The 144179-nt window shown below is 42.7% G+C and overlaps 5 protein-coding genes, 2 long non-coding RNA genes and 5 other non-coding genes across 14 annotated transcripts; 8 read left to right on the top strand and 4 right to left on the bottom strand.

Annotated features, from left to right (window-relative positions):
- The first annotated feature begins 32518 nt into the window (after nt 1–32518).
- On the top strand, nt 32519–57531 carry LOC110530062 (receptor-interacting serine/threonine-protein kinase 2). Its single transcript, XM_021612849.2, has 11 exons — nt 32519–32778; nt 32983–33136; nt 35130–35285; nt 38683–38840; nt 39838–39887; nt 40263–40424; nt 41241–41326; nt 41751–41855; nt 48196–48286; nt 48534–48740; nt 55681–57531. The coding sequence occupies exons 1-11, from the start codon at nt 32582–32584 to the stop codon at nt 56064–56066; spliced, it is 1752 nt and encodes a 583-aa protein (XP_021468524.2). The 5' UTR covers nt 32519–32581; the 3' UTR covers nt 56067–57531.
- Nucleotides 57532–64831: 7300 nt separating this feature from the next.
- Nucleotides 64832–93002, bottom strand: LOC118965523. The gene is made up of 3 exons (XR_005052897.1): nt 92815–93002; nt 85424–85577; nt 64832–65132 (listed from the first exon to the last, which is right to left on the bottom strand). It is a non-coding gene; the product is annotated as an uncharacterized LOC118965523 (long non-coding RNA).
- Nucleotides 65909–76020, top strand: LOC110530061 (Y+L amino acid transporter 2). Of its 2 annotated transcripts, none has more exons than XM_036985604.1 (10): nt 65909–66122; nt 66575–67099; nt 68297–68422; nt 69221–69365; nt 70096–70219; nt 71419–71522; nt 71913–72009; nt 72224–72373; nt 72563–72746; nt 74141–76020. In XM_036985604.1, the coding sequence occupies exons 2-10, from the start codon at nt 66592–66594 to the stop codon at nt 74233–74235; spliced, it is 1533 nt and encodes a 510-aa protein (XP_036841499.1). In that variant the 5' UTR covers nt 65909–66122; nt 66575–66591; the 3' UTR covers nt 74236–76020. The 2 variants fall into 2 exon arrangements, with proteins under 2 accessions (XP_036841499.1, XP_021468523.2); XM_021612848.2 differs by having other exon boundaries at nt 65910–66111.
- A 9658-nt stretch (nt 93003–102660) lies between the features above and the next one.
- On the bottom strand, nt 102661–105833 carry LOC110530060. The gene is made up of 4 exons (XR_005052896.1): nt 105444–105833; nt 104655–104765; nt 104484–104560; nt 102661–103848 (listed from the first exon to the last, which is right to left on the bottom strand). It is a non-coding gene; the product is annotated as an uncharacterized LOC110530060 (long non-coding RNA).
- Nucleotides 105834–110936: 5103 nt separating this feature from the next.
- Nucleotides 110937–114553, bottom strand: dcun1d1 (DCN1, defective in cullin neddylation 1, domain containing 1 (S. cerevisiae)). Its single transcript, XM_021612846.2, has 7 exons — nt 114159–114553; nt 113045–113258; nt 112720–112888; nt 112348–112478; nt 112162–112244; nt 111895–111991; nt 110937–111585 (listed from the first exon to the last, which is right to left on the bottom strand). Exons 1-7 carry the CDS (start codon nt 114159–114161, stop codon nt 111509–111511), a joined length of 774 nt encoding a protein of 257 aa, XP_021468521.1. The 5' UTR covers nt 114162–114553; the 3' UTR covers nt 110937–111508.
- A 5118-nt stretch (nt 114554–119671) lies between these two features.
- Nucleotides 119672–128905, top strand: eif4a2 (eukaryotic translation initiation factor 4A). Its single transcript, XM_021612845.2, has 11 exons — nt 119672–119803; nt 120709–120769; nt 121110–121242; nt 121427–121566; nt 121969–122137; nt 122272–122381; nt 126844–126987; nt 127327–127464; nt 127593–127682; nt 127976–128055; nt 128153–128905. The coding sequence occupies exons 1-11, from the start codon at nt 119754–119756 to the stop codon at nt 128295–128297; spliced, it is 1260 nt and encodes a 419-aa protein (XP_021468520.1). The 5' UTR covers nt 119672–119753; the 3' UTR covers nt 128298–128905.
- On the top strand, nt 120503–120573 carry LOC118965690. The gene has a single exon (XR_005053068.1). It is a non-coding gene; the product is annotated as a small nucleolar RNA SNORD2 (small nucleolar RNA).
- On the top strand, nt 120939–121009 carry LOC118965691. Its single transcript, XR_005053069.1, has one exon. It is a non-coding gene; the product is annotated as a small nucleolar RNA SNORD2 (small nucleolar RNA).
- LOC118965644 lies at nt 121300–121369 on the top strand. The gene has a single exon (XR_005053027.1). It is a non-coding gene; the product is annotated as a small nucleolar RNA SNORD2 (small nucleolar RNA).
- On the top strand, nt 121825–121895 carry LOC118965689. The gene has a single exon (XR_005053067.1). It is a non-coding gene; the product is annotated as a small nucleolar RNA SNORD2 (small nucleolar RNA).
- LOC118965688 lies at nt 127064–127242 on the top strand. Its single transcript, XR_005053066.1, has one exon. It is a non-coding gene; the product is annotated as a small nucleolar RNA SNORA81 (small nucleolar RNA).
- A 6060-nt stretch (nt 128906–134965) lies between the features above and the next one.
- On the bottom strand, nt 134966–143071 carry LOC110530057 (lactosylceramide 1,3-N-acetyl-beta-D-glucosaminyltransferase A). 2 transcript variants are annotated; one of them, XM_021612843.2, is made up of 2 exons: nt 141541–143071; nt 134966–137586 (listed from the first exon to the last, which is right to left on the bottom strand). In XM_021612843.2, exon 2 carries the CDS (start codon nt 137247–137249, stop codon nt 136086–136088), a length of 1164 nt encoding a protein of 387 aa, XP_021468518.2. In that variant the 5' UTR covers nt 137250–137586; nt 141541–143071; the 3' UTR covers nt 134966–136085. The 2 variants fall into 2 exon arrangements, with proteins under 2 accessions (XP_021468518.2, XP_021468519.2); XM_021612844.2 differs by lacking the exon at nt 141541–143071 and adding an exon at nt 141410–141530.
- Nucleotides 143072–144179: the final 1108 nt, after the last annotated feature.

Below are 144179 nucleotides of genomic sequence, written 5' to 3'. Positions count from 1 at the left end.
AATATATCACTAGCCACTTTAAACAATGCTACTTACTATAATGTTTACATACCCTACATTATTTATCTCATATGTATACGTATATACTGTACTCTATATCATCTACTGCATCTTTATGTAATACATGTATCACTAGCCACTTTAAACTATGCCACTTTGTTTACATACTCATCTCATATGTACATACTGTACTCGATACCATCTACTGCATCTTGCCTATGCCGCTCTGTACCATCACTCATTCATATATCTTTATGTACATATTCTTTATCCCTTTACACTTGTGTGTATAAGGTAGTAGTTTTGGAATTGTTAGCTAGATTACTCGTTGGTTATTACTGCATTGTCGGAACTAGAAGCATAGGCATTTCGCTACACTCGCATTAACATCTGCTAACCATGTGTATGTGACAAATAAAATTTGATTTGATTTGATTTATGTGTCATTGATATTACACAGTTCATTGTAAGGGGAAAAGGACATTTGATTAAAATAATTGATCACATGATTAAGTGATTTATTTACAATTTAAGAAGTGTGTTTTGAGCTACTTTCTGCTGATTTGTTACTGGTGTTACAGTAACTAGTGTTACTGTTCCTACTGGTTTTAATAACAGGAGGTTGGTTGCACCTTAGTGGGGGAGAACGGGCTCATGGTAATGACTGGAGCGGGATAAGTGGAATGGTATCAAATACATCAAGTAGTGGTTTCCAGGTGTTTTGATGCCATTCCATTCACGCGTCATTCTGGCCGTTATTATGACCTGTTCTCCCCCCCAGCAGCCTCCTATGGTTTTAATATAAGTTGTCTGGGTACTGTAACTGCCGTTGGTGGAAGAAGGTGAGGACCAAAGCGCAGCACGTGTTCGTCATTTTAATAATGGAACTGAACACTGATTAACAAAACAACAGCGAGAACAACCGAAACAGTTCTGTCTGGTGCAGACACAAAAACAGAAAGCAACTACCCACAAAACCCATGTGGGCAAGAGCAACTTAAGTATGGTTCTCAATCAGAGACAACGATTGACAGCTGCCTCTGATTGGGAACCATACCAGGCCAAACACATAGAAACACAACACACAGAACAAAACATAGAATGCCCACCCCAACTCACGCCCTGACCAAACCAAAATAGAGACATAAAAAAGGAACTAAGGTCAGGACGCCGTGACAGGTACTGGTATTACTATCACTGGTGTTATTATAGAAACGTGTTTTGTTTAAAGAAAATTATTACTCTTAATATTATCATGAATGATCCCTTTCTGTCTTTGATTATATATGTCAATGAAATTGTCAAATTACATTCTGGAAAGTCTGAATTCTCATTAAAATATAGGTAACATCATTGACAAAAAGGCAACACATTTTCTTTATGTAGTAAAACTATAAAAATATATTAAGCTGTCATTTATGTTGATATACATTAAGGGGTTATTAATAACTATCTGGCTAAGTTGTGGTTACAAAAAAAACAATGTTTTTTTTTTTTTAAATAGCTGGTCAATAATTCATAGGATGACCCAGTTCCACCTCTGACACCACTACGCTGATGTCAGCTAAAGCGGATCTGATTGAATAGAGCCAGCCCTAAGTCAAGCAGTAGCAAGCAGCCTTTCCCTGATACTAACAAAGTGCCGCCCAGGAGTTCATACATTTTTGTTGTCAAAGCCGATGGGTTCTGTATGCAGGATCAACTTGAGATCTACATCTTGATTGATGATGTGCTGTTGCGCTCAGCTGCACTGCGCTTCCCATGTTAATATGGCCCTCTGTGAGGGGCAATCTTTAACTTTGTAATGTTATTTACTGCCACAGCACTGAACCCACGTGCAGGTATGTTCGGAGCGTTATGGTATTTGGGTCACGGGTTGGTCTGAATGCAACATCAAGAAACAGGATGTTCTCGACATGTATGCCCTCCCCCTAGCTAGACTTGGCTAAGGACATGTGGGGTCAATTGGCACAACGACAGCTGGGAGCCTTCCATCCTTCTTGCCAAACACCTCCCATTCCTCTTTAGAGGGCTGTAGGCTATGTACAGTACACAACCTGCACCCTACATTGATTTATTTATTTAAAAGCCCACACCAGGGGAAATCCATTTTCTTTCGAGCTGAGAGACGATGGCCAGAGCATTTAAGGATTTTAACGATTTAAGTCAATATGTCATCGTTTTAGTCCAAAGCGTGATGTATTTGGGCTGCAAAACCGTGTGAATGCGGTGTCTTTTCCTGATGAAACAGTATGACATACAAATTATTTTCAGCCTGCGTTTCTTTTCAAGCCTGGGCTTTATTTGAATGTTACCACCCACCAGCATGGCATTGTTTATTAATCAGAAACGGCTGCAAAGCTATTCCTGTGACTGAGATGATCCAAACAGCCTTGTGTCCACTTGGCCGCATGAGCCATAGTGCAAATTAAAACAGGGAGTGCAAATTTGTTTTAGCACCTCCACTTTTTTTTTTTTTTTACACGAAAATGATCATAATCCATTGGATAATTTGTAAAATGTTCACATTTTTTTTTTTTTAGCTTATTTTTCACATTTTATTGGTCACATACACATGGTTATCAGATGTTATTGTGAGTGTAGCGAAAGGCCTGTGCTTCTACTTAGACAGTGCAGTAATATCTAACAATTCTACCACACCTACCTTATACACACATATCTAAGTAAAGGGATGGAATAAGAATATATACATTTAAATACATGGATGAGCGATGACCGAGCGGCATAGGCAAGATGCAATAGATGGTATAAAATGCAGTATATACATTTGAGATGAGTAACGCAAGATATGTAAACATTATTAAAGTGGCATTATTAAAGTGACTAGTGATCTATTTATTAAAGTGGCCAATGATTTCAAGTCTGTATGTAGGCAGCAGCCTCTCTGTGTTAGTGACGGCTGTTTAACAGTCTGATGGCCTTGAGATAGAAGCTGTTTTTCAATCTCTCGGTCCCTGCTTTGATGCACCTGTACTGACCTCGCCTTCTGGATGGTAGTGCGGTGAACAGGCAGTGGCTCAGGTGGTTGTTGTCCTTGATGATCTTTATGGCCTTCCTGTGACAACGGGTGCAGTAAGTGTCCTGGAGGGCATGTAGTTTGCCCCCGGTGATGCGTTGTGCAGACCGCACCACCCTCTGGAGAGCCCTGACGTTTTGGACGGTGCAGTTGTGATACATCCTCACAGGATGCTCTCAATTGTACATCTGTAAAAGTTTGTCAGGGTCTTAGGGGCCAAGCCAAATTTCTTCAGCCTCCTGAGGTTGATTCGGCGCTGTTGCGCCTACTTCACCACACTGTCTGTGGGGTGGACCTTTTCAGTTTGTCTGTGATGTGTACACCAAGGAATTATAACGTTCCACCTTCTCCACTGCTGTTCTGTTGATGTGGATAGGGGAGTGTTCCCTCTGTTGTTTCCTGAAGTCCACGATCATCTCCTTTTGTTTTGTTGACATTGAGTGAGATGTTGTTTTCCTGACACCACACTCCGAGTGCCATCACCTCCTCCCTGTAGGCTGTCTCGTCGTTGTTGGTGATCAAGCCCACTACTGCTGTGTTGTCTGCAAACTTGATGATTGAGTTGGAGGCGAGCTTGGCCACGCAGTCGTGGGTGAACATTTTATAAATGGTATAAATTGCGTGATATAATAGAGAGACATGAGTAAAAGAGACTTGAAGTAGTGTCTCCTCCTGTCTATCATGAATTGATCTATATTTTAAAGGATCTCTTACAATTTTGCGCTGATTTGCTTCATTCTCCTACACTCACTGTGCTCTTCCAGTGGTTGGCATGCTAGTTTCAAGTGTCCTTTGACTAGGGTTTGAGTCCCAGCCATACAGGGATGGAACTCATATATTACATGGCTACTTTGCAGCTCATGTGAAAGTGACCCTTCACATGTGGCTTGTCTTCACAAGTGGCTTGTCCTTTTTATACTGAAACAGCAAATTCTTACACTGGCCTTGGTCGAATACCAATACTTACGTCCTAAAAATTAGGCAACAGCTGATTAATTAGATGCAGTGTATTCGGAAAGTATTCAGACCCCTTCCACTTTTCCACATTTTGTTATGTTACAGCCTTATTCTAAAATGTATTAAATAAATAAATGTCCTCATCAATCTACACACAATTTACATTTAATATATGTGTATATATATTTTTATACATTTGCAAACATTTATAAAAACCTGTTTTTGCTTTGTAATTATGTGGTATTGTGTGTAGATTGATGAGGGGGAAAGAACAATTTAATCAATTTTAGAATAAGGCTGTAACGTAACAAAATGTGGAAAAGTGAAGGGGTCCTGTCACGTCCTGACCTCAGTTCCTTTTTTATGTCTCTATTTTGGTTTGGTCAGGGTGTGAGTTGGGGTGGGCATTCTATGTTTTTCATTCTGTTTTGTTTTGTGTGTTGTATTTCTATGTGTTTGGCCTGGTATCCTTCCCAATCAGAGGCAGCTGTCAATCGTGGTCTCTGATTGAGAACCATACTTAGGTAGCCTGTTCCCACCTGTGTTTGTGGGTAGTTGTTTTCTGTTTTTGTAGTCAGTACAAGACAGAACTCTTTGTTTCATTCTCTTTTGTTGTTTTTCCATTCAGTGTTCAATTCATAATAAAAAATGAACACGTACCACGCTGCACCTTGGTCCTCACCTTCTTCAACCCACGACAGCCGTTACAGGTCTGAATACTTTCCGAAAAGGTGCAAAGTTATGTGCACAGACACAAAACATCCACATCAAAGTCAATATTTTTCTTGGTCAAATAACATGAAAAACAACCATTTTTGTGCAGTATTAATTTACCATCCTTACAAACCACTTAATGTAATTGCACATTACTGTATCGTACAAATGCTGGTCATCTAGGTTTGGTACCTGTAGACTTTCCATCACCATTAAGAAAAACCATGCACAGTACAGTAATTTAGTACATTGTGACATCATGTGGTGATGAGGCTCAGTTGGTAGAGCATGGCACTTGCAACACTAGGGTTATGGGTTTGATTCCTAAGGGGGACCAGTACGAAAAAGTATGAAAATGTGTTGTAATCACTATTGTCAGTTGCTCTGGATAAGAACATCTACTAAAATGTCAAAGGAAGCAATAGACCATTTCCGTTTACACATAGAAATAAGTTGCATTTGCAAAGTATTTCAAGAAAATGGAAAACATATCAAGCAAGTATTATTAAATTCCACAAGTATTATCAGATTAACTGTTTTTTTTACAGATAATTATCAGACTCAAGTTGCAAATGCTGGTAAACACTCAAATACAAATACACTTTGGTTTTTCACCAAAGGAGTGCACTGGGCATTTACTAGTCCTGTATTAGTGGACCCTGCAGTGGAGAAAAAAAATCACAGCACCCCCCTCCCTCAAACGACTTTTTGTACTGCACTTTTTTTAAACCAGAAAATTATCACGATCTATTGGGTAATTTGTCATTTTCAATGATTAGCAGTGTTTTGAGCTAGTATGTATTAAAATAGATATGTCATTTTTTATTTATGATATAGTAACAGATTGCATCAAGATTAAAGGTGTTGACCACTCAGAAAGTTTTGATCCACACACCCCGTGACGGGCTTAGTGATTTACAGGCACCCGCATAGAGGCCAGTCTAAGCAGATTTAAGTCAAAACTATAACACGGCCACTTAGGAACATTCACTGTCTTTTTGGTTAGCAAATACAGTGTACATTTGACTTTGTACCTGGGGTTATTGTCCTGCTGGAAGGTGAATTCCTCTAATAGTATTTGGTGTAAAGCATACTGAAGCAGGTTTTCCTCCAGGATTGTATTTGTGCGCAGCTCCCGTTTCTTTTCATTCTGAAAAACTCCCTTTTCCTTACTGTACCACGATGCAGCCACAACCATGCTTGAAAAATAAGGAGGCAGCTACTTAGTGATGTGTTTGATTTCCCAAAAATATATGGCTTTGCATTTAGGCCAAAAGTATTAATTTTCCATGTTTTTTTGCAGTATTACTTTAGTGCCTTTTTGCATACAGTTATTTTGCAATGTTTTTTATCTGTATATTTTTATTCTTCATTTGGTCATTATTATGGAGTCACTACAATGTTGTTGATCCATCCTCAGTTTTCTCCCATCACAGCCATTTATTTGGGCTGCAATTTCTGAGGCTGGTAACTCCAATGAACTTATCCTCTGCAGCAGAGGTAACTCTGGGTCTTCCTTTCCTGTGGTGGTCCTCATGAGAGACAGTTTCATCATAACACTTGATGGTTTTTGCGACTGCACATTGAAGAAACTTTCAAAGTTCTTGAACTTTTTTTCGGATTGACTGACATTCATGTCTTAAAGTAATGATGGACTGTCATTTATCTTTGCTTATTTGAGCTGTTCTTGTTATAATATGGACTTGGTCTTTTATGGACTTGTATACCACCACTACCTTGTCACAACACAACTGATTGGCTCAAACACATTATGAAGGAAAGAAATTCCACAAATTAACTTTTAATAAGGCACACCTGTTAATTGAAATGCATTCCAGGTGACTACCTCATGAAGCTGGTTGAGAGAATGCCAAGAGTGTGCAAAGCTGTCATCAAGGCAAAGGGTGGCTACTTTGAATAATCTCAAATATAAAATATATTTTGATTTGTTTAACACTTTTTTGGTTACTACATGATTCCTTATTTGTTATTTCATAGTTTTGATGTCTTCACTATTATTCTACAATGTAGAAAACCATTGAATGAGTAGGTGTGTCCAATCCTTTAACTGGTACTGTATATCTCGGTACATCAAATCAAATGTTATTTGTCACATGCGTCAAATACAATAGGTGTACAGTGAAATGCAGTGAAATGCTTACTTACAAGCCCTTAACCAAAAATGTGTGTTAAGTAAAACATAGATAAGTAAAAACAAAGTGAAAATAAAAGTAACAAATAATTAAAGAGCAGCAGTAAAATAGCAATATACAAGGGGTACCGGTACAGAGTCAAGGTGCGGCGACACCGGTTAGTCGAGGTAATTGAGGTAAAATGTACATACAGGTAGAGGTAACGTGACTGTGCATAGATAATAAACAGAGTAGCAGCAGTGTAAACAAAGTGTCTGGGTAGCCCTTTGATTTGCTGTTCAGGAGTCTTATGGCTTTTGGGTAGAAGCTGTTAAGAAGCCTTTTGGACCTAGACTTGGCGCACCGGTACCACTTCCCGTGCGGTAGCACAGAGAACAGTCTATGACTATGGTGGCTGGAGTCTAACAATTTTTAAGGCCTTCCTCTGACACCGCCTGGTATAGAGGTCCTGGATGGCAGGAAGCTTGGCCCCAGTGATATACTGGGCCGTACGCACTACCCTCTGTAGTGCCTTGCGGTCGGAGGCCAAGCAGTTGTCATGCCAGGCAGTGATGCATCAGTCAGGATGCTCTCGATGGTGCAGCTGTAGAAACTTTTGAGGATCTGAGGACCTATGCCAAATCTTTTCTGTCTCCTGACGGGGAATACGTTTTTCCGTGCCCTCTTCATGACTGTCTTGATGTGCTTGGACCATGTTAGTTTGTTGGTGATGTGGACACCAAGGAACATGAAGCTCTTAACCTGCTCCACTACAGCCCCGTTGATGAGAATGGGGGCGTGCTCGGTCCTCCTTTTCCTGTAGTCCACAATCATCTCCTTTTGTCTTGATCACGTTGAGTGAGAAGTTGTTGTCCTGGCACCATCTACTGTTGATGTCACGCCCTGACCTGAGAGATCCTTTTATGTCTCTATTTCGGTTTGGTCAGGGTGCGATTTGGGTGGGCATTCTATGTTTTTTTTAGGTTTGTGCTTCTATGTTTTAGCCGGGTATGGTTCTCAATCAGGGACAGCTGTCTATCGTAGGCAGCCTTCTTTCCCTGTTGTTTTGTGGGTAGTTGACTTTTGTTAGTGGCACTATAGCCCTGTGAGCTTCACGGTTGTTTCTTCGTTTGTTGTTTTGTTGGTGACATTTTAATTCAAAGGAAAATGTACGCTGACCACACTGCACTTTGGTCCACTTCTTACGATGATGTGTTTTACTTTCAACATAACATCAACATAAAAGAATGCACTGGCACATTTGAGCTAACTTGTTGCAGGTGCATGGTAATGTTAAAGGAATTTGATTCCTATATGTTCATCAACCAACTCAAATAAAACACTCTGCCCATTTCTAAGAATTTGTAAGATACTTATTTGCATAAAATGGACAGAGACCAGTCTCAAAATCCATCAATAGCGTTTATTCTCGAGAGTACTGATCATGGTACAATTTACAACAGGTTATATACTAAAAATGACATAGGTTTTATTCTGTCCTTCCTCCACTCCGATACAATGGCAGTATAGTTCACAAGCCTTCCCACATTGTCCACCACCTGTTAAATAATCTACTACTAGCCAAAGGTCTCTCCTCTCCCTGTGTAGAGACAGGATGTCCTGTAAGGAACACAGTATTCCAGCCAGTCTGACGATAGCTCCATTAATTTCTAACAAGGAACAGACAGTCTTTCTAATTCTGGACGATAACTACACACATTACATTCAGTATTATTTGACCTTTATTTAACTAGGCAAGTCAGTTAAGAACAAATTCTTATTTTCAATGACGGCCTAGGAACAGTGGGTTAACTGCCTTGTTCAGGGGCAGAACGACAGATTTGTACCTTGTCAGCTCGGGGGTTTGAACTTGCAACCTTTCGGTCTAACCACTAGGCTACCCTGCCGCCCCATGATGATTATAATAAGATTCATATATCCATACAATAACATAGTAGTATTCTGTTTAGTCATAGTTCTGATTGAAATGTATACATAATTTAGTCATTATTCATAAAAATTCCTTAACAGGTAACAATTAGATAAGTTGAAAGAAAAAAAGAAACCCACACACTGCTCTTGCTAGTATCACTTTTTTATTGAAGCTTACATGTTGGCCTCTTGGCCTTCGTCAGAGTTCTTTGCTCTGCTACACTAAATAAACAATTTCATGTAAAATAATAATAATTTATTACATTTCTATAGCGCTTTTCATAACAATCTCATCAAAAGCACACACAAAAAAACAAGCAAGATCAAGGTTAGGTCACAAGGTCAAGTCTTTGAGCGCATGCATCCTCCAAAGATGGAGAGGGACAGTTTATGGCGGCTTGACCAGAGGAAGGTGGTCAGGGAGATGGTTGATGAAGAGATGAAGATGGAGTCTGGTGACGATCTTGTAGAGGGCTAGCTACTCTGGGAACCAGCCCGAGTTGTGTAGCCAATGGATTTCTCCTTCATAATGTATGGTACATGGGTATTGCCTCAGCACCTCTGTGTGCCAGAAAGCTCACCACTCACTGTTCAGAATAGTAGCTAGCCAGTTGACATCATTACGAGCCCTCTGCCTCAGCCCTCATTCCTCTATTGCATCTCCCATTTATCTCAAGCTTCAGGTGACTCTTCAATTAATACATGCTTAGTCCTATCGTTAACTCAAGTGTACTCCAAATACGTCATTCTAAATGCTAGCTACTTAGCCAGCTGATGTTTGCACAAAACAACAACATTCCGGCACTCTGCTGTTGGGAAAGTTCACTGGGTGGGGCTACAGACAATCTTTTCTGGTTCATCTGCGAAGCCGTAACTGATGGTTTGTTCAAGACAGCAGGGAAAAAAACGCACTCCAACTGGGAATAATCTTTTTAAACGGTCATCAATCTCGGAATTACAAGTCGAAAACACTGGCATCATCATGGATTAGCGCAAACCCTACCCTTGTAATGAAGGTAGGCCTTAAGGACATGCACAGGAGAAAGCCATTATTAGCAAATATCACTATCATGAGGGTGTGCAGAAAGGAATATATTAAGGTTCATGTGATTTAATTTCAAAATACATTGCCAAATTTTCTGCTTGAAATTAAGTTGCAATTTGTTTGCTTCATGTTATGTATCATCCTAGTATAATGTAATGCAGTTCAACATTATCACCACAAGGTGTCAGTGCTAGAATTTGTTTAGTCTAGCTTTACTGTAAACAAACGACTAGCTTGTCACGCCCTGACTATAGAGAGCCCTTGGTTCTCTATGGTGTTGAAGGTCAGGGAGTGACTAGGGGGTGTTCTAGTCGAATATTTCCATGTTTGGGTTTTAGTATGGTTCCCAATTAGAGGCAGCTGATTATCGTTGTCTCTAATTGGGGATCATACTTAAGGTCTCCCTGTACCCACCTGCATTTGTGGGATATTGTTTTGAGTGAGTGCATTCAGCACCTCGTAGTTCACGTTCGTTGTAGTTTGTTTATTGTTTTGTTTAAGTTTCACTGAAATAAAAGATGTGGAACCCAACTCACTTGGTCCGTCCTTCAAAACGATCGTGACATGGCTAGGTCTCGTAAACATGAGGTTGATTAATAAATGACTTGCACAAGTCGGCGATTCATTAAAGCTGCAGTATGTTTCTTAATCAAAACTAAGTGGGCAATAGATCTGGGTAAAATATAGTGGCGTTTTGGAGAAAGCAGACAAAAAGTGTAGTGACAGATTGGTGAGGGAGGAGAGAGGGGTTGTTAGTGGAGTAATTACTGCTGCTAGCTAACTGTTTAAGTAAACAATGTGGCCGTGAAACATTGGACTCATATGCTACTACATAGTTATATTGTTGGGTGTCGTGAGATCTATCGAGCTAGCTGGCTAACAAAGTAAGCTGATCTTTCTCTACCTTCACATCACGCTAGCTTTGCGGTGTTATTTGCTGTGCTAGCCAAATGTAGCTTTGGGACACAACATCCGGAGTCGATACACAGTGACTCCCGGTGTTGTGTCCCAACGCTAAGCCAAATGTAACACCAGATCAAACGGAGAATAAACGAGAAATAAACATTGTCTGATGATTTTGTTTAGTGGATCTGGTATCAACAAGTTAATGTGTATGTATATAAGTAATTTGTTCTGTTTTAAGGTTGGATCAAGAAATACGAACTTGTAATATTTATAGCTATCAATTATGGTTTGCTGCAGTGCCCAATGCTTACTGGAGAATTTCTTGATTGTGCATGCATATAGAATGTGTTGACAGTTGAAAAGGTCTATATCTAGTAATTTACTTTGAAGAGATTGTGATGGTAGATCTCAATCAGTGTTTGGTAGTCCTTTATAGTTCTTTCTGACTGCTTAGGCACTATCTTTGAAATTCTAGGCTATTTTTGCAAAACTCTACACACTAACCACAAAACCTTACACCAATCCAGCAAAACATTATACAGTGCCTTGCGAAAGTATTCGGCCCCCTTGAACTTTGCGACCTTTTGCCACATTTCAGGCTTCAAACATAAAGATATAAAACTGTATTTTTTTGTGAAGAATCAACAACAAGTGGGACAAATCCTCAACTTCAGCGATGTAATTTATAAAATAGCATTGGATGAGGTCTATCATAGTGCCATCTGTTTTGTCACCAAAGCCCCATATACTACCCACCACTGCGACCTGTACTCTCTCGTTGGCTGGCCCTCACTTCACTCTCGTCGCCAAACCCACTGGCTCCAGGTCATCTACAAGTCTTTTCTAGGTAAAGCCCCGCCTTATCTCATTTCACTGATCACCATACCAGCACCCACCCGCAGCACCCGCTCCAGCAGGTATATTTCACTGGTCACTCCCCAAAGCTAATTCCTACTTTGGCCGCCTTTCCTTCCAGTTCTCTGCTGCCAATGACTGGAATGAACTGCAAAAACCACTGAAGCTGGAGACTCATATCTCCCTCACTAACTTCAAGCACCAGCTGTCAGAGCAGCTCACAGATCATTGCACCTGTACATAGCCCATCTGTAAATAGCCCATCCAACTACCTCATCCCCATACTGTATTTATTTATTTTGCTCCTTTGCACCCCAGTATCTCTACTTGCACATTCATCTTCTGCACATCTATCACTCCAGTGATTAATTGCTATAACGTAATTACCTCGCCACTATGGCCTATTTATTGCCTTACGTCCCTTATCTTACCTCATTTCGACACACTGTATATAGACTTTTTCCCTACTTTATTATTGACTGTATGTTTGTTTACTCCATGTGTAACTCTGTGTTGTTGTATGTGTCGAACTGCTTTGCTTTATCTTGGCCAGGTCGCCGTTGTAAATGAGAACTTGTTCTCAACTAGCCTACCTGGTTAAATAAAAAATAAATAAAAATGATGTGTGTTTCAGTAGACGAGACAGTGCAGAGAGACTCACTCTGTTGACATTTTGGAATATGGTGTTATCTGCCATTATGTGGTCCTGCAGTTCTCGGCGTCTGATGCAGTTATTTGCAATGACCATATTTACAATGTGGGTCTCCTGCTTTGGGCTGAACAGTCGACCTCTTCCACCAGATCATGGTTTTCTTGCACTTCTGTATAAACATTTGAATGGTTTTAGTGATAGAGCCTTCTCATTATGAAAGTACAGTACATATTACTGCACCAGTAAGACTACAGCACTTACAGTTATTTACCGGTTTTCATTTTGAAATATCTGAATGATACCTGCAACAGTACAGCGGCTCAGATTTGGTTGAACCCGTTGCCCAGCCTCCCTCATGCTCATCCAATGGTTGACAACATGGTCAACCACAGTCACTCTGATTGCATCAGTTTTTGTGTTCCTGACTCCCCTTCCTCTTCACCATCCTACTTCTCCACTTCCTCCTCCTCCTCTTACTACTTCACGTCCTCGTCCTCCTCTAGTCTCATCTCTCTTACTCTCCGTCCAATATTGGCCTCCATTGTTGTCCAAACCTTATGTTTACCTGTGGCTTATTTATAGTGCTCTAGCTCTGATTTGTAAGTCAACTCGTTATCTAAAAGTGTTTTCACATGTGTCAATGTGGAAAGGCAATTGGCGAAATAGTGTAGCGATGTGTTATAAAATTACAAACACTCATTTTGGCACACTTGCTAAATGCATTGGCTGCAAGTTTCAATGGTTTTCTTCAAGAATCATTGTTAGGGTTTAAGCATTCAGAAAAAACTGTAACTGCCGTTTCCCTCAGACTTCCCACACGCCAACACATATTTCTCAGCCTAGGAAGCATTGTCATTCACCAAATTGGGTGTGGTTATCCTTAGATATTTTTTTATTTTTTCTTTATTTAACTCGGCAAGTCGGTTAAGAACAAATTCTTATTTTCAATGATGGCCTAGGAACAGCAGGTTAACTGCCTTGTTCAGGGGCAGAACGACAGATTTTTACCTTGTCAGCTCAGTGATTCAATCTTGCAACCTTTCAGTTACCAGTCCAACGCTCTAACCACTAGGCTACCTGCCACTCCCAGATATATTCTCCAGACATAAATAGGGAATTATCATAGATTACATTTTGTTCTGAAAAAATGCATTTTTCTTTTTACCTTTCTTTAGTCAAATCAAATGTTATTGGTCACATACACATGGTTAGCAGATGTTATTGTGGGTGTAGCAAAATGCTTGTGCTTCTAGTTCCGACAGTACAGCAATATCTAACAAATCATTCAAAACCTAATACACACAATCTAAGTAAAGGAATGGAATAAGAATATACACTACAGATCAAAAGTTTGGGGTCACTTAGAAATGTCTTTGTTTTTGAAAAATTATTCAGCCCCTTTACTTTCAGTGCAGCAAACTCTCTCCAGAAGTTCAGTGAGGATCTCTGAATGATCCAATGTTGACCTAAATGACTAATGATGATAAATACAATCCACCTGTGTGTAATCAAGTCTCCGTATAAATGCACCTGCACTGTGATAGTCTCAGAGGTCCGTTAAAAGCGCAGAGAGCATCATGAAGAACAAGGAACACACCAGGCAGGTCCGAGATACTGTTGTGAAGAAGTTTAAAGCCGGATTTGGATACAAAAAGATTTCCCAAGCTTTAAACATCCCAAGGAGCACTGTGCAAGCGATAATATTGAAATGGAAGGAGTATCAGACCACTGCAAATCTACCAAGACCTGGCCGTCCCTCTAAACTTTCAGCTCATACAAGGAGAAGACTGATCAGAGATGCAGCCAAGAGGCCCATGATCACTCTGGATGAACTGCAGAGATCTACAGCTGAGGTGGGAGACTCTGTCCATAGGACAACAATCAGTCGTATATTGCACAAATCTGGCCTTTATGGAAGAGTGGCAAGAAGAAAGCCATTTCTTAAAGATATCCATAAAAAGTGTTGTTTAAAGTTTGCCACAAGCCACCTGGGAGACACACCAAACATGTGGAAGAAGGTGCTCTGGTCAGATGAAACCAAAATTGAACTTTTTGGCAACAATGCAAAACGTTATGTTTGGCGTAAAAGCAACACAGCTGAACACACCATCCCCACTGTCAAACATGGTGGTGGCAGCATCATGGTTTGGGCCTGCTTTTCTTCAGCAGGGACAGGGAAGATGGTTAAAATTGATGGGAAGATGGATGGAGCCAAATACAGGACCATTCTGGAAGAAAACCTGATGGAGTCTGCAAAAGACCTGAGACTGGGACGGAGATTTGTCTTCCAACAAGACAATGATCCAAAACATAAAGCAAAATCTACAATGGAATGGTTCAAAAATAAACATATCCAGGTGTTAGAATGGCCAAGTCAAAGTCCAGACCTGAATCCAATCGAGAATCTGTGGAAAGAACTGAAAACTGCTGTTCAAAACAGCTCACTGAGCTCGAGCTGTTTTGCAAGGAGGAATGTGAAAAAATGTCAGTCTCTCGATGTGCAAAACTGATAGAGATATACCCCAAGCGACTTACAGCTGTAATCGCAGCAAAAGGTGGCGCTACAAAGTATTAACTTAAGGGGGCTGAATAATTTTGCACGCCCAATTTTTCAGTTTTTGATTTGTTAAAAAAGTTTGAAATATCCAATAAATGTTGTTCCACTTCATGATTGTGTTGATTCATGATTGTTGTTGATTCTTCACAAAAAAATACAGTTTTATATCTTTATGTTTGAAGCCTGAAATGTGGCAAAAGGTCGCAAAGTTCAAGGGGGCCGAATACTTTCGCAAGGCACTGTATGTTAGCACAGCTGAAAACTGTTGGACCATTTTAGTTTGTCCGTGAAATGTACGCAGAGGAACTTAAAACTTTCCACCTTCTCCACTGAGGTCCCTTCGATGTGGATAGGGGGTGCTCCCTCTGCTGTTTCCTGAAGTCCACGTTCATCTCCTTTGTATTGTTGACGTTGAGTGAGTGGTTGTTTTCCTGTCACCACACTCCGAGTGCCCTCACCTCCTCCCTATAGGCTCTCATCATTGTTAGCAATCAAGCCTACTACTGTTGTGTCGTCTGCAAACTTGATGATTAAGTTGGAGGTGTGCATGACTACGCAGTCCTGGGTGAACAGGGGGTGTATGTGGGGTGTATGTGTACTCCCTGTTCACCCATGACTGTGTGGCCATGCACACCTCCAACTCAATCATCAAGTTTGCAGATGACAGAACAGTAGGAGGCCTGATTACCAACAATGACGAGACAGCCTGCAGAGAGGAGGGGAGAGCCTGGGAGTGTGGTGCCAGGAAAATAACCTCTCACTCAATGTCGACAAAACAAAGGAGCTGATCGTGGACTTCAGGAAACAGCAGAGGTAGTATGCCCCATCCTCATCAACAGTGAAGAAGGTGGAAAGTTACTCAATGTACACATAACTGACAATCTGAAATGGTCCACCCAGACAGACAGTGTGGTGAAGAAGGCGCAACTTTGCCTCTTAAATCTCAGGAGGCTGAAGAAATTTGGCTTGGCACCTAAAACCCTCACAATGTTACAGCTGCACAATTGAGAGCATCCTGTCGGGCTGTATCACTGCCTGGTATGGCAACTGCACCACCCACAACCACAGGGTTCTCTAGAGGGTGGTGCGTTCTGCCCATCGCATCACCGGGGGCAAACTACCTGCCCTCCAGGACACCTACAGCACCCAATGTCACAGGAAGGCCAAAAAGATAATCAAGGATGACAACCACCCAAGCCACTGCCTATTCACCCTGCTATCATCCAGAAGGCGAGGTCAGTACAGGTGCATCAAAGCTGGGACCAAGAGACTGAAAAACAGCTTCTATCTCAAGGTTATCAGACTGTTAAATAGCCATCACTAGGTAGCTTCCACCTGGTTACGTAACCCTGCAGCTTAGAGGCTGCTGCCCCATATACATAGACTTGATATCACTGGCCACTGTAATAATGGAACACTAGTCACTTTAATAATGTTTACATATTTTTGCTTTCCTCATCTCATATGTACATACTGTATTCTATTCTACTGTATTTTAGTCTATGTCACTCCAACATTGCTAATCCTAATATTTATATATTCCTTAATTCCATTCTTTTACTTTTAGGTTGTGTGCATTGTTGTGAATTTTTAGATATCACTGCACTGCACTAGAAACACAAGCATTTCGCTACACCCGCAATAACATCTCCTAAACATGTGTATGTGACAAATACAATATGATTTGATTTGATCTCAGTTAAAGCATCCGAGAGAGCGAAACATCTCCTCTCTGTCTCAGTTTGTGTAGATTCTGATGCTGTGGAACAAAAGAGTAGGGCATGTCATACTATTTCTGACCAGACATCAGATACATGGGCTAAATATAGAGGGGCGCTGTTTTCTCCGGTGACATAGTTTCAGCAGAGAATAATCATTTATTTGAATTAATAGGGTCCCCATTAGTTAAAACCAATGGCGAAAGCTAGTCTTACTGGCGTCCGACACATAATGAAAAATACACTAGACAAAAGACTTTACAATTGACATACATTTAAAAACATTAACATGTAGTGTGTGTGTGTGACGAAGCAAGAGGGCACACTCGTCAAAATCAGTCCAGAATAAACCCAATGCGTTTCTATGGGCTTATTATGCAGATCTAAGCTTGTCACCTGCATTCCCTCCTTTGGGACAAAGACTCCCATTGTTAGGGTGGAGACATGAGTATCTCGCCATTATGTACAGATCTCTGGTTTCAGCCTATTGAACCGGTATTCGTTGTCTGAAGAAGAGGAAGAGGAATCATCAGACCAACGCGCAGCGTGGTAAGTGTTCATGCTTTTTATTGGAACTGAACACTATAACAAAAATAACAAAGAGAATAACCGAAACTGTCCTGTAAGGTGCAAAACACTAAACAGAAATGAACTACCCACAAAAAAAACATGTGGGAAAAAGCTACCTAAGTATGGTCAGAGACAAAGATAGACAGCTGTCTCTGATTGAGAACCATACCCGGCCAAAACAAAAACATTGAAAAAAGAACATAGAATGCCCACCCAAATCACAACCTGAACAAACCAAAATAGAGACATAAAAAGCTCCATGGTCAGGGCGTGACAAGTAAATAGATGTTTCGCCAAAATTATATAATTACTCCCGTATAAATAAAGTAATTCAAAACATTTCCCCCAAGGAGCATGACGTAGACACAGAGGATCATTACCTTCTTTTAAAAATATAACTGGATTGTTTCGAACCACAAGTGTGTAGGCCTATGCCTATTTACGAAAGCCCGCAATTTGGGAAGTGTGCGTAAACGGTCTAGCTGATTGAGTTGCAGCTGTCAGTGAAAAGCATCTAACATATGTGTGAAGATAATGTGTCTTGAGTATAAATTGATGCATCAAGAAGAAGAGGGGTGTGTGGTGAAGATATGGTTCCTTTACAGAATACATGCATGTGCACGAAAGCGGCCATTTTGGCAACGTCTGATTTCTGATTGTATTAACTCACCACATACACCACCAATACGTTGAGCTTCACACACAGTTAGTCAACGAAATCTGTATCGAAAGATAGTTCATCTATATTTGATAAATCTTTCCAACACTCCCGGCCTCGATAATCACCAAGCCTTGGTGTGAAAGAGCAAAATATTCAGATTTGATGATTCCATATATACACATTTTTACCTTGTCAGCTCAGGGATTTGATCTTGCAACCTTTCGGTTACAAGTCCACCACTCTAACCACTAGACTACCTGCCAATAACACAATAGAAAAATCTATGTACAGTGTGCGCAAATGTAGAAGAGTAGGGAGTTGAGGCAATTGTCACACCCTGACCATAGAGAGCCCTCGGGGTTCTCTATGGTGTTGTAGGTCAGGGCGTGACTAGGGGGTGTTCTAGTCGATGACATTTCTATGTTTGGGTTTGAGTGTGGTTCCCAATTAGAGGCAGCTGATTATCGTTGTATCTAATTGGGGATCATACTTAAGGTGTCCCTATTCCCACCTACATTTGTGGGATATTGTTTTGTGTATGTGCTTGCTGCACAACGTAGAGCACGTTTCATTGTTTGTTTATTGTTTTGTTGGAAGTTTCACTGTAAATAAAGATGTGGAACTCTAATCACGCTGCGCCTTGGTCCGTCCATTCTAACAACTGTGACAGCAACAAATAGGCCATAGAGGTGAAATAATTACAATTTAGCATGAACACTGGAGTGATAGATGTGCAGATGATGATGTGCAAGTAGAGATACTGGGGTGCAAAAGAGCAAGAAGATAAATAACAACATGGGGTTGAGGTAGTTGGGTGTGCTATTTGCAGATTGGCTGTGTACAGGCACAGTAAGCTGCTCTGACAGCTGATGCTTAAAGTTAGAGAGGGAGATATAAGTCTCCAGCTTCAGTGATTTTTACAATTCGTTCCAGTCATTGGCAGCAGATAACTGCAAGGAAAGGCGGCCAAATGAAATGTTGGCTTTGGGGATGACCAGTGAAATATACAATGGATCACAGTGTATTAATGTGTCCATATGAGGCTGGTGCTCTCGCCTTAGTAGAATTTGAACTTTTAGATTTTTTTTATAACTTTGCTTCAGATTTTTATGATTAACCATGCTACAATGATTTTGAGAAAAGAGAACGTTATTATTGAAATGCAACTGTTCCATGAAAATGTGCATAAATAAATAATCATAACTGGCACGCAGATCGGTAGAAATGGTAGGATAAATTGTACGTTTCCACAAACTTGAAACTCACAAGCTTCTTATGGTCTTTACTATTAGCCTACTATTACACCCATTTAACACGCGGGCGCACACAGGAGGTCCCACATGAAAAAAACGTGCCCAAAAGACCCGTCCAACTGATTTGTTTTGGCACCTGCCCTGGATGTCTGTCATTACCACTCAGGTTGATAGGTTTGCACATTAATGGAGCAGGGCTTTTAATAATACCATATTTGAACAGGGTTTGAACCCAATTAGCATATGTTTTTTTGTAAACATATGTTTTATATAATTAATGGATTCTAATGGAACCTTTATGGTGCTATAAATAACCATTTCCTAAGGTTCTATAAAGATACATTGATATAAGGTTCTATAAAGAACCATTGATAAAACAAGGCCAAATTGATATGGCATTGGCTAAAATGATTGACACCGATTTCCAGACATTTTCGATCGTGGAGGACAGAGGTTTTAGAAATTATAGCAATAGTCTAAATCCAATGTACACCATTCCAAGCAGGAAAACCCTTTCAAAATCACTTATGCCACAACTATATGAGAGCACACAGGCTTCAGTGAGGGAAAGAGTCCAAAAAGCTACTGCAGTTTGCCTTACTGCTGGACTGCTGGACATCAAGGGTAACCACTTCTTACATGTCGGTTACATGTCACTTCATTGAAGATGGTTTGATGTCTAGCTGTCTTCTGGACTGATTTGAGTTCAGCAACAGACACACCACATAGAACCTGGCAGAGGAACTGTTGAGCCTGGTCAGAGAATGGCAAGTAGATGGAAAAGTGGTCTGTTGTGTTAGCGACAATGCAGCTAACATAACCAAAGCCAGGAACATTTTAAAATGGACCCATCATCCATGTCTTGCCCACACAATCAACCTGATTGTAAGAGATGCTCTGAAGGTGATGAAGCCCACTGTGGAAAAAGTGAAAGCAGCTGTGGAATACTTCCATAGGAGCACAGTAGGTGCTGAAAACTAAAGTCTACACATGCCAGATGGAGACGCCTGAGCTGAGGCCTAAACAAGACTGCACTACAAGGTGGAATTCAACATTTTATATGTTGAAACGGTTTCTTGAGTCAAAGGATGCCATCATCTCTACCCTGGCCATTGTCAATGCACCTGTTGATGCTCAGACCCAAGAGGAATGGGAGGTGGTGGAGGAGCTGTGCAGTCCTGGAACCCTTTGAGCAGGTCACTGTGCAGATCAGTGGAGAGAGGTACAGTAAGCAGTTATTACTATACCATTATGTAATCCAGTATTATATATGTATATGAGCAGTTACTGTTCTCTATTTTCAGCTATGTGACAGCCTCAAAAACGATACTCCTGTGTAAGGGTTTGCACCGAATCACAACCAGCCGCCAGAGAGAAGGAAATGTAACCACAGGACATGTGACAGAGTTGATGGACACCCTATGTTCCTCAATGGACAGAAAGGTCCACGAAATGGAATAATCATGTGCTATCAGAAACCGCTGCAATTGACCCCAGGTTTAAGAAGTTAGCCTTCAGTGATGCCAGAGTGATTGATGAGGCTCTTCAAAGACTAACCTCAGCAGCAGGGAGGGACAGCCACAGCAGTCAGCTGGCTCAGGCACCAGGGCAACAGGAAGAAGAGTGATAAGATGGAGCAGAAGCACCCGCAGTAGTGCCACAAATGTATGCTGTTTGGATGCTGTTTCACGAGAGAGCAACTGGGGACACAGCATGAAGGAATCCCTCAGCAGATGCCATAATGGAGGTCCGATCCTATTTGGAGGAGCGCCTCTGAGATCTGCAGATCCTCTGAGCTGGTGAAAGAACAAGGCCCACGGCTTACTAAAGTCATGACAGGGAGACTCTGTATCGTGGCCACATCCGTTCCCTCTGAGAGGGTCTTCTCGAAAACGGGACAAATAATTCCTGAGAGAAGAAACCCCATCAGCCCCTCAAGTGAGGCAGCTTGCATTTCTGAATGCAAATCTCTCATAAAAACAACATATGGTCAGCATTGCTGTGTGCTGCTGGTTATAACATGGCAATAAAGAAGAGAGAGAAAAGAGGGACCAGTTTAATGTTTTAAGTGGGATGCTGCAGTTTTGCACATTGTTATTTATTTTTCTTTGACATGGTGCAATATTCTATTATTATGTTGTTCAGATTGTATTTGTTTTGAATTGTTACATTTATATGCACTTTGTTTATATACATTAAAGTTATAATTGAAATGCACGTATAATAGTATCTTTCTTTTTTGCATTTATTTCAATTTGTGGGATGCTGCAATTTTGCAAATTATTATGTATTTTTCTTTGATATGGTGCAATATTCTATTATGCTGTTCAGATTGTATTAATTTTGAATGGTTAGATTTATATGCACTTTGTCAATATACATTACAGATATACTTTAAATGAAAATGTTTAATTCGTAACAAACCAATGCATTTCTATATACATTGTGGTTAAGGTAGAGTAGGATTTCTTTTAATAATTTAATTCGAATTGTATTACACCAATCATAGTCAAACTATCGCAAACTGTTTGACTTGAAAAAATACAAAACATGTTTTTTTAAAGAGCCATTTGGGAGCCAAAAGAGACGGCTCTTTTTTGTTACGTGTTAGTTGTTGACGCGCCAGATTGGTTTGTTTTTTTCTGTGGTATTTCACAAAGATGTTTATTGTTAAACATAATTCTTGTGACTGTTTTGTGCGTTTTGCACTTTTGTCTCAATAAAGTGTGCACTTGTTTCACAAAATCACCGAATCTTACACCTACCATGGAGTCAGCAGGAGCAGGTACCCCGATCAGAGGAGTTGAGGAACGCGTCCAGGAACACGCGGCAATGCTACATCATCTCGGTGCCATGATGGATCGCGTTGTCCAGACCATGGACCGCTGGGAGAGACAGGAAGTCTCTACCCATCCCATCCCGATCCAGTATGATGGGACGGCCGCACAGTGCCAGGGGTTCCTTTTACAACTGGACCTATACCTGGCCACCATTCACAAAGCTCCTTCAGGAAGGGAGAGAGTATCCGCCCTCGTCTCATGCCTCTCGGGGAGAGCTCTGGAGTGGGCAAACACCGTGTGGGGAGAGGAAGACGTGGCGTTAGACCACTTTGAGGAGTTCACCCGCCGCTTCCGGGCCATCTTTGACCATCCGCCCGAAGGTAGAGCGGCAGGGGAACGACTCTTCCATTTGAGGCAGGGGATGAGGAGCACACAGGATTTCATGCTGGAGTTCCAGACCTTGGCAGCCGGAGCAGGATGGAACGACAGGGCCCTCATCGACCAGTATCGATGCAGCCAATATGAGGACATCTGACGGGAGTTGAACTGCAGGGATGCCACCATCACCTTTGACCAACTGGTGGATCTGTCCATCCGGTTGGATAACCTGCTGATCATCCGTGGACGTCCTGAGGGGGCTCTGTCGGGTTCCATCTCCCAGCACTCCCATGGAGTTGGGAGGGGCTGCGCATAGGAAGGCTGGAGGAGGGGCCTTCACGTGCACCATCAGTGGCCGCAGAGGGCATACTGCCGGTCGGTGCCGGGTTGGTCCCTCTGGGAGTCGAGGCAGCAGGCAGGGTACTCTGGCGTCACCCCAGGTGAGTCTGCACCACTCTCATCCAGAGTCCTCTGTTGTCCACCTGTTTGTACCTGTTTGTTTCCCTGAGTTCTCCCCGCATTCCCAGCATAAGGCGCTTGTCGATTCAGGCGCAGCTGGGAATTTTATCGACAGAGCGTTAGGGATCCCCATTATTCCTGTGGATAGACCTTTCCCGGTTCACGCTCTGGATAGTCGACCATTAGGGTCCAGGCTAATCAGGGAGGCCACCATCTCCCTGGCCATGGAGACCTAGGGGGGTCACAAGGAGAGAATCAGTCTCTTTCTCATTGACTCTCCTGCGTTTCCCGTGGTACTAGGTCTTCCCTGGTTGGCTCGTCATAACCCCACCTTCCTGGCAACAGAGGGCTCTCACAGGGTGGTCGCGAGAGTGCTCAGGAAGGTGTGTAGGGGTTTCCGTTGGTGCTACCACGGTGGAAAGTCAAGACCAGGTCTCCACCATGCGCCATCCCCCATAATATGTCGATTTGGCTCTCGCCTTCTGTAAAATTAAGACGACCCAATTACCACCCCATCGACGGTGGGATTGTGTGACAAATCTCCTGGTAGACGCTGCACTTCCCAGGAGTCATGTGTATCCCCTGGCACAAGTGGAGACGGTGGCTATGGAGACATGTCTCCGAATCCCTGCTTCAGGGGTACATTTGGTCCTCCCACCTCCTCAAGTTTATTTTTTGTGAAGAAAAAGGATGGAGGTCTGCGCCTGTGCATTGACTATAGAGGTCTCAATCAAATCACGGTGAGGTACAGTTACCCGCTAGCTACCTGTTATCGCCATGGCGATTGAGTCACTGAACAGGGCGCGCTTCTTCACTAAACTGGATCTCAGGAGTGCGTACAATCTGGTGCGTATCCGGGAGGGAGACGAGTGGAAGACGGCGTTTAGTACCACCTCAGGGCATTATGAGTACCTCGTCATGCCGTACGGGTTTATGAATGCTCCATCAGTCTTCCAATCCTTCGTAGACGAGATTTTCAGGGACCTGCACGGGCAGGGTGTAGTGGTGTATATCGATGACATTCTGATATACTCAGCTACACGCTACACAGTGGTCAGTGGTCGGTTGCATGTGTCCTTGGTGCGCAAGGTACTTGGACGACTGTTGGAGCATGACCTGTACGTCAAGGCTGAGAAATGCCTGTTCTTTCAGCAGGCCGTCTCCTTCCTAGGGTATCGCATTTCCACATCAGGGGTGGAGATGGAGAGTGACCGCATAGCAGCCGCGCGTCATTGGCCGCGATTCTTAGGGTTTGCCAATTACTACCAGAGATTTATCCGGGGTTTTGGCCAGGTGGCTGCTCCCATTACCTCACTGCTGAAGGGGGGTCCTGTACGTCTGCAGTGGTCGGTTGAGGCGGACAGGGCTTTTGGGCAGCTAAGAGCTCTGTTTACCTCGGCTCCCATGCTGTCCCATCCGGATCCCTCTTTGGCATTCATAGTGGGGGTGGACGCGTCAGAGGTTGGGATCTCTCGGCGCTCGAGCACGCCACCGAAGCTCCGCCCCTGTTTTTTATTCTCCAAGAAGCTCAGCCCGGCGGAAAGGAATTATGATGTGGGGGACCGGGAGCTGTTGGCTGTGGTTAAGGCTTTGAAGGCGTGGAGACATTGGCTTGAGGGGGCTAAACACCCTTTCCTCATCTGGACTGACCACCGCAACCTGGAGTACATCCGGGCAGCTAGGAGACTGAATCCTCGTCAGGCAAGTTGGGCCTTGCTCAATCTCAAAGGTTCTTTGTAGATCCTTTTTCCTTCTGGTTATCCATATAATATTGTTACAATTCTTTATGTTTTATTTTTATGTTAATTGACAAGTTGAATTAGATGTTCCAGCTCTGGTGAAGAAAGCGTTGGGTAAATTAAAATCGCCGGAGATCACAAGAAGTGGGCTTGTTTTGATTTCTTGTGTTTCTGACAATCAGAAAAAGGCTGTTGGATCTCACTCAAGGTCACCTATTAAAGGAGTAATTTCTGGTGTTTCGTAAGAAGTTGACATTGAAATGTTAAAATACATTTCTGGAGTGATTGATGTACGCTGGAAGAATCATGTGGTTAATGGCAGGAAAGAGAAGAGATTGTCTGTCTTTGTGGGTTTTTTTATGTGGAGTGCAGCTGGGATATGTGTACTATCCAGTCAGGGCCTTCGTATCCAGACCTTTGCAGTGTAAGCGATGTCAAATGTTTAGACATGTAGAAAGTGTCTGCAGATGGAAGGAGCTGATAAATGGGACGTGTGGGGAAAATCCCTGTGATGGAGACTGTTTAGGAAATCCTGGACGGTAAAGGACCCTGGGGAATATCGCCATCCCAAGGAGGAGCTGGAGGCAGCAAAGGCGTAACGGCATTGTTACGAGGGAACACGGCTAGCAAGGAAGCCCAAGAGGCAGCCCCAATGATTTTTTGGGGGGGAGCACACGGGGAGATTGGCAGAGTCGGGTTATAGACCTGAGCCAACTCCCCGTGCTTACCGTGGCGAGCGTTGTACTGGTCAGGCACCGTGTTATGCGGTGGAGCGCACGGTGTCTCCAGTGCTTGTTCATAGCCCGGTGCACTACATCCAGCTCGGGCCGGGCTAGGGTGAGCATCCAGCCAGGACAGATGGTGCCGGTTCAGCGCGCCTTGTCTCCAGTGTGTCTCTTCGGCCCAGGATATCCTGCGCCGGCTCTGCGCACTGTGTCTCCGGTACGTCTGCACAGCCCGCATTTGCAGGGCGAAGATAACCACCCAGCCAGGACAGGTGCCTTGACTGGAGAACGTCGTGGGAGGCTTCGTGCCATGGGAGGCACCTCCAGTGCGCCTCCACGGCCCAGTGTATCCGGTGCCTCGGCCAAGGACAAAGCGTCCTGTATGTCTCCCCAGCCTGGTGAGTCCTGTGCCTGCTCCCAGAGCCAGGCCTCCTGTGTGTCTCTCCACTCCAGTGAGGATCCATGGCAAGAAGCCTCCAGTGATGACCCATGGCACGAAGCGTCCAGTAATGATCCATGGCACAAAGCCTCCAGTGATGATCCATGGCACGAAGGCTCCTGTGATGATCCATGGCACTAAGCCTCCAGTGATGATCCAGGGCACAAAACCTCCAGTGAGGAGTCATGGCACGAAGCCTCCCACGACGTTCTCCAGTCCGGAGTCTCCAGCGACATTCTCCATTCCGGGGCCCGCAACGAGGGTGCCCAGTCTGAGATATGGCTTTTTCTTTGCAACTCTGCCTAGAAGGCCAGCATCCCGGAGTCTCCTCTTCAGTAATAACAAGTTGCATAGACTCACTCTGTGTGCAATAATAGTTTAACATGATTTTTGAATGACTACCTGTCACGCCCTGACCTTAGAGAGCCATTTAATTTCTCTATTTGGTTAGGTCAGGGTGTGATGTGGGGTGGGCATTCTATGATTTCGTATTTCTATGTTTTGGCCGGGTATGGTTCTCAATCATGGACAGCAGTCTATCGTTGTCTCTGATTGGGAACCATACTTAGGTAGCCCTTTCCCCTCCTTTCAGTGTGGGAGGTTAACTTTGTTTGTGGCACATAGTCCTTAAACTTCACGGTTGTTTTTGTATTGTTTTTTGTCGGCGTCATTTCTAATAAAGGGAATATGTACGCTCACCACGCTGCACCTTGGTCCACTTCCTTTGACGTCTGTGACACTACCTCACCTCTGTAGCCCACACATACAATTATCTGGAAGGTTCCTCAGTAGAGCAGTGAATTTCAAACACAGATTAGTAGATGGGTAAAAAAATAAGCAGACATTGAATTAACTTACATTTTGGATGGTGCATCAATACACCCAGTCACTACAAAGACACAGGCGTCCATCCTAACTCAGTTGCTGGAGAGGAAGGAAACCGCTCAAGGATTTCACCAGTAGGCCAATGGTGACTTTCAAACAATTACAGAGTTTAATGGCTGTGGAGAAACCTGAGGATGTATCAACAACGTTGTAGTTACTCCACAATACTAACCTAATTGACAGAGTGAAAAGAAGGAAGCCTGAACAGAATATAAATATTCCAAAACATGCATCATGTTTGCAACCACTCACTAAAGTTATACTGCAAAAACTGTCCTGAATACAAAGTGTTATGTTTGCGGCAAATCCAATACAACACATTACTGAGCACCACTCTCCATATTTTCAAGCATAGGGGTGGCTGCATCATGTTATGGATATCAAATCAAATGTCAAATCAAATCAGATATATTAATAAAGCCCTTTTTACATCAGCAGATGTCACAAAGTTCTATGCAGAAACCCAGCCTAAAAGCCCAAACAGCAAGCAATGCAGATGTAGGAGCACGGTGGCTAGGAAAAACTCCCTACAAAGGTAGGAACCTAGGAAGAAACCTAGAGAGGAACCAGGCTCTGAAGGGTGGCCAGTCTTCTTCTGGCTGTGCCGGGTGGAGATTATAAGAGTACATGGCCAATAAGGCCTGATTGTTCTTAAAGATGTCCAAATGTTCATAGATGACCAGCAGAGGCAAATAATCACAGTGGTTGTAGAGGGTGCAACAGATCAGTACCTCAGGAGTAAATGTCAGTTGGCTTTTCATAGCCGAGCATTCAGAGGTCGAGACAGCAGGTGCATTAGAGAGAGAGAGAGAGAGAGAGTCGACCAGACAAGACAGGACAGGATAATTACACCAGATAAACAGACTGACCCTAGCCCCCCGGCACATAGACTAATGCAGCATAGATACTGGAGGCTGAGACGGGGGGGGTCGAGGGACACTGTGGCCCCGTCCGACGATGCCCCCAGACAGGGCCAAACAGGCAGGAAATAACCCTACCCACTTTGCCAAAGCACAGCCCCCACGCCACTAAAGGGATATCAATATCAACAGACCACAAACTTCCTACCTTGAGACAATGCCGAGTACCAACTATGAACAGGTTTCATCCAAATATCAAATTAGATGATAAACACGATTTTCACTGTTCATGACTTTTGTATTTAGCAACCAGAGAAATATGTCTTAATCCGGTTGTAATCTAGTTATCTAACTAGATAACAACCAAAATATGAGGTGTATCCACTTATGTCTTGACCTCGGCATGAAAAATACATCTTTACCTGGTTATAACCAACTTCACAACCAGAAAATGACGGCAATAAGAGGTTTGCGTGTCATATGTTTACCGCTTGGTTACTTGTGCAGGTTAGAAAAGCCCCACATACAGAACTAGAAGAATCAGACCCTAATTCAAATCATGGCAGATAATGGAATTTCTGCACTGGGTTTCAGAAGTGAGTTTCAAAGACTTTAAAATGAAGGGTCAAAAGCTCTGCAAAAAGACTGTTGGGGCTAATGCATCTAAAACAAACACTGAGGACTAACGGAAAACTGCCTCTACTGATGTAGGAATTTCATTTTTTTATCTGATTTTTCCACTCAGTCCAGGTGTTCTTGAGATCAGATTCAATAACCACCAGCCAACCATAACGGCCCTGCAATTACTACAAAGTGTATTGGACAGCAATAAACAAACAAACTGTCTGTGTGAATAGCCAATCCACTGTAAATGTGGGACCTTGAACATGTGAAGAGACATTTTTGTTGGTGCTTTTGCCCAACATCTTTCCTCCCTGCCCTTGCCTCTCTCTCTCATAATGTGTAAAATCAAACACAAATCTGACCCAATCAGGACTCTGGCCTCAAGCACTGTATAGGGCCGGAAAGCTATAGGAGAAGAACATAATATATGTCCAGGATATTGAGTATCCTTTAGAGACGAAACGGCAGAAAAGTACAAAAACGGCAAAAAAAAAAAAAAAAAACACCTCGAGGAGTTTGGAAATGGATGTTTATAACACAGTCAAATCTGTGTACTTTTTTATCGCATATGCACATCTTGGGAGTGATTCTTCTTGGCAAAGTATTTGTACTTTGTGCTTCTTTATGTACAAGTACTTCACACAGCAAACCTTTAAAATCCTTTAGAGTGTATTTGACACACAGTAATATAATAAAAAATCCCCGTCAATTTAAGCCAGAGAGAGATCTGTTTTTTTGTTGCATGGGCTGGGTCTCAATCCACCGCATCCGCCTATATCGGCCTTCCGCATCTGTGGTGGAAGGTGGCCGAGTTACAATGGTGTTTGTCAGATCATGAGACATCTCAAAAATGGGTCTTCTCACTCTATGGAAAGGGGAGACTCACAAACACAATGGCGTTCTCCGTTTTGCTCTATGACCCCAACGAGTGTCACGGGACTCAACCGAAGGTAACCCATGGTAACATTGTGCGAACAATAATAAGGGGTTAATTACAAATATTTCCTGAGCATTCTTATATCTCCTAGTCATAGACCTTACTCAATTCAATTACATTTGCTTTATTACCTTACTCCCTGTGATACATTGTTTTACTTTTCTGAATGTGTTATTCAATGCGTTTCTATGGCCTTTAGTAGTCAAGGCCAAATTCAATATTTTATTGAAAAAATAGTTTTTCTCTATATATTTTTTATACCTAAAGGGGTCCTAAAATTCTAAATCAAATAGCTAAATGACCCATAGTATGACCATCTTAAAACAATTCCATATGCTAGCTTAGTACCACCCCAACGGCTTAAGACTTTGAGGTTAATCAATCACACCCTTTCCCTTCTTCGCCTCTCTCAGAGTAGTGTTTCCTGTTCTTAAGCACATGCTGAGACTTCATGGGAAGCATATGGAGCTTTAGCTATCTGTTAGATGGAAGAATAATAGGAAAATGGAAAGAATATGTATATCTGAATATGAATATCTGGGGTGGGGGGGCAGGTAGCCTAGTGGTTAGAGCATTAGGCCAGTAACCGAAAGATTGCTAGATTGAATCCCAGAGCTGACAATGTAAAAATCTGTCGTTCTGAGCAAGGCAGTTAACGCACTGTTCCTAGGCTGTCATTGTAAACAATATTTTTTTTCTTAACTGACTCACACATCCCAAAACATGCCGACAGATCTACCATCTACCAATTATGTTTAGTCTGTCCACAAGAGATTATATAAAGTGGAATATTGGAATGTAAACTGAAACTTAAATACATTTCAACTCAATATCCAACATGTTACGTAACAGTTCAGCCTAGTTAACTGTAAGAAAGTGTGTTTACAGTACCACCTTGTGGTTAAGCAGGGGAAGTTACGTTATTCCCATTTGCCTACCGGTACCATCTGGCTTTTGCTCCCATGTTTACGTAGATGATGATCCTTTTGGCTGAAGGAAGAATTGAAGAACTAAAGTTTATTCCTTGATTTTTCGATTCATGTCACTTCAAGAGTTTGTGTTGTGTGTGACTCGATTAAAAGATCGATCAAGTTTATTTGGATGGCTTTTTGCAGGGAGGTATGCACCTAAATAAAGTACTACAGTACTTGGCTTTGTAGAAAATATATTGATGTAAAACAGCTAGAGAAAGGTAAATATTGCGGCATATTTCCACTTGATAATAATACCTCGCGGCATTAGATAAGAACAGAACAAGTTTCGGAAATCTAAAGGCCGCCTACCCATAGACAATGTAATCTCATGTCGGACTTATTCTGCAGGGTCAAGAAGAACATGCCCCGATGCCGTGACCAATCATTTATATTTACACTAGATTACTTTTATGGGCCGCTGTTTTGAAGACACCGTGCATCCATCTTGTCACTCGTTTTTGCCAAATGTATTATATTACAGACGCCTTAATGTATACATTTAAAATATATAATGTGAGTGAAACAGTAAAGAGATGACCAATGTTACTATCCCCAATACAACATAAACATATTTAAATGCACGTAATTTTGTCCTTTAAACATGTCATTTAAATACTGTAGAATACCATTAATTCCTATGGAGGACTGCAAAAACTGGGGAGTGCCAAATATGGCCGACCCGTGGATTCAAAGGCCCTCAATGGCCAATGCATAGTATCAGCAATGCATTATACACTGCTCAAAAAAATAAAGGGAACACTTAAACAACACAATGTAACTCCAAGTCAATCACACTTCTGTGAAATCAAACTGTCCACTTAGGAAGCAACACTGATTGACAATACATTTCACATGCTGTTGTGCAAATGGAATAGACAACAGGTGGAAATTATAGGCAATTAGCAAGACACCCCTAATAAAGGAGTGGTTCTGCAGGTGGTGACCACAGACCACTTCTCAGTTCCTATGCTTCCTGGCTGATGTTTTGGTCACTTTTGAATTCTGGTGGTGCTTTCACTCTAGTGGTAGCATGAGACGGAGTCTACAACCCACACAAGTGGCTCAGGCAGTGCAGCTCATCCAGGATGGCACATCAATGCGAGCTGTGGCAAGAAGGTTTGCTGTGTCTGTCAGCGTAGTGTCCAGAGCATGGAGGCGCTACCAGGAGAAAGGCCAGTACATCAGGAGACGTGGAGGAGGCCACAAATGTGCATGTGTCTGCTCAAACGGTCAGAAACAGACTGTATGAGGGCCCGACGTCCACAGGTGGTGGGGGTTGTGCTTACAGCCCAACATCGTGCAGGACGTTTGGCATTTGCCAGAGAACACCAAGATTGCCAAATTCGCCCTGTGCTCTTCACAGATGAAAGCAGGTTCACACTGAGCACATGTGACAGACGTGACAGAGTCTGGAGACGCCGTGGAGAACATTCTGCTGCCTGCAACATCCTCCAGCATGACCGGTTTTGCGGTGGGTCAGTCATGGTGTGGGGTGGCATTTCTTTGGGGGGCCGCACAGCCCTCCATGTGCTCGCCAGAGGTAGCCTGACTACCATTAGGTACCGAGATGAGATCCTCAGACCCCTTGTGAGACCATATGCTGGTGCGGTTGGCCCTGGGTTCCTCCTAATGCAAGACAATGCTAGACCTCATGTGACTGGAGTGTGTCAGCAGTTCCTGCAAGAGGAAGGCATTGATGCTATGGACTGGCCCGCCCTTTCCCCAGACCTGAATCCAATTGAGCACATCTGGGACATCATGTCTCGCTCCACCCACCAACGCCACGTTGCACCACAGACTATCCAGGAGTTGGTGGATGCTTTAGTCCAGGTCTGGGAGGAGATCCCTCAGGAGACCATCCGCCACCTCATCAGGAGCATGCCCAGGCGTTGTAGGGAGGTCATACAGGCACGTGGAGGCCACACACACTACTGAGCCTCATTTTGACTTGTTTTAAGGACATCACATCAAAGTTGGATCAGCCTGTAGTGTGGTTTTCCACTTTAATTTTGAGTGTGACTCCAAATCCAGACCTCCATGGGTTGATCAATTTGATTTCCATTGATAATTTTTGTGTGATTTTGTTGTCAGCACATTCAACTATGTAAAGACAAAATTATTTAATAAGAGTATTTTTTTCATTCAGATCTAGGATGTGTTATTTTAGTGTTCCCTTTATTTTTTTGAGCAGTGACGGCGTCCAAGATGGTCAACCGTTGTTTTCAATGTAATCTTCACACATTCGCGTACAGCGTTTCATGGGTTGTTGCCATCGTTCTAGAGAGCCGATTACACCTGCACTCAGTGCTCACTGGAGCAGCGCAAGCAGCGACGACGTCATCCAGAAACATGACAGATAGTGGATTCATATAAAAACATATCATCTTTGGCTGTGAGTGCAAAAAAAAATGTTTTAGCAGCCTTTAAGACACTTACGTGAATACTTGAATGGATCTTTTGTGTACAAAGGTGATGTATTATTGGAAATGTTCAAATTTGACTTATCTATGAGGCCGTCTATAGACGGGTTGGTTGTTTAGCAACAAAACCAATGCGGGCACAACTATGGGGCAAAACAGACGTGGTTGGCATGCGAGTCAAACGTCATCAAGTGAGGTGGCTATTGTACCTAAACTGAATGGAGAATTTATCAATCGATGCTCTGCTCTATCACTCCACCAATGTTTTTTTTTTGTTTCGTCTGGAAACAGGAACCCCCAATTCCCCTTTCTCTTTTAGGCAAAGGACAAGCCTTTTGAAAGAGTTCCTTTTTTTCTAGGCTCACAATAATTATGGAGCAGCACCACATGGGCTGTGTGAACCTTTGTAGTCTCACGAGCAATCTACCGGTGATCTCCTATCAAAAGCTGACGGATTTACATTACCTGAGCAAAGGTGGGTTCGGAAGCGTGTTCAAGGCACAGCATTCCGATTGGCGGACCACCGTTGCCATCAAGTGCCTGAAATTGGATTCTCCTGTTGGCGAAAGGTATTTTTGTTCAAATCATTCATGATTTCTTCTCATGCATGCCCCTATGAATGGGAGACAGTGAAATAAATATAATTGTTTTATATCATTCGAATGTACTTTCTCTATACACATGAGAAAGCAATATGAATGTTAATTCATGTGCCATCATGACACCATGACAGTAATGCCAAAAGGTTATCTAATCTAGGACTGTGTTTGCAGGGAGAGGAATTGCCTGCTGGAGGAGGCAGAAGTGCTCCACAAGGCCAGATTCAACTACATCATCCAGATCTTTGGCGTGTGCAACGAGCCTGAGTTCTTCTGCATCGTCACCGAGTACATGAGCAATGGCTCGCTGGATCAGCTGCTTCACGAGGTAGGCCTACATACACTGTTTCAAACAGAGTTATAGTATGAGTTCAATCATTTTCAATGGAGAAGCAGCCACTGAAGCGGCCAGCAGCATACCACCCTGCATCCCACTGCTGGCTTGTTTCCGAAGCTAAGCAGGGTCATGATTAGATAACCTGTTGGCATTCCTGGTTGGTTCCTAGATGGTAGATCAGATGCTGCTGGAAGTGGGGTTGGAGGGCCAGTAGGAGGCACTCTTTTCTCGGGTCTAAAAAAGATCCCAATGCCCCAGGGCAGTGATTGGGGACACTGCCCTGTGTAGTGTGCTGTCTTTTGGATGGGATGTTAAACAGGTGTCCTGACTCTCTGTGGTCACTAAAGATCCCATGGCACTTATCGTAAGAGTAGGGGTGTTAACCCCGGTGTCCTGGCTAAATTCCCAAGCTGTCCCTCATACCATCACGGTCACCTAATCATCCCCAGCTATCAATTGGCTCACTCATCCCCCTCCTCTCCCCTGTAACTATTCCTCAGGTAGTTGCTGTACATGATAATGTGTTCTCAGTCAACTTACCTTAGTTAAATAAAAAAGAAAAACTGACAATTCAGGCTTTGGTATCAGATTACTGCTATGCTCCTACTAGGACGGGAAATGTGAGTGCTGCAATGTTGGTACAAAGTGTTTACATGTAAGCCATGTAAACACAAAACTCCACAGCAGAGCTAAAGCCCCTCTGAGGTCGTGCATAGGCTTCTCTTTAGCCGTAATCAGGATATTTTTGACTAACCTTTTCTTGGCAATACTTTCTTCCTTCTCAATACAGAAGAAACCTGTCCATTTATAAGAGGCTGTGGTACTCCAAAAACCTGTTATTATTGTATATGGCGGCGACCCGTCATTCAGGGTCGGTGGGGCCATCTGTTTTGAGCCCCACATTTTTTTGCAAACCCCCCCAAAACAAATTGTAAAAAATTAATAATAATTAATAAATATATATATATATACTACCGTTCAAAAGTTTGGGTCACTTAGAAATGTCCTTTTTTTGGTCCTTTAAAATAACATCAAATTGATCAGAAATACAGTGTAGATATTGTTCATTTTGTAAATGACTATTGTAGCTGGAAACGGCAGATTGTTTTTAATGGAATATCAACATAGGTGTACAGAGGCCAATTTCAGCAACCATCACTCCTGTGTTCCAATAGCACGTTGTGTTAGCTAATCCAAGTGAATCATTTTAAAAGGCTAATTGATCATTAGAAAACCCTTTTGCAATTATGTTAGCACAGCAATAAACTGTTGTGCTGATTTCAAAGAAGCAATAAAACTGGCCTTCTTTAGACTAGTTGAGTATCTGGAGCATCAGCATTTGTGGGTTCGATTACAGGCTCAAAATGGCCAGAAACAATTAACTTTCTTCTGAAACTCATCAGTCTATTCTTGTTCTGAGAAATAAAGGCTATTCCATGCAAGAAATTGCCAAGAAACGGAAGACCTCGTACAAGTCTGTGTACTACTCCCTTCACAGAACAGCGTAAATTGGATCTAACCAGAATAGAAAGATGAGTGGGAGAACCCGGTGCACAACTGAGCAAGAGGACAAATACATTAGAGTGTCTAGTTTGAGAAACAGACACCTCACAAATCCTCAACTGGCAGCTTCATTAAATAGTACCCGCAAAACACCAGTCTCAAGGTCAACAATGAAGAGGCCACTCCGGGATGCTGGCCTTCGAGGCAGAGTTCACCTGTCCAGTGTCTGTGTTCTTTTGCCCATCTTATCTTTTCTTTTTATTGGCCAGTCTGAGAGATGGCTTTTTCTTTGCAATTCTGCCTAGAAGGCCAGCATCCCGGAGTCGCCTCTTCACTGTAGTATCAAAGCCAATGCCGAATTTTCAAACCAATACATTCTGCTTCACTTTCTCGTTCTCTCCCTACTATTTCCTCTCTACCTTCTGTGTAGACTTTTTTTTCACATGTACTCTTTCCCCTTGTCTCCTCCCACACTCTGTAGAATAACCTTTACCCCCCGCTGGCCTGGTCGTTGAGGCTGCGTGTCCTGTACGAGATAGCTCTGGGGGTGAACTTCCTACACAACATGACCCCCCCCCTCCTGCACCACGACCTCAAGACACAGAACATTCTGCTGGATGGAGAGTTTCATATCAAGGTGTGTGTGTATGTGTGTGTCACCCTCAGTCTTACGAAGCTTGGACTCACATTATAAAGTCTAATTCCTGTTTGCAAAGGCAATTTGTTACATTTTAAATTACATTTAGTATGACAGTTGTCTTCATGGTTTCAATTAGTGATGCACCGATATTACATTTTTGGCCGATACCGATATCCAATATTTTCCTTGCCAAAGAAACTGATAACCGTTATTTTTACATTTTTGCGGGCTTTTAAACATTCTAGTACAGCTAACGCACACACACATGGACACAGCAGTCTAAGGCACTGCATCTCAGTGCAAGAGGCGTCACTACAGTCCCTGGTTTGAATCCAGGCTGTATCACATCCGGCCGTGATTGGGAATCCCATAGGGCAGTGCATTAATTCACTGTATCACAATTCCAGTGGGTCAGAAGTTTACATACAGTAAGTTGATGGTGCCTTTAAACAGCTTGGAAAATTCCAGAAAATGATGTCATGGCTTTAGAAGCTTCTGATAGGCTAATTGACATCATTTGAGTCAATTGGAGGTGTGCCTGTGGATGTATTTCAAGGCCTACCTTCACACTCAGTTCCTCTTTGCGTGACATCATGGGAAAATCAAAAGAAATCAGCCAAGACCTCAGAAAATCAATGTTTGACCTCCACAAGTCTGGTTCATCCTTGGGAGCAATTTCCAAACGCTTGAAGGTAACATGTTCATCTGTACAAAAAATTGTACACAAGTTTAAACACCACGGGACCACACAGCCATCATACTGCTCAGGAAGGAGAAGCGTTCTGTCTCCTAGAGATGAACATACTTTGGTGCGAAAAGTGAAAATCAATCCCAGAACAACAGTAAAGGACCTTGTGAAGATGCTGGAGGAAATGGGTACAAAAGTATCTATATCCATAGTAAAACAGGTCCAATATCGACATAACCTGAAAGGCCACTCGGCAAGGAAGAAGCCACTGCTCCAAAACCGCCACAAAAAAAGCCAGACTACGGTTTGCAACTGCACATGGGGACAAAGATCATACTTTTTGGAGAAATGTCCTCCGGTCTGATGAAACAGAAATAGAACTGTTTGGCCATGATGACCATCGTTATGTTTGGAGGAAAAAAGGGGAGGCTTGCAAGCCGAAGAACACCATCCCTACCATGAAGCACGGGGGTGGCAGCATCATGTTGTGGGGGTGCTTTGCTGCAGGAGGGACTGGTGCACTTCACAAAATAGGTGGCATCATGAGGTAGGAAAATGATGTGGATATATTGAAGCAACATATCAAGACATCAGTCAGGAAGTTAAAGCTTGATTGCAAATGGGTCTTCCAAATGGACAATGACCCCAAGCATACTTCCAAAGTTGTGGCAAAATGGCTTAAGGACAAAAATATCAAGGTATTGGAGTGGCCATCACAAAGCCCTGACCTCAATCCTATAGAAAATTTGTGGGCAGAACTGAAAAAGCGTGTGTGAGCAAGGAGGCCTACACACCTGACTCAGTTACACCAGCTCTGTCAGGAGGAATGGCTACCCGAAACGTTTGACCCAAGTTAAACAATTTAAAGGCAATACAATCAATTAGCATTTGGGAGCATTTAAACTTCTGACCCATTGGGAATGTGATGAAAGAAATAAACTTAACTGACCTAAGACAGGGAGTTTTTACTAGGGTTAAATGTCAGAAATTGTGAAAAAGTGAGTTTAAATGAATTTGGCTAAGGTGTATGGAAACTTCCAACTTCAACTGTATGTCCGCATTTACCAGTAAAACATAATCAGAACTTATTTCTTTCACTTACTTTCTGTGCCGTTTCATTTGTTCAGTCGTTTCATTCTCAACCAGGATTTCACTGCTTTACATGATGAAGTTTCATCTCTGTCTGTCCGTGGCCTCTCTTCCTCACTGCGTACTGTCACTTTGTCCGTTTCCACCCTGTCCAGCTGTGTATTTAACACTTCACGTAAACCCTGTTTCTTTTCTGCATCAAAGTAGTGGTCCTTGTACATAGCATCGAGCATGTTGGCGACACAGTAAAGAGAATGCAACTGAATCTCTTGTTCACAGCCTGTGTCTGCAGTTTTGTTAAGCAGGTATTTCAACGCCATGACAGAGTGTATTACGTCTGCTGCAAACGCAGTTGATGAGCTTATTTCTCGAGTCAGTTGTTCGAATGGAGCGAGGAGTGTTCATGTTTCAAACATGTTCTCAAATGACATTGAAATGGCAGCAGCGGTATGACAACCAGCACATTCATGAGCGTGCAAATACGACTTACCTCAGTAAGAAATCCTAGATGACCCACTCTGCTGTCCGAATCGGCATGCTCATGGGGCAGATATCGCTGGTCCAAAAATGTCAGTCGTGAAGCTAAGAGCAGTGACCCTATTACTGTGGAACTCCGGTAGAGCAACATCTGAACCGGTGCTTGACCAGTCGGCAAAAGCCAGTGGGGGTCAGGAGAGAGGGTTAGAATATGAATGAATCGGCACTCCATTATCCAAAGCAACCATCCTGCATCAACCAATTGGATCTTAATTTGTCCTTATTTTCATGCTAGTTGCCTAATGTGTCTTTTAACTTGGCCCAGATTTAATTTGGTTGTGCACCAACTCCACTTTCCAATGTCACTGAGAAATACTCAATGAACAATTGTAATTTTGAGAGTGAAAAGCGAAAAATAATAAGTTGCTCGCAACATGTTTTATAATTTTAAAAGTAGATCTCATGCTAGAAAAGGTTGGAGACCCCTAATGTAGACCTAAATATTTGGTTAGTCTGATTGTCAGCGTCTTTTTGGAAGTCCAGGGTTGTGTTCTGTAGGGAGAGAACGTTGAGCGAAGTGGGTCGGTACTACTTGGACTCCATGTCCAATAAGAACATTGATTTTCACTTTTTCACTACAAAACAGTTTGTTTACGTGTGCCCTACTGAACATGACCCAGCTCTCCAACAGGTTGTTGTCATTGTTGTCTACACCCCAACCCGAGCACTCTTCTGCCACATCTGGTCTCTTGGCCTATCCACCCCTACAGGAGGGCAGCTCCCGCTCAGCCCCGTCCAAGCTCTTTCCCTGTTCTGGCATCCCAATGGTATAACCAGTTTCCACCTGATGCTAGGATAGCAGAGTCCATGCCCATCTTCTGGAAACGTCTGAAACCCTACCTCTTCAAAGAGTATCTTTAAATAAGATATCTGCCTTATTCCCATAAGTTTACACTTGTCTTTTCCTACCAGTACTGACTTTGTTGACAACATCTTAATTGAGGAAACATCTACCTAGGGCTACGACTCTGATACGCGGTTGTCTCACCTAGCTATCTTAAGATGAATGCACTAACTGTAAGTCTATCTGGGTAGGAGCATCTGCTAAATGACTCAAATGTAATGTAAATGTCTGTCCAGATAGCAGACTTTGGCCTGTCTAAGTGGCACCAGCTGTCGATCAGTAAAGGCTCGGGATCCAAGCCACCTGAGATGGGAGGCACTATCATCTACATGCCCCCAGAGGAGTACGAACCCTCCAAGAACCGCTGTGCAGTCGTCAAACACGACATCTACAGGTGAGCCAGCCAACCAGAACCAGGGTTTGAGTTCTAGCTATGTTGACAGATCTCTTTGTGCTTTACAGAGCATCTCTGGCATGACAATGAAAATCCGTGCACTAGGCTAAAGTATGAAGTGATATGACATCCGGGCTACCGAGGAAGAATATTAACATTTCTTCAGACCACTGTCTTAAAGGTGCCTTCACGATTCAATGTGTAATATAAAACCTACCCAGATCTACTCAATGATTTAACAAACAAAAAATGTTTTGCAGTAATAATGACTGACAATAACTCCCTTAACCAAATCAAACGCAATTTGAAACGTGGGTGAAATTTGAATAGAAAATATGTTTCTCTGGAAGTTGAGCAGTCTTTCTGTGGTGACCCACCACTTTACAACACAACTACAACATTCTCAGTGTGTCTTTTTAAAGGGAGAGGAGCAGAAGTGTGTCAGCCAGCTAAGGATTTTTTATATAACTTTTTAAAAGAGACGTCTCTGTACTGCAAGGCACGTTTATTATTTAACCTACGGTAAAACTACAAGGCACGTCTATTACTTAGCCTACGGTAAATCGGACCACATTCCTCACAAACAGTGAGGTATTTTGTGTTAAGCTCCAATTTCAATTTCATCTCAGTGATTGACTATAGGGAGCTTGCCCTTTCTAGATGAACGCCCCCTTAAATTAATCTTTTGTTAGAGCGAATATGTCAAAAAGGAAATGTAGAAAAAAAGATATGACACTAGCCCTTCAACTTCCCCTAACCTCTGATTTACATTCACTGGGGCTTTTGGGACTTGAACAGATGAGTCATTATGACTGAGTCATTTTGTCACTGGAAATTGTGTTGGTGTAAGACTGAGGAAGTTAAATGTGTGACTTCCTCCCTTTAAGGGAAGGCCAACTCATCTGACATAAGTGGTTATTTGTCCCCAGAGGCTGCTATTCTAACTGTGAGCCATATAATGTGATGTTCCTGTTTTTCGTGATGTTCCTGTTTTTAGTTACGCTATCATTATGTGGGAGGTGCTATCCAGGAGGATACCATTTGAAGGTAAGTCATTGTGTAGATGCTTTCTTTACTGTTAGAATGCATTGCATTTGCCAACATTAGTTCTGTATAAGAATCATGGATGTTAATGACCTCACTTTTGTGGAAGCATATACTGTAGCTTCATTCAAAAAATATAATTTTGTCAGCTATATGCTTCCATACATATAGATTAGCCACATGACCTCACTGTGTTTGTAGTCAGTGACGTATACCAAACTCATGAGTTGACGTTTCTGGTCCTCTGCATGCTCGAAAAAAGGAAAAACAAAGACCAAATATAGTTGGTGGCAGAGGTGGGATTTCCAGCCTCAAGTGATATTAAATCTTCATTTGGAACTAAAACGCTGAGTGAGAATTGGTATGTTTTCTGTACAGAGGCAACCAACCCCATGCAGGTCATGTTCAGCGTACTGCGTGGGATACGTCCCGACATAGGCCTGGACTGTCTGCCAGGGGACATCCCCAGCAGGGAGACACTCATCAACCTCATGACCTGCGGCTGGACCGCCAACCCTTACGAACGGCCCTGCTTTCTCAGTAAGAGACATAATAATAATAATAGTATATTTATTTTCTATAGTGTTTTTCATTACAAGTAGAATCTCAAAGTCACTTAAATCAAATAAGGGAGTTCTTGGGAAATAGTCTTCCACAACTTCAGATGCAGTTTGGAAAAGCAGTATCTTGAAGGGAGAGAGCATTGATGGTGCAGCCAGGCAGGGAGGTAGAGATCCTCTGACAGACAGGTCCCAGAGTGCTTCATCGGGCACCTCGTCGTCTTCGACGTTCACAGCTCTTCCTTTGAGGTTAGGCTGGATCGTCCACCACAAGAAGTGTAGCACCCACCTGGGTGATGCTTAGCGGGCAGTAAGACCACCACACCTCGGCAGTAGTCCGGAGAAGCCTCCTATGAGGCGAGCCTCTCCATACCCTCACACGCAGTCCACTTCCCTCCGGGAACCTGGGCAGGCCAACAAGTTGATGCTGCTGATCGGTGTTGCTGCATCGTTCAAATCATATTTTAGCTTGCGAGCTCTAACCTTTGACCTCAATTAATTTGTAAGAGCCATGACCTCCAACTCATTACCTTAACGTAGGATGAAGTTGCCCCTAGACACAGATCTCAGATCAGTTTGGTGCTTTCCTAACCCAAATGGTTAGTTAAGGTTCTGTCTGATTCTGGATCTGCCCCTGTCACCTTACCTTGTTACTTGGAGCTGAAACCGTCCTTGATCAACATGTCTAACGCAATATTTCAATGTATTATCAATGTATTATCTATGTAGGTGTTGCAAGTATACATTTGACCCTGAAAGCTACAGAGCCATAACCACTTCTCCCTGTCTTGTGCAGTGTGTGTGATAGAGCTGGAGCCAATGCTGAGGAGGTTTGATGAAATCGACATCCTGGAGGCCGTGCTGGAGGTCAAGAAGTCAAAGGTCTGTCAGTGCGAGACTGCACAGGACACAGGTCACAAGGAACATAATTTGGCAGGATATTTTTGGCAGTGCAAATACGTTTGTCAATATACATACAGAGTTCCAAGTCATTCAGTACGACTCAAGTAACACTGTATGTGTGTATTGCGAAAGGTTTTCGTTGCACAAATTTGATGACATCAGACCTGACCAGGGTTTGCAGCGTCGTGTTTCGTGATATGGCTTGAAATAGATGACTCGACAAATGACGAACAGAGAGACAAATGGATGACTTGACGTTTTGGTACAAATAATCCGGCACCGCCTACTTTTACTTTATTCTTCAACGTTAGGAGGTGGAAGAAAATGTACACGGTGATTTGCATCTGTTTGTGGCATCGGATATCATATTCCCTCTCTTTCTCGTCCCCCTCTCTCTCTCTAGCTGATGAGGAGGGCAGGCTGCTACTCTGCCACACCCGTGGCGGGTGAGAAGGGGAGGGAGGAGAAGATTTTAAACATTCTGAAGGACAACCCCGGTCCCTGGCAAGTGAGTACACTGACCTTTGAAACAGCACCATCCACAGGGGATAAAGTTCTGTCACTGCAATGGATTTCCGTCATATAGATTCTGGAGAGGACGTTTATGAGATCGGTGTAGATCAATAAAAATCTCTTGGGGGGGGGGGATGGGGGGGGGGCTGGTTTGGTTTGAGATGACACGGCTTAATGCAGACAGAATACAAATGTATTCTCAAATATTAGATTTTCTCAGTTATGCCGTGTGCACAGAACTGACATGCATGATTGTTGCTGAAACACCAATGTTCAGATGAAGGGAATTTAAATAGTTTCTAATGTACTTCACAGCGGCGCTCAACTCAGACAGCTGTATGTTGCGTACTCTAGCTGCTGGATAAGTAATTCAAAGCCTCTACTTTATCACTCAGGATATAACTTTCCAGTGCTAACATTGTTAAAAGAACATCAGACAACACCATAGTAGAATAGTTTACCTAGTCGGCTTGAGGCACATTCAAGTTGTGAGAGCAATAAGAGGGCCATATTCTGAAAGCAGTCAATGCACTACAAAGCACCCCCACACCTCCTCCCCCATGCTTCACCGGTGGGAAACACACATGCAGAGATCATCCGTTCACCTACTCTGCGTCTCACAAAGACACGGTGGTTGGAACCAAAAATCTAAAATTTGGACTGATCAGAGCAAAGGACAGATTTCCACCGGTCTAATGTTCATTGCTTGTGTTTCTTGGCCCAAGCAAGTCTCTTCTTATTGGTGTCCTTTAGTAGTGGTTTCTTTGCAGCAGTTTGACCATGAAGGCCTGATTTCACACAGTCTCCTCTGAACAGTTGATGTTGAGATGTCTGTTACTTGAACTCTGTGAAGCATTTATTTGTGCTGCAATCTGAGGTGCAGTTAACTCTACTGAACTTATCCTCTGCAGCAAAGGTAACTCTGGGCCTTCCTTTCCTGTGGCGGTCCTCATGAGAGCCAGTTTCATCATAGCGCTTGATGGTTTTTGCGAATGCACTTGAAGAGACTTTCAAAGTTCTTGACATTTTCCAAATTGACTGACCTTCATGTCGTAAAGTAATGATGGACTGTCGTTTCTCTTTGCTTATTTGAGCTTTTCTTGCCATAATATGGACTTGGTCTTTTACCAATTAGGGCTATCTTCTGTATACCCCCCTACCTTGTCACAACACAACTGATTGGTTCTAGCGCATTAAGAAGTTAAGAAATTCCACAAATGAACTTTTAACAAGGCACACCTGTTAATTGAAACGCATTCCAGGTGACTATCTCATGGAAGCTGGTTGAGAGTGTGCAAAGCTGTCATCAAGGCAAAGGATGGCTACTTTAAAGAATCTAAAATATAAAATATATTTTGATTTGTTTAACACTTTTTTGTTTACTACATGATTCCATGTTTTACAATGTAAAAAATAAAGAAAAAACCTGGAATGAGTAGGTGTGTTCAATCTTTTGACGGGTACTGTGTATATTATACTGAACAAAAATATCAACGCAACAATTTCAATGATTTTATGAGTTTAATTTCATATCAGGAAATCAGTCAATTTAATTAAATTCATAAGGCCCTAATCTATGAATTTCACATGACTTCGCAGGGGTGTTGGATCCTTGTGGCTCAGTTAGTAGAGCATGGCACTTGCAACACCAGCGTTGTGGGTTTGATTCCCACAGGGGACCAGTATGAAAATGTACTCACTCTGGATATGGCCATTGTCGCTCTGGATATGGGCATCTCGTAAATGACAAAAATGAAAAAACATGTAATTGCAGTCATGAGTGATCCTTGGAGGGCATAGGCCCACCCACTAGGGAGCCAGCCCTAGCCATTCAGAATGAGTTTTTCCCCACCAAAGGGTTTTATTACAGACAGAAATACTCCTCAGCACCCCCCATCAGACGATCCCGCAGGTGAAGAAGCCGGATGTGGTGGTTGTGAGGCTGGTTGGACGTACTGGCAAATTCTCTAAAACGATCTTGGAGGCAGCTTATGGTAGAGAAATAAACATTAAATTCTCTGGCAACAGCTCTGGTGGACATTAAACCTTGAGACATCTGTGGCATTATGTTGTGTGAAAAACTGCACATTTTAAAGTGGCCCTAGTCCCTAGTCAGGTGGATGGATTATCTTGGCAAAGGAGAAATGCTCACTAATAGGGATGTAAATACATTTCTGCATAACATTTGAGGGAAAGAAGCTCATTTTAGCAAATGTATACAAATATAACATCTGAAATACATTATTTACCTAAGTATTCAGACCCTTTGCTATGAGACTCAAAATTGAGTTCAGGTGCATCTTGTGGTAAATTGATTGATTGAACATGATTTGGAAAGACACACCTGTTTATATGAGGTCCCACAGTTGACAGTGCATGTCAGAGCAAAAACCAAGGCATGAGATCGAAGGAATTGTCTGTAGAGCTCAGAGAGAGGGTTGTATCGAGGCACAGATCTGGGGAAGGGTTCCAAAAAATGTCTGCAGCATTGAAGGTTCCCAAGAACACAGTGGTCTCCATCATTCTAAAAAGTAAGAAGCTTGGAACCATCAAGACTATTTCTAGAGCTGGCCACCCGGCCAAACTGAGCAATCGCGGGAGAAGGGCCTTGGTCAGGGAGGTGACCAAGAAACCGATGGTCACTCTGACAGAGCTCCAGAGTTCCTCTGCAGAGATGGGAGAACCTTCCAGAAAGACAACCATCAGGCATTTATGGTAGAGTGGCCAGACGGAAGCCACTCTTCAGTAAAAGGCACATGACTGCCTGCTTGGTGTTTGCCAAAAGGCACCTAAAGACTCTCAGACCAAGATTCTCTGATCTGATGAAACCAAGCCTGAATGCCAAGCGTCACGTCTGGAGGAAACATGGCATCATCCCTAAAGCATGGTGGTGGCAGCATCATGCTGTGATGATGTTTTTCAGTGGCAGTGACTGGGAGTCTAGTCAGGATCGAGGGAAAGATGAAATAAGCAAAGTACAGAGAGATCCTTGATGTAAACCTGCTCAGGACCTCAGACTGGGGTGAAGGTTCACCTTCCAACAGGACCACAACCCTAAGCACAGACCCAAGACAATGCAGAAGTTTCTTTGGGACAAGTCTCTGAATGTCCTTGAGTGGCCCAGCCAGAGCCCAGACTTGTACCCGATCGAACATCTCTGGAGAGACCTGAAAATAGCTGTGCAGCAACGCTCCACATCCAACCTGACAGAGCTTGAGAGGATCTGCAGCGAAGAATGGGAGAAACTCCCCAAATACAGGTGTGCCAAGCTTGTAGTGTCATACTCAAGAAGACTGGGGGCTGTAATCGCTGCCAACGGTGCTTCAACAAAGTACTGAGAACACTTATGTCAGAACACTTATGTCAATGTGATATTTCCGTTTTTTATTTTTAATACATTTGCACACAAACATGTACTAAATGTCACTAAATCAAACTTTTTAAATGCACTTCAAATGAAGTTTGATTTGATTTATTCCTATTCTTCAACTTCATTTTTTTTGATGGAGATGTGAATCCAACATATTAAGAACTTGTAGATAAAATGTGAAATCAACCAACATCCTTCGTATACAAGACAATATCAAAAGATAAAAGTGTTTTATTAATATTGTGAATTTGGCATCCTATTTATAAGGTGAATAGTAACTACTTCTAAACTTCCAAAGATCCAGTCAACCATGGATGAATGACAGTATACCCTAGCTACTCGATAACATGATGGTGTCCTTTGTTGGACACATCAGATGTCAATGTAGCCTACATAAACCCAAACTCACTCCACATACAACTTGTGTAAGAAACGTTTGTTACTTTCAACTATTCAATGTTATTTTGGTAGAATACGCAAATGAATATGGAAGCTGATCAATGTCAAAATGTGTTGACATGATAGCTAAAACTGAAACATACACAGCTTGCTTGTTACCAAAGCTAAGCAGGTGTTTATAGAGGTAGGCATCTGGATGGTAGACCAATTCTAACTTAAGTGCATTACCCCTCCTAACAGTAGGAGTCACTGTTCAGGCAGGAATCGTTGGACTGTGCCTTCTCCTTTTATTTCAATATACAGTACTTTATTTAGATTGATGGCATGGCATTGAAACAGTGACATTGATTTAAACATTCCATTGCACTACCAACACTGAAACAAGGCCAAATAACATGTGTCTAAATCAAATCTTAAATCCAACATAATTTCAACCAATAATACAAGCATTTGGAACACCTGCTCTTTCCATGACATCGATTGACAAGGTGAATCCAGGTGAAAGCTATGATTCCTTATTGATGTCACTTGTTAAATCCACTTCAAATCAGTGTAGGTGAAGGGGTGGAGACAGGATAAAATACACTGCTCAAAAAAATAAAGGGAACACTTAAACAACACAATGTAACTCCAAGTCAATCACACTTCTGTGAAATCAAACTGTCCACTTAGGAAGCAACACTGATTGACAATAAATTTCACATGCTGTTGTGCAAATGGAACAGACAACAGGTGGAAATTATAGGCAATTAGCAAGACACCCCCAATAAAGGAGTGGTTCTGCAGGTGGGAGCCACAGACCACTTCTCAGTTCCTATGCTTCCTGGCTGATGTTTTGGTCACTTTTGAATGCTGGTGGTGCTTTCACTCTAGTGGTAGCATGAGACGGAGTCTACAACCCACACAAGTGGCTCAGGTAGTGCAGCTCATCCAGGATGGCACATCAATGCGAGCTGTGGCAAGAAGGTTTGCTGTGTCTGTCAGCATAGTGTCCAGAGCATGGAGGCGCTACCAGAAGACAGGCCAGTACATCAGGAGACGTGGAAGAGGCCGTAGGAGGGCAATAACCCAGCAGCAGGACAGCTACCTCCGCCTTTGTGCAAGGAGGAGCAGGAGGAGCACTGCCAGAGCCCTGCAAAATGACCTCCAGCAGGCCACAAATGTGCATGTGTCTGCTCAAACGGTCAGAAACAGACTCCATGAGGGTGGTATGAGGGCCCGACGTCCACAGGTGGAGGACACCGTGCAGGACGTTTGGCATTTGCCAGAGAACACCAAGATTGGCAAATTCGCCACTGGCGCCCTGTGCTCTTCACAGATGAAAGCAGGTTCAGACTGAGCACGTGACAGACGTGACAGAGTCTGGAGACGCCGTGGAGAACGTTCTGCTACCTCCAACATCCTCCAGCATGACCGGTTTGGCAGTCATAGTGTGGGGTGGCATTTCTTTGGGATGCCGCACAGCCCTCCATGTGCTCGCCAGAGGTAGCCTGACTGCCATTATGTACCGAGATGAGATCCTCAGACCCCTTGTGAGACCATATGCTGGTGCGGTTGGCCCTGGGTTCCTCCTAATGCAAGACAATGCTAGACCTCATGTGGCTGGAGTGTGTCAGCAGTTCCTGCAATAGGAAGGCATTGATGCTATGGACTGGCCCGCCCGTTTCCCAGACCTGAATCCAATTGAGCACATCTGGGACATCATGTCTCGCTCCATCCACCAACGCCACGTTGCACCACAGACTGTCCAGGAGTTGGCGGATGCTTTAGTCCAGGTCTGGGAGGAGATCCGTCAGGAGACCATCCGCCACCTCATCAGGAGCATGCCCAGGCGTTGTAGGGAGGTCATACAGGCACGTGGAGGCCACACACACTACTGAGCCTCATTTTGACTTGTTTTAAGGACATTACATCAAAGTTGGATCAGCCTGTAATGTGGTTTTCCACTTTAATTTGAGTGTGACTCCAAATCCAGACCTCCATAGGTTGATAAATTTGATTTCCATTGATAATTTTTGTGTGATTTTGTTGTCAACACATTCAACTATGTAAAGAAAAAAGTATTTCATAAGAATATTTAATTCATTCAGATCTAGGATGTGTTATTTTAGTGTTCCCTTTATTTTTTTGAGCAGTGTAATACTTTTTAAGCCTTGAGACAATTCAGAAATGTATTGTGTATGTATGCCATTCAGAGGGTGAATAGGCAAGACAAAATATTTAAGTGCCTTTGAACGGGACACGGTAGTAGGTGCAAGACACACCGGTTTGAGTGTGTCAAGAACTACAATACTGCTGGTTCTTCACACTCAACAGTTTTCCGTGTGAATCAAGAATGGTCCACCATCAAAAGGACATCCAGACAACTTAACACAACTGTGAGCATTTGAGTCAACTTGGGCCAGCATCCCTATGGAACGCATCCCTATGGACACCTTGTAGAGTCTATGCCAAAACAAATTGAGGCTGTTCTGAGGGCAAAAGGGGGAACAACTCAATATTAGGAAGGTGTAGTTGATTGGAGCGGTAACCAGATTTTCTTACCGTCCTTCTCTCACTGCCATAGGGAAGCTCTGACTCTGGTTCTTACTCCTCCCAGGACACGGACATCTCCCAACCGAGCTCCCTCACTAGCACCAATGCTCCACCTTTTAAAGGTAAGCCTACCTCCTTTCCTGTACTGTGATTGACAGCTGCAAATGACTGCTGAAGAGTTTCCTAAGTACTATTCTGTTGCTGCGTTGTATACTCTTCTCTTTTGAAAATACTTTGAATTGATACATCTTTCCTCAAGTTAATGAGGAGAATATCCTCCTCTTCTTCCCTGGAGGAGCCTCCTCTGATTGACACCCATCTCTCCTCGTCTCCCATTCCCCCCCAACCCCTCCTTCTCATCCCTCCTAGAAGTATCCCTCACGTCGTTCATGTCCCACAACCTGGAGCCCCTCAGAAAGCAGACCCTAGAGGACAACCCCCTCAACGACTACCCCCAGAGTGCCAGGCCGCTGAATAACCTCAATATTCCCCTCAAACCAGGCCTGCCGGAGACGGAGTGTGTGATGCACCTGGACAACCTCACCCTGAAGTCACAGCCATACCAACCACAGCCAGGTAATAGAAGTTCACAACCAAATCACAACATGACTAACATTACACCCTCCTAGTCTCACTACCTACAGTGCCTTCAGAAAGTATCCATATCCCTTGAGTTATTCACCATTTTGTTGTGTCACAGCCCGAGTTCAAAGTGGATTAAATAGATTTAATCCACAATAGCCCATAATGACAACGTGAAAACATGTTTTTCAACATTTTTGAAAATGTATTGAATCTAAAATACTGATATCTCACTTGCATAAGTATTCACACCCCTGAGTCAATACTTTGTAGAAAATCTTAATCAAAGATTTTTTGTTGTTGTTGCATACACATTTTATAGATGTTATTGCGGGTGTAGCGAAATGCTTGTGTTTCTAGCTCCAACAGTACAGTAATATCTAACAATTCAGAACAATACACACAAATCTAAAAGTAGAAGACTGGAATTAAGAAATACACTGAACAAATATATAAACGCAACATGTAAAGTGTTGGTCCCATGTTTCATGAGCTGAAATAATAAATCTACACACAAAATAGTGCTCACCTTATTGTTGTGCTCACCTTATTGTTGTGCTCACCTTATTAGTGAGCATTTCTCCTTTGCCAAGATAATCCATCCACTTGACAGGTGTGACATATCAAGAAGCTGATGAAATTGCATGATCATTACACAGGTGCACCTTGTGCTGGGAACAATAAAATGTCACTTTAATTTGTGTAGTTTTGTCACACAACACAATGCCACAGATGTCTCAAGTTTTGAGGGAGCGTGCAATTGGCATGCAGGAATTGGCATAACTGCAGGAATGTCCACCAGAGCTGTTTCCAGAGAATATAATTTTCTGCCTCCAACGTCGTTTTAGAGAATTTGGCAGTACTTCCTACCGGCCTCACAACCACAGACCACATGTGACCATGCCAGCCCAGGACCTCCACATCATGCTTCTTCACCTGTGGGATCATCTGAGGGGGGTGGGCAGGTGCTGAGGAGTATTTCACGCAGATGAGCAGTGACCCTGGGCATCTTTCTTTTGTTGTTTTTCCAGAGTCAGTAGAAAGGCCTCTTTTAGTGTCTTAAGTTTTCATGACTGTGACCTTAATTGCCTACCGTCTGTAAGCTGTTAGTGTCTTAAAGACCGTTCCGCAGGTGCATGTTCATTAATTGTTTATGGTTCATTGAACAAGCATGGGAAACAGTGTTTAAACCCTTTACAATGAAGATCTGTGAAGTTATTTGTACTTTTACAAATTATCTTTGAAAGACATGGTCCTGAAAAAGGGCTGTTTCTTTTTTTTCTGAATTTATGTACAGTGCATTCAGAAATTATTCAGACCCCTTGAGTTTTTCCACGTTTTGTTACGTTACAGCCTTATTCTAAAGTGTATTAAATCAATCTGCACACGATACCCCAAAATGACAAAGCAAAAAAAAAATGAAATATCACATTTTACATAAGTATTCTGAGCCTTTACTCAGTACTTTGTTAAAACACCTTGGGCAGCGATTACAGCCTCAAATCATCTGACGCTACAAGCTTGATACACCTGTATTTGGGGAGTTTCTCCCATTCTTCTCTGCAGATCCTCTCAAGCTCTGTCAGGTTGGATGGGGAGCGTCACTGCAAAGCTATTTCCAGGTCACTCCAGAGATGTTAGATCGGGTTCACGTCTGGGCTCTGTCTGGGCCACTCAAGGAAACTGAGACTTGTCCAGAAGCCACTCCTGCATTGACTTGGCTATGTTCTCAGGGTTGTGGTCCTGTTGGAAGGTGAACCTTCAATCCAGTCTGAGATCCTGAACGCTCTGGAGAAGGTTTTCATCAAGGATTTCTCTGTACTTTGCTCCGTTCATCTTTCCCTCGATCCTGACTAGTCTTCAAGTCCCTACCGTGACCATTGGGTTCTTGGTCACCTCCCTGACCAAGGCCCTTCTCCCCAGATTGCTCAGTTTGGCTGGCCAACCAGCTCTAGGAAGACTCTTGGTGGTTCCAAACTTCTTCCATTTGAGAATGATGGAGGCCACTGAGTTCTTGGGGACCTTCAATGCTGCTCACATTTTTTGGTACCCTTCCCCAGATTTGTGCCTTGACACAATCCTGTCTCTGAGCTTTAAAGACAATTTCTTCAACCTCATGGCTTGATTTTTGCTCTGACAGGCAATGTCAACTGTGGGACCTTTTTATATAGACAGGTGTGTGCCTTTCCAAATCATGTCCAATCAATTGAATTTACCACAGGTGGACTCCAATCAAGTTGTAGAAACATCTCAAGAATGATCAATGGAAACAGGTTCCACCTGAGCCTCATCGCAAAGGGTCTGAATACTTATGTAAATAAGGTATACATTTGCAAAAAATGTTTTTTTTTTACTTTGTCATTATGTGGTATTGTGTGTAGATTGAGGGGGGGAAAGATATGTAATCAATTTTAGAATACTTTCCGAATGCACAGTGTGTATTAGCTATTTGACACTTGGGGGTTCAGAGCAAAACGGAGAACACCATCCATACTTTGCATATCTGTAAAGTAAAAATATGTACAAAAAAATGTATAAAATAATTAAAACTTATGTTACTTTAATATTGCTATACATATGTACAGTTGAAGTCGGAAGGTTACATACACTTAGGTTGGCGTCATTAAAACTTGTTTTTCAACCACTCCGCAAATTTCTTGTTAACAAACTATAGTTTTGGCAAGTCGGTTAGGACATCTACTTTGCATGACAAGTAATTTTCCCAACAATTGTTTACAATTGTTTACATACACTAAGTTGACTGTGCCTTTAAAAAAGCTTGGAAAATTCCAGAAAATGATGTCATAGCTTTAGAAGCTTCTAAAAAACTAATTGACATCATTTGAGTCAATTGGAGTTGTACCTGTGGATGTATTTCAAGGCCTACCTTCAATCTCAGTTCCTCTTTGTGTGACATCATGTGAAAATCAGCCAAGACCTCAGAAAAATAATTGTAGACCACCACGTGTTTGGTTCATCCTTAAGAGCAATTTCCAAACGCCTGAAGGTACCACATTCATCTGTACAAACAATCGTACTCAAGTATAAACACCATTGGACCACACAGCCGTCATACCGCTCAGGAAGGAGACGCGTTCTGTCTCCTAGAGATTAACATACTTTGGTGCGAAAGGAGCAAATCAATCCCAGAACAACAGCAAAGGACCTTGTGAAGATGCTGGAGGAAACTGGTACAAAAGTATCGATATCCACAGTAAAACAAGTCCTATATCGACATAACCTGAAAGGCCGCTCAGCCAGGAAGAAGCCACTGCTCCAAAACCGCCATAAAAAAGCCAGACTGCGGTTTGCAACTGCACATCGTACTTTTTGGAGTAATGTCCTCTGGTCTGATGAAACAAAAATAGAACTGTTTGGCCATGATGACCATCGTTATGTTTGGAGGGAAAAGGCTTGCAAGCCGAAGAACACTATCCCAACCATGAAGCAAGGGGGTGGCAGCATCATGTTGTGGGGGTGCTTTGCTGCAGGAGGGACTGGTGCACTTCACAAAATAGATGGCATCATGAGATAGGAAAATTATGTGCATATATTGAAGCAACATCTCAAGACATTAGTCAGGATGTTAAAGCTTGGTCGCAAATGGGTCTTCCAAATGGACAATGACCCCAAGCATACTTCCAAAGTTTTGGCAAAATGGCTTAAGGACAACAAAGTCAAGGTATTGGAGTAACCATCACAAAGCCCTGACCTCGGTCCTATAGAAAATGTGTGGGCAGAACTGAAAAAGCGTGTGTGAGCAAGGATGCCAACAAACCTGACTCAGTTACACCAGATCTGTCAGGAGGAATGGGCCCAAATTCACCAAACGTATTGTGGGAAGCTTGTGGAAGGCTACCTGAAACATTTGACCCAAGTTAAACAATTTAAAGGCAATGCTACCAAATACTAAGTGTGTGTGTGTGTGTATGTGTATGTGTATGTGTGTATGTATGTATAACTTCTGGGAATGTGATGAAAGAAATAAAAGCTGAAATAAATCACTATTATTCTGACATTTCACATTCTTAAAATAAAGTGGTGATCCTAACTGCCCTAAGACAGGAAATGTTTTACTAGGATTTAATGTCAGGAATTGTGAAAAACTGAGTTTAAATGTATTTGGCTAAGCTGTATGTAAACTTCCGACTTCAACATGTGTGTATGTGGATGATATATAAAACATTTAAATATGAATAAATAATGAAATATCACATTTACTTAAGTCAACATTCCAATTTGCATCGACTAGAATACAGTATATACATGTGAAATTAGTAAAACAGTATGTAAACATTATTAAAGTGGCCAGTGATTCCATGTCTATATACATAGAGCAATAGGATGCTCTCAAAGGTGCAGCTGTAAAGGTTTGTGAGGATCTTAGAGGCTAAGCCACATTTTTTTCTGCCTCCTGAGATTGAAGAGGCGCTATTCTGCCTTTTCACCACATTCTGTTTGGGTGGACCATTTCAGCCTCTAAGGTGCAGGGTTGAGTAACCAACCGGGTGATAGACGGCCAGTGACAGTGACCAAGTTCAGGACAGGGAACTGGGTAGAGGCTGGCAAGTGATAGCTATTTAACAGTCTGATGGCTTTGAGATAGAAGTGGTTTATCAGTCTCTCTGTCCCAGCTTTCATGCACTTGTATTGACCTCGCCTTCTCGATGGTAGCGGGGTGAACAGGCCATGGCTCGGGTGGTTGATGTCCTTGATGATCTTTTTGGCCTTCCTGTGACATTGGTCTTACTGTGCTGTAGGTATCCTGGAGGGCAGGCAGTGTGCTGCCGGTGATTCGTTGGGCAGACTGCACCACCCTCTGGTGAGTCCTGTGGTTGCGGGTGGTGCAGTTGCTGTACCAGGCCCAACAGCCCAACCCATTCTGTTTGGGTGGACCATTTCAGATTGTCAGTGGTGTGTACGCAGAGGAACTTGAAGCTTTTCACCTTCTCTACTCCGTCGATGTGGATAGGGGCGTGTTCTCTCGGCTGTCTCCTGAAGTCCATGATCTGATCCTTCATTTTGTTGAGGGAGATTTTCTTGGCTCCGCCGCCAGGGCCCTCCTGAAGTCCATGATCTGATCCTTCATTTTGTTGAGGGAGATTTTCTTGGCTCCGCCGCCAGGCCCCTGTAGGCTGTCTTGGCTGTCTTGTCATTGTTGGTAATCAGGCCTACTACTGTTGTGTCGTCTGCAAACTTTATGATTGAGTTGGAGGTCTGCGTGGCCATGCTGTCATGGGTGAACAGAGTACAGGAGGGGGCTGAGCACGCACCCTTGATGTGGCCTGTGTGTTGAGAATCAGCGAAGTGGAGGTGTTGATTTAGCGGGATTTAGCAGTTACAGCTGTGAGTTTTTCTGGGTAAGTCTCTAAGAGCTTTCCACACCTGGATTGTGCAACATTTCCCCATTATTCTTCAAGCTCTGATAAATTGGTTGTTGATCATTGCCAAACAACCATTTTCAGGTCTTGCCGTAGATTTAGGTCAAACCTGTAACTCGGCCACTCAGGAACATTCACTGTCTTCTTGGTAATCAACGCCAGGGTAGATTTGGCCTTGTGTTTTAGGTTATTGTCCTGCTGAAAGGTGAATTAATCTTCCAGTGTCTGGTGGAAAGCAGACTGAACCAGGTTTTCCTCTAGGATTTTGCCTGTGTTTTGCTCCATTTAATTTATTTTTGTTATCCTGAAAAAAAATCCTCAGTCCTTAACGATTACAAGGATACCCATTACATGATGCAGCCATCACTGTGCTTGAAAATATATAGGGAGAGTGGTACTCAGTAATGTATTGGATTTGCCCCAAACATAGCACTGTAAATTCAGGACAAAAATAAAATTGCTTTGCCACATTTTTTGCAGTATTACATTAGTGCCTTGTTGCAAACAGGATGCATGTTTTGGAATATTTGTATTCTGTATAGGCTTCCTTTTCACTCTGTCAATTAGGTTAGAATTGTGAAGTAACTACAATGTTGCTGAACCATTCTTCATTTTCTCCTATCACAGCCATTAAACAGTAACTGTCTTCAAATCACCATTGGCTTCCTGGTGAAATCACTGAGCGATTTCCTTCCTCTCTGGCAACTAAGTTAGGAAGGAGGCTTGAAATTTGTAGTGACTCGGCATATTAATACAACCATCCAAAGTGTAATTAATAACTTCATCATTATCAAAGAGATATTCAGTGTCTGCTTTGATATTTTTTTACCCATCTACCAATAGGTGCCCTACTTTGAGAGGCATTGGAAAATTTTCCTGGCCTTTGTGGTTGAATCTGTGCTTGAAATTCACTACTCAACTGAGGGACCTTACAGATATTTGTGTGTGAGGTAGAGATTGGGTAGTCATTCAAGTCATGTTAATAACTATTACTGAACACAAGTGAGTCCATGCAACTTATATTATGTGATTTGTTAAGCACATTAGGCTCCCGAGTGGCACAGCGGTTTAAGGCACTGCATCTCAGTGCTAGACGCGTCACTACAGACCCTGGTTCAATCCATGGTTAGATCCCAAGCTGTATCCCAACCGGCCTTGATCGGGAGTCACATAGGGTGGCACACAATTGGCCCAACGTTGTCTGGGTTAGGGGAGGGTTTGGTCGGGTTAGGCTGTCATTGGAAAATAAGAATTTGTTCTTAACTGACTTGCCTAGTAAAATAAAGGTTAAATTTAAAAAAAAAAGCTAATGTTTACTCCAGAACATATTTATGCATGCCATAAAAGGGATTGAATACTTATTGACTCAAGAAATGTAAGCATTTAATTTTAATTTGATGTAAAACGAAATTCCAATTTGACATTATGGGGTATTGTGTGTAGATCTGTTACACCATATCTAAATTGTTGAATAAGTCTTGGTGCGTATACTTTCTTTAGGCACTGTATATTACCTCTCATCTAATACCTACTTTGCCCCCCACCTTCCCCAGATTTCACCCTGCCATCGAACCCCCTCGGCCCCAGGCTGGGCCCCATGGCATGCTGGATCGCGGCACGTCGCGAGGAAATCGTCTCCAAGATGACGGAGGCCTGCCTGAACCAGAGCCTGGACGCCCTGCTTGCGTGCTCTCTCCTGATGCGCGAGGACTACGAGCTGGTGGTGAACCGGGCCACACGCACTGCCAAGGTCCGCCAGCTCCTTGACACCTGCCACCGTCACAGCGAGGACTTCTGCCGCGTGGTGGTCCGCAAACTCAAGGACAACAAGCAACTGGGCCTGCAGCCATACGCCCCAGAGCTCGGCTCCCTTGTGGCCGCACCAAACACCAGCACACCCCCACTCTCGGTGTCCGACAACAACCCAAGGAATTACTAGGACAGAACTAGTCCAGAGAAGACCAGAGACCCGAAAGACTATAAACTGTAAAAGACTTAGCTCATTGAGCTACTGTAGGTGGTGTAAAAATACCCCACTGTCTCTTAGTCCTGGGTGATGGGGATGATAGGCAACACATGGAAGAAAACTAACTCAAACTGAATATAGACTACCTGAATGTTTTCATTTGCACAATTTTTTTTGAAACGTTTTGCTAGTGTGCCCTAATGAATATGACCCTGGGTTTTTACTGTGAACTTTGACCTTAGTGGGGGATGGTAAAGCCCAGCTGTCTCTCACATTGCTCATGGTGCTACCCACTCACACAGAGCAAAACTGTATGTTGCTACTGTTCATCAAACTGTTGAGCTCTAAGGACTCTAAAAACAAAAACACATCATCTTCAGAAACATTCCCGTTCTCTAAAAAGCAGAGGATGGGTTGGGATTGACAATCAAAATCCGTTACTATTTAATCCAGGCTTTGAATAATTATATAATTAATATAATTATAATTATATTATGGATTTCATGTCATTTGTCCGGTAAATCATTTTGTTCTCTCAAAACATTCCCTTTGTTCTGAGTGATTGGGGTACGGGCCCTGGAGTCTTGAGTTCTGCTTCTATGCATCCTTCTGTTCTCTCCCCTCGGCACTGTTTTATCCAGAGAAATATATCCAGACAGACTGTAACATCATACTCATCTACAGTATGGCTCTGGCTTTACTCTTATTTTCAGTGGACAGTTTAGACTCATCTGTAGCTCTCCAGGTCCGATAAGATACTCGACTGGAGTTCTGCCGTGTTGAGGTTACTGTGGCTTGGTCTCAACTGGATCAACCCCCATTCCCTTTTGTTTGTCCCCAAAAAAATTGCACTAATATCATTGTATTTTGGGTATTTCTTTACCACTGCCTTTCCGAGCCATGTTTTTATTTCTCTTGTAGACTGTGCACTTTCTGTTCATAGGAGCTTTAGTCGACATAGGATGGGCCAAAGCTGTTGAGGCCTTATCATTTATATGATATGTACATCCCCATCGAGAAGAAAAAGAAATGCACACCTATTAAGGCGAGGTGCTGGCTAGCGGATTAGAAAACTTGAAAATAAAGGAGAGCCGCACACTCTAGGAGCTCAGATGCAAAAAAATGTAATATCCGACAGGGTATAATGATCAGGGTATAATCAAACACTGCGAGATGACTCGTTTATATTGTGTCAAAAGACACACGGGTGTCTGTAATCATGGCCAAGAGTGGCCTAATATCCATTGGTTAATTCTCAAATATTAAAATTGCATACAAAGAACAGCATACAAAAAAACAAATGGATAGAATACGATCATAAATTAATTTTAGACTACACAAGCTTACAAACAATTACAATGGCAAAGTCACAATAATCAGGTCTCAATGTAGACTTTGATCTGAAGCCATTATTGTGACTTTGCCATTGTAATTGGCCACACCAGATACTGACTGTTACTTTTGATTTTGACACCCCCCCTTTGTTCAGGGACACATTATTCCATTTCTGTTAGTCACGTGTCTGTGGAATTTGTTCAGTTTATGTCTCAGTTGTTGAATCTTATGTTCATACAAATATTTACACATGTTAAGTTTGCTGAAAATAAACGCAGTTGACAGTGAGAGGACATTTCTTTTTTTTGCTGAGTTTAGTAACATTTCCTACAACAGGAACTAACCCTTAGCTGAGGTTGGTTATCCTGCACTTCAACAAAAACATTCAGCCTCTGATTGTGTGTCTGAAGCTAAAGGGGAGTCAGTCAGGCCTGCCCAAGGCCCAGGGTTCCTGTCTGGAAGCTGCTTTCCACTGTGCCTACAGGCCTAGGATTATTGCAGTTTAGCTGAAGTTGAGCCCAAAAACACAATTCCCATAGATGGGTTAGCTGACAACATCACAAAAATGATGCACACGCTGCAATGGAGCAGAACTCCAGTTAGCTACTAACAATGACAAGAAACTGCCATGTGGGGAATCGTAAATGACTCATTTCAGCTAGTTTCATATTGTTCTTGATACCATGTCTTGTTTTGACTTATTTTATGTCAATGCTAATATGGATACAGTTAGCTAGCTAGCTAACCAACAACTGTAACAATGTATTTGAGACAAGTGCTCAAATGTATTTATGTTTTCAATAAACATTGGAGACGAAATACAGCTTACATGTTGTCAACAATCTAAGCCAACCACGTCTGTTTTACCCCATAGTTGTGCCCGCATTGGTTTTGTTGCTAAACAACCAACCCGTCTATAGACGGCCTCATAGATAAGTCAAATTTGAAAATTGCCAATAATACATCACCTTTGTACACAAAAGATCCATTCAAGTATTCACGTAAGTGTCATTTTTTTTTGCACTCACAGCCAAAGATGATATGTTTTTATATGAATCCACTATCTGTCATGTTTCTGGATGACGTCGTCGCTGCTTGCGCTGCTCCAGTGAGCACTGAGTGCAGGTGTAATCGGCTCTCTAGAACGATGGCAACAACCCATGAAACAGTGTACGCGGATGTGTGAAGATTACATTGAAAACAACGGTTGACCATCTTGGACGCCGTCACCAGTTCATATATAGCTCAGTGGGGCTGCCCCTTGTTCAGGGATCAATCATGGCTGCCCTCCTTCCAGTGCTTTAAGCCAGGGGATGGGGAATTGTTACACTAGGAACAGGTCACAGAGGAAGAGGTAACTGACCCATACTGAAGGGAATGTGGCGTGTTTATGTTTGCCTAAAATGGGCCAAAGGAAATTGTTTTGTAGGAAACTTCATGAATTGCATGGATTTCATGTTTCATATTCAGTGATCCATCCTCAGTTGTCTGCACAAGACAGGTCTCAAGTAGCAAAGGGAGCTTCCTGGCACACATGACTGGGAATTGAAGCATACTGTAGCTTTTATACTAATGGAATATATACTGTATATACCGTAACAGTGATTACACTGTAAAGTCACAGTCTAATGTAACTATCTGCTCTAGGTAGGCAGTCATTTATAGCCTTGGGGCTGTCGTCGAAGGGGCCAACTACACTGAACAAAAATATAAATGCAACAATTTCAAAGATTTTATTCAGTTACAGTTCATTTAAGGAAATCAGTCAATTAAATTCATTGGGCCCTAATCTATGGATTTCACATGACTGGGAATACAGATAAGCATCCGTTGGTCACAGATAAGTAGGGGCGTGGATCAGAAAACACATCAGTATCTGGTGTGACCTCCATTTGCCTCATGCAGCGCGACACATCTCCTTTGAGTTGATCAGGCTAATGATTGTGGCCTTTGGAATGTTGTCTGGAACTGGAACACGCTATCATACACCTCGATCCAGAGCATTCCAAACATGCTAAACGGGTGACATGTCTGGTGAGTATGCAGGCCATGCAAGAACTGGGACATTTTCAGCTTACAGGAATCGTGTGACATAGGGCCGTGCATTATCATGCTGAAACGAGGTGATGGCGGCAGATGAATGGCACGACAGATGAATGGCACGACAATGGGCCTGAGGCTCTCGTCACGGTATCTCTGTGCATTCAAATTGCCATCGATAAAATGCAATTGTGTTTGTTGACTGTAGCTTATGCCTGCCCATACCATAACCCCACTGCCAACATGGGGCACTCTGTTCACGACATTGACATCAGCAAACCGCTCACCAACATGATGCCATACACGCCATCTGCCCAGTACATTTGAAATTGGGATTCATCCATTAAGAGCACACTTCTCCAGTGTGCCAGCGGACATCGAAGGCGAGCATTTGCCCACTAAAGTTGGTTAGGACGCCGAACTGCAGTCAGGTTAAGACCCTGGTGAGAATAACGAGCATGCAGATGAGCTTCCCTGAGACGGTTTCTGACAATTTGTGCAGAAGTTCTTCAGTTGTCCGGGTGGCTGGTCTCAGACGATCCTGCAGGTAAAGAAGCTGGATGAGGATGTCCTGGGCTGGCATTGTTACACATCGTCTACGGTTGTGAGGCCGGTTGGACGTACTGCCAAATTCTCGAAAACAACTTTGGAGGAGGCTTATGTTAACATTAAAATCTCTGGCAATATCTCTGGTGGACATTTCTGCAGTCACCATAGCAATTGCGCGCTCCCTCAACTTGAGACAGCTGTGGCATTGTGTTGTGTGAGACAACTGCACATTTTCTTTATATGCCACACCTGTCACGTGGATGGATTATCTTGGCATAGGAGAAATGCTCACTAACAGGGATGTAAAACAATTTTTTTTAGACAAATAGGCTTTCTGTGCGTATGTGTCACGCGTGTCATGCGTATGTTTCACCTGTGCATTTTCGTGTCACTTTAATTGTAAGTAAGAATATAACATTTTCTGAACACTTCTACATAAAACACATTTGCATTGTCATTTCATAAAATGTCCATAATATATCTGGCGTTAACAGTGGAATTATAAGTGTTTTACAGTATTACCTACTTGCCAGTGTTGTGATTGGCTTTGATATTCGCCTATTGATTTATCCTGTCTGTCTCAGCGGCATCTGGGAAATCTGGTCTGAGTTTGTGGCTGCGTTATCTAGTGGAAATAGATGTATTCCTGGTTGCTAAAAATTGACACTGTTCGCTCAATTTCAGTTAAGAAAACAAGCACTGAATAATGTAGCGAGTCATTGTACCATCTACATTTCTGTATATATCTTTTCAATAAAACCAATACATAGCTGTAAAAACGATTTAAATCTGGTGGACCAAAACCGCTGTTTGAAGGTGGTGGTAGCAACCAGGAAATTAAAGAGCGATTTCCACTAGATACCCCAGCCACAAAGTCAGAAGAGCTTTCTCTAATTTAACATATGCCGCTTTGGTAGGAGAAATCAGTAGGCGAATATCACAGCCCATCAACAACACTGGCCGACAGTAATACCAATACACCAAGATAGACCATAGCTTGTCGTTTCCAATGGGAACAAATGAGTCATAGCGAGCAGAACAAGCAAGGAGGTGGGCAAGAACAAACCCTAGCGATATCCTATTGGTGCGTTCTAGGTACATCTGCATATTCCTTTTAGGGAGTGCGAGTGTGTTCAATAACTCAATTCGCCTTTGCACTCCTAAACAGCACAATTAAAAAATTTAAAAAACTTTTGCAAAGAGTAAAGTCTACTAAACTTAGTCCGTTCTTTTCATACTATATTTTAGTTTTCGGAACAGAAAATTATACTGAGATCCAATGTTTAATTGATGAGAATATTTGCAGACTGTCGGCCAAAATCCATGACGTTCCATCTCCCCTACTGCCCGCCAGTGGGCTTCGTGGAAACAGCAACCGGATGCTTCACATTTATACATCCAGTAAAATATCTGTCTCATTGTTCTATCTGTGGTAATAATGTCATGAAAATCCTGAAAAAAGTCATGGAATTTTAAATTGGTGTTTTTCAGGCCTGGAAAAGTTTGGGGAAATAATCAAATCCCAACATTTTTGGAAAAGTAATGGGAACTTATTTTAATGTAATTGATTTTGGCACAGTTTTTAAATATTTTATCAATCAAATAAAAATCTACATATCAGCCAGAATCGGAATGTCACTTTAGCCTGTCTGTGTTTGGGCGTACACGAGTGGGCCGTTGGTCAAGGAGAGACAATCGGATATTGCAGCAGCAGGTTGGCCTATATACCCTACAAAATATGATAGAGAACAGACTAATAACTAGGTAGCCAATTCAAAACATATTGTAATGAAACAGGCAGGGAGCAGGTCTCGAACCCTCGACCTTCTAGCCCGAGGTCCGCTAACGACTGTGCCGCAAAATATTCCTCGTGCGGCAGAGTCGATTTCCGCGGTTTTAAACCCAGGGTCGTTACAATATATTATATCCTCTAGTTATCCGTTTAGCTATTATTAAGACATATTGATGTTTTCGTCATGTACCCAAAAACTTACCGACACTCGCGAATAAGACCATACAAAGTTGATTCATTTAAACGATACAAACGAAGTTGATTCATTCTTGTTTTTACAAAACGAACGATTCACTTCGAGTTTGTATTAGTTTGGATTCGGTTCAGTCAGCCTGCAAACACTTCTAAAGTAGCTAAGATAAACATGACTAAACTAAAAAAAAATGTGTGAGCTTGCTTCAGCTGAATAAAAAATATTTGTAGCCAACCAGAGCCATTTGATATACACTGAATGTACAGACATTAATATTGAGTTTGCACCCCTTTTGCCCTCAGAACAGCCTCAATTCGTCGAGGCATGGACTTAACTTATTGAAAGCGTTCCATATGGATGCTGGCCCATGTTGACACCAATGCTTCCCACAGTTGTGTCAAGTTGGCTGGATGTCCGGTGGTTCACCATTCTTGATACACATGGGAAACTGTTGAACATGGACAAACAAGTGTGCCTCACACCTACTAATGTACCCCGTGCAATGGCACTTAAATATTTTGTCTTGCCCATTCACCCTCTGAATGGCACACATACACAATCCATATCTCAAGGCTCAAACACCCTTCATCTACACCGATTGAAGTGGATTTAACAAGTGACATCAATAAGGGATCATAGCTTTCACCAGGATTCACCTGGTCATTCTTTGCCATGGAGCAGGTGAGCAAGTGTCCTTAATGTTTTGTACACTCGGTGTATTCAATTAGTAAGTTATTTCAAAAGTCATGAAATGTATTTGGTTGTAATGTTGTACATCAAGGGTGGCCAACCATCCTCCAGCAGAGCTAATGGGTGTGCAGGCTTTTTTCCCCCAGTCCCCCTTTAACAAACCACATTTTAGAAATGAGCTGCTCAACTGGACCTTGATAAAAATCACTCAGATGTGTTTGAGCCGGGCTTGATCAAAAGCCTTCACACCCATTAGCTCTCCAGATGAAGGGTTGGCCACAGGTGTTTTATAGAGTTGCCTAACAGGTGTTCTACTTTGCGTGGGGTTAAGTGCCTTGCACAACCACAGGAGATGGTCCATGGGATCAGAGAGCAGCCTCCCAGTGTCAATACCACATTACACTTACTTCGTTAAACGTACATAGAGGCGCCGCTAATGGTTGGTCATGGAAATATTGTTAGAAGTCATGGAAAAGTCCCAAAATTCCATCGGTCTAAATGTGTATGAAACCTGTACTGTGAAACACTATAATTCCACTATTAGCTCCAGATCCAGTATATTATGGAAATGTTCTAAAATTACAATGCAAAAATTCAAAGAAATCCTGTGTAGCAACTTTCATATGGATAAACATGAATCGTCAATAATGCTGAGTGAGAAAGTTACAGAGGAACAAAGACCATACCCCCCCCCAAATGCTAACCTCTCACCATTACCAATAACATGGGATGTTAGCATTTTGGGGGGGGGGGGGGGGGGGGGGGGGGGGGGGGTATGATCAATGTTCCTCTATCTTTCTCACTCATCATTATTCACTCATCATTCATGATTATCCAATACATTACTTACTATTCATTTCTAATCCGCAACACAACCAAAACAAACGCACCCAACAAGTTCCTAGGAATATGGGACCAAATAAAACTTTTGACTACATTTAATACACTATATGTGAATTTGTACAAATACTTATTAGCCTTTAAAATGGGGTCGGGGGGACTAGATACACAGAGTGCGTCTACTGTATTTCTAAACACTAAAACAGAGTTGGAGTCATTGCAGCTAAAGGTGGCACAACAAGTTGAGTGTAAGGGGGCAATTCATTTTTCACACAGGTGCAGTGGGTGTTGCATCACTTTGTTCATGAAATAAATGAATTAAGTATGTAATTGTGTTATTTGTTCACTCCAGTTCCCTTTATCTAATATTAGGTTTTGGTTGAAGATCAAAAATTTGCAAAAGTTGAGAAAATTATAAAAGGGGACAAATACTTTCACCACACTGTATGCTTTGACATTTTAGATACCAGTGCGCTTTGTCATTAAAACCTCTTAAGGATCTGACCCTCTTTTTTTTCTATTTTTTCCCCCACCTAAATGACACCCAAATCTACCTGCCTGTAGCTCAGGACCTGAAGCAAGGATATGCATATTCTTGATACCATTTGAAAGGAAACACTTTGAAGTTTGTGGAAATGTGAAATTAATGTCGGAGATAATACTACAAAAAAAAGTGAATAAAAAATGCAATAGAAAAGCTACAATGTATTATTCCAGGTTAGGTGCAATTTAGATTTGCCACTAGATGGCATCAGTGTACGTGCAAAGTTTTAGATTGATCCAATGAACCATTGCATTTCTGTTCAAAATGTTGTATCAAGTCTGCCCAAATGTGTCAAATTGGTTTGATACATTTTCAAGTTCATAACTGTGCACTCTCCTCACAATAGCATGCTTTTCTTTCACTGTAGTAGCTACTGTACATTTGACAGTGCAGTTAGATTAACAAGAATTTAAGCTTTCTGCCCTTATCAGATATGTCTATGTCCATGTCCTGGGATTTTTCTGTTTGTTACTTACAGCCTCATGCTAATCACATTAGCCTAGGTTAGCTCAACCGTCCCGCAAGGGGAGGGGGGGGGGGGTGTAAAGTGTAGATTTCTTTCCTATTTTTTCTTCTTTGATTGATTTTCACTGATTGCCATATTATGAATCCATATTCCCTACCATGCATGATTCCTTCTATACTGGAAGACATCTTGTGATAAGAGAGATAGCAATGCTCTGGTTTCAATAGTGTCACGAACTTGCTCGAAGTCCGTAACAAAAAGGGAGACAGACAACGTGGCGATAAGGAATACCAAAAATATATTTATTAACAGAAGTAACGTAAATACAATTAACAATGGTGTGTGTAGTCAGTCATCAGTAGTGTAAGTGAGTGTGATTGCGTGCATACATGTGATAATGAACGGTGTTGAAAGGTGCCAAAGCAAACAAACAAACAAAACAGCCACAAAAATGCCACAACCAAAATCTGACCGTCTGCATGGAGAATCTCCTCAATGACTGGGGAAGCTGTGTATTTATCCCAGGACACACCCGGGCCCAGGTGTGTCCCATGTCGCTGACGACCCTCCCAGCTCCGCCCGCCGACATCCTAATAAGGAAAACAAGAGCAAAGAGAAAGAATACGGCAGACAGAGTGGGAGGGTCATCACAATACTCCCTATGTCACAGTTTCCCAAACTCGTTCCTCGGGACCCCAAGAGGTGCCTGTTTAGGTTTTAGCCCTAAGCACTACATAACTGATACATATAATCAAGTAATCATCAAGCTTTGATCATTTAAATCAGCTGTGTAGTGTTAGGGCAAAAACCAAAATGTGCACCACTTGGGGTCCCGGGGACCGAGTTTGGGAAACGCTGCCCTATGTAGTCAGTCACACTTGATATTCTATTTTCTTGTATATCACCTTATAAGACCTTCCATAAATCAGGCTATTGTTGTACTGTAGGCCTCTTTTCTTCATTACCCCCACCACACTACTGTTCAGACATGGTATCATGACTTCCTGTGTACAGTCAATGTATAATGTTTCCCTTGTATAAGAGGCCATGTTTGTTTGTGACTGACACGTTGTCGAAAACTAAATGGTCGGGGGCCAAACTGTGATATATTTCATCATTCAAGTCTCGGCCTAGTCTTTACAGTACAGGAATGTGCAGCTACAAAGTAATTCAAGGACACTTGAGTGGGATCAATGATGGGACTCGACTCCACAATAATATTCACGTAAACATTTTTGGTTTGGTTTTACTCGGCCCAGTGAACTGCATCCGGCGTTTATCTGGACTCCCTCAGGGCAAGAAGAGTGGGGGGTGGGCTCTCTTTCGGAGTACCGACATTCTCCCGAAATAGCAGGAGAGAGGGCGTCATCGCTGGGAAAACAGCCGTTGCACTGGGATTGCAACACCGACTGTCCTGTTGCTACCTCTCAACTGTGTGAGCTCCTCCAGTTATATTTGAGTCAGGAAACTCATGGTGGGGACATGACTGGTCGCCGTTTGAGCATTCAGCCTTAGAAGAGGAAAATCCCCGATTCTCTGTTGTGACCCTTGTTCTCTTGAAGACAACAGGTGCAGTAAATGTATATATTTTTTTTTTACTATGTTTTATCACTAGATCATTGGGTTTATCGATTTGTTTTCTACCCGTGACTTGGACTCTTTGTGTAGACAACCATGGTAGAGGAGACTTACTTGTGACCAGAACATTGTGTCCATTTGTACAATTACAATGGCATAGAATGTCTATTTGACCCTGCTGAAGATCTAAGAGAGCAGGTGCTCTGGCTCTCCTTTAGAGGACATGGCAGGATAATTGTTTTGGTTTTAGTATCAGGCAGCCCCTTAGGCCAATCCAAATTTAAAGAGATACTTCACCCCAAAATCGAACAAAACTAAAGTGAAAGATTGGCACTTTTTTTTTTTTTTTTTTTTTATGTAATGGGTTTTGGAATTAACTGAGGGTGGGCACTGTCTAATATTTGAATCGTAATACATTTGATTAACTTGACCTTTAACCTCCTGTTTTCCTCAGCTCCACATTAAGGCAGAATGAGAGAGAAGCTGGCTGCCATGTCGCGATCGCTGTGCCCCGGCTCGCAGGCCGAGGCCAGCGACGACCTAAAGACACCGAACGGCGGCGAAGAAAAGATGCAAATGAAGCGCGAGATTTCCCTCCCCAATGGCATCTGCCTCATCGTGGGCAACATGATTGGCTCTGGAATCTTTGTCTCGCCTAAAGGCGTCCTCATGCACAGCGGCTCCTACGGGCTATCGCTAGTCATCTGGGCTCTCGGCGGCATCTTTTCCGTTTTCGGAGCACTGTGCTATGCAGAGCTGGGAACCACGATCACCAAGTCGGGCGCTAGTTACGCCTACATCCTGGAGTCGTTTGGCGGTTTCCTAGCTTTTATCAGGCTGTGGACGTCCATCCTGCTCATTGAGCCGGCCAGCCAGGCGGTCATCTCACTGACCTTCGCCAACTATTTAGTGGAGGCGTGGTACCCCACCTGCCAGCCCCCCTACGACGCCATCCGCCTCATTGCTGCCGCCTGCATCTGTAAGGGACCTGCCTCTGTTTGTTTTTACCACTAACATTAAGTTACAAATGGAAGACTTTATGGACCAGTTTCCCGGACAATGATTTAACCTAGTCCTGGACTAAAAAGCTATTTGTCCGTGTCCCAGAAACCGTCCTTTGGGTTTTATCAATTTCTATTGGGGATAACTAGGGTCTAGTAACAATGACTATTTTAGGTAAAGACTCAAAACATTTCCAGACTTGTTCTTTGAGAGGCTTCTGGTAGAGGTGTGTCTATTCATGTCTGTCTAAACATGTGATTGTGAAGAATAGAATTGACTTTACTTGATTTTTTTTGGAATGAAGGGTGTTTTGGAAAGTATTTTTTTGTGTGTGTGTAATGGTACTGTAGGTGCCTTTACTAGAATGAGGCCATGTTCAGATAAACCACTCTCTTTAGTCACGCAAACACATCCTCGACTTGATGCCCAGTCAGAGCATTAAAATAGCCCTGAACCCACTTTGCTTCGTGCAGCTCCTCTTGGCCATCTGAAATTGGCACTGAGCTGGTATTTAGGTTAGAGAGCAGCAATGGCATGATTCAGCCACACTGTCCAGACTAGAGTTTCCCTCAGCCCAGAGACATCTGCCACTAGTGCAAGAGAGGCTTGACAGCCAGCATGAATCCGCTACGATCTGGGTCTGCGGTTCATTAACCGAGTAACTACAGTACTTGTCTGTGTAAAACAGGCCCCACTTAAATGGTTATCTCCTCGTCAGGACACATAATTAGGAAAACTCTGGGCCCTAGATTGGTTTGACGGACGTTTGGTTTCTCCTCGCAAGCACACACACACACACACACGTTTGACTCATCATTATGGAGTGAGAGAGAGAGACACACATTCCATTAAAACATGCCATTATTTTTCATCTGCCAGTAGTGTACCATCTCTGTTCCATCAGTTTCATGGCAGTGAAGGGATGTGAGGTGCTTGCTTTTCCCTCTGCTTCAGTTACACAAACAGTACAGATTGTTCAGTGACAGAGATCAACTATTTTGGGATTTGGAAGGGGTAACTCAGGAGCACACTGATATTACAAAAAAAACAACAATGTTCTACTTTTCTTCTGCTTTGTCCTTTTCTTTCTCCTACTTTGCATCCGTTTCCTACAGAATATCATCTCTCTCTCCCCCCCCCCCCCCAACCCCCCCTCTCGCCCTCTCTCCGCCAGGCATGCTTATCTTTGTAAACTGTGCCTATGTTAAGTGGGGAACCATGGTCCAGGATCTGTTCACCTACGCCAAGCTCATGTCACTCATCCTCATCATCATTATAGGTATCATGAAGATAGCCAAAGGTAGGAGAGATTGTGATGTGGAGGGGATATGGGCGGAAGATTCACTTTTATTCTTTGCTGATTGTAGACTTACTCCATGCCGTTTAAAAAAATTGTTAGCTAGCAATGTCCACTATAACCTGGCTAACATTTTCAGAGAATGTAGCACTGCTAGCAGAATGGCTGCTTCTGTTAGCAGCCATTTTAAAGAATGGGGAAAGTGAGGGAGGACACCCCTTTTTGTGGAAGGGAGAGCCCTTTCCCCATGCTTTTGAATGCATTGCTAACGGAAACAATCCCTTTTCACTAGCATTGCTACATTCTCCGAAAAGATACCCTAGGGAATTCGACAATAAGATGATTAACATCCCTTTAAAGGGGGAATCTGCAGTACAAACATTAGCAAAGCATACACCCAGCCTCAGTTTTGGTAAAAACTGAGGGATGAGGCTGAAGAAATGTAACCACACTCAAATTCATAGACAAAGCTATGGTTACAAGGACTGAATATCCATGATATCAAAAGTATGCGTTTGACGCTATTTAGTGTTTGTTTATACTTATAGTATTTACAAACAATGGAGTGAAAGATGCTTTATATTTTTGAACTACGCTCATGAGGCATTTAGAAGATACTGTATATAAGGAATCACTGGGCATATTGTATATCGTTAATTAAAAAATCACCAAAATGAATCACCAACCTCTGAATGTTCACAGTGACGGGGGGGGGGGTCTAAAGATATGCAATAGAAGGGATTAATGCTACATTTCTCTTTCTCTCTGCCCCCTCTCCCAATTTCTCCCTCCTGCCTGTAGGAGAAACCCAGAACTTTCAGAATCCGTTTGAGGGCTCCTCCACAGAGCCTGGGTCTATAGCTCTGGCCCTCTACTCTGCTTTGTTCTCCTACTCTGGCTGGGACACACTCAACTTTGTCACAGAGGAGATCCAGAACCCAGAGAGGTAATCTCCCTGTTTCCACATTCATTTATAACGGGGCTATACGGGGTCATGGCAAGTCTTACAAGGCATTATACATGCATGATTTTTATTCATATTTTTTTAGTTGATCGGATCTTAGCCCAGAGAGTGGTGGACTTGTTAGCAGGCGTTATACACCCAACAAAGTATACATCTCCTCTCTTCCACTCTCATAGCCTTTGCCCATTATAAACTCAAACATATTTCAGACTGTACTGTGTATGACTGTAATCGTGCCTGGTTTAATTCGAGTTCAGCCCATATTCAGAGAAGCTGCGTCAGTACTGTCATCCCCAATCAGCCATGCCCCCTTCACCCAACACTTTCTGCCCTTAGAGCAAAGACAACATCACTATTCATGATTGGACTGTATATTTGGATGGTGATACGATGATTACGCACCCGGAGTATAATGGGAGCCATGCTCAAGGCCTAATTTGGCGGTGAAGAAAGGACAAGGTCTTGAATAGAGACAAATGTTAAAGAGCATTGGGTTTATTTATACTTGGGTCTATTGTACAAGAGTATAATGACGATGGATATTTTTTTTATTGATGACAGCTTATTTGGTAACAAACAATCACCAGTTTTTCCCAAACATTTCAAATAAATACTTGTGTATAAGAAGTATTGAAAATGGCCTCACCCACTAAATAAAAATGATGGATTTGTTTCGCTGACCTATTGACCTCTGACTTCTTTATTGCTATAGGAACCTGCCTCTGGCCATTGCCATCTCCATGCCCATTGTGACCATCATCTACCTGCTGACCAATGTGGCCTATTACGTGGCTCTGGACATGTCCTCTCTACTAGCCAGTGACGCTGTCGCCGTGGTGAGAACCTCCTGACCCACATGCTAAAAATAGGGCCAAATATGGGGCTGTTAAGATCATGTGACCCGTCTCTGTGTCCATGTTGTTAGAGAGTACTATAGTACAATATATCAGATAAACCGAGATGACCATTTGAATCATTTCAGGAAATGTAGTTATTTTACTAGAAGACACGTTGTTGCGTGCAACATAAGTGATAGCACTGAATTCTACGGTGTATTTTAAATATAATAATTATATACCTTTGATAATATACTGAACAAAAATATAAATGCAACATGCAAGATTTTCTAAAATATCAGTCAATTGAAATAAATTCATTAGGCCCGAATCTATTGATTTCACGTGACAGGGAATACAGATAGGCATCTGTTGGTCACAAATACCTTTAAAAAAAACATTCTCATCACGGTATCTCTGTGCATTCAAATTGCCATTGATTAAAAGCCATTGTGTTCGTTGTCCGTAGCTTATGCCTGCCCATACTATAACCCTACCGCCACCATGGAGCACTCTGTTCACAACGTTGACATCAGCAAAGTGCTCGCCCACACGACGCCATACACGTGGTCTGCGTTTGTGAGGCCGGTTGGACGTACTGCTGAATTCTCTAAAGCGAGAGGTCTGCTGGGTGCAAACTTGAACGTTGTGAAAATTCTGTGCAACTTCCGCCGTGCGTTTACTGTGAACACTAAGGTTGTACCCGCTTTAAGTTAGTTTCAGACAGTGGTCAAGTAGGCTTTACAAAATAATGCATTTTATTATTCCCATACCATTATTACAGAGAATCAGACAAATTATGCTACCCTCTGCTTATTGGCTACTTATATTATTCAAGCCTGTCTCAAAATACAACACTGCCCCTTTAAGACCAAGCTTAGAGGGAACATTGGTTGGATGCGGCTTATGGTAGAGAAATTAACATTCAATTTTCTGGCAACAGCTCTGGTGGACATTCCTGCAGTCACCATACCAATTGCACGCTCCAAGGCATTGTGTTGTGTGACAAAACCGCACATTTTAGAGTGACCTTTTATTGTCCCCAGCACAAGGTGCACCTTTGTAATGATTATACTGTTTAATCAGTTTATTGATGTGCCACACCTGTGAGATGGATCTTGGCAAATGAGAAATTTACACATGTTGTGTTTATTTTTGTTCAGTGTATTTTACTGAACCCATTTCGTCTAATCCCACAGACTTTTGGAAATGCGGTCCTGGGACCGTTCAAATGGATCATTCCCATTTCCGTGGCCATGTCCTGCTATGGAGGACTCAACGCCTCCATCATCGCTGCCTCCAGGTACTGACCACATTTTTCTGAAGTTTAAAGGGATAGTTCACTTTTTTGAAGCTTTAGCTTTTTAAACTTTTTTTTTTATATGCATCTACGGTGTTGTTGTTTCATCAAAATGTTTTTTAAGTTTGTTAGATGGTTATTCAGCAACCAATGTCAACAATCACCCAGCTAGCAGAATTGGAGCATGTAGCATGCTAGTGAAAACATATTGAACTAGTTAGTGGTCATTGAAAGCCAGAGCTTTATCCCTTCAATGACTGGCAATGGACGTTATCTGAGATATTTGAATGTCCTACAATCAACCTGTGGGTTAGACCACCTCAGATATAAAAATCTAGTTTTACGTCCGAAGCGCTGATACATTCCATTGTGGCCGCTGAATGCCCTGTCCAGGTTGTTTTTCGTGGGGGCGAGAGAGGGACACCTTCCAAACAGTCTGAGTATGATCCAGGCGGAGCGCTACACACCTGTCCCCGCCCTCATATTCAACGTGAGTGACATCACATCTCCATAGAGCATAATGCTCTCTTTTTGATATATTACTGTATAGTATATCTCTCAGGTCACAAGTACGGGCCATGGCCCTCCTAAAGCAACCCCAAAAGGAATCTGTGATCCATCTTTCGAGAAACACTCGTCTATGGTGCATTCAGATCAGACCCACAGTGGAATGTCACTCATCCCTGGGTTGTGTGTTCTTCCAGGGGTTGATGGGCTTGATCTTTCTGTGCGTGGAGGACGTGTTCCAGCTCATCAACTACTTCAGCTTCAGCTACTGGCTCTACGTGGGCCTGTCTGTGGCCGGCCTCATCTACCTGCGCTTCACTCAGCCAGACAGACACAGACCTGTTAAGGTAATGTTAGAAAGATTGGTGTCTGAATTTGAGTCTTGTGTGTTTGATTGGCTTGTCTCACTCTCTCACACACATACAGACGAGAGAGAGGGATGCCAATGGATGAGTAAACTTGCATCTGCATAGTTGTGCATCATCACCATAGCTTGATCCGCTGTACCTTGGCTAACCACTGGCTCCTCTCCACAGCTCTCCCTGTTCTTTCCCTTCGTTTACTGCCTGTGCAGTCTGTTCCTGGTCATCGTCCCTCTGTACGGCGATACCATTAACTCCCTCATAGGGATCGGCATCGCCCTGTCTGGAGTGCCTGTTTACTACGTGGCCATATACCTGCCTGAGGACAGGAGGCCCAAGTTTATATGCAGACTAAATGGTAAGGATCAGAGCTGTAGACACACAGACACAGGGCTGGTTTCCCAGAGCCATTTTAAAACTACTTCAGGACTTGAAAGCATGCTAAATGGAAATGTTTTTTTTTAAAGTGCTTTTTAGTCCAGCAGTTGGTCAAACCGTCACCCATTTTTGCAGACAATTACTGTAAGAGATTCATATGCATTGTAGCTAGAAAGTAACTGGAAGTTTTGTGATTTTGAATTCTAATTCTGCCATTTCATGTCTGAACTAATATGATTTCAACGTATGTGTAGCAGACTGGCGTGTCCACACATTTTTCACGTGTTTGCGGATTCACATGTGTAAGAATGAAAAGTTGAAAGTGTGACCGAAAAATCTAAAGATGTATCTTTTTGAAGCATGTTAGTAAAGGGTGCTAAGTTGGAAATCTGTAGGAACGCCTGAGTTTATTGGGTGGCTGATTAACAAAGAGTGCCACTGTAGGCAAGAGATAGACATAGTGAGTGTACAGGAACACCTAACACCTTCCTAATATTGAGTTACACCCCCTTTTCCTCTCAGAACAGCCTCAATACCTCGGGGCATGGGACTCTACAAGGTGTCGGAAGCGTTCCACAGGGATGCTGGCCAATGTTGACTCCAATGCTTCCAACAGTTGTGTCAAGTTGGCTGGATGTCCTTTGGGTGGTGGACCATTCTTGATACACACGGGAAACTGTTGAGCGTGAAAAACCCTGCAGCATCTGGCACCTACTACCGTACCCCGTTCAAAGGCACTTAAATATTTTGTCTTGCCTATTCACCCTCTCTGAATGGCACACATACACAGTCAATGTCTCAATTGTCTCAAGCTTAGAAATCCTCCCCTTCATCTACACCGATTGAAGTGGATTTAACAGGTGACATCAAGCGATCATCATGGATTCACCTGATCAGTCTATGTCATGGAAAGAGTAGGTGTCCTTAATGTTTTGTACACTCAGTGTATTTACTATTGATGGTGAAGGGAAGGATAAATAACCTTCTGAAAACCCCAAATTGAGTTATCATCACTGTAGCAACCACAGCTCTGTCTGTTACAAATTGTTTGTTGTGCATCCTATCCATGTTGACCCGTGAACAACAAGTCCTCTGAGTGTAATTTGATTAGACTGTTTTTAGACTCAGTGGTTTGTTTTTGGCTGTGGATCTGGGGACTAGGAGTATATCATTAAATGTGGTTCAGGGAAATGTTTTGTCAGTCCACAATGTCACACTCTGTCCCTGAGCTTATCAAGCCCCGATGTGACTTAGTAGTCTGGTGTATCACATGAAAGAAACCACACATCAAAATGTATTTAGGCTTTTCCAACATAAACTCTGCCTGACCACTTGTTTACATTTCTCTTCATCTCTCTCCCCTCTCCTTGCCAGCCTGGGTCACCAAATACACCCAGATCGTGTTGTACTGCTGTCTGACTGAACTTGATGTGGAACCAGAGAAGCGAGAAGACAGCAAAGCTCAGTGAGGAGGCCTGGTGCCCCCCCCCCCCCGGCCCATGCCACGCATGATGCACATGCCTGGAACACGAAACCTGTCTGAGCCGTGCGTGGACAAAGGCTGCACTGAAGGGTTGGCTGGTGAGGGCTCAATGCTTGCCCAACTACCACATTGCGTTCTCAAAGTCTTTCCAAGTCTTGAGGACAAAAGAGGAGCTGGTACTTGATCATGTGCGGAAGGAACTGATAACTGTGGGATTTTTTTTGTTTTTTGGCGAACATATTATATTTTCCTATAAGAGTATGACTGCTCATTGTGTAATATGCTCATGGTAATATAATGTCATGTGCTTACCTGTGTTCTTCTTCAAGTGTTTATACCTTAATGTTCCTCCAAGAGGTTTACCTAGTTATTTTTTGGGATAGCACTTACAGTACATGTCCTACAGTTCTGACAGTCAACAGTCTTTGGCTTGTGTCTTCTTGTGCCGAGTCACTAAGTGGTGGTCTGACAATGTTATGACTTACAAAACATGGCCGAATGGACCAATCGGTATGGTGTAAATTACATACAGTAGAACTAATCACATAACGCATGTATTAATTACAATATGAGCTCTCAAACAGGGATTTGATTATTAAAGTGTTTGGTTTTTAATTGCTCAATGATTATATTTCAATGTGCTAGTTCCTAAAACTGTTGTGGCCTACCATTTTATTTAGCTAGGCTTGGGCTCCAATGCAACCCATTTTTATCTCAATATCAAATCATTTCTGGGTAACAATTAAATACCTTAATGTGACTGTTTTTCAATTAAAATGGACAAAAAGAAACAAAATAGCTTCTTAGCAAAGAGTAATTTCTCAAGCAAGAATTTTGCTAGGACTGTCTGTGAGTGGTCTGAGTGGGGAGGGGAAAACTGAAAACTAGCCTTTATTGACAGAGGTTTGAAACTCTTTCTTATTGGTCTATTAACCAATTTACCACCTGGTGATGTCACCGGGCAGACCAATACGCCATCCCACCAAATCAGGCTGAAATTTCAGGCAGTCTTTTAAAAACAGCTTTTTACACTAAAATGGCATTATCATAATTTTCACTATTTCGCAGTATTATTCCAACTTCATAGTGCAGACAAATAAAACACAGGAAATCACGTTTTTGATAACACTAGGCCTTTAAAGCTCTGAATTACTCAGAGTCAATAGCACTGTATATCACTTTTATAGTGGCCTGAATCGTGTTATCTTTTATGTTTTCATGAAGCTAGAGACTTAAAGTAGTCGTCAGGGCTATTTGCAAAGTATAATCTTTCAAATCGTTTGGATGTTAGGCAATCTGGCACACGTGGACCACTGTCACAACTTTTCTTTGTTTCCTCAGCCCACCTTCTCCCTTTACCAACCTTACCCTATCCCTCTCTCCTTTACTCCATTTCTTTTCCCTTGATCATTATGTCTCTCTGTCTCGCTCTTCCTCGTTCTTGGGAGATGTTACAACACCTGATTAGGGTGTAGTTATGGCTTTTGACATTTTGATACAGATTTGATTGAGCCTTACCCAAAAGGTGTTTCTTTCTTGTTCCATTTTACGTTCTTGAGCATACGAGTTAAAGCTGTGATTAGTCAAATCATGTGTTGTTTCCTTGTTACCATAATTTTCTAGTATGAATTAAAATATTGAATATCTATTTTCCCCCATAACTCTAATGCCTTTTCATTTCCAAGGCTCGTGTTATGTCACGAGTTGACCTGCTTTTAAACTCTTGTTTAATCAAAACATCTAATAAATAGCATTTCACACTTTTAAATAATATGGTTATGACTTGTCAATGTTCAGTGTATCACATAAAAGCTGAGGTAATAATCCTCAGTTAGATCTCAAGAGCGCCTCACAGGAGTTCAACTCTCTCCCTGTACTGCCTCTCACATGACCTGACCATGCTTTTCTCCAGTGTACATTACCTGTCTGTCTGGTGTCAGGGTACTTGGCAGTGATGCCCCTTAAAAAGCCAATGTAACTTCCTAGAGTGCCTTCGAAAACTATTCAGACCCCTTGAGTTTTTCCACATTTTGTTTTACGTTACAGTCTTATTCTAAAATTGATTAAATTCATGTTTTTCCTCATCAATCTACACTCAATAGCCCATAATGACAAAGCAAAAACTAAACATTTCTGCAAATGTATTAAAAATAATAAAATACCTTATTTATATAAGTATTCAGCCCTTTGCTATAAGACTCAAAATTGAGATCAGGTGCATCCTGTTTCCATTGATCAGCCTTGAGATGTTTCTACAACTTGATTGGAGTCCACCTGTGGTAAATTCAATTGATTTGACATTATTTAAAATCACACACCTGTCTATATAAGGTCCCACAGTTGACAGTGCACGTCAGAGCAAAAACCAAGCCATGAGGTCAAAGGAATTGTCTGTAGAGCTCCGAGACAGGATTGTGTCAAGGCACAGATCTGGGGAAGGCTACTCAAAAATTGCTCAAAAAAAAGGTCCCCAAGAACACAGTGGCCTCCATCATTCTTAAATGGTATAAGTTTGGAACCGCCAAGACTCTTTCTAGCTGGCCTCCCAGCCAAACTGAGCAATTGGGGGAGAAAGGGCTTGGACAGGGAGGTGACCAATAAATAACCTGATGGTCACTCTGATCCTCACTTGGAGATGAGAGAACTTTCCAGAAGGACAACCATCTCTGCAGTACTCCACCAATCAGGACTTTACGGTAGAGTGGCCAGGCGGAATCCACTCCTCAGTAAAAGGCACATGACAGCCCGCTTGGAGTTTGCCAAAATGCACCTGAAGACTCTCAGACCATGAGAAACAAGATTCTCTGGTCTGATGAAACCAAGATTGGCCTGAATGCCAAGTGTCACGTCTGGAGGACGTTCTTTTTAAAATTCTTCAAGTTCTGTCAAGTTGGTTGTTGATCATTGCTGAACAGCCATTTTCAAGTCTTGACAAAGATTTTCAAGTCGATTTAAGTCAAAACTATAACTAGGCCACTCAGGAACATTCAATGTTGTTTTGGTAAGCAACTCCAGTGTATATTTTGCTTTGTGTTTTAGGTTATTAACCTGCTGAAAGGTAAATATGTCTCCCAAAATCTGTTGGAGAGCAGACTGAAGCAGGTTTTCTAGGATTTTACCCATGCTTAACTCTAATCTGTTAATTTTTATAAAAAAACATCCTAGTCCTTACAGATGACAAGCATAGCCATAACATGATGCAGACACCAAGCTTGAAAATATGAAGAGTGGTACTCAGTGATATGTTGTATTTTCCCCAAACAGAACACTTCATATTCAAGATTTAGTCCATTTCTGTCTTCAAATATTTGTTTTCTGTACAGACTTCCTCCTTTTCACTCTGTCATTTAGGTTAGTATTGTGGAGTAACTACAATGTTGTTGATCCATCATACGCTTTCTCCTATCAGCCATTAAACATTAAACAGCCATTGAACTGATTTAATGTCTCCTATGACAAAATGTTGAAATCCCTGAGCGATCTACTTCCTCTCCGACAACTGAGATAGGAAGGACGCCTTTATCTTTGTAGTGACTGGGTGTATTGATAGACCATCCAAAGTGTAATTAAGGGATTTTTAATGTATGCCTTCTTTAATTTTTAACCATCTACCATCCGAACATCACACCTGCTGGACAGGTACAGGAGGGCAACAACAACTGCCCGAGTTACACCAAGAATGCACAATCTCTCCATCAGTGCACAGAGTGTCCGCAATAGGCTGAGAGAGGCTGGACTGAGGGCTTGTAGGCCTGTTGTAAGGCAGGTCCTCACCAGACATCACCGGCAGCAACGTCGCCTATGGGCACAAACCCACCGTCGCTGGACCAGACAGGACTGGAAAAAGTGCTTCTCATTGACGAATGCGGTTTTGTCTCACCAGGTGTGATGGTGGGATTTGCGTTTCTCGTCGAAGGAATGAGCGTTACACCGAGGCTTGTGCTCTGGAGCAGGATCGATTTGGAGGTGGAGGGTCCGTCATGGTCTGGGGCGGTTTGTCACAGCATCATCAGACTGAGCTTGTTGTCATTGCAGGCAATCTCAATGCTGTGCATTACATGGAAGACATCCTACTCCATGTGGTACCCTTCCTGCAGGCTCATCCTGACATGCCCCTCCAGCATGACAATGTCACCAGCCATACTGCTCGTTCTGTGCGTGATTTCCTGTAAGACAGGAATGTCAGTGTTGTGCCATGGCCAGCAAAGAGCCCGGATCTCAATCCCATTGAGCACGTCTGGGAACTGTTGGATCGGAGGGTGATGGCTAGGGCCATTCCCCCCAGAAATGACCGGGAACTTGCAGGTGCCTTGATGGAAGAGTGGGATAACATCTCACAGCAAGAACTGGCAAATCTGGTACAGTTCATGAGGAGGAGATGCACTGCAGTACTTAATGCAGCTGGTGGCCACACCAGATATTGACTTACTTTTTTTTGACCCCCCTTTTGTTCAGGGACACATTATTCCATTTCTGTTAGTCACATGTCTGTTGAACTTGTTCAGTTTATGTCTCAGTTGTTGAATCTTATGTTCATACAAATATTTACACATGTTAAGTTTAATGAAAATAAACACAGTTGCTGAGTTTAGAACCCTCTGTGGAAAGGGTTCTACATGGAACCCATAAGGGTTATCCTATGGAACAGCCGCATAACCCTTTTGGAACCCTTTTTTCTAAGAGTGTAGGCCAGTGACACAAAATCTCAATTTAATCCATTTAGAATTCTGTAACACAACAATATGTGGAAAAAGTCAAGGGGTGTGAATACTTTCTGAAGGCACTGTATGCATTAATTGCCTGGGGAAGGAAGATGCCCAAGAGGCACTCAAGGACCCCGAGTCCTGTGAGCACTGCAAACTGCTGACGAGGGCAGGTCTGAAGAGGACACTTAAACAAGCTTTGTTCTTGGTAGTCCCCTCTCGCCTCCGAGCCAAGAGCAACAGCTGAGGCTCAGCTCCCTGCAACCGAGCCCAGTTGGTGCGATGCCATGGACAGCCTCGACTCAATCCCTTCACTGTCTGATGATGTAGTGTCAGGGGAAGGCGAGTAAAGGGATGACGAGGATTAATCTCACAGATTTCCTCAAGATGGCCACCATCTCCTGAGCTGACAACCCTGTTCTCCCGCCCTCCCAGGCCCGCAGGCCTGACGTCGCAGAGAGCAGTGGAGCTGCCACTGCTCCATTGGAGTTTTGGCTCCTTCATGTCTGCAAGCGGGCCGCGACACAACTCAGGACCTATTAAGTGGCCTATACAATGGGAAGAGACTCACGTCCCATACAGCCCCGATAATATAACTGCTCCCCGCAGTATCAGCTTGCCTCAGAGCTTGTGGGATAAACCCCTCACTAGCAAGATTCTCACTAGCAAGATTCTTGCTAGTAGTACCCTGAGCCTGGACATGTACAATATGGAGGAATCCGGATTTGGCAACCCTCTCACCATGGAACCGTTACCAACACCAGCGCCTCACTCCCTAGGAAGATGGAGCGCTTTACTGCCTCCGTTTTTTTTAGAAGACATACAAGGCATCAGCCAAAGCAAGCAGACCTCTTGGATGCCCCAATGACACCCAAGGAGTTGTTCAGGTCCACTGTCGCTGCCATGTGGCAGAAGTGTGACAAGCGCCCAGTGGTGGAAAAAGTTCCCAATTGTCATACTTGTGTAAAAGTACATATACCTTAACCTCTCTGCGCACAGATCCCGTTAGCGGGATTAAATTCGACAACATACGACGAGCGCTACATAAATAGTCATATTAAAAATACAAGTGTCTCACATGGTTCAAAAGCATAGAATCTTGCTAATCCAACTGCGTTGTCAGATTTTAAAAAAGATTTACAGCGAAAGAATACGATGCGATTATCTGAGGACAGAGCCCCATACCAAAATACAATTTAAACTAGAGGTTGACCGATTAATCGGAATGGCCGATTAATTAGGGCCGATTTCAAGTTTTCATAACAATCGGAAATCGGTATTTTTGGGCTCCGATTTGCCGATTTAAAACCTTTTTTTTTACACCTTTATTTAATCTTTATTTAACTAGGCAAGTCAGTTAAGAACACATTCTTATTTTCAATGACGGCCTAGGAACCGTGGGTTAACTGCCTTGTTCAGGGGCAGAACGACAGATTTTCACCTTGTCAGCTCGGGGGATTCAATCTTGCAACCTTACAGTTAACTAGTCCAACGCAATAACGACCTGCCTCTCTCTCGTTGCATTCCGCAAATGCAGTAAGCCAAGGTAAGTTGCTAGCTAGCATTACATTCATCTTATAAAAAACAATCAATCATAATCACTAGTTAACTACACATGGTTGATGATATTACTAGATATTATCTAGCGTGTCCTGGGTTGCATTTAATCTGACTGAGCATACAAGTATCTGACTGAGCGGTGGTAGGCAGAAGCAGGCGCGTAAACATAAATTCAAACAGCACTTTCATGCGTATTGCCAGCAGCTCTTCATTGTGCGTCAAGCATTGCTCTGTTTATGACTTCAAGCTTATCAACTCCCGAGATGAGGCTCGTGTAACCACAGTGAAATGGCTAGCTAGTTAGCGCACGCTAATTGTCGTTTTGTTGCTGGTTTGAGCCCAGGGAGGAGCGAGGAGAGGGACGGAAGCTATACTGTTACACTGGCAATACTAAAGTGCCTATAAGGACATCCAATAGTCAAAGGTTAATGAAATACAAATGGTATAGAGGGAAATAGTCCTATAATTCCTATAATAACTACAACCTAAAACTTCTTACCTGGGAATATTGAAGACTCATGTTAAAAGGAACCACCAGCTTTCATATGTTCTCATGTTCTGAGCAATGAACTGAAACGTTAGCTTTCTTACATGGCACATATTTTACATGGAACATATTGCATTTTTACTTTCTTCTCCAACACTTTGTTTTTGCATTATTTAAACCAAATAGAACATGTTTCATTATTTACTTGAGGCTAAATTGATTTTATTGATGTATTATATTAAGTTAAAATAAGTGTTCATTCAGTATTGTTGTAATTGTCAATATTACAAATAAACAAATAAAATCGGCCGATTAATCGGCATCGGCTTTTATGGTCCTCCAATAATTGGTATTGGTATCGGCGTTGAAAAATCAACCGGTCGACCTCTAATTTCAACCAGCACAGGCGTAACAAAATCACAAATTGCAATAAAATAAATTGTTTACCTTTGACGATCTTCCTCTGTTTGCTATCCCAAGGCTCATTGTTACACAATGAATGGTCTTTTGTTTGATAAAATACATTTTTATAGCCTAACACAAAACATTTTGTGAACCGCTTGAGTCGTGAATTCCGTCTCATTCTATTTTCGACGAAACAGTCAATGTAAATACACACACTAAACGTGACTTTATCCAGTCATGTTCGGTTTCATTACAATCAACTGGTTGTTTGTAACACAACCAAACTTGATGGGTCATTTCGCGGGACTGAAAGAAACCGATTTGAAGACAAAAAGTAATGACCTCATTGTGCACCAATTATATAACCGCTGTTTCGTTGATTGACTGTATTTTAACCCAATGACCACTGATCGTCTTGAAATCTAGCTTGGTAGATAGCCAATGACCTGAGGTAAACGGCAATATGTAATGGTTATGTGTTGGAAGACCAACCCATGTAGTAAACTCCGGCGTAAAGAGGGTCATTCGCCATTGAAGATTCATACTGGAAGGAGCCACGCGTGTTACGCACAGCACTATTTTGGTAAAGCGCATCTTCAGCTGTTTATGTTTCAAACAGTATGGCGACTAAGTCAGGGAAAGCTATATCTAAGTCTAGATATACAGATGTACACACAATTTTAGAAGAAATTGATCGAGAAAATGAGACAGAGGCTATTGGAGGACGATTCAGTTAGCGAGCATAGCTTTGACTCCCAAATGGAAGAATATTTTTTGAACGGAGAGAGCATCATTTTGGACTGGTAAGTTATTCTCATGCTAATGCCGATGTTTGAAATTAATAATATAAAATAGTATTTGTGATTTCTTGACATTTCTACACATTGGCTATACATTGTGGGTGGGGGGGTATGTTTGTAAGTATGTGTATGACCCATAGCCTATGTATGTATGTATGTGTGTGTGTGTGTATATGTATATACATACACACTGCTCAAAAAAATAAAGGGAACACTAAAATAACACATCCTAGATCTGAATGAATGAAATATTCTTATTAAATACTTTTTTCTTTACATAGTTGAATGTGCTGACAACAAAATCACACAAAAATTATCAAAGTCAACCATATTTATCAACCCATGGAGGTCTGGATTTGGAGTCACACTCAAAATTAAAGTGGAAAACCACACTACAGGCTAATCCAACTTTGATGTAATGTCCTTAAAACAAGTCAAAATGAGGCTCAGTAGTGTGTGTGGCCTCCACGTGCCTGTATGACCTCCCTACAACGCCTGGGCATGCTCCTGATGAGGTGGCGGATGGTCTCCTGAGGGATCTCCTCCCAGACCTGGACTAAAGCATCCGCCAACTCCTGGACAGTCTGTGGTGGATGGAGCGAGACATGCTGTCCCAGATGTGCTCAATTGGATTCAGGTCTGCGGAATGGGCGGGCCAGTCCATAGCATCAATGCCTTCCTCTTGCAGGAACTGCTGACACACTCCAGTCACATGAGGTGATTGTCTTGCATTAGGAGGAACCCAGGGCCAACCGCACCAGCATATAGTCTCACAAAGGGTCTGAGGATCTCATCTCGGTACCTAATTGCAGTCAGGCTACCTCTGGCGAGCACATGGAGGGCTGTGCGGCCCCCCCAAAGAAATGCCACCCCACACCATGACTGACCCACCGCCAAACCGGTCATGCTGGAGGATGTTGCAGGCAGCAGAACGTTCTCCACGACATCTCCAGACTCTGTCACGTGCTCAGTGTAAACCTGCTTTCATCTGTGAAGAGCACAGGGCGCCAGTGGCGAATTTGCCAATCTTGGTGTTCTCTGGCAAATGCCAAACGTCCTGCACGGTGTTGGGCTGTAAGCACAACCCCCACCTGTGGACATCGTGCCCTCATATACCACCCTCATGGAGTCTGTTTCTGACCGTTTGAGCAGACACATGCACATTTGTGGCCTGATGGAGGTCATTTTGCAGGGCTCAGGCAGTGCTCCTCCTGCTCCTCCTTGCACAAAGGCAGAGGTAGCGGTCCTGCTGCTGGGTTGTTGCCCTCCTACGGACTCCTCCACGTCTCCTGATGTACTGGCCTGTCTCCTGGTAGCGCCTCCATGCTCTGGACACTATGCTGACAGACACAGCAAACCTTCTTGCCACAGCTCGCATAGATGTGCCATCCTGGATGAGCTGCACTACCTGAGCCACTTGTGTGTGTTGTAGACTCCGTCTCATGCTACCACTAGAGTGAAAGCACCGCCAGCATTCAAAAGTGACCAAAACATCAGCCAGGAGGCATAGGAACTGAGAAGTGGTCTGTGGTTTCCACCTGCAGAACCACTCCTTTATTGGGGGTGTTTTGCTAATTGCCTATAATTTCCACCTGTTGTCTATTCCATTTGCACAACAGCATGTTAAATTTACTGTCAATCAGTGTTGCTTCCTAAGTGGACAGTTTGATTTCACAGAGGTGTGATTGACTTGGAGTTACATTGCGTTGTTTAAGTGTTCCCTTTATTTTTTGAGCAGTGTGTGTGTGTGTGTGTGTGTGTGTGTGTGTGTGTGTGTGTGTGTGATATATATATATATATATATATATATACATACACATACATATACATATACAGTGCCTTGCGAAAGTATTCGGCCCCCTCGAACTTTGCGACCTTTTGCCACATTTCAGGCTTCAAACATAAAGATATAAAACTGTATTTTTTTGTGAAGAATCAACAACAAGTGGGACACAATCATGAAGTGGAACGACATTTATTGGATATTTCAAACTTTTTTAACAAATCAAAAACTGAAAAATTGGGCGTGCAAAATTATTCAGCCCCCTTAAGTTAATACTTTGTAGCGCCACCTTTTGCTGCGATTACAGCTGTAAGTCACTTGGGGTATGTCTCTATCAGTTTTGCACATCGAGAGACTGAAATTTTTTCCCATTCCTCCTTGCAAAACAGCTTGAGCTCAGTGAGGTTGGATGGAGAGCATTTGTGAACAGCAGTTTTCAGTTCTTTCCACAGATTCTCGATTGGATTCAGGTCTGGACTTTGACTTGGCCATTCTAACACCTGGATATGTTTATTTTTGAACCATTCCATTGTAGATTTTGCTTAATGTTTTGGATCATTGTCTTGTTGGAAGACAAATCTCCGTCCCAGTCTCAGGTCTTTTGCAGACTCCATCAGGTTTCCTTCCAGAATGGTCCTGTATTTGGCTCCATCCATCTTCCCATCAATTTTAACCATCTTCCCTGTCCCTGCTGAAGAAAAGCAGGCCCAAACCATGATGCTGCCACCACCATGTTTGACAGTGGGGATGGTGTGTTCAGCTGTGTTGCTTTTACGCCAAACATAACGTTTTGCATTGTTGCCAAAAAGTTCAATTTTGGTTTCATCTGACCAGAGCACCTTCTTCCACATGTTTGGTGTGTCTCCCAGGTGGCTTGTGGCAAACTTTAAACAACACTTTTTATGGATATCTTTAAGAAATGGCTTTCTTCTTGCCACTCTTCCATTGTTGATTCTTTGAAGCCTGAAATGTGGCAAAAGGTTGCAAAGTTCAAGGGGGCCGAATACTTTCGCAAGGCACTGTATGTATGTATGTATGTATGTATGTATATATATATATATATATATATATATATATATATATATATATATATATAAATGGAATGGAGTAGAATGTAACAGCAAACCCACACATCTCAACACAGCGACCATGCTTCCTCCACTCAGTCAACATATTGTGGATTAGAGGGAGCATGGCCGAGATGCGCGTGTCTGCCGCTCCACCCCACCCCTACACGAAATAGCCTATTTGAGGCTGTTGAGGGGAGGGCAGGCCCACAATAATGGCCAAAGTGAAATGGAACAGCACTTCAACCTTATGTTCCCTGTACACTATATATATATATATATATATATATCTGTTTATTATAACTGTTATTACAGGGCTCATATGTGAAACTATTCTAACTGAACATTTTCTTTCACAGTGACACTTACTCCGAATGGGAGCCCCCAGTGCCAAGGTGTCCATCCCCCACTGAAGCTGGTTCATCCAGCCGGACACCTGTTGTCTCCGGCTCCACACCACCCGGGCCATCTAGAGGTGTGAAGGCACTGACAAAGAAGCGGAGGAGGGGAAGTGTGCCACCTGCTAACAAAGGGACAGAAGGGCGTTGGCAAACTGTCCTAGAAGATGATGTGGAGCCACCTAAACCAACATTTAGGCCGAAAAGGAAGCCAGGACCTCAGCTGAACATGACTGCTACGTACAGCCCCCTTCAGCTTTTTCAGCTGTTTTTCACCCAATCCCTTGTTGATTCGCTCGTGTCTAACACGAATAAGTATAGGGAGAAGAAGCAAGCAGGCAAAAAAGTAGCATGGAAGCCCATTTCCATTTCAGACTTTTTCTGCTATCTTTCACTGGTCATCTACATGGGGCTGGTGAAGCTGAAAACCCTGAGGGACTACTGGAAAACATAATCTCTCTACCAACTGCCTTTCCCCATGACTTAGGTCTTGCAAAAGGTTTCTGGTTCTCTCACAGGCGCTTCATATCAGTGACCCAAAGGATGATGAAGCGAATGACAAGAAGAGAGGCACAGCAACATTTGATAGACTGTGCAAAATCAAACCTCTCTACCCCAGCATTGTTGAGGCCTGCAAGACCTATTTTCAGCCAGCCCAGAACATGTCAATAGATGAGAGGATGGTAGCCTCAAAGGCCAGAATTGGCCTCAAACAATACATGAGAATAAAAACAACCAAATGGGGTTACAAGCTGTTTTGTGTCTGCTGATTCTGTGTGTGCCTACACATGCAATTTTTTTGTCTGTGAGGGGAAGAACAGTTTTGCTACTGGTAAGGGACTATGACTCTAATGCAGTTATTGGATTTTCAACTGCTATGTTCATATTTTAGAACAACATATGGATTCTTTAGACATTCAGAATAGTGAAAAAATGCATACTGAGGGAAAATAATGGCACTTTACAAATTATTACTAACCCAAACACAGTGAGGATGGGCCTCACCTTCAGAGAAGTGCTAAGAATGTATTAAATAATTATTATAACAATATAATAATATTAATCTCATCCGTTTTTTTGTTTGAAAGGAAAGGGAGAAAAAAGATCCAATCAGGATTTTTCTTTGCTGGTCTCTGGTGAGATACATCTAGCTAGCTAAGTCAGCCATTGGCTAGGCCATCAGAAGCTAGATAAAGACATCTGCCATTCAACTGTATTAGGGAAACATTTTGGAGAGAAAGTGGAATCAACCAATCACGTTTTGACTTAATGGATGGGACCGTTTTTACACAAACTTCTGGAAACTTCTGCCTTCTTGAAGGCCAACAGTCTGTCTCTCCACAACAACGCCGGATTCCTGCCATAATCCCTGGACCACTACTTATTTTTTTTTTTGAATTTTACCCCTTTTTCTCCCCAATTTCGTAGTATCCAATTGTGTAGTAGCTATCTTGTCTCATCGCTACAACTCCCGTACGGGCTCGGGAGAGACGAAGGTTGAAAGTCATGCGTCCTCCGATACACAACCAACCAAGCCGCTGCTTCTTTAACACAGCGCACATCCAACCCGGAAGCCAGCCGCACCAATGCGCCGGAGGAAACACCGTGCACCTGGCCACCTTGGCTAGCGTACACTGCGCCCAGCCCGCCACAGGAGTCGCTGGTGCGCGATGAGACAAGGACAACCCTACCGACCAAGCCCTCCCTAACCCGGGCGACACTAGGCCAATTGTGCGTCGCCCCACGGACCTCCCGGTCGCGGCCGGTTACGACAGAGCCTGGGCGCGAACCCAGGACTCTGATGGCACAGCTGGCGCTGCAGTACAGCGCCCTTAACCACTGCGCCACCCGGGAGGCCCTGGACCACTACTTCTGATCTTCACAGATAGCTTGCACCCAGTACCGAAGCTATCCCTGAGGCCCACCTCCCGGCCTACTCAGCTGTTCACCTGAACCCCACTCATACATGGCTAGAGCCCAATACTCCACCGGATCCTTGCTGTAAACTCTGGACCTTGGCTAACGCCACTGCCACGAAGCTAGCACCAGTTAGCCGTGAGCCAGGCACATCCCCTTGCTAGCAGGCACATCTCCCTGCCAACCCTGAGCAGACCTCCCCTACCACCCCCGTGCTACTAACTTTAAACGCTGTGTCGCTAGCGTAGTGGCGGCTTCCCCTGTCCCATCGACTGCTGCCCCCTGGATACTGTGATCACTTGGCTACATAGCTGATGCCTGCTGGACACTGCAATCACTTGGCTACATAGCTGATGCCTGCTGGCCTGTCCATTAATCACGGTACTCCATTCTGTTTGTTTATGTTTTATCTGTCGGCCCCAGCCGCGAACTCAGGCTCTGTGTGTAGTTAATCCGACCCTCTCTGCCTAGTCATCGCCTTTTTGACCTGTTGTTGTGCTAGCTGATTAGCTGTTGTTGTCTCACCTGTTTTAGCTAGCTCTCCCAATCAACACCTGCGATTACTGTATGCCTCGCTGTATGTCTCTCTCAAATGTCAATATGCCTTGTATACTGTTGTTCAGGTTAATTATCATTGTTTTAGTGTACAATGGAGCCCCTAGTTCCACTCTTCATACCTCTGATACCTCCTTTGTCCCACCTCCCACACATGCGGTGACCTCACCCATTACAACCAGCATGTCCAGAGATACCTCTCTTATCATCACCCAGTGCCTGGGCTTACCTCCGCTGTACCTGCACCCCACCATACCCCTTGTCTGCGCATTATGCCCTGAATATATTCTACCATGCCCAGAAATCTGCTCCTTTTATTCTTTGTCCCCAACGCTCTAGGCGACCAGTTTTGATAGCCTTTAGCCGCAACCTCATACTACTCCTCCTCTGTTCCGCGGGGGATGTGGAGGTAAACCCAGGCCCTGCATGTCCCCAGGCACCCTCATTTGTTGACTTCTGTGATCGAAAAAGCCTTGGTTCATGCATGTCAACATCAGAAGCCTCCTCCCTACGTTTGTTTTACTCACTGCTTTAGCACACTCTGCCAACCCTGATGTCCTTGCCGTGTCTGAATCCTGGCTTAGGAAGGCCACCAAAAATTCGGAGATTTCCATTCCCAACTATAACATCTTCCGTCAAGATAGAACTGCCAAAGGGTGAGGAGTTGCAGTCTACTGCAGTGATAGCCTGCAAAGTAATGTCATACTTTCCAGGTCCATACCCAAACAGTTCGAACTACTAATTTTAAAAATTACTCTCTCCAGAAATAAGTCTCTCACTGTTGCCGCCTGCTACCGACCCCCCTCAGCTCCCAGCTGTGCCCTGGACACCATTTGTGAATTGATCGCCCCCATCTAGCTTCAGAGTTTGTTCTGTTAGGTGACCTAAACTGGGATATGCTTAACACCCCGGCAGTCCTACAATCTAAGCTAGATGCCCTCAATCTCACACAAATCATCAAGGAACCCACCAGGTACAACCCTAAATCTGTAAATAAGGGCACCCTCATAGACATTATCCTGACCAACTGGCCCTCTAAATACACCTCCGCTGTCTTCAACCAGGATCTCAGCGATCACTGCCTCATTGCCTGTATCCGCTACAGATCCACAGGCAAAAAAACACCCCTCATCACTGTCAAACGCTCCCTAAAACACTTCTGCGAGCAGGCCTTCCTAATCGACCTGGCCCGGGTATCCTGGAAGGATATTGACCTCATCCCGTCAGTTGAGGATGCCTGGTCATTCTTTAAAAGTAACTTCCTCACCATCTTAGATAAGCATGCTCCGTTCAAAGAAATGCAGAAATAAGAACAGATATAGCCCTCACTCCAGACCTGACTGCCCTCGACCAGCACAAAAACATCCTGTGGGGGACTGCAATAGCATCGAATAGTCCCCGCGATATGCAACTGTTCAGGGAAGTCAGGAACCAACACATGCAGTCAGTCAGGAAAGCAAAGGCCAGCTTCTTCAAGCAGAAATTTGCATCCTGTAGCTCAAATTCCAAAAAGTCCTGGAACACTGTAAAGTCCATGGAGAACAAGAGCACCTCCTTCCAGCTGCCCAATGCACTGAGGCTAGGTAACACAGTCATCACCGATAAATCCATGATTATCGCAAAACCTGGACCCGTACAAATCAGCTGGGCTTGACAATCTGGACCCTCTATTTCTGAAACTATCCGCCGCCATTGTCGCAACCCCTATTACCAGCCTGTTCAACCTCTCTTATCATATCGTCTGAGATCCCCAAGGATTGGAAAGCTGCCGCAGTCATCCCCCTCTTCAAAGGGGGAGACACCCTGGACCCAAACTGTTACAGACCTATATCCATCCTGCCCAGCCTATCTAAGGTCTTCGAAAGCCAAGTCAACAAACAGATCACTGACCATCTTGAATCCCACCGTACCTTCTCCGCTATGCAATCTGGTTTCCGAGCCGGTCACGGGTGCACCTCAGCCACGCTCAAGGTACCAAACGATATAACCGCTATCGATAAAAGACAGTACTGTGCAGCCGTCTTCATCGATCTGGCCAAGGCTTTCGACTCTGTCAATCACCATATTCTTATCGGCAGACTCAGTAGCCTCGGTTTTTCCAATGACTGCCTTGCCTGGTTCACCGACTACTTTGCAGACAGAGTTCAGTGTGTCAAATCGGAGGGCATGTTGTCCGGTCCTCTGGCAGTCTCTATGGGGGTGCCACAGGGTTCAATTCTCGGGCCGACTCTTTTCTCTGTATAAATCAATGATGTTGCTCTTGCTGCGGGCGATTCCCTGATCCACCTCTACGCAGACGACACCATTCTCTATACATCCGGCCCTTCCTTGGACACTGTGCTATCTAACCTCCAAACGAGCTTCAATGCCATTCAACACTCCTTCCGTGGCCTCCAACTGTTCTTAAACGCTAGTAAAACCAAATGCATGCTTTTCAACTGTTCGCTGCCTGCACCCGCACGCCCGACTAGCATCACCACCCTGGATGGTTCCGACATAGAATATGTGGACATCTATAAGTACCTAGGTGTCTGGCTAGACTGTAAACTCTCCTTCCAGACTCATATCAAACATCTCCAATCTAAAATCAAATCTAGAGTCAGCTTTCTATTCCACAACAAAGCCTCCTTCACTCACGCCGCCAAAATAACCCTAGTAAAACTGACTATACTACCGATCCTCGACTTCATCTACAAAATAGCTTCCAATACTCTACTCAGCAAACTGGATGCAGTTTATCACAGTGCCGTCCGTTTAGTTACTAAAGCACCTTATACCACTCACCACTGCGACCTGTATGCTCTAGTCGGCTGGCCCTCGCTACATATTCGTCGCCAGACCCACTGGCTCCAGGTCATCTACAAGTCCATGCTAGGTAAAGCTCCGCTTTATCTCAGTTCACTGGTCACGATGGCAACACCCACCCGTAGCACGCGCTCCAGCAGGTGTATCTCACTGATCATCACTAAAGCCAACACCTAATTTGGCCGCCTCTCTTTCCAGTTCTCTGCTGCCTGTGACTGGAACGAATTGCAAAAATCGCTGAAGTTAGAGACTTCTCCCTCACCAACTTCAAACATCTGCTATCTGAGCAGCTAACCGATCGCTGCAGCTGTACATAGTCTATTGGTAAATAGCCCACCCAATTTACCTACCTCATCCCCATACTGTTTATATTTATTTACTTTTCTGCTCTTTTGCACACCAGTATCTCTACCTGCACATGACCATCTGATCATTTATCACTCCTGTGTTAATCTGCAAAATTGTAATTATCCGCCTACCTCCTCATGCCTTTTGCACACAATGTATAGAGACTCTTTTTTTCTTTCTACTGTGTTATTGACTTGTTTATTGTTTACTCCATGTGTAACTCTGTGTTGTTGTCTGTTCACACTGCTATGCTTTATCTTGGCCAGGTCGCAGTTGTAAATGAGAACTTGTTCTCAACTAGCCTACCTGGTTAAATAAAGGTGAAAAAAATGTTTTTTTTTAAAAACAGGTCACTGAGCAATAGCGATCAGTAGTTTTCCCACAGCTAGTTTGCAGCAGCAGCAGGTGTTATCAAAGAGAATGTTGTTACTAATTTGTTAGCTTCTCCCTTTTCAAGAATAGCTTTCAACAAGAAGTTAAGTTTCAAATTATCATCTTCTGGTGGGTGGAAATGTGTTTTGTTATTGCAGTGTGCTTGCTGTTAGCCATCTCTTTGAAAATAACTTGTTTAAATGAAACAATGTTTCACACACATTGTTGCATTTAAATTGGAACTGACAGCATTTTAGCAACATGAAATCTTATTAAATTCTTATGTTTAGGAATTCTATAGCAATATAGAGTGGGAAAGTGGCCGTGCGTTTGGAGAATTATAAGACACTGCAGTAAATAAAACCATCATTCACTTTAAACTGGACTGTGTGTTTACAGGCAGTTGCAGCAACAACAACTTTAGATCATTAGCACGCATTCACCAAAAGCTACAAAATATACCTGAAAAGATTTATGCAAATATGTGAAAACCACAAGAGTCCTCTTACATTTGGGTACTTTACAATCCTATTGATCAAACCACAATGAAAAGATAGCCTCTTTCTCCCTCAGTTATGCACATCAACAACAACAGGATCAACAATTAATGCTAGCCAGAGCATGATGAGCTAAAATCTAACGAAGGGACATTAGATAAACCCTCTCAAACTTTTTCAGCTAGTTGGCCGTCAAAATTGCACAGATAAATGAAACCTCCTATTCCTTCTGCAGCCTGCCTGAAAATGCATGCTAGTCCCAGCCAAGCACCCAAGCTAACTGGCTAAAGTTGGCTAGTTTGCTAGCTAGCTACTTCTAGACGCAAATGAGAGAACACCTCACTCTTACCATTTTACTCGCCGTAGCAAAACTGGTTAGGCTGTTTACATGTTATCTAGAGCATTCTTGACTAACTATTACTTTTTTTGCCTACGTTTCCTAACATCGGTCATATTTGGAGGGTGTTACACGTTCATAAATTCATCAGCCTTTTGCACTCTGGCACACTCAGACGAGAGTGCTCTGAAATCGGAGTAGATAGCCAGAGTAAATTTGCAAATTTGTAAATTTGTAAATATGCTAACGGATAACAGCCGTTTAAGTTCTTGCTAGCTGACCAAATAACACCTGCATCTCTAGCTGTGTGTAGCCACCGAAAAACGATATAAGGGGAAAAAGTCAGTCACTCACCCACTCCTCCAATGACATGACATGACATCCTCATAGCATTGTGTTGACATTCCCAGCTTTAGTTACATTCATCCGTTTTTGTCAAGAATATTGAGTCATTGAAATCGATTGCTCACAAGAGAAGCATGCTTGAGAATAACCAGGAAGGTGAGGGTCTCACCTCTTTCACCACTTTACCTGTCTGTCTGTCTCCAACGGATGTAGGTGATCCTAGCAAATCCTCCCGTGAGATATCTCATTCATAACATCAGAGAACCGGGGTTACGCAAACAACCTTGAAGGGGAACTCCACCCGCCGATTTGGCCTAGTTTTTTTGGATTGCTCCTCAAGAAATGCTGGCAGCCATGACAGAAGCCAAACGTGAGTTGGCTTGCGTGTGGTTTGACTTGGGTGTTTCTTGGGTGTGTCCTTGCCAACACCAAGACACACCCATCTGTCAGAAACCTGCCTTCAGCTGTTTTCCCCCACTCAATCACAACAAACAAACCTCTTGCAGGTTGAGTTCAATAACTACAGGCAGATGTATAGTGAGATGCCGAAGGAAGCTTTAAATATGTCAGTAGTGTACTGAGTAATATGAGAGGAATGCAATTGCTGAATTTATGTAGATATTCTAAACTAAGTGTTCTGATAACTTTCAAATGTAGTAACAGGTCTATGTAGAATAAACAACCCTTTCCATAATTCCATAGAAGCAGTATTCTGCTAATATAACAATGTGCACCTTTCACATTTAATTGTCATTCCCAGCCAAAACAGATACTTTGTCTATCTGCATTTTGTCAGGTGGTAATTGGGCTACCTTGGCATGTCAGAGTGGTCATACCTTCCTGTGTGGTGTCACGTATACAACAGGAGTCTCCTGATCCTGGTGCAGAATACACAGGGTTTCTCCCTCCCCATATTGACGGATACCATTCAATTAAATAATTAAGACAATACAAGTAAAAGTTGTGTCTAGTAAAATTGTAATGCCGAGTTCCAGGTCTCTCTCCATTCAGTGACAAGCATGTCTGTAGTCTGGACTTCATAACATCATCTTGCAAATCTCCATGTGCTGGCTCCATACATGTTTCTGTGAACACATACACACAGAGTCACTGTTCTATTACCAAAGGCAGTTAGGGATAGGTGATATCTGACACACAAACTTATATTGCGTTGAAGGTTGAACAGGTCAGATAAAACCTACCCAATTATGGTCTCCCCATCAAACGACCGAGGCCGGCATCTGGCAAAATCACCTACAGTCCTCTCCATCTGTAGAAATGGGCAGAGTTGAGGCAGAGTTCACTAGTGACACATGGAATGACAAGGATGTTGCAAATACTGTCCATTTCTCCTGTACTGTATTATTAGTAATCACCTTCAGTTCCACATTGTGGATGTGTTGAGTGCCAGGTCTCTCTCCATTCAGAGAAGTCAGCATCAAGCCTGTCAGTCAGGACTCAATCACATTGTCTTGCAAGTCTCCAAGTGCTGTCTTCATAGATGCATCTGTGAACACATACACAGTCACTTTTATATTACAATCGTTAAGATAGGTGATATGACAAACAAACATATACTATGTTGAAGTTTGAACAGGTCAGACTTAACCTACCTAATTCTGGTCTCCCCATCAACGACCGTTGGTGAGCAGGTAAGAGGTGATGTCTACGCCAGCACTCCGTTGTTGGGCATTACAGGCTAGGTTATGCCCTGGATATTATATGCATCTAAGAAGTAGAAAATAAACAACCAATAATGTCCGTTTACATAAATTAGGGTTTCACAATTTGGTTATCAAATGTATAAAAGTAATTGAAGTGGGTTACCTTCTGTATTTGAGGAGGAGCCTGTGAAAGCAGTTGCTGCTGACAGGTGAAGGTTGCTGGCCGGACACTTCCCAACATGTACAGTTGAAGTCAGAAGTTTACATACACTTAGGTTGGAGTCATTAAAACTTGTTTTTCAACCACTCCACAAATTTCTTGTTAACAAACTATAGTTTTGGCAAGTTGGTTAGCACATCTACTTTGTGCATGACACAAGTCATTTTTCCAACAATTGTTTACAGACATATTATTTCACTGCATCACAGTTCCAGTGGGTCAGAAGTTTACATACACTAAGTTGACTGTGCCTTTAAAAAGCTTGGAAAATTCAAGAAAATTATGTCATGGCTTTAGAAACTTCTGATAGGCTGATTGACATCATTTGAGTCAATTTGAGGTGTACCTGTGGGTGTATTTCAAGGCCTACCTTCAAATGCAGTGCCTCTTTGCTTGACATCATGGGATAATCAAAAGAAATCAGCCAAGACCTCAGAAAAAAATTGTAGACCTCCACAAGCCAAGTTCATCCTTGGGAGCAATTTCCAAATGCCTGAAGGCACGTTCATCTGTACAAACAATAGTACACAGGTATAAACACCATGGGACCACGCAGCCGTCATACCGCTCAGGAAGGAGACGAAAGTAGAGATGAATGTACTTATGTGCAAATCAATCAAATAACAACAGCAAAGAACCTTGTGAAGATGCTGGAGGAAACAGGTACAAAAGTATCTATATCCACAGTAAAACAGGTCCTATATCGACATAATCTGAAAGGCCGCTCAGCAAAGAAGAAGCCACTGCTACAAAACCGCCATAAAAAAGCCAGACTACGGTTTGCAACTGCACATGGGGACAAAGAGCATACTTTTTGTAGGAATGTCCTTTGGTCTGATGAAACAAAAATATAACTGTTTGGTCATAATGACCATTGTTATGTTTGGAGGAAAAAGGGAGAGGCTTGCAAGTCGAAGAACACCATCCCAACCATGAAGCACAGGGGTGGCAGCATCATGTTGTGGGGGTGCTTTGCTGCAGGAGGGACTGGTGCACTTCACAAAATAGATGGCATCATGAAGATGGAAAATGTGTGGATATATTGAAGCAACATCTCAAGACATCAGTCAGGAAGTTAAAGCTTGGTCGCAAATGGGTCTTCCAAATGGACAATGATCCCAAGCACACTTCCAAAGTTGTGGCAAAATTGCTTAAAGACAACAAAGTCAAGGTCTTGGAGTGGCCATCACAAAGCCCTGACCTCAATCCCATAGAACATTTGTGGGCAGAACTGAAAAAGCGTGCAAGCAAGGAGGCCAACAAACCTGACTCAGTTACCAGCTCTGACAGGAGGAATGGGCCAAAATTCCCTCAACTTATTGTAGGAAGCTTGTGGAAGGCTACCTGAAACGTTTGACCCAAGTTAAACAATTTAAAGGCAATGCAACCAAATACTAATTACGTGTATGTAAACTTCTGACCCACTGGGAATGTGATGAAATAAATAAAAGCTGAAATAAATCATTATTCTGACATTTCACATTCTTAAAATAAAGTGGTGATACTAACTGCCCTAAGACAGGGAATTTTTACTAGGGTTAAATGTCAGGAATTGTGAAAAACTGAGTTTAAATGTATTTGGCTAAGGTGTATGTAAACTTCCAACTTCAACTGTACTTGTGTCGCATGACACACTTTTATTCTGAGGTTTTGCCTGACAAGCTGTGAAAATAGCAAGTGAACAGTGAATTGAATTATTGTTGGTGGTCGCTAAACCATAGCAATCACATTGCTGGACATGTTATGATACTCAAATGTGCTCCTTCTGGTAGTTCCCGGCATCCGTTCATGACCAGGGAATCAGTCTAAGCACCCAGCTGTGCACTTTGTCTAACAGAAAAACATGGTCAACAATTGTGATCATCCCTCAATTATTAACATAGTTTGAGAAATAGCATAATATTGTTTGAAAGCTAATTCTATGCTTTACTGATATAGACTGACTGGGTCCAGGTTCGACTGAGGGTGGTGACGTCGTTATACTATGCAACCAACTGTTTTGCTACGGCCCCTGGGTTGGTTTGGTGTTATTGCTGCTAGTTAGTACAATGTTGTCGTCAGACATGAGTTAGCTAGTACCACCATAGCTGCAGCCAATATGTATTTGTGCCCTAGACTTTGGTTGCACCTTGGAGGCTAATGTGACTGTTTCATCTACAGTGGGGCAAAAAAGTATTTCGCCAGCCACCAATTGTGCAAGTTCTCCCACTTAAAAAGACGAGAGAGGCCTGTAATTTTCATCATAGGTACACTTCAACTGTGACAGACAAAATGAGAAAAAAAATCCAGAAAATCACATTGTAGGATTTTTTATGAATTTATTTGCAAATTATGGTGGAAAATAAGTATTTGGTCACCTACAAACAAGCAAGATTTCTGGCTCTGCACAATTGGTGGCTGACTAAATACTATTTTGCCCCACTGTATATTACATTAACTTATGGTGGCATGGAAATACAATGACATTGCTAAAGTCCACAAATAATTAGTAAGAAACAATTTTGCAATATGTCATTAAATTGAACAAAACTGGAACTCAACACATCCACAATGTGGGACTGAAGGTGATTGCTAATAATACAGTACAACAGAAATGGACAGTATTTGCAACATCCTTTTCATAAGCCGTTTTCAAAGGGATTCGTTGTTTCTTTATGGGCAGTCGCTCTTTACGTTTTCCCAGCCAAGCCGCATTTTGTATAGCAACAATGAGACACCACACAACTCCATGTATAGCCTGCATATAGCCATAGCCATCATGTTCATTCTCACTATCAGGAAATGTCATGTTGTTTAACAAGTTATGTAATGTCAACTTAATCAAAATAATCACAAATTCCAAACACTGCATCTTTTGTCATATTGTAATTCATTTATTGGATATAAATCTTGAAAACAAAGAACAGAGATAAGTCTTAGCATCCAATTCCATTATAGGATTTTAGGCCTATCATGAAGCGCACGTCTCTTTTTACAGACTATTTTAAATGAATAGTGGTGCAGCATTAGGTAAACAGCTGTGTAGTGCCTCAGGTTTAACCAGGTTTCCATCCAACTTTTTAGGAGAGTAAAGTACATGTCAGTTCAAAAATGTCACGACAGGCCTGATGGAAACTTTTTGTGTAGGTAAAATGAACTATGTGAGAAATGGCGATGGAAAGGCCTTTATATGCAAATATGTATATAATACCATCACATCGATGTAAACTTGGAGTCACACAATGATATGTTGTGTGATCCTCCCACTACGACTAAGGAAAGCATGCAGTTTATTAGGCTGCAGAATTTTTTTTAAATGGATTAACTTTAAGGGGTAGTAAAATTGCACGGTGATGAGCTTGATGCTCCTTTCCAATAAATATTGAGGTTCTTATTCTGGTGACATGATGATTGATGCTTGGCTGCAATGATATGGAATAATTTACTCTTTATTGTACTGATATGACATTGGCATTCTCTACGGATTCCTTTGTAAGTGATGAAATAAATAGATCTTTGTATTTAAAGGTATTTTCGTGTTATTATTGTAGTATGGAAGCAGGGTTGGGTAGCTTACTTTCTAAAGGTAATCCGGTACAGGTACTAATTACCTGCCCAAAGGGGTCATCAGTAATGTAGCTTTTGGATTACCCAAACTCAGTAATGTAATCTGACTAGTTTCAGTTACTTTTGGATTACTTTCCCTTTAAGGGGCATTAGAATGGTGTTTCATTATAGCGGTCTCTGACTTGTGGTCAGACTCGCTCAGGTGGAACAATCTTAAACTTACAGTGCCTTCGGAAAGTATTCAGACCCTTTGACTTTTTACCCATTTTGTTACGTTACAGCCTTATTCTAAAATGGATTCAATAGTTGTTTTCCCTCTTCAATCTACACACAATACCACATAACAACAAAGCAAAAACTTTTTTTTTTTTAATAAAACATTTGCAAATGTATATATTTTTAAACTGAAATATCACATTTACATAAGTATCCAGACCCTTTACTCAGTACTTTGTTGGAGCACCTTTGGCAGCGATTACAGCCTCAAGTCTTCTTGGGTATGACGCTACAAGCTTGGCACACTGGCCCAGCCAGAGTCCGGGTTCTGGCTGGGCCACTCAAGGACATTCGGAGACTTGTCCCAGCTGTTTGCTTAGGGTCGTTGTCCTGTTGGAAGGTGAACCTTCGCCCCAGTCTGAGGTCCTGAGCACTCTGGTGCAGGTTTTCATCAAGGATCTCGCTGTAATTTGCTCCATTCATCTTTGCCTCGATCCTGACTAGTCCCTTAGTCCCTACCACTGAAAGAAATCCCCACAGCATGATGCTGCCACCACCATGCTTCACCGTAGGGATGGTGCCAGGTTTCCTCCAGACGTGATGCTTGGCATTCAGGCCAAAGTGTTCAATCTTGGTTTCATCATACCAAAGAATCTTGTTTCTCATGGTCTGAGAGTCTTTAGGTGCCTTTTGGCAAACTTCAAGCGGGCTGTCATGTGCCTTTTACTGAGGAGTGGCTTTGTCTGGCCACTCTACCATAAAGGCCTGATTCGTGGAGTGCTGCAGAGATGGTTGTCCTTCTGGAAGGTTCTCCCATCTCCACAGAGGAATACTAGAGCTCTGTCAGAGTGACCATCGGGTTCTTGGTCACCTCCCTGACAGGGAAGATAGGGAGTGAGAGGGGGTGGTACAACCCTGGGAGGAAGGGAGGGACAGAGGGGAGAGAGGCAGAGAGGGAGGGAGAGGGGGTGGTACAACCCTGGGAGGGAAAGAGTTCGGGGGGGTCTCATTACCTTAAATCAATCAAATGTATTTATAATGCCCTTTTTACATCAGCAGATGTCACAAAGTGCTTATACAGAAACCCAGCCTAGGTAGAAGTACAGTGGCTAGGAAAAACTCCCCAGAAAGGCAGGAACCTAGGAAGAAACCTAGAGGAGAACTAGGCTCTGAAGGGTGGCCAGTCCTCTTCTTGCTGTGCCGGGTGGAGATTATAAGAGTACATGGCCATTACGGTCAGATTGTTCTTCAAGATGTTCAAACATTCAAAGATGACCAGCAGGGTCAAATAATAATCACAGTGGTTATGAAGGGTGCAACAGGTCAGCACCTCAGGAGTAAATGTCAGTTGGCTTTTCATGGCCGAGCATTGAGAGGTCGAGACAGCAAGTGCAGTAGAGAGAGAGAGAGAGAGAGAGAGAGAGAGAGGATCAAAAGAGGAGGTGCAGAATAAGGTAGCTGGTCCGGTGAACAGGTCAGGGTTCCATAACTGCAAGCAGAAACTGGACATTGACCGACAAGGTAGCACATCCGGTGATTGATTACCTTTAGGTTTTATTTTCCTCTCCCTATCCCAACATAAATAGGGTAAAGGAAGCATTCTCTTTTTTATGTGCATAGCTGACTATTTTATTATATATTCAATTAAAACAAATGCTCATATCTTTGAGTTACTGTACTTACTTTATGTTTGCATATAAGCAGAGGCTGTGTATTCTACGGGGAAACCCCTAAAAAATCTTGTTTTATTGTAACATTGTATATTATATTTATTGTATTTCATATTGCATTGCCGTCTAACTCAAAAAAAAGTTGCATGAAAAAGAATCAAATCAAATAACTCAGGTGAGTGTTTTGTTGAAAAAGGTGTACTGTACTCGTGGTCATATTGCAAAGAAACTTTCAGCCTTGAATCCCTCCCATTTTGTGGTGCTGAATTAAACCAAAATGAATATAGAACTGTTGTTTCCGATCAACAAATATGTTAGAATTAATGTTGTTGTATTGTACTGGAATACATGACAGCAAACTATAATTTAATGGGTTCAAATAAGAAAAACTATTCTAATAAGATTCTGACTGGGGGGCCAAGACTATTGGATCCAACAGGATTACTTTGGATTTCCAATAGGAAAAAGGTAATCCAATAGGATTCTGATAGAGGTGACAAAAATCCTATATGATTGTTAGAATCCTATAGGATTCTATTGGAAAAATCACTATTCCTATAGGATTTTTTTGACTAGGGTCATATAATTGTATTGTTATATAGAGGCAATTCCATTTTGGATGCTTCCCAATCTACTTAAAAGACTACTGAGAGATTCTGGCATTTAAGCCATTGTTGTAATATCCAGAGTCAGATGATCTGGTGGATACCATTTTTATGTCTCTGCGAGCTGATTGAAGGATTTTGGCGGTAGTTTCATGTGCTAATGCTAACTAGCATTAGCGCAATGACTGGAAGTCTACAGATATGGTAGCAATGCTACTGGAATCCACAAGTTCATCTTTCTCTGGGTCAGCAGAACAAGGGCTTGAATGCCAGAACCTCGCAGTATCCCTTTAAATACTGTCGGGAATTAATCTTGCCTTGGTCTGCAAATGCGATTAAAGATGTGCATTAGCCTATTATAAAGGCCATATGAGCAGCTGCAAGGAGTGTTGTTAGTGAAATAATTCAAGTTTAATTAAAAACTGTATTTTGTTGTGTCATGTAGGTAGCAAGCCATGCATGATACAAATATACTGAGCTGTCCATAGTGCTGAAGTTAGAGATCAATGTACCTGTAATGCAGAAGCCTACAGATCGCCAGCAGGCCACATCAACTCGTGGCACGTGGCCATGGGTACGTGCAGGGCCTTCAGAAAGTATTCACACCCCATTACTTTTTCCACATTTTGTTGTATTACAGATTAATTTAGAATGGATTCAATTGAGATTTTGTGTCACTGGCATACATACAATACCCCATAATGTTAAAGTGGAATTATGTTTTTAGAAATGTTACAAATGAATACAACATTTAAAGCTGAAATGTCAATAAGCCTTCAACCCCTTTTTTATGGCAACCCTACATAACTTCAGGAGTCAAATTTTGCTTAACAAGTCACATAATAAGTTGCATGGACTTACTGTGTGCAATAATAGTGTTCAACATTATTTTTTGAATGACTACTTCATCGCCAAGAAAAAGAAAAGAGCTAAGCACAGGCAAAATCCTAGAGGAAAACATCTGCTTTCCAACAGACACTGGGAAACAAATTCACCTTTCAGCAGGACAATAACCTAGGACATTGAATGTCCCTGAGTGGCGTAGTTAGAGTTTTGACTTAAATTGGCTTGAAAATGGCTGTTTAGCCATGATCAACAATCAACTTGACAGAGCTTGAAGAATTTTTAAAGAATAATGGAAAACATACTGTACAATCCAGGTGTACAAAGCTCTAAGAGACTTACCCAGAAAGACTCACAGTTGCCATAGTGAAGATATCAACACGAGGAAATAACACATATGGAATCATGTAGTAACCAAAAAAGTGTTAAACAAATCAAAATATATTTTGAGATTCTTCAAAGTAGCCACCCTTAGCTTTGCACACTCTTGGCATTTTCTCAACCAGCTTCATGAGGTAGTCACCTAGAATGCATTTCAACTAACAGGTGTGCCTTGTTAAAAGTTCATTTGTGGAATTTCTTTCCTTCTTAATGCATTTGAGCCAATCAGTTTTGTTGTGACAAGGTAGGGGTGGTATACAGAAGATTTGCCCTATTTGGTAAAAGACCAAGTCTATAAGCAAAGAGAAAAAAAATAAGCAAAGGGAAACGACAGTCCATCATTACTTTAAGACATGAAGGTCAGTCAATATGGAAAATTTCAAGAACTTTGAAAGTTTCTTCAAGTGCAATCGCAAAAACCGCTATGATGAAACTGGCTCTCATGAGGACCGCCACAGGAACGGAAGACCCAGAGTTACCTCTGCTGCGGAAGATAAGTTCATTAGAGTCATCAGCCTCAGACTGCCATCCAAATAAATCCTTCACAGAGTTCAAGTAACAAACACATCTCAACATCAACTGTTCAGAGGAGACTGCGTGAATAAATACTTCATGGTCGAATTGCAGTAACTCGATAAGAACCGTATTCTCCTTCAATAATTATGAATGCCAACATGAGTTGACACATAGCCCTAAATATATGCAAGTGCAAGCAAACAAGCTGCTCTGAGGTAGGCCTTCCTTCAGCACTTTCAAAATGGATACCGACAGAAATTCAGGTAGATGTTAGGTCAGATAAATTCAGCAAGATGTTGACGCCTTAACTTTACTCTTCTTTAAGTCACCACACACAGAGAGAGAGAGAGAAAGAGAGAGATGCGGTTAGCTTCTTGAAGCTTCTTGAAGTATTTTATTAGGCCTATTTTGGTCTAAAAAGGAAGGAAAACACAATCACGAGGATCCACTTTTATAGACAATATACAGACGCACAGACAGCGCATTGCGCAAACAAAACAACCCTCCAAATATTATCTGAAATCACATGTCCATTACTTAACTTTTTGTTGAACAAAAAATATTTGAATGGGAAGAGACTATCACTGGCAAACATGGTTACAGACCCAACAACATTATATAGTATCCCCTCCTAGCGGAAGAAAAGCACATGAGCTAATTATAATACACAAAGTAAGCAAAACAATGAAATGCATAATCCCAACATTGCTTAAAATTATTAGATACTAATGAGATAGACCTATATAACAATTGAGATGTACAAACTATGGCATAAGGGAACGATGAGCGGATAAGAGGCAAGCCGTAATTTCGATTAAGACATTAATGATGAGCAAGCCAAGACGGATGTAGTTGATATGCCTATTTGTTCAACACTTTTGAAATGGTCAGCGACAGCATTCAGAACATCAGCCATTCTTACAGTATTTTGCCTGTATAGCCAAGTCAGAACTGTAGGATAAATAACGGGGGCATATAAGGAGACAATGAAAGCTCTTATAATATTCGATGATGACATTTCTCTAAAACAGGCTAATCAGTCCACCAAGTCAGAACACGAGGCTAAATTCTGAGAGGGAAAGGGTGTGACTTAGGGTGACACACATGGGCTACTAACAGCTTACTACACAACATCAGGTGGCATGGCAGTCCTTCTTGTGGGCAAACTTTGTCATCAAAGTCTGCCATTCTCTGCTTTCAAGACAACTGGGAACGCTGAAAAAAACGAGGTTGAATCATGACGTCAGTGACCTTCAGGTCAAAAAGTCGGAGCTCTAGAAAGAGGCCCGAGTTCTCGACTTGGAATTCAGAGTCGAATACAAACCTCTGTAGCATCTCTTTAAATTTTTTTTACTGAAACAGAATTAAAAATATTGTAGAAAATTCAGTAAGTAGTATAATAGTTCAAATCGGCACACTGTATAAGTTGCAGCACATGATGTGCCATAAAAATGTTAACCTGTTATGCATTGAATCATAATCCATCAAATCTTCTGGACAGTTTTCACAGTCAGCTGAAATTCCAGATTAGGTTGCTGCGCACCAATGACGTCATAGAGCTAGAAGAGAGAATATTTGACGTAATCTTAAACTCATCTGATCCATATCTTATTCCAACAGAAATAATATTATTATAATAGATAACTAATATTCAGTGGAACTATATATAAACTATATACATACAGTACATTGCTACCAGGGAAATACACAAAACAAAAATATAAACACAACAAGTAGTGTTGGTCCCATGCTTCATGAGCTGAATTAAAAGATTCCATAAATTTTCCAGAAGCATAAAAAGCTTATTTTTCTCACATTTTGTGCACAAATATTTGAGCATTTCTCCTTTGCCAAGATAATTCATCCACCTGACTGGTGTGGCATATTACGAAGCTGATTAAACAGCATGATCATTACACAGGTGCACCTTGTGCTGGGGACAATAAAAGGCCACTCTAAAATGTGCAGTTTTGTCACACAACGCCACAGGTGTCTCACGTTTTGAGGGAGTGTGCAATTGGCATGCTTATTGCAAGGATGTCCACCAGAGATGTTGCCAGAGAATTGAATGTTAATTTCAATGAAATTGTTGCATGTTGCGTTTATATTTTTGTTCAGCAGATGCATCACTGTTAGGGTTGAGTTTTTTTTTTTTTATCAAGCAGACCACCATAATTGCAGAAGGAAACATTACCTGACTCAAGACTGGATCAACTGTAGTCTTATTTAGCTCCTGATAAGAAGTGACAGCTGTTCGAAGAATTGCAAATCCTATTAGGGTAAGAGTATTAGATTAATTCAGTACATAAAGACAATTATTAAAGTATCATAATTAAATGCATGTACTTCATGCTTATATACCCACCACTAGTAGCTGTGTCAGTACCAAAAGGTGGGTCCACATATGGAGTAGTGGGAGCTGGAGGTGTTGTTACCTGTGTTGTGCTGTTCCCTTGTCCCATTGAAGGTGTTGGAGCTGATGGGGAAAATATTGATGTGAAATTGTATTTCATTAGCCTGAATTCCAGACCTGTTTTATACTAACGTTTCACTCCTTGTACTCAGTGTCATTATGGAAAACATTACAAAGATGACAAGGAGTGGAATGTTAGCCCGAACAGACCCAGTCTAGTATCTCATATCTACTGTATGACCACAACCAGCAATAAAAAAACATGTTTTCCACAGTAATCATCACACTTCTCTACTTTCTTCTAGAATTTTAAATTCCATACACAAAATGATCCAGTTTCAATGATCTGATTCTACCTTTATTTAACTAGGCAAGTCAGTTAAGAACAAATTCTTATTGTCAATGACGGCCTAGGAACAGCGGGTTAACTGCCTTGCTCAGGGGCAGAACGACAGATTTGTACCTTGTCAGCTCGGGGATTCGAACTTGCAACCTTTCGGTTACTAGTCCAACGCACTAACCACTAGGCAACCTGCCGTCCTATTGCATTGTTCTATTATTTTCCAACCATAATAAATAAGTTAGACTTACTCATGACTGGAAGACACACTGACTATTCCATGTCTTCACTGATGTCTGGGTTTGGTCATACTTTAGCAATCATTGTCCTCTGGACTAAAGGTCTCACACACCTTTATTTAGATCATAAACACAAAATAAAATATTAAATGGATAACTTACCAAAGGTTTGCCCTGCAGACAACGCAAAACATCCGCCACAAAATAATAGGAACAGCATTATGTTGTTTCAGATGACAGAACACAGACTGTGCTCTGGTGTGACAAGATTCAGTTCAGCGAGTCTGTCTGACAATCTTTGTGAGGCACAAGGAAGTGGTCGCCTCTTTTCTTTGTGGAAGGGAGTTGCCTTTTGAACAATGCCCAGGTTTTCAAAGAAATCATTTGTGGCACAAGTGATTTGAGCCAAAAAATCAGGCAGCCTCTTCTTGAACCTATTTGAATAGCTATGAGGAAGTTGTTTCATATATCAGACACACCGTTTTATATTTTTTTGCATTTTAACGCCTTTTTCGTTCTCATCGCTGCAACTCCCCAAAAGGGCTCGGGAGGCGAAGGTTTCGTCCTCTGAAACATGACCCGCCAAACCGCACTTCTTAACACCCGCCCGCTCAAACCGGAAGCCAGCCGCACCAATGTTTCAGAGGAAACACCGTCCAACTGACGACAGAGGTCAGTCTGCAGGCGCCCGGCCCACACAAGGAGTTGCTAGGGCTTGACGAGACAAGTCACCCCCCCCCCCCCAGCCAAACCATCCCCTAACCCGGATAATGCTGGGCCAATTGTGTGGGCCCTATGGGACTCCCGATCACGGTTGGTTGTGATACAACCCGGGATCAAACCCAGGTCTGTAGTGATGCCTCTAGCACTGCGATGCAGTGCCTTAGACCACTGCACCATTCGGGAGCTCCTTTACCCATTGTATATCAAGACCTCAAACAGCCACTCCTCAGTAAAAAGCACATGACAGCCTGCTTGGAGTTTGCCAAAAGGCACCTAAAGACGCTCAGACGATGAGAAACAAGATTCCCTGGTCTGATGAAACCAAGATTGAACTCTTTGGCCTGAATGCCAAGCGTCGCGTCTGGAGGAAACCTGGCACCATCCCTACGGTGAAGCATGGTGGCGGCAGCATCATGCTGTGGGGATGTTATTCAGCACTATTATGCTGAAACATGAGGTGATGGCGGTGGATGAATGGCACGACAATGGACCTCAGGATCTGTGCATTCAAATTGCCATCAATAAAATGCAATTGCGTTTGTTGTCCGTAACCTATTGTTATAGCACATGACATTAGTGGTTATGTAGCCTGTGTTATAGAGGCAGTTGACATAAGGGCACATTACAACAAAGTTGCCTGTCATCGATAGCAATCATTATCACTGCCTACGACAGACATAACGTCTTATGTAACTGTTATAAAGGTTTTATTATGAATGCATACACAAGGGGGACTACAGTAAAGTGTTACCCAATATTTCAATGTTTTGCAATTCATGGTTTGTTTTCTGTCATAGAATAATGGTAACACACTTGTTATCATGCTGGGAAACCAGTTCTTTGTTCATGGACAGGATCCGTGACTAGGTCTCTTCAGTCCTATCGTTCAGAAACGCCCCCTTGAAGCAGGCTGTGGAGTGTATTGTTCATGCCCTAACGATAGAAACCTCAAACAAACAAACACGTAAATACACACACACCCGCACGCACAAACATACAGACGACACACGCACAGATTTGATTGTACTGTCAGGTAGTTAAGAGTGAGTTGTCAGAGGAGTCTATTTTCGACCTCTATTGTTCTTGGGACGCGAGGGAATGTTATTAACACAAGCAGCCAATGTAAGCCAGGTAATGAACAAAAAAGGAGAGAGATAATGATAGGGCTTAGGACAAATCTAGAACACTGCACATGAGAAAGGCAGAGAAAGAGAGAAAGAAAGAGAATGGTAAAGTAACACAAAATGGAAATTAAGTACACAAAAGGCGATTACAAACTGGGTGGTTCGAGCCCGGAATGCTGATTGGCTGAAAGCCGTGTTAAATCAGACTACAGGCTGTATCCAGGCACTCCGCGTTGTGTCGTGCATAAGAACAGCCCTTAGCCGTGTTATATTGTCCATATACCATACCACCTCGGGCCTTATTGCTTAATTATACTCCAGGTTCATAAACGTGTGAGGAGAAGATGATGGCCCAGTGGAAAACCCACGCTCACGTAATGGCTAGGGCCAGGAGTTTTTCCCTGGTCAGGTCCATGTCGTCTCCTGATACTCCTCACCTTCAAAACACAACAGGCATAGAGGCCTGAGCTGTAGGAATCAGGTTGTCTCACTAGGAACGTTTCCTCATACTGTACGTACTGGATTCAGTCACTTGGTTGAAGGATTTGCGATAGGTTGTATCGTGCCTGTTGACGACGTGGAGCGTGTTCTCCAGTGCTCGGATCACCTTCTCCTCTTTCTCTCGGTCAGCCTTACAAGAAGCACATCACCCATGCTAGAAACATTAGCAGTTGATTTGGAAACAAAGTTCCATTCTCTTAAAACAATTAACACAAATGTCAAAACTAAACTCAGCAAAAAAAGAAACGTCTCTTTCTCAGGACCCTGTCGTTCAAAGATAATTCGTAAAAATCCAAATAACTTCACAGATCTTCATTGTAAAGGGTTTAAACACTGTTTCCCATGCTTGTTCAATGAACCATAAACAATTAATTAATATGCACCTGTGGAATGGTCGTTAAGAAACTAACAGCTTACAGACAGTGGGCAATTAAGGTAACAGTTATGAAAACTTAGGACACTAAAGAGGCCTTTCTACTGACTCTTAAAAACACAAAAAGAAAGATGCCCAGGGTCCCTGCTCATCTGCGTGAACGTGCCTTAGGCATGCTGCAAGGAGGCATGAGGACTGCAGATGTGGTCAGGGCAATAAATTGCCATGTCCGTACTGTGAGACACCTACGACAGCGCTACAGGGAGACAGGACGAACAGCTGATCGTCCTCGCAGTGGCAGACCACGTGTAACAACCCCTGCACAGGATCAGAACATCACACCTGCGGGACAGGTACAGGATTGGCAACAACTGCCTGGAGGGTCTGTCATGGTCTGGGGCGGTGTGTCACAGCATCATTGGACTGAGCTTGTCTTCATTGCAGGCAATCTCAACACTGCGTTACAGGGAAGTCATCCTCCTCCCTCATGTGGTACCCTTCCTGCAGGCTCATCCTGACATGACTCTCCAGCATGACAATGCCACCAGCCATAGTGCTCGTTCTGTGCGTGATTTCCTGCAAGACAGGAATGTCAGTGTTCTGCCATGGCCAGCGAAGAGCCCAAATCTCAAACCCATTGAGCACGTCTGGGTCCTGTTGGATCGGAGGGTGAGGGCTAGGGCCATTCCCCCCAGAAATGTCAGGGAACTTGCAGGTGCCTTAGTGGAAGAGTGGGGTAACTTCTCACAGCAAGAACTGGAAAATCTGGTGCAGTCCATGAGGAGGTGGCCACACCAGATACTGGCTGTTACTTTTGATTTTGACCACCCTTTGTTCAAGGACACATTATTCAATTTCTGTTAGTCACATGTCTGTGGAACATGTTCAGTTTATGTCTCAGTTGTTGAATCTTATGTTCATATAAATATTTACACGTTACGTTTGCTGAAAATAAACACCGTTAACAGTGAGAGGACGTTCTTTTTTTGCTGAGTTTACATAGCATAGTCAAAAGTCAAAATTGGCTTTATCGTAAAAATGTATGAAAACTAAAATATTTTTCTTGGTCTAAATTTAAGGTTAGGGTTAGTAATGAGGTTGTTTAAAATCAGATGTTAATAAGACAAATTGTAGAAATATATTAAATATACACGTCTACCAGCCTTGCGACTGTGATATATAGGCCTAAAGGCCGAGACAATAAGAAGACACGGTGGCAGAATAAATTCAACCACACCGTTGTTGTTTCACAAAACCAGATAGCAACCTCTTTCCAATGAAGTCCACAAAGCATATTGAAATGTACAGTAACAGACAATTACATGACCTACAGCATGATCATGCAAGTTAATGTTTCTGAAATTTTACAACCACTAAACAACTATTGATTAAGAACCACAGGGAGTTACCGCAAGTCGCAAAGAAAACAGGGGCTGCCTCCACTATTCCAGCATCATCAAAACACCTCTACTTAAGTCTAATAGTGACAACTAAAATATATTTTAAAACAATTTAGTCCAATCAACGTAAGCTAAATATGATCTGGCTGGCCATGGTTCTGTACGCTCCTGCAAGTAGAAAAAAATGTTGACTCACTTTACTTGTAGAGAAACGCCAATACCATCCTCCTCTCATGTTGATGAAACGGTCTGTCACTCAGAAGGTTTTATTTTTTGTTGTCTTAAGATATCTGGCTAAAATGCTTGCTCGCCAACCTAACTTCCATTCATGGGCAACGTTAGCTAGTTAACAGTAGCCTTCTACATCTAGCTACATATTGAACTTCCATCCTCTCAGGTCAGGGGCACAACAATGTATGAATTAATGGTTGGATCAGAATTGCCATTTTAGCTAGCTGGCTAGCTAGCCACCAGACGACAACATCACAACGAGATGTAACAATTATATTTTATGTCTATATGCTCTAAATGGGATTTGATAGGAGTGATGCCAAATCCAAGCTGGTTTCCCATGACACTTTTTGTTGGTGCGCCAGGACCATTCACGGTTGAGCTCGCTCAGTTTAATGCAAGGCTGATTTGTCAGGGGAGGCCAGATGCTCGCTGGCTTCCCTTTCAGTCAATGCTACGGGCGGCAACAATTTCGTACTCAGTTGGACAGCATCAGATAAATGGCCTAGACGTAGAGAGATAGTGGGGCGCTGTTTCGCTCGCTCAGATGCTTTCTCCTGTGATACATTCAGCCTCTTACAAACACAGACGAAAGACGCTTTTTTGGGGCGGAGCCTGGCTTCCCTTGGCATCCAAGAATATACGCCACTGCACGTTGATGAGAGGTCGAAGGAGAATGGCAAGAATCATGCAAACTAACCACAAACAGGTAAATAATTGCACAGTGCAACAGTGGTGTGCAGAACGGTATCTCAGAACGCACTTGTCGGTCATTGTCACGGATGGGCTATTGCCGCAGACTACCACATCTGGTTCTACTCCTATCAGCTAAGAACAAAAGCAGCTCCAGTGGGCACGCGATCACCAACACTTGAGTGAAACAACATCACCTAGTCCGACTAATCCCTGACCCTGTTGCGTCATGCTGATGGCAGAACCAGGATTTGGCGTAAAGAGCAGAGTCCATGGCCGCATCCTACCTGGTGTCAACGGAATATAATCACTCATTTGTAGAATGCAAATTGACAGCAAGAAGCCCAAACAGATGTCATATTTGACTAAAACAATTTAAAACGTTTCTTAGTATACGATCACATCGCTCTACGAGTGGGAATATTTTGGAACATAATTTTTTTATTTAAAAAAAATATATAACCCCCCCCCCCCCAAATTGGAAGAATAGTACATCCTTTCAGCATATGCCAGACAAATTCATATGAAATGCAACTTTCCGGTATAAACTTTTGCATATAAAAATGACAGACAAGTGTGCATCATCAACACACAAAGAGCCTTGGACACATTAAAGAGATACCAAATTGAAACATTTTATTACCTTATACATGTGTATTGAAAAGCATTATGCTTAAAACCAAAAAAAAAATATTACAATCAATGCTTTTGTACTGGTCAGTCACACAAATGTCTCATAAAACAAAATTCATAGCAGGAATGCACACAAAGTATTAAAATTCTATTTCATATTTAAAGAATGACATTCCCTCACGGACCCTTGTATTTAGAATACGATACAATTGTATTTGTCTTTTCGGGGTGTTGGTTTGCTTCACGCGAACCTTGACCGCGTATACTAAACACTGGGAAAGGAACTGTAAGGTCCAGGATGGCGACTCCTCTCCAGGAGGCTAGAGTCGACGCAAAAAAGCCCCATACTAAAGATAAAAGCCCAAACCACCACAAGACGACCGACGAGGAGACATGCCTTTTATATAGTCTTTGTGTAAAACATCTCAGTCCTGAGGGTTGGAAAAGGCAACATAGATCTCAGCTCAGTGCAGTCCCCTGTGCTCCGTTTCACCGCCTTGGTTGTGTTTTTTGTATAAACAAACGTATGGACGTTCCGAGTTTGGGAACCTAGACTGCTGTGCTTTTGGTACCGATGTGCGGCCGCGCAAACTCCACAAAATCGTCAATGAGGACTGGCCACGCTCCTTGGAGGGAAGAGACAAATGACAGAAAAACAATGAAATGTCTCTATTAGACCCATGAGGTAGAACATTGACTAGACAATATTCTCACTAATGTTTCATGCTTAAAATGAAACTTGCTTTATCTTAAAAATGGAAGCACAAAAGATGCTGGGTTAAGAAAGAAAACAAACTTTAATATCTAGTGATTATTGGAAGAGGCAACAAGTGGGCTGACTCCATATTGTTCTATTCACAACCAATTCCATTGTCATGCACACGACCTGAGGCAATGGATAGCTATAGTTTAGTTCAATTTTAAAAAACACAAACCTTCCTCGTCATAATTGGACATGTCATCAGTTATCATTGTGCTGAAGTCTAACAAGAGGTTCCAGGTGTCCTTAGGGATTGATCGTTTATGGTGCTCCTGCAGGGGAAGTAGAGGAAAACATCCAAATGAGCATCAAGAGAAACAACTAACCTCCATTTATCGTCCAACATGTTTATTGAAGCCTTCAACTGAAGCAAACCCACCATTCCATTTCCCTTCGGGGGACCAATAAAATGTATTAAATTAAGTGAAAATAAATAACTTACCACTAAAAATGTATTCCACAGGTCCAGGAATTTGAATCTTCCAGCCAGTACTAAATTCCAATACGCAATTGCCATTTCTAAGTCTAGAAAATGCACAACAATGAGCACATGTCTGAGAGAAATCCAAGTCCAAGGAGCAGAGTAGACTATGAAAATAGATCAGGAGAGTCAAAATGTATTGCTTACCCAAACCTTTCTGGCCAGGATTCTTTGCAAAGTTAAATGTAAATTGGTAAAAGTCCTTAAATTTCCCTTGGTCCTTTAACTCTTGCTCCATTTTTGGTAGTTGGGCTTTTAGTTTCTCTATACTGTCACACCTGAGGAGAACAAAATAAGCTTTAGCACCAATTACTGGTTTAAGTGTTAGCCTACCCGATGTGGAGAAAGAGCTTAACCTACATTCGGTTACACAACTAAATGGCTGATAGAGGAAATTGTCATCCATCATCACTATAGTTACATGATGAAACCAGGTAACACAAAAACATGTCACTTAGAGTCTGTCAAATTGGACACAGAAATAAAATGAAACCTATCTATTGCAAAGCTAGTCCTCACCCTTGTTCTGCCATCCCGTCCATGAACTCCTGTCTGGAGAACTCGCACTGTGTTGCTGCCCGGAACTTCCAGGCAATGAGGAGCACACTAATACTGGCCGGGTCCAGGCCCAAGTCGTCACAGAACTGCTGGATGCCATCTATACCGATCTTGTTGTCATCTTGTGGGTCTAAGTAAAGGATAAAGGGGGTGGGTTCAATTAATACTTTCATCACTGTGAGCAACAGCATGCATGGCATACAGCAGTTTTTATTTTTACAGCCAGTAATACTGCTGTTGTTTTTACTGTCTTAAAACCTTCACAACCTTGAGTTATGACACTTACCTCTGTATCTGTTGTAGAGCTGTTCTAACTTTTTCTTGTCTAATGCTCCTTTTAGATTCGAATGGTAGAGGTCTGGATTTTGGAAAAAGTTGTCGGTGGCGACATCTAGTTTCCAGTCATTCTGTGACAGACAGGTCAATGCAGTCTTCTCATTCGATTGTGTGAAGATCATGAACTGTCGAACTTTATCCTTCTGTGAGGACTTCAGCTTGTTCTGTGTAAAGATACATTTTCAGGACAAACTATATGGAGTACGCAGGTTAAAAGACAACCTGTAGCTTTCATGCTGACAATGCTTTGTCAAAACTAAAAACCATTCATTTTAACTCCTGCGCATTTTCCAAATGACACCCTGAAGTATAGCTCTACTCAGGCCCAGAATTGTGAGAACTTTCAAAACTGTATAGCCTTAGGTAGAAATGCCATTCCTGGCATCATTCAGCAAACCTAACAATACATGCATCCATTGCACACTTCTTCTGATGGTATCTTGTCAATAAGCACAACATTCAATGCATGTAGTCATTTAGTTTTGTAATGACTTTCCTCTAGGTTTCTACTCAACATAACGTAACACTGCTTAGTCGACTATGCATGCGAGGTTTGGGTGCAGAACATTGTTACCATGACATACAGGGTACAACAATTAAGTTATTGTACCATTCACACATTCTAATCCAGTATGCACTACTTAGCCAAGGCGTTTATAGACTAAACAAACAGGCCTACTCAAAGCTATGATCCGCGACGGCGCATACATGTTCATTTTAACGACAAGCTAGCGGAGATTGGCCGGCTTCTTTAGCAAAGTTAGATTGCTAAATTGACTCTCTAGTATATGTTGTTAGCTATAGCGGTCTGACAACCTAGCTATGCTGCATTATTGACACGCTAGCTAGCCTGGTTGTTCAATGACAATGAACCGAAATCCAGCCGAGTTGCTAAAAAACTAGCTAGCTAGCGTTAGCAGTGTTTAGGATGAAAAACAAAGGTAACAGATAACCGTTTACGCAAGTTTGTTTGAATTCAATGTTCATTGTGTTAATGTCATAAACTAAGGAGGGGATAACTACAAATACACACCAAAACGAAATAAACAGAACATATTCCTCACCATGTTTGTAATTGCCCGACTCTCGTTTTCCCACCGCTGTGAAGCAGGCAAGAATAACTAGCTAAACTCTTCCGGGTCACGGATTTTTGCAACCCTTCAGAATAATGGTGTGTTCGTAAATTCACTTTGGAATGCCTGAATGAGATCTGAGCGTTCATATATTCAGAGCTTTCGCCCTCGGAGCGCACACTGGACCCTCTGGCCGAGGAGTAGGGTTGATCCGAGCGTTCTGACCTCACAACGGCAGTCAAGCACCCAAGCTAAAGTTGGCTGGCTAGCTAGCTAGAAACTTACATACACAAGTGAGAGAACTCACTCTGACAATTTTACTCGCCTTAGCATACTTAACTCGCATGTAACTGTGCTGCTGGCAACAGTTTAATTACGTTTTGTTACACTTCATCAGTTTTTCTGCACTCTGGCACATTCAGACGAGAGCGCTCTGAAATAGGAGTAGATAGCCAGAGCGAATTTACGAACGCACCCTAAGAAATGTATGTAATTTTTAGGATGTCCTGTCCTGTTAACTTTGTAAATGAATTATTATGGGAAATGGGGACCATTGTCGATATATTTTACAATAGTTATCATACAAATAATGATTAAAAATATTTCTATAAAATGTGTTTTTTTTCAAGACTAAATTATCAACACATGTTTTGTGTGTGTAATCTTATAATTTATTGGACTGTACACAATTTTCTGTACGTTGTGTCGCAGTGAAATGGTGGCCCATTCTACTCAGGAGTATTTCTACACTCCAAATCATTGTGCACAGTGGAAACCCGTCATTCAAATCAGCTTTTGCAGTTCCGATTTTTTCACTGCACAAATCATTCTTCATTGACAGCATGGCCAATGTTGAATGTTTATCATTTTAAACTAAGAAAATAGAACCTTAATCTTAGACTTGGGACCACACAGCCACTCTGCTGAATAGCAGGCTAATGATTGGAGAGCCAAACCTGTTTTGAGCTCCACATTTTTACTAAACCATTTTTTGGGGGGGGCTTGCCTGTTTTGCATGTTATTTTGGCATTAATATCAGTTTGCAACAATGTAAAAAAAATTATATATATCACTGAGTTAATAAAGCCACATACAAACATGGTCTCTTATTTGTTTTCTTGAGTAAGGCAGCTTCAAAATGCAGGTGTTTCAGCCTAGCTCAGTGCTTTCTGTGGTGGTGCCAAGCCTAAAATGAATTCGATAATTCAAGCCCCTTGGGTGCTGCCATAAGAGTTACATTAGAAGTGCCCATCCACGAAGGCTCAAGGTCCTTGGCCACAGATCAAATGATGTCAAATCACGTTATATCTACAGTAGTTTTGATTGGACTTTCAAAATCTTAGCTAGCAGTCATCATCATGAATCAAGTCAACAATCTACTGGCAAATCCTTTTAAATCCTTGTCATATGAAATAACGAAGAGAAATTATATATACACTGTATCGGTGCTCATCGTGAACATAAACATTACACAACAAGTTGGAAATTGGAAATTCAACAATGAGTGGTTTGGAAGGAATCAGTATCTAACTGCAAGCATTGCAAAGCAATCATTAGCCTGCTATTCAGTGGAGTGGCTGTGTGGTCTAAGATCAAGGGCCTCTTTTCCTAGTTTACAATGATAAACATTCAACATTGGCCATGCTGTCAATGAAGAATGTTTGTGCCCCATGTAGGTTATAGGCTACATGTGGTGCACATGTAGCCTATAACCTGTTTTTAAGAAACGTAATCATTGAATATTGTAAGAGCTTTCATTGTCAGCTCATATACCCCCTTTATTTATCCTACGGTTCTGACTTGGTGTACAGGGAGAACACTGTAAGAAAGCTCCATGTTCTGAATTATGTCGCTGTGCATTTCAAAAGTGCTGAACAAATATTTATATTGACTAGATCCGTCCGAACTCGTCCATTAATGTCTTAATCGAAATTACGGATTGCCTCTTATCCGCTTTTCGTCCCCTTATGCCATAGTTTGTACATCTCAATTGTCAGTAGAAACCACATTTGTTTAAGCAAGTCAGCCATATCAGCTATGTTTTTTTTAAAGGCAGTAAATGAGGCTGAATTAACGGTTTCACTGCCAGACAAGGCTCCACTAATGGCCAGGTGTAGCAGTGGTATAGTGCGATCAATGTATTGTTTAGTCTTGTGTTGTGTAATGATTTTGCTGGCATGCATCCCACATATAATTTTTTTTTGCCCCAAAGATTTACTTGCTAAAATCGACACTGATTGTGTGGCCCTTAAGGCCAGTTACTATAGACTTTTTTTTTTTTTTTGCATCTACCTATCAATTTTGCATTTTGTTGGTATTTTGGTCCATTAACATTAGTATTTTCAAAAGGTAAACTGAACAATTTCCAAAACTTTAGGAAAATGTATATGTCTTTAGTTTGTCATACTAATTTTAAATTGTATTACATTTAGATTTTTTTTGTCACTGGCCTACACACAATACCCCATAATATCAAAGTAGAATTATATTTAGAAATTAATTAAAAATGAAAAGCTGGAAAGTCTTGAGTCAATAAGTATTCAAACCACTTGTTATGGCAAGCCTAAATCAGTTCAGGAATAACAATTTGCTTAACAATTCACACTCTGTGTGCAATAATAGTGTTTCTCATGATTTTTGAATGACTACCTCATCTCTGTACCCCACACATACGATTATCTGAAAGGTCCCTGGGTCGAGCAGTACATTTCAAACACAGATTCAACCATAAATACCAGGGAGTTATTCCAATGCCTTGCAAAGAAGGGCACCTATTGGTAGATGGGTAAAAAAAAAGCAGACATTAAATATCCCTGTGAGCGTGGTGATGTTACAAAATACACTTTGGATGATGTATCAATACACCTAGTCATTACAAAGATACAGGTGTCCTAACTCATTGCCAGAGAGGAAGGCGCCCGCTCAGGGATTTCACCATGAGCCCAATGGTGACTTTAAAACAGATACAGAGTTTAATGGCTGTGATAGGAGAAAACTGAGGCTGGATCAACAAAATCGTAGTTACTCCACAATACTAACCTAATTGACAGAGTGAGAAGGAAGTCTGTACAGAATAAAAATATTTCAAAACATACATCATGTTTGCACCAAAGCAATAAAGTAATACTGAAAAACAAATGTGACAGAGCAATTCGTTTTTTGTCCTGAATACAAAGTGTTACATTTCAGGCATATCCAATACAACACATTACTGAGGACCACTCTCCATATTTTCAAGCATAGTGGTGGCTGCATCATGTTATAGGTGTGCTTGTAATCACTAAGGACTGGGGAGTGTTTTAGAATAAAAAGGAAACAGTATGAAGCTAAGAACAGGAAAAATCTTAGAGGAAAACCTGGTGCAGTCTGCTTTCCACCAGACACTAGGAGATGAATTTGCCTTTCAGCAGGACAATAACCTATAACACAAGGCCAAATCTACACTGGAGTTGCTTACCAAGAAGACAGTGAATGTTCCTGAGTTGCCGAGTTACAGTTAAATCTACAGTCGTGGCCAACAGTTTTGAGAATGACACAAATATTAATTTTCACAAAGTCTGCTGCCTCAGTTTGTATGATGGCAATTTGCATATACTCCAGAATGTTATGAAGAGTGATTAGATGAATTGCAATTAATTGCAAAGTCTCTCTTTGCCATGCAAATGAACTGAATCTCCCAAAAACATTTCCACTGCATTTCATCCCTGCCACAAAAGGACCAGCTGACATCATGTCAGTGATTCTCTCATTAACACAGGTGTGAGTGTTGAGGAGGACAAGGCTGGAGATCACTCTGTCATGCTGATTGAGTTTGAATAACAGACTGGAAGCTTCAAAAGGAGGGTGGTGCTTGGAATCATTGTTCTTCCTCTGTCATCCATGGTTACCTGCAAGGAAACACGTGCCATCATCATTGCTTTGCACAAAAAGGGCTTCACAGGCAAGGATATTGCAACCAGTAAGATTGCACCGAAATTAAGCATTTATCGGATCATCAAGAACTTCAAGGAGAGCGGTTCAATTGTTGTGAAGAAGGCTTCAGAGCGCCCAAGAAAGTCCAGCAAGCGCCAGGACCGCCTCCTAAAGTTGATTCAGCTGCGGGATTGGGGCACCACCAGTACAGAGCTTGCTCAGGAATGGCAGCAGGCATTTTCATCTCACTGTGCGTGCAGATGCACGCACAGTGAGATTAAAACTTTTGGAGGATGGCCTGGTGTCAAGAATGGCAGCAAAGAAGCCACTTCTCTCCAGGAAAAACATCAGGGATAGATTGATATTCTGCAAAAGGTTCATGGATTGGACTGCTGAGGACTGGGTTAAAGTTATTTTCTCTGATGAATCCCATTTCCGATTGTTTGAGGCATCTGGAAAAAAGCATGTCCGGAGAAGACAAGGTGAGCTCTACCATCAGTCCTGTGTCATGACAACAGTAAAGCATCCTGAGACCATTCATGTGTGGGGTTGCTTCTCAGCCAAGGGAGTGGGCTCACTCACAATTTTGCCTAAGAACACAGCCATGAATAAAGAATGGTACAACACATCCTCCGAGAGCAACTTCTCCCAACCATCCAGGAACAGTTTGGTGACAAACAGCCTTTTCCAGCATGATGGAGCACCTTGCCATAAGGCAAACGTGATAATTAAGTGGCTCGGGGAACAAAACATCAATATTTTGGGTCCATGGCCAGGAAACTCCCCAGACCTTAATCCCATTGAGAACTTGTGGTCAATCCTCAAGAGGTGTGTGGTCAAACATAAACCCACAAATTCTGACACACTCCAAGCATTGATTATGCAGGAATGGGCTGCCATCAGTCAGGATGTGGCCCAGAAGTTAATTGACAGCATGCCAGGGAGGATTGCAGAGGTCTTGAAAAAGAAGGGACAACACTGCAAATATTGACTCTTTGCATCAACTTCATGTAATTGTCACTAAAAGCCTTTGACACTTATGAAATGCTTGTAATTTTTACTTTATTTAACTAGGCAAGTCAGTTAAGAACAAATTCTTATTTTCAATGACGGCCTAGGAACAGTGGGTTAACTGCCTGTTCAGGGGTAGAACGACAGATTTTTACCTTGTCAGCTCGGGGGTTTGAGCTTGCAACCTTCCGGTTACTAGTCCAACGCTCTAACCACTTGGCTACCATTATACTTCAGTGGTACTATACATGAGAAATGAGGAACAGAGGAGACTGTGTGAGGTTAGACATTTTTTCATAAAGTTGATATGTTGTCTTGGCAAAGGTGCATGCACAATTTTGAGTAAATTCCCCATAGAATTTAGCATGCCATAAATTTTGACATGATGAGAACGCCGTAGTAACCCAAACACATGCAACTTGTGCTGCAATATCCTTCCGCTATAAAATATAGTCTACCTATTTTGTTGTTTTCGCGTTGTAGAACGCAGCTTCGCAGTATCAACACATAAAACACAAATATTAGTGTACTAAAAATATTGTCTGTGTGGAGAATGTCTTGTCTGTCCCGAAAAATGACCAGATTGACTCTTTACATAGCAGTGAAAATAGTCCGGCCATATAAAATCGCTTGTCCTCCTCGCTGTAGATCTTTTCCAGTCGCATGTTGAAGTTTGAACTGATCATGTCTAGCGATTCTCCTGATTACAACAGGTAAAAGCCTTGTTTCCTGGCGTCACCTTAAAATTACATGCATTTTCCATTAATCTTGTAGCTATTCGTAGAAAACTAGCTAGCTAGGTGGTTTACAACGCCGGACCCCATTGGCATTAGCTTGCTAGCTAAACGTTAGATAACGTTAGCTAGCCACGTTAGTGTTCTGTCAAGATGGTAGTTCACGTCCGCCTCATGGTTCGCTGATGCAAAGAACATGCAGGAAAATATACAATTTGATTATCTAGACACAATTTTGACATGCCTACAGTCAGTGAATGTGATGCTTACCACTAAAACCAGCTAGACAACGTCATATGGTGTCAACGGCCTAGTTCCAACCTAGGTTGACTTAAGTTTCAGCCAGACTAGAGTAATCAATTTATGGCTTTGACTCCAGCTAGTTTGGCTAAAGGATCTAGGTAGTTGGCTGACGTTAGCTAGTCAGCTTGCAAACATTTCAACGCACTGACTGAGTTGGCCGCAGGAATAGAAGAGGAGAAACTGTTTGTTGATCTTATTGAATTTCATAGGCTTATCAGCCCCAACGAAGATTAGTTAGCTAATGTTATGTAACTTGTGCCCCATCGGGATGTTGACACGTGCGAGACAAACCAACCAAATCGGTGACGTTGGGACACCACAGGTCTTACTCCATAAGCAACACTAGCTAAATGTAATTTAGATTCTACTGATGTAGTGTGGGATGATGGCACACCATCTTTCGGGACTGACCCTGGAATTTAAACTTTGTATTTTACTCATCACACTTTCATGTTAAACTTGGCTGATGTGGATTTTCCTGTCATTTATTCACCAACCCTCTCCCAATAACCATATTCAGGTTAATCTGAATGTTTTGGTTGCTCCGTTTGTCTGACTCTGCCCCTTATTTTCACCTATAGCTCAAGAGATCGTGAGCATGACGCAGGGCCAGAGGGGATGGAGCCTGATGGTGTCATCGAGGTACGTTTTCAACTCACTCCTTGCTAAATACAAATTACTTTGGTTAAAATTAATGCTGGATCAGATTATTGGTGTAATCTCTTCATGACTGCGTTGGTCTGAAAGTTTACCCGACTCCTTGCACACCACTTGTTAAAGAGGATTTCAGTTCCCTTCTGTAACAAGGGTTGAGTGAAATGATGGCTTTTCATCTTTTGGGACAGACCTGATGATGGTGACTACTTTTTATTCTGATCACTCAACCTCCAGCATAGACCTGCAGTTGACTCCCTGTAATAAACTACTTTTGTCGTCTTTATAATTTGTACACTGTAAACTAAATACTAATGTCATTGTGCAGAGCAACTGGAATGAGATTACAGACAACTTTGATGACATGGCCCTGAAGGAGACACTCCTTAGGGGTATTTATGCGTATGGTTTTGAGAAGCCATCGGCCATTCAACAGAGGGCAATCATTCCTTGTATCAAAGGTATGTAAATCAATGGTTTGTTTATACCAATAAATGAAAGTTAAACATCCTCTTATTCATTGAAATGATGGCATACCATCGTTCGGGACTGCAGTGGAGAACTACTTTTTAGTCTTACTGATCACTCAAGTGAATGAGGACTTAATTTGCATTCTGATCATGAAACCCCTTTGCTCCCACCCAGGCTACGATGTCATTGCCCAAGCCCAGTCGGGCACTGGCAAGACTGCCACGTTTGCCATCTCTATTTTGCAGCAACTGGACATGGAGCAGAAAGAGACCCAGGCTTTGGTACTGGCCCCCACCAGGGAGCTGGCTCAGCAGGTATGCTGTACCTGAGGTCAGGATAAACTTAAGTGTGTATCAGACCACGGCGGCATATTAAATCTCAAACAAAAAGGTATTTATATTTTCCCCACTTCCTTCCTTCATGCAAAATCAACAAATTGGACTAAAGGAGGTGACGGATCTCTTAGGATCGGTGTAGTCTCTGTCCATGGCTGCATTGCTCTGAAAGTTGACCTGACTCCTTGCACACCACTTGTTATGGGGGGGTTTCAGTTCCCTTCTGTAACGGGGGTTGAGTGAAATGATGGCATTTCATCTTTCGGGACAGACCTGATAATGGTGACTACTTTTTAGACTGATCACTCGAGAAACCCTCAAGTCAATATAATGCATTGATGTCAAGCGTAACTCACCATTAAACATTTTGACTCGTTTCAGATCCAGAAGGTGATTCTGGCTCTGGGAGACTACATGGGGGCTGCCTGCCACGCCTGCATTGGGGGCACCAACGTCCGCAACGAGATGCAGAAGCTGACGGCCGAGGCCCCCCACATAGTGGTTGGGACTCCAGGCCGGGTGTTTGACATGCTTAACAGGAGATACCTGTGTAAGTACTCATCAGTGTAAGTATCTGCCATCTGACCAACTCATTTCTCTCGTCCATTGGTAATCTTTAGAGGCCTTCCTAGCTTGTTGATAAAATGCATGTGCTAAATTGTAGTCTTGTCTACTATATTATAGCTCCAAAATGCATCAAGATGTTTGTCCTGGACGAAGCTGATGAGATGCTGAGTCGTGGTTTTAAGGATCAGATCTATGAGATCTTTCAGAAACTGAGCACAAACATTCAAGTAGGTCTCCTCTTTATATACACACGGAACATGTATACATACACACATACATGTAAAGTGTTGGTTTCGTGAGCTGAAATGAAAAGATCCCAGAAAATGACCATACTAAAAGCTTGTGTTTCAAATGTGGTGCACAAATTTGTTTACATCCCTGTTAGTGAGCATTTTTCCTTTGCCAAGCTGATCCATCCACCCGACAGGTGCTGCATATCAAGAAGCTGATTAACAGGGATGCAAACTAGTCACCTTTCAGCGAAATGTATCATTTTGAATCCAAAACGGGTAACCTACGTGATCTGTGTAGATCAGATGAAAAAAGGCACGTAACCGAATCCAGCACGTGACTGAAGAGACAACCAACTTGCTAGTTACAGCATCAGCGTGCGTTCTGGAAAGACTGCGGCAAGTGGAAAGGCAGTTTGCCCGTTAGAGCAGCGCGTCCCCTGAATGATAACGAAGAGGTAGGTGAGAAGCCTGACCACGGGGGTGGGAAGGTGATGACGTGTACTTCATGAGCTGTAACCGAAAAACACTGGCGTTATTTGGAAAGTTTGAGTTGCGGGAGCAAGTGTGGTGGAACAAGAATTGTTAGCATTAAGTATCTTGCTAGCTGGATTGAATTCTCCATTAGCTAGCCAGAGAAATGTTGAGCAACTTAGCTGATCAAATAATTGAGTTTGATGTGAAAATTAACTGGATAATAGTCAGACCGCTTGCTAACGTTAGTAACATAAACAATTCGCTATAGTATTAAGTGGTATACGACTCCTTGACAATCCTCAAGTTAGTTGCGTACTGGACCCTGGCAATCTTTGTGAAATGTTAGTTTATCTATGAACTAATGTCTTCCTTCTACGGTATGTGGTTAATTTTCAGGGTGAAGAATTGGGTCAAAAATGAGGCGGTAGTTGTCAGACAAGTGGATTCAGGGATCAAGTGTAGCTGGAGCTGGGCCTGGCTTAAGCTGGATGCCACTATAGAGGTGAAGGGAACACCACACTTCCCCCTCTTTCTCGCTTGTTCACTTTTTCAATACAGTGGATAAAAAGAGCTGTGCCAACAAAGGGGCTCTTGTTGGCACATTGTAGAACCCATGTACACTTTGCCTGTGGAAAATGTAATAACGTGCAGTGTAGCCCAGAGATATTGCTTTTGTTGTGTTGAACTTGACAGTAACACGTGTGGGAAGGGGGATTATTATGTTTTTATTCAGTGAACGTTTTTGCACACATGTAGCCTTGTGCACTTGATTTACTTTTTTCTGTAGTTGTCGCTATAAAAGAGCAAAAATAGAATGCCTATTTCATTCTATTTCTGACTGTCTCAGATACCGCAGGTGAATGAATTTCTACTCGAACAGTGTCAGGGAAGCTCATCTGCATGGTCGTCCTCAGTAGGGTCTTGACCTGACTGCAGTTTGGCGTCGTAACTGACTTCAGTGGGGAAAATGCTCACCTCCGATGGCCACTGGCACGCTGGAGAAGTGTGCTCTTCACAGATGAGTGTTTCAACAGTACCGAGCACACTGTATGCTGTCGTGTGGGCAAGTTGTTTGCTGAAGTTAACGTTGTGACGCGTGGCCCATGGTGGAGGTAGGGTTATGGTATGGGCAGGAATTAGCTATGAACAGTGTTTTTTTTATCAATGGCAATTTGAATGCAGAGACAGTGACGAGATCCTGAGGCCCATTGTCGTGCCATTTAATCCGCTGCCATAACCTCATGTTTCAGCATAATGCACGGCCCCATGCTTGAAGGATCTGTACACAATTCCTGGAAGCTGAACATTTCCCAGTTCCATGGCCTGCATACTAACCAGACATGTCACCCATCGATAATATTAGGGATGCTCTGGGTCGATGTTATCCAGCAACTGCAAAACCTGGACCCGTACAAATCAGCTGGGCTTGACAATCTGGACCCTCTATTTCTGAAACTATCCGCCGCCATTGTCGCAACCCCTATTACCAGCCTGTTCATCCTCTTATATCGTCTGAGATCCCCAAGGATTGGAAAGCTGCCGCAGTCATCCCCCTCTTCAAAGGGGGAGACACCCTGGACCCAAACTGTTAGACCTATATCCATCCTGCCCTGCCTATCTAAGGTCTTCGAAAGCCAAGTCAACAAACAGATCACTGACCATCTTGAATCCCACCGTACCTTCTCCGCTATGCAATCTGGTTTCCGAGCCGGTCACGGGTGCACCTCAGCCACGCTCAAGCTACTAAACGATATCATAACCGCCATCGATAAAAGACAGTACTGTGCAGCCGTCTTCATCGACCTGGCCAAGGCTTTCGACTCTGTCAATCACCATATTCTTATCGGCAGACTCGGTAGCCTCGGTTTTTCCAATGACTGCCTTGCCTGGTTCACCGACTACTTTGCAGACAGAGTTCAGTGTGTCAAATCGGAGGGCATGTTGTCCGGTCCTCTGGCAGTCTCTATGGGGGTGCCACAGGGTTCAATTCTCGGGCCGACTCTTTTCTCTGTATATATCAATGATGTTGCTCTTGCTGCGGGCGATTGATTCCCTGATCCACCTCTACGCAGACGACACCATTCTCTATACATCCGGCCCTTCCTTGGACACTGTGCTATCTAACCTCCAAACGAGCTTCAATGCCATACGACAACACTCCTTCCGTGGCCTCCAACTGCTCTTAAACGCTAGTAAAACCAAATGCATGCTTTTCAACTGTTCGCTGCCTGTTCGCTTCAGAGCTCGGGTATTTTCTGTGTACCAGGGAGCTAGTTTCTTATGAGAAATGTTTTTAGTTTTTAGGGGTGCAACAGCATCTAGGGTATTGCGCAAGGTTAAATTGAGTTCCTCAGTTAGGTGGTTAACTGATTTTTGTCCTCTGGCGTCCTTTGGTAGACAGAGGGAATCTGGAAGGACATCAAGGAATCTTTGTGTTGTCTGTGAATTTATAGCACGACTTTTGATGTTCCTTGGTTGGGGTCTAAGCAGATTATTTGTTGCAATTGCAAACGTAATAAAATGGTGGTCCGATAGTCCAGGATTATGAGGAAAAACATTAACATCCACAACATTTATTCCATGGGACAAAACTAGGTACAGAGTATGACTGTGACAGTGAGTGGGTCCAGAGACATGTTGGACAAAACCCACTGAGTCGATGATGGCTCCGAAAGCCTTTTGGAGTGGGTCTGTGGACTTTTCCATGTGAATATTAAAGTCACCAAAGATTAGAATATTATCTGCTATGACTACAAGGTCAGAGGAATTCAGGGAACTCAATGAGGAACGCTGTATATGGCCCAGGAGGCCTGTAAACAGTAGCTATAAAAAGTGATTGAGTAGGCTGCATAAATTTGACTAGAAGCTCAAAAGATGAAAACGTAATTTTTTTTTTTGTAAATTGAAACGTCTGCATTTGCATCTGAAGCTGGGCTTGTAGCACAGCTATCCTCACAGTAAGGCGATCGTTCTCCTGTATATTAGGAGTACAGTGACTGCAATTAGAAGGCATCATGTTAATGTTCCTACTTAGCTTCGGCTGTTGGAGGTCCTGACGAACCATGTCCAGATAAAGCGTCCGGAGTGAAAAAGTTGAGGGGGAAAAAAATATAAACGGTAATTAAAAAGTAAAAACCGTAAAGTTGTCAGGTAGCAAAATAGGTTGGCAACAAAATGCACAGCAACACGTAAACAAGTCTAAGCTGGATGTGGAGGATCTGGGCTGGCGCGGTTACACGTGGCCTGTGGTTGTGAGGCCGTTTTGGCTGTACTACCAAATTCTCAAACTGTTCGAGGTGGCTTATGGTAGATTAACATTAAAATCTCAGACAACAGCTCTGGTGAACGTTCCTGCAGTTTGCATGCCAATTACACACTCCCTCAACCTGAGACATTTGTGGCATTGTGTCCCCAGCACAAGGTGCATCTGTAATGATCATGCTGTTTAGTCAGCTTCTTGAAGTGCTACATGTGTCAGTGCTACATGATTATCTTGGCAAAATAAGAAATGCTGATGTAAACAATTTTATACACAATTTTTGGTTTGGACATTTTCTGGGGTCTTCAGCTCAAACATGGGACCAACATTTTACATGTTGCATTTTTAACATTTTTGTACAGTAACTCAGTAAAATGTTGTGCAAGTATACACAACTGTTTTGCAGTCTTTGCTGAAGAGCATAGAAGCTGAATCTGTGACCTTATATTCACAAGGCAATCATATGGGATTGTTTTCCCTAGTCACTTTATGTGGAAGTGGGGTGACTGGTTAGCTTGGTTTCTGCCATAATGCCAGCAGAGTATTGCGTGGAGGGAGAGCACTACGCGCTGTGCTGGAAATGCGTCGGGGTCTAACCTCATTCTTAATATTCGTTAACTTCTGTCTCGAGGCCCAGTGCGACAATGAATCGGCCACTTTGGATGACAAAGTGCATGTCTCCAGTTCACCTTGTTACAAGTGTTTTCTCCGGTATATCCACAGGTGGTCCTCCTCTCTGCTACCATGCCTGCGGATGTCCTGGAGGTGACCAAGAAGTTCATGCGAGAGCCCATTCGCATCCTGGTGAAGAAGGAGGAGCTTACCCTGGAGGGTATCAAGCAGTTCTACATCAATGTAGAGCGCGAGGTGGGTTGTGCTCACCAACACCATGGCTCCACATTTATTCAGTTGCAAATATTGAGTTCCTGTAGTCCAACCAAGTATATAGCATTTAAAGCACCCCGCTAAAATTGTCGGGGGTGAAGCCTCTGGGCTTGACCCTTGCGGGCATGTGAGCATGGGTACACCAAAGGAAGAGAAGTGAAGGCAGCGCCGCCAACGAGACTAGGGCGAGCCATTTACTGTCCGGTGTCTTGTGTCTCAAGGTTCTGTGCTACAATCTAATGATCCATTTAGAAATAATTTGTCATAAGGCTAGCCAGGCCTGCTCAGTAAAATGACCTGTACCCTTCCTGTTTCTTCCAGGAGTGGAAGTTGGACACGCTGTGTGACCTGTACGAGACTCTGACAATCACTCAGGCAGTCATCTTCCTCAACACCAGGAGGAAGGTTGACTGGCTGACGGAGAAGATGCACGCAAGGGACTTCACTGTCTCTGCTCTTGTAAGATCACCAAACACATTGCTATGAGAATTATAATGGAGATCAAAATGCCTTCATGTTGGACAGTTGTATTGTAAAGTTCAGGTTGAATGAACATGTTTTAAATGTGTTTTTCTTTCTTTTTTTAGCATGGAGACATGGATCAGAAGGAAAGGGATGTGATCATGAGGGAGTTCCGGTCTGGCTCCAGCAGAGTGCTCATCACTACTGACTTACTGGTGAGGCTAGAATATCACTGCTCTGTCATTAGTGATGATTTTTAACATGGGTACATGTTGCGTTATCCCAAAATGCAACCCCAAAGGATTTTTCCTCTGCGATGGCCCTGTTATGGCTTTGAGCTAATATCTTTTGGGAGATGAAAGGTCTGTTCTCCACCACGGGTTTCTCTCGCTGTAGGAATCTGTTACTTAATGTCAGACTACATTTCAAAATCAATTGTGCTTTTGATATTCATGTCGGTGCCTCAACTTTGCTTCTTTCTAACTAGTGTTATGTGTTGCTATTCCAGGCTCGAGGAATTGATGTGCAGCAGGTTTCCCTTGTCATAAACTATGACCTTCCTACAAACCGAGAGAATTATATTCACCGGTATGTAGTTTGAAGTAGATGCCTTGTGGTATGACTTGAGTCTTTAATGTAGTTGCCAAGTTTGGACCTGATATTGTGTTCCCCCTCATTTCTACAGAATTGGTCGCGGTGGCCGTTTTGGCCGAAAAGGCGTGGCTATTAACTTTGTGACCGAAGAGGACAAGCGTATCCTTCGGGATATCGAGACGTTTTACAATACGACAGTTGATGAGATGCCTTTGAACGTGGCTGACCTGATTTGAACCAGTGGTTTGAGAATTTTAATTTTTAGCGCGGTGCTAGCGGTCGTACACTTGCATTGTGCTTACGTTAATTGTTCGAGGTAAACTTCTCTCAATGCTATGCCTGAATCAGACTTTGGATATTTTGTAGGATAAGGCGACGTCGAATGGTCTCTGGTGGACAGTTGTAGATTCAAACCTTTTTTAAAGAGTTTGTTGGTCAGAGCTACGAAAGCCTTGGCGACAGGTAATATTATGGTTCTCATCACTTTATTTCGGTGTTCAACAAAGGTTTGTGTAGTAGATGTGCTTGACCGTTTAGTGGTCTTCTTGTGGACAAAACGGTATAAGTGCTGTATTAATAAGTCTGCCAATTATGTTACGCTAACAAATGTTCTGTGTAATTGCAATTCTGCACTATTTGTTATAGATTTAACCCTCTATTTTATGCAATGTGTCAATTTAAGTGTACTTTATTTTATCACTTTGTCCAAGTCCTTGGTTTTACCATATTTTGCTCACATGCAGTTTACCTCTTAGTTTTTCCAGAACACAACGTTTAGAGCGTGTAGCTATTCTCCCTTAAACTATGAATGTATTAATAAAACCGAACTTGCTGTACTAAATGATAGCATGCATTGTAATTTATTACATGTTTTAAATCGTTGGCGAATTAACTACTTTTCAAACCTCTCCCTGGGGACCTCAAGCAGTTTCATGCATTTATCTATACCGGAGCTACTAGCGCACCTGATTTTTATCTTGTCAGCTGATATCCAGCCCTTGTTTAGATCTAATCAGGTGTTCTATTTCAGGGCTACAATCAGGGAGGGAGGCTTCAGTGTTGTAATTTTTTGAATTTATTTTTTAATTAAAAAAATAAATAAATTGTGCGCATTTTCTGACACGTTACATTGGTGTCAAGTGATCGGACCTTGCAGCCACGACAGTGCGTGCGCTTGGCCAGTGAGCGCCTATAATACCCTGACTACACCTGCAAAAATAAATGTAGAAATCTGTTATTCAGTTATTGCACCCACACTGCTCGCGGGTGTCAACAAGCGTCTGCGTTGCCACGGGCTAAAATAGAAGTGCTTTCTATTTTTGGCGCAGATTGCGCTGCAAGTCCTGCCTCTCCCATCTCCTCGGTTTATAGAAGCAGATACCCACGTGCCAGCTCATTGATTATACCCACGTGGGTGATTGAGAGATGAGCTGTGTTGCCTGTCGTGGTGGTGAAACTATGAAAGTTTAGATAAACCACAACCATGGTTAAGTTCTCTCTCACTCACCTCAACACCAGTTCCACTGCTTTTCATTGTTCCCCTCTGAACAGGGACTAATTTAGACCTGGGACACCAGATGGGTGCATTAATTCAGGTAGAACAGAACAGCAGGCTCTGGACCTCGTATTGTAAGCGTTTGAAGACCCCTGGTGTAGTTGATACGTTATCTTGTCCAATGAGAACATGACTTCTTAGGGTGTTTTCACACTTGGTCCCTTTCAGACAGTTTTTGTGAACTGTTCACTTACATATTTTTAGGGCAATGTGAACACAAAGCTCCCCAGGTTTGCTTGTCATGATTCCCACACCACACACTAGACTAATGCAACACCGTTTCCCCTGACACAACCTCTCGCATTGGTGCCACAAAAGAGAAGATTTTGACGGTTGTGCTATTTTTTTGGATATTGATTAGCGATTGTCAAGGACACAGGTTTTTAGTTCAGATTCTTTGTTTGCAATTTATAAGCTAAGAGAGCTTCTGAAGCTGTTGATTGAGTGTGGGAAGATGACATCTTTTGGTGACATCACAATCTATTCTCCCTCTTAAATGCGCAGTAGCCTAACTTGGGTGTACAATATAATTACGGCGTTATTTGATATTTAGTTATTTTATTTGCTATTTATTCTGTTAGCAGAAAATGTACATGTAATCAGAAGATACTATTAACAACTCATGTCTCATATTTCAATTTAATCGCATTCTATTAGCTTCCGAAGTGCAAGTAGGTGTATATCTAGCTGTCCGATAACACATTCTGATTGAATGTCTAGTCTTGCACTTTGTAAAAACCCAGAGTGCATTTTGGGAAAAGATCTTGATTCCTTTCTAAAGGATTCGGTCCACAAAATGGGTGAAGTGAACTGGCAAAATAGTTGCCGACTCATTCAAAAGCAAGGGCAGTGTGACTACGAAGAGAACTGAGTTATTTTGTTTCTTTTTGACCCCGCTTTAAAGAGGACTGAGATCGGTTATTTTAAAGAGAACTATATTTAAAAACACCCTTAGTTTCATGTTCATGTCAGTTCAGCATCTTCTGCTGTGCCGTACGGAACTGAGGCCTTTCTCAGCTCAATGTTGCCACCTAGTGGATCAAAGCTAGCATAAATTGTGGAGAACCTTTTGGTGTGTCCTATTACACCAATCAAGGACAACCAGTAGATGGTCTATGCTCACTGAGTATTAGGATATTGTTGCAGAAGGCTGCTAGTGGATTTTCCTGCTAATGATTTCCAAAATTGTATCTTGGTGAAGAAATGGTTTCTCTTATGATTTGACTAAGCGATTAGTAGTCAATGGATAACTATTGAGTACTTGTAGACTTACAGGTGCCATGCTTTAGTAAACATTACATATGGGAGCATAGACACATCTGTATGTCACAACACAAATGGCCTACATGGACTGTTTACTCAGAGATTATGGATATACTCAGATTGTCCCAGATTTGAGACCATACTTGAATTCAGGACAGTCGAGTTAGTATGATATGTTTACGTTTGATATGGTTATGAGACAGAAGGTTAATTAAGGCAAAAACAAGAGGGTGGTTGATCGGGCATATAACATGAACATCCAAAAGTTGCGTGTTCGAATGTCATCACTGACAATTTGAGCTATTTAGCAACTTTGAAACTACTTGGCATGTCAGCTAACCTTAATCCTTTTAGCTGAAATTTAACCGAAATCCTAACCTTAACCCCTTGTCTAGCTGACATTAGCCACAACCAATTGGAATTCGTAACATGCGCATCTTGCAAATTAGTAACATATTGTACGAATTGCAATTCATAACATGTCATACGAAATAGATGATGGACATCGACAAACTAACACATATCATACAAATCAAGTATCCATATCTCTGTGCATGTGTATAGGTCTGAGGCAGGCAGGCAGGTTAGTTATAATTATAGTCTGCCTCGGGGGCACTGAGCAGCTCAGTGACTGCGTAATTGGCTATGATATGTGCATTTATTTTTAGCACATTAACTCTGTTCTTTGACTCCCACGTTCACAGAAGTCAATGCAATTATGCTGGCAGGGTCGCTTCGGGAGGGAGGAGAAAAATCTATTAACTCATATTGGATATTTAGATGACTTCAGAGTGTCTGATCCTGCTTGGCCCGGTTTTCCTTGCAGAGAAGCCAGTCTTCCAAAGGACTGGAGGACTGGAAAGAAACATGGAAATACAATGTTTATTATTGTAAAGCTACAATCTTAAAGTGACAACCAACTAAAAGGATTATGTTTGGGTAGTTTTGTCATTCTGAACAGGACGTTACAATAGCAACCCAAGGGCAAGATGAATGTTAAAGCTAAATGTCCAGTATAGTGGCTATGAATTGTTCGCGTTAGGTTGTTGGAGCCTGTTTTGGGCTCTTCTTTGAACCATTTGAGTGAATTATTTTCTCTGGCGTTGCCTTGGAAACAGGCCCACTGTTTGGAGAGTGGCTAATCTCAAAGATATCCCTACGCACCTCTTTCAGCACGAGTGGTGGGCCATCAGGCATAGAAAACACACAAAAGGAAAAAGGCTCAAGAGAAAATGGATGCGAGGGATATACACTATATATACAAAAGTATGTGGACACCCCTTCAAATTGGTGGATTTGGCTATTTCAGCCACACTAATTTCTGACAGGTGTATAAAATCAAGCACGCAGCCATGCAATCTTTTTAGACAAACATTGGCAGTAGAATAGCCCGTACTGAAGAGCTCAGTGACTTTCAACGTGCCACCTTTCCAACAAGTCAGTTTCTCAAATGTCTGCCCTGCTGGAACGGCCCTGTCAACTTTAAGTGCTGTGATTGTGAATTGAAAACATCTTGGAGCAACAACGGCTCAGCCCCGAAGTGGTAGGTCACACAAGCTCACAGAACCGGACCGCCAAGTGCTGTGCGGTTCGTAAAAATCGCCTGTCCTCGGTTGCAACACTCACTACAGAGTTCCAAACGGCCTCTGGAAGCAACGTTGGCACAAGTACAATTTTTACGCACTCGGCGGTCCCGTTCTGTGAGGGGCAGCTCTAGCAGGGCAGAAAGGACGAACTGACTTGTTGGAAAGGCGGAATCCTATGACTGTGCCACTTTGGAAGTCACTGAGCTCTTCAGTAAGGCCATTCTCCTGCCAATGTTTGTTCCTGGAGATTGCATGGCTGTGTGATCGATTTTTATACACAACGCTGTGGCTGAAATAGCCGAATCCACTAATTTGAAGGGGTGTGCAAATACTTTTGTAAATATAGTGTACATAAGGGTTACATTTTATTTTATTATTTTTGTACAATTCAACCACTTATCTTACTCAAGCCACATATCAGAAATGCACTCACTCAAAACAATTGTAGATTGTTATTGTGGAGACTGAAAAGCCCAGTTTTAATGTCTTATATCAACAGAAATAGAGCTCCAGTTTTTAGGCTACTGTCACTGAGGACCTGAAATTGTCCCGTCACGCAACAGCTCCTCTTCAACCTCAGCAGGCTGAAGAAATTTGGCTTGGCCCCTAAGACTCTCACAAACTTATACAGATGCACCATTGAGAGTATTCTGTCGGGCTGTATCACTGCCTGGTATGGCAACTGCATCTCCCGCAACCGCAGGGCTCCCCAGAGGGTGGTTAGCCAAACGCACCATCGGGGGCACACTGCCTGCCCTCCAGGACATTGACAGCACCCGGTGTCAAAGGAAGGCCAATAGGATCATCAAGGACCTCAATCTCCTGAGCCACCCAGTTTCCATCTAGAAGGCGGAGACAGTACAGATGCATCAAAGCGGGGACCGAGAGACTGATAAACAGCTTCTGTCTCCAGGCCCTCTGACTGTTGAACAGTCATCACTAGCCGGCCTATGCCCGGTACCCTGCCCTGAGCCTTAGAGACTGCTGCCCTATGTACACAAAGTCATTGAACATTGCTCACGTTAATAATGTTTACATACTGCTTTACCCACTTTATGTGTATATACTATATTCTAGTCATGGCGTATCCTATATAACTACTGATGTACACACCTTTTCTTTACACACACCAGAGTTGTGGCCCCACCATGCGGGTCATTTGTTTTAGTGGCCCCCGCTCTTGACGGCAGAGATACGTTTTCTGCAGTTCTATACATTTTGGGGTGGAGAAAAACTTTGGCTATTTTGGCTATTTTATTTCAAATGTCATGCAATTCAATTAACTTTGCTACGGGGCAGAGAGACATTTTTGCAGTTTTAAAGCCAATTTCCTGCACTTCTACTAATTTTTCCATAACTTATGCCATGTTAATGATATCTGAAGGAGAGTGACTAATGGTACAGACACACTGCAAAATCTGACTGCCGATAGGTACTTATGAGGCCGTTACTTCTCTTGATAGAACAAAAGATGTCCCTGCTGTGTACCGACCTGGTACCGACGAACCTGCTGTTTCTACTGTAGAAAAACAATGCTTGTTAGTGGCTGAGAATTTGACTTTGAACCAATTAGAAAGCACGAACCTCCACGTGGGGAGCCGACAGATGGCTAGTGTCAACAATAGCTTACTACAAATTCTAGCTAGCTAGCAACAACATTAGCCACAGAAGGGACAAGCAAAACAAACTGCTCCCACCATATGGCGTGGAGTATTTAAAACAAAGCAAATCAGAGGTAAAACTTTTCTATATGAGAAACAATAAGTTAACTGCCGACACTCTGGGCAGAAGTGCTAAGTACCCATCAGCAGTCAGATTTCTCAGTGTGTCTGACCCTTAACAAAAATCAATGGGGGCCTCCTGGAGGTCATGGCCCCTGGGCACGTGCTCTGTGTGCATGGTCGGTATTCGGCCATAATTACTGCAGGTTTAGATAACTGGCAAGACTCATTTACCAATCAAAAAATTGGTAGCTGACATGGCTAATTGAGTGACTGTCAGCGACTGACAAAACAAGAGAAGAACTGCGGATGAACAACCAAATTTCAACAGTAAGTTGAGACCCAGTCTGAGTTCCCCCTCAAAAATAACTCAAAATAGTTCATCCTTGGAGCTGGCCCTGAGTCTGTATCACATTTCAGTCTACCTGGAAGCCCATTGTTTCCTGTTTACTTTGCGACAGGTTGAAAAGGCTGCCAATATGCTTTGGGCTGGGTTTCCAAATGAAATAAAAAAGAAATTGCTTGAAAGCTGCTGTATATTTCACCTGCATCCTCACGTAATTTACAGAACAATTCATTAATTAAGAAGAAGCAATCAGCTGACATGCACAATACTTTGAATCTGCAGGTGTAATTTTGCACCTCGTAACATAGACATTTTTGGCACTCACACATAATACAGTGTGTGTCAGTGTCACTATTCACCACTAACAACTCACACATAGGCTACACATTAATGTACTGCTACACCCCAGACAGCTTACACCTTACGACTGCAGAGTTTGTAAGACTTTTATTAACCTCAGTTTCAAATGACTGCTTGCAGTTTCATACTGCCGGCCAACCATATGGACTGTTAAGTTATAATAAAGTTATAAACAGTCTCTTCTCGTTAACCTTAGCTAACCTTACCGGGAAACGACAGACAATGAGCCAATTGTGTTCATGCGCAGTTAGTTTTAAACCGCATAATCAACAGAGTTCAAGGCCAGGGAAACATTCTCTCAATCAGTTTAACGGAAGGAGATGGGGGAGTGGGAGAAGAAATTCACTGTGAATCCTATGTTTCAACATAATGTCTGGACAGCATCTCCTTGGGAAGCATCTGTTGTTCATCACATTCAGCCTCTGCCCTCCCAGAGAGGTGGGACTGTTCAATACATCTTAAAGCTAGCAAGAACTGGACCACTGCCGGCCATATAGATAGACAGTTACTGTAAAACCATATAGATAGACAGTTACTGTAAAACCATATAGATAGACAGTTACTGTAAAACCATATAGATAGACAGTTACTGTAAAACCATATAGATAGACAGTTGCTGTAAAACCATATAGATAGACAGTTACTGTAAAACCATATAGATAGACAGTTACTGTAAAACATATAGATAGACAGTTACTGTAAAACCATATAGATAGACAGTTGCTGTAAAACCATATAGATAGACAGTTGCTGTAAAACCATATAGATAGACAGTTGCTGTAAAACCATATAGATAGACAGTTACTGTAAAACCATATAGATAGACAGTTGCTGTAAAACCATATAGATAGGCAGTTACTGTAAAACCATATAGATAGACAGTTACTGTAAAACCATATAGATAGACAGTTACTGTAAAACCATATAGATAGACAGTTGCTGTAAAACCATATAGATAGACAGTTACTGTAAAACCATATAGATAGACAGTTACTGTAAAACCATATAGATAGACAGTTACTGTAAAACCATATAGGTAGATGGTTAATGTAAAACCCACATTTACAGCAATAGATATGACTCATGCGTTTCTCCCTCCCCCTTCCCTCCTCAAGTCTTTTCAAATAATGGGAGTGATGAAAGCAAAATGATCCCGCACTCCGTTTTGGACCAAACACAGTAAGTTTACAGTACTACAACAAGGCTGCCTTGCAGGGGTAGGTGTTGAAGAAGTAGGGTCTGCACAGAAGGGTGAGTTTCACTGCCGTGCAGTACAACCTCCCAAGAAGTCCCGATGTGACCCTTTTGACCTCCGGGTTTGTGGCGGCTGCCCAGAGCTCATAAATGTCGGCCACATGGCCGTGCGATGTCATCATCTTGTCGTAGATGCACAAGTGGTAGGGCGCCTTGCCTTCGCCTGAGAAGTACACGTGTTCCTGTGGCGACACGCCCATGGCATTGGCACAGATGCCCATGAAGACATCGTCAATGTACAGCGAGGCATTGAGCGTCAATGAGGCCTGGTAGATTTTGTCCGCCACGTCTCTTGAGACGACGTAACCGGCCCCTGCCGTGTAGTCCGGGTATGACGCCCAAGGGTACATCTCTTGCGGGACGTAGTACTTGCTTTCCTTCTGGCGGATCGGTGGCGCGCCTCTGTGCACGTGACCGATCCAGAAGTCCGTCACGCCCTTCCTGTCCATGTCCTGCAGGTAGCGCACCAGGTTGGGCATGTGCACGAAGATATCATTGTCAGCTGTCATGAGGAAGCGGGCATGCGGGCAGTAGAAATGAGCCCAGCGGAACTGTAGCAGAAGCTTGAGGGTGAGGTTGTGGAACGTGTCCACAAAGTCCTGCTGGACCATGTCGCCATGCCTGCGGTCCTCATCGACCAGGCTGTCCTGGATACCTCCACTCCTCCCCCTCCACGTCTGGGCAGTCTCATGCTGCTTGGGAAGGCCCAGCACAAACATCACCTTCACCGTCACCCCCAGGTCTTGGCGAATGTAGGTCTCGTTGCCCCACGTCGACCGTATGGCTCGCCGTCTCTCGAAGTTCTCCGGGGAGGACTTGATGAGCAGAAGCAGTAAAATGTCCTTCTCTCCTGAGCACTTGTATGGGTGGTTGAGTAGGTAGCGGTGGTTACTGAACATGTGGGCCTCCTGTCGTGGGATGGTGAAGCTCTTGTTGATGAAAGTGTAGCTGTTGACCAGGTAACGGTAAGAGTAGGAGTTGATGTGGCTCACCATGCCACTGTCCAGCTGCTCCCAGCATACCATCACCACCGACAGCACCAGGCATGTGGTCATCAACTGCACGCACTGGCACTTGCGGATCCGCCGGAAATTCACAAACATCCTGGAAAATGTATTCCGGAACCTTCCGGTGTTCTTCCTCTGTCAGGTCAGAGTGGTGATGGCAACAGTGGTATGCGTGTCTTTGTGTGTGAAAGAGCAGCTGCTGAGGTAGTTGTTCCTGTGGCTCTTTGCAGAGCAGTGTGTGTGTGTTCCATCCTAGTTTTCCCACCTGGAGCAGGAGTCATGCGTGTTTCGGGGAGATTCACAGGAGGGCCTCCCCGGAAAGCATCGCCTCTATCTGGCGAGTCACTCACACTCCTGTTGTTACTGATTCCCACACAGCCGTCCTCATAGTGGCTCGGACTCGTCCAGCATCCCCAGGTTGCCGACCATCGCTCTGAAATGGAACAGAGAATGCACGTTTTATTCTGTGTTGACAATTAAGTGCAATAAAGTGTTCCTTAGAGTAAGCCAGACAAACAGATCAATCAACGACTCGGGGTCTGGTCGTTCTGGTCTGGTCGTTTGACGGGGTCTGGTCGTTCTTAAACATTTGGAAACATTTCCCATTAGGCTGCTCTGCTGTGTATTTACTCTGTAATTCATCTAGAAACTACAATGTTTTAACTTCTCAATACAATGTTAGTTAATGCAATGTTATCACTAGAGTAATAACAACATTACTACACAGGTACAAGAGCAACTTAATGTAAAGACTTAACATTTTTAATGTAAAGTGTTAGCTACCAAACAGTTACTATATTTACTCATAGTTAGCTTAGCTTTTGCTTCTATAACTTAAGCTTGCTTGCATAACCCCGGTTCTCTGATATTATGAGTGAGACATCTCAGTAGAGAGATTCCCCAGAATCTTATAACAGTCTTGAAGAACGAATCATACACGTCTGTCGGAGACCGTCAGGTCGAATGTTAAATGAGGGAGCCCCTCCCCCCACACTAAAGAGCCACTCGCCTGGTTTGTGAGACATTCTCGAGCATGCCGAACTTCCTCACACTCTTGCAAGTAGGGGAATGTGGTGAGATGTCTTACTCATAATGTCAGAGAACCTGGATTACAACAAGTAACCTTAAGTTCTCTTTCAATGATTTGATTTGACATCTCACTAGAGGGATATGGCCCACTCCCGTATCGCACATGCTCTCCGAAGCCAGGTAGTTCCAACGTATCAACACTCAGAGGTCCCGACACTGAGGGACAGTATGCGCCAATGAAGGTGCAGTGGCATCTAGTCGGTAGAACCTCATAAAAGTATGAGGGAATGCCCAGCAAGCTGCTTGGCAAATCTCCTGTAAGGAGATGCCCTTGAACAGAGCCACAAGCTCCAAGGCGAGACAATTGTAATTGGCACTAACTTTCGGCATAAAGGCAGGGTTGAGTAACAAGGTAACCTTCGAAAAGCCCCAGGCAAATTGTAAACACTAATGGTGAACTGACAGTGCATGGACTCACTCACTTTGTCGAGGTAAGGGCGACCAGTTACATGGTCTTAAAGGAGATATTTCATCTCCACCATTCCCAGTGACTCAGAAGGTAGCTGTGAAAAATCCCACGACGGGACTAAAGACTTGGGAACCAGACGTAACAGGAAACAACATAACGGGGTGTCTTGTCGAAGCCTGTATGACAGGCCGAGATAGCGGCTAGAGAGAGAACTTACAACCCCTATAGGTCTAAGCCCTTACATCGCAATATCTAAAATGTATAATTTAGCCATTTTAGGACCCCTGTAGGTATAATATCTATTGAATTTGTCCTTTACTGCTATAGCCCATAGAAATGCATTGAATAACACATTTGTAAATAGCAAAACAGACAGTCTAAAAATAAAATATTAGGAACAAGGTTTTGAAGCGTTTGAAATTTAGAACCATGTTTGATCACATTATTCAGGGCACATTTTACCCCCTATGCACTTTTTGTCGTTTTTACAGCCCGGTACTGGGTTACCTTCAGAAGACTCCCCTGAAGCATGCGTGTGTCGTAAAGCAAAACAACCCACACCTTCGTGTTTGTGAGATATTGGTGAGATATTAGTTTGTAGCTCCAACGGTTCGGTCTGGACAGTTGGTCTTGTGAGAAGACCTCTTAAAAATGAGGACGTCCGCGACAGAGTTCAGACAACTGCCGCAAAGCTTGTGGATGTCGTAGAGCCAAACAACCGACACGGTTGGGTTCATGAGAGCCACATTTTTTTGTAAGGTGGTGACTTATTAGTTTTACATACAATTTCATGAGGATTTCCTTGTCCAGTTCTTCTCGTGTAGGAAAAGGCAGCTTTCACAAGACTGATCTTATGGAATAGGCACAAACTTTATATCTACGAATGCTTGACCGTATCTTTCCCAGATCTGTTTCACCACTTGGGGGAGAAGTCTCCATCCCCTAGATTGGGACTCCCTCTGGAAAATAAGTCAGCGCCTGTGTTCGGTACGACATGAGTCTCTCGTAGGGACGGTAAGTGTGCGCTGCTTCACAGGATAATCCAGACGGATAGTCTGTTTAAACACAGTGCCACTCTGGCGGTTGATGTATGCCACCACAGTCGTATTGTCCGTTCTGATCAAGACAATTCCAAAGGGAGAGTCAAAAGTGTTTCAGTGAAAAAATGCACTATCAACATTTCAATGTCATTTATGTGAGAAATGCTGAGTTGTGGAGTCTAAACTCCTTTTATTGCATTTCCCCCATGTGAACTGTGTCCCAGCCCTTGAGTGATGCATCTGTCTTCACCACTATCTACCCTAGGGGAGTGCCAGGAACAAAGATCAATTTTTTTTCCTCCCAGTGACAGAGAGCCAAGAGACACATGGAAGTTACCTCTATCTGGCAATTGAGCTGAAGCCGTGTACACAGGTTTGGGGCTAACATCCAGCGCTGGAAGTCTCTCATCCTCAGTAGACCAAGAGGTACGGAGATGGTGGATGCCATCAACCCCAGCACTTGGAGGCAAATCCTGAACACACGTTGTGGAACAGGGAGAGGCACTGTCAAAGGGACATGATGCGGTCTTCCAAGCGAGAGAATCCAGCATTAAGCCTAGGTATTCTATTCTCTGTGATAGCACCAAGCAGCTATTTTTCTGAATGATCTGGAACCCTGGTGGTCTGAGTGGGGAATACTAAAAACTAGCTGTTATTGGCAGAGAGGTCTTTCTTATTGGTCTATTAACTCATTTACAGGCAGGCCAAAGGTCCATCCCACCAAAACAGGCAGACATTTCAGGCAATCTTTTTAAACAGCTCTTACGCTAAAAGGGCATTATCATAATTCTCACAGTATTATTCCAACCTCACATTGCGGAAATAGAGTGTACAAAACATTAGGAACGTAGGCGAATACAGGTAAAAGCTATGATCCCTTATTGATTTCACCTGTTGAATCCACTTCAATCAGTGTAGATGAAGGGGAGGAGACCGGTTAAAGGAGGATTTTTTAAAACTCTTGAGACATGGATTGTGTATACGTGCCATTCAAAGAGTGAATGGGAAGATCAAACATTGAAGTGCCTTTGAACGGAGTATGGTAGACACCGGTTTGAGTGTGTCAAACTGCAAAGCTGCTGGGTATTTCACGCTCAACAGTTTCCTGTGTGTGTCAAGAATGGTCCACCACCCAAAGGACATCCAGCCAACTTGACACAACTGTGGGAAGCATTGGAGTCAACATGGGCCAGCAAGGTACCGGTAAAGATCAACAAAGCAAACTGTGTTACTAAATTGCCTCGGCATGAGACCTGTCTTAAAGAGACATCACTATGCCGGGCTGACAGGTGCGCTACATCCACTGCCAACTGTGTTAATTCCAATTGAATTGGTCACCTTGTCTTCAACACTGGATAAAATATTCCTGCAATGTGATACACTCTTAGACAGCACTAAAAGGCAAAAAAACTAAAAAAAAACACTGAAGCTAGTTGTTCAGTTGCTCACATGACAACCAACTTCAAATCAACTTATTTACCATTAATATTTCTTACTCCATCTTGGGTGAAATAAAATGAAACGGACATAGTTTGGCCTCGGTACAATCCTCAGTATACATCCTGAAACAGTTTAAACAGATTCTGCTAATCATTTTTGATAATATAAATGGTTTTGATGATATTATTGTTTCAAATGAAAATGGTAAGAAATAGCTTCTCAACAAATTAAATTCTTCATGGAAGCGCATGTTTAATCCCAGTGGGTTCCTTACTCACACAATTAACTCAGTCTAAAACCAGCTTCTGTGAAAGTGAGCCTTCTCTGTCAGCGTAGCTCCAAAGTCACAGGTCGTATAAATAGATCTCACACTTGAAAGAATCCTTGCTGAGCACACCATGCCACTTACCGCTGAGAGAAAGTATCAATGCTGCTGCTATGTATCCAAGTGACTAGTTGTAAGAAGAAGTAGTCCCAGTAGCCTAATAACAACCACCTTCTGTTGAGTTCAGTGAATTGAGTTCTCTCGCTCTCTCCCCTCCTGTACAGATTCTCTCCTTGTAATAGCTCTGGAAGTATTTCAATGTACCTCTCTCTGGAGTGATTAGGATGTAGTCACACACACACACACTCTACTTTTCAGGAGCAGTGGCAGCAGCTGCCAGTTAGGCTGTGTGTTAGTGTATGAGCCTCACTCTGTCCAGAGCATGTGAATGCTCTGCTTGTGAGTATCTGTTGCCTTGGTTGCTACTACCTCCTGCTCATTTCCCCTCACACACCTCACACACTGGGTTACCTTCAGAAGACTCCCCTGAAGCATGCGTGTGTCGTAAAGCAAAACAACCCACACCTTCGTGTTTGTGAGATATTGGTGAGATATTAGTTTGTAGCTCCAACGGTTCGGTCTGGACAGTTGGTCTTGTGAGAAGACCTCTTAAAAATGAGGACGTCCGCGACAGAGTTCAGACAACTGCCGCAAAGCTTGTGGATGTCGTAGAGCCAAACAACCGACACGGTTGGGTTCATGAGAGCCACATTTTTTTGTAAGGTGGTGACTTATTAGTTTTACATACAATTTCATGAGGATTTCCTTGTCCAGTTCTTCTCGTGTAGGAAAAGGCAGCTTTCACAAGACTGATCTTATGGAATAGGCACAAACTTTATATCTACGAATGCTTGACCGTATCTTTCCCAGATCTGTTTCACCACTTGGGGGAGAAGTCTCCATCCCCTAGATTGGGACTCCCTCTGGAAAATAAGTCAGCGCCTGTGTTCGGTACGACATGAGTCTCTCGTAGGGACGGTAAGTGTGCGCTGCTTCACAGGATAATCCAGACGGATAGTCTGTTTAAACACAGTGCCACTCTGGCGGTTGATGTATGCCACCACAGTCGTATTGTCCGTTCTGATCAAGACAATTCCAAAGGGAGAGTCGAAAGTGTTTCAGTGAAAAAATGCACTATCAACATTTCAATGTCATTTATGTGAGAAATGCTGAGTTGTGGAGTCTAAACTCCTTTTATTGCATTTCCCCCATGTGAACTGTGTCCCAGCCCTTGAGTGATGCATCTGTCTTCACCACTATCTACCCTAGGGGAGTGCCAGGAACAAAGATCAATTTTTTTTCCTCCCAGTGACAGAGAGCCAAGAGACACATGGAAGTTACCTCTATCTGGCAATTGAGCTGAAGCCGTGTACACAGGTTTGGGGCTAACATCCAGCGCTGGAAGTCTCTCATCCTCAGTAGACCAAGAGGTACGGAGATGGTGGATGCCATCAACCCCAGCACTTGGAGGCAAATCCTGAACACACGTTGTGGAACAGGGAGAGGCACTGTCAAAGGGACATGATGCGGTCTTCCAAGCGAGAGAATCCAGCATTAAGCCTAGGTATTCTATTCTCTGTGATAGCACCAAGCAGCTATTTTTCTGAATGATCTGGAACCCTGGCTCGGAGAGGTGGGTTTACCAGGGAAGTTGTGTCTTGTTCCGCTTGTCCCCGTGTTGGGGAGCAAAGCAGGTAATTGTCTATGTAGGTGGAGACTCAGCCCCTTGTTTCTCAAGGGTGTGAGCGCTACCTCTACACACTTTCTGGACGTTCAGGAAGTTAGCGCTAGCCTCAGACACCTGTAGGTTCACCGAGGTAAACCAGTCGCCTGGACGAATAGAGACAGCACGTTGAACGCACACATGTACACTCTTTTTTTTTTATTGTTATTTTTTTACCCCCTTTTCTCTCCAATTTTCGTGGTATCCAATTGGTAGTTACAGTCCTGTCCCAACCCACAACGCCTGCTTAATCTGGAAGCCAGCCGTACCAATGTGTCAGAGGAAACACTGTACACCTGGCGACCGTGTTGCTGAGAATTTTCCTGTACATCAGGAAATTCAAACTTTAATAGCTTTTTAAACTCAGGCTTTAAAAAGGCTCCTAAAGTTTGTAATTTCCACTAACTAAAAATGTATCAACTCCTACAAAATAATATTTTCTTGCTGAACAAATTGGCTCAAATTAAGATCGTACCTCTGTAAGCAGACGGAATGTGAATTTCGTCAAATAGCTGTCGAGGACACATAGGTCCAGAATGGAGCAAAACCCTCCCCATTTCTTGGGAAGCAGGAAGTACCGGGAAGTAGAAGCCGAGGTGGCTCTCTGCTATTGCTATCGCCCTGATAGGCCCTTTGCTTAATGAAGAGAAGATTTCCTGCTTTATTATGCGTGCCGAGTCGCCAGTCGCTACTGATTCCAAAATTCAGTTGAAAACTATTTACTATAAACTATTATGGAATCATAATTGACTGTAGCGCATATACAGCAACCACAAGCTACCGGTGGCTGAAAACACAATCATCGCGGGATGAACGAGTGACAAATTTCAGCCCAAGGATGGTCCATTTAAAAATCATTCCCTCCTCCCTCGCCCTGCAAGTGTATACTCATCAGACGTCATGATATGTCATCAGAAGTGTCCAGTTAATTTGAGGGCTGAGGGCATAGGGTGTGTCTTTTAAGTGGTTTGATATGTTAGCCTTGTTCTGGCCACTACTA

This window comes from Oncorhynchus mykiss, chromosome 8 (genome assembly GCF_013265735.2).
Source record: "Oncorhynchus mykiss isolate Arlee chromosome 8, USDA_OmykA_1.1, whole genome shotgun sequence".
Taxonomy (NCBI): domain Eukaryota; kingdom Metazoa; phylum Chordata; class Actinopteri; order Salmoniformes; family Salmonidae; genus Oncorhynchus; species Oncorhynchus mykiss.
The sequence above is the reverse complement of the archived record's forward strand: the minus strand, read 5'-3'. Positions and strand labels throughout refer to the sequence as shown.

What these genes read in the sequence shown, in the direction of transcription:
- LOC110530062 (XM_021612849.2), top strand. Translation starts at nt 32,582, where the DNA reads ATGGAGCAGCACCACATGGGCTGTGTGAACCTTTGTAGTCTCACGAGC. An exon ending in GTCAAACACGACATCTACAG is followed by an intron (nt 38,841 to 39,837) that starts GTGAGCCAGCCA and finishes TCCTGTTTTTAG; the next exon opens with TTACGCTATCATTATGTGGG. An exon ending in TGGAGGTCAAGAAGTCAAAG is followed by an intron (nt 41,327 to 41,750) that starts GTCTGTCAGTGC and finishes CTCTCTCTCTAG; the next exon opens with CTGATGAGGAGGGCAGGCTG.
- LOC110530061 (XM_036985604.1), top strand. Translation starts at nt 66,592, where the DNA reads ATGAGAGAGAAGCTGGCTGCCATGTCGCGATCGCTGTGCCCCGGCTCG. An exon ending in TATCATGAAGATAGCCAAAG is followed by an intron (nt 68,423 to 69,220) that starts GTAGGAGAGATT and finishes TCCTGCCTGTAG; the next exon opens with GAGAAACCCAGAACTTTCAG. An exon ending in TCCATCATCGCTGCCTCCAG is followed by an intron (nt 71,523 to 71,912) that starts GTACTGACCACA and finishes TGCCCTGTCCAG; the next exon opens with GTTGTTTTTCGTGGGGGCGA.
- dcun1d1 (XM_021612846.2), bottom strand. An exon ending in GACGGGATGGCAGAACAAGG is followed by an intron (nt 112,479 to 112,719) that starts GTGAGGACTAGC and finishes TGTTCTCCTCAG; the next exon opens with GTGTGACAGTATAGAGAAAC. An exon ending in GTCCAATTATGACGAGGAAG is followed by an intron (nt 111,586 to 111,894) that starts GTTTGTGTTTTT and finishes CTTCCCTCCAAG; the next exon opens with GAGCGTGGCCAGTCCTCATT.
- eif4a2 (XM_021612845.2), top strand. Translation starts at nt 119,754, where the DNA reads ATGTTGAAGTTTGAACTGATCATGTCTAGCGATTCTCCTGATTACAAC. An exon ending in AGCCTGATGGTGTCATCGAG is followed by an intron (nt 120,770 to 121,109) that starts GTACGTTTTCAA and finishes GTCATTGTGCAG; the next exon opens with AGCAACTGGAATGAGATTAC. An exon ending in CCAGGGAGCTGGCTCAGCAG is followed by an intron (nt 121,567 to 121,968) that starts GTATGCTGTACC and finishes GACTCGTTTCAG; the next exon opens with ATCCAGAAGGTGATTCTGGC.
- LOC110530057 (XM_021612843.2), bottom strand. Translation starts at nt 137,249, where the DNA reads ATGTTTGTGAATTTCCGGCGGATCCGCAAGTGCCAGTGCGTGCAGTTG.